The following is a 144,179-nucleotide window of genomic DNA, read 5'->3' as shown; positions in this document are numbered from 1 at the left end:
TACGGGTTTTCAATCTTGTTAAAAAACGTTCCACCTAATAACTCCTCATAAAGGATATTTTGGTTGTATATGCTTCTTTTTAGCTTTTGGAAAATGTTCCTGTTCTGCTGAAAAACACCCAAGAATTTGATGTCTGAGCAATATCTTGTTCAATATTGATGTATTTAAAGGGGCATTAGCTACCAGATATAGAATCATGTGCAAAACAGTGTAGCCGAGACCATTGATTGGCGCTCTAAAATATCCCATTGACTGGGTCAGATTAGGTGAACGTTCGTCTGTAACGCCCACAACTCACGACGTATTTATTATAAACATTTAAACTGTGGGGTTGCCAAAGGGTCTCAGTATATATACGAACTACAGTGCACAGTATATTATATACATATTTTATTTGCGATCATAAAATGTACGAAGTCGTCCATTACTATGTAAATTGGGCCGATTAAAATAAAAGCTGAATATGTTTCTGTTGCCAAGGGTTTTTCACAAGTATAGTAGTTAGCAGAAAAGATCATCAAACTATACATTGTATACTGAACTGCGGCCAAGCTTAGCGAATGGTCGTGCAACATAATCAGTCAAACAAACTTTATTAGATTAACTCGTTAAGGAACGAACGTTTTCATTGGTCAATTCAAACCTTCGACCTCACACCTGCGAAAATAGAACACGCGTACTATAAAGCTGAATGGACTGATCAGTATTCACGTAGCCGGTCAAGGTCGTTAAAAACTTCCATCGTCGTATTCACGTACATGATTGTGTTCTTGATTATCCCATGGCAATTCTAGCTTTTATACATGTGCATGTAAAATTTTAAACTTTAATCTTAACAGTCACGTCGAAATATTTAATTCAACTGTCTCCTCTCAATTGGTTCTGGATTAAGGGAGCTACCATTTTATTTTGATTGGGGGTAGGGGACTTGGATGAAACATTTTGTCTTGCATTTTTTTTAGTTGTTATCTCTGTCCTGTCTGTCTATTTTTCAGTCTGTTAGGTCCTGACTATATTTATTAGTTTATCCTGATTTTTTTACATAAATCGTCATCCTGCCTATTTTTTGTCAAGTTGCTCACCCTGCCTTATCTTTTATCCAATGGACTTGATGAATTAACGTTGTACTTGAAATGAAACCGTACTTAACTACAAAAATAACCAAATTACATACTAAAGATATTGTTCGATTTTTATAGTAAATGGGTTTGTGTTATAAACTGTCATGTTCATTATTCATATTCTTTCATAAGTTTAGGATAGTGTGATTTTTTTTCTGATTTAGTTTACTTGATTTTGAAAAAAAAATCCCGAAATTTTAAGTAAATTCAGAACATGTAACCAGCCATGCTTTGTTTAGAGAAAAAATGGAGATGGCAAACCATGGCACAGTGGAAGGAAATGTACTTTATAAACTCCAGCGATATACTTTCTTAATTTATAATTAACTGTTTTGCTATCCTCGGTTGAAAATTATATATTGTAAATATTTAAATAGTTGCATAGAAAACAATCAGTTTTAAACAGTGTGGTTATTCACTAAATGTATTGATAAAAGGTGACTCCATTTTTGTACAGACTTTTACAGTAGTCATCCTTAATTTCTTAATATTTCGTTTATAAGTTTATCATACATGTATGATTTTGTATTTCATTTTAATACGCACGCATGCCACACGTTACTTTGGCGGATAGTTCAACAATGTTATGCAAAGCTCTATTCTTACGGTATGAAATTAAAGGATAAATTTTCAACCAATTAAAGTCGAAAACAGTACATTTATATAGTTCCTTATAAACTACGACATTTCTCACAAGTATTTATTTATTTTTTAGTTCCACACATGCAAAAATAAAATCTTCGCCGATGAAACATTTCAAACCTTTTTACACCAACATGCCTTCACTGAATTCATTTGAATTTCGTGGTGACCATGATAGTACATTGCATAGTACATCTATATTCACGTGCACACATGATACGATCTTTCGGGGACAATTTGCTCGTTTATGACACGTCATTTCTGAATGACCAAACGCTTAGCTACTTTATTTTCGTTTTATAGCATGAAAACAATAAAAGAGGAATGTGCAACCCATCATAAATTTAAAATGGATCAGTATTATGAGATCCTTATTATAAGTAACTACGACATTGTCAGGATAAAAACCTAGCGTCAATATGAAAGAAATTAAAGTGGTTCATACATTCATCCGTATAAAGCCGCACATGTATTTTATTTTATCCTTATATTTTTCATAGTGCGGTACAAGTGCTGCATGCATAAAGAATATTACTTAACACAAATTATTAGTATAATATTTCGACCCCACTATTTGAAATTCACAAAATACTTATTTAATTATTTCGACCAAAAATCATTGTTTTTTTACGTTCGTAGTAACGTAGTACATTCCATTGTCGGTCACTCGTGTCAATTCACGTGCACACTACAATTGTTGTTGTATTTAAATCTTTCGGCCAATGAAATGAGACGTTACAAGTTGTTTGTTTGTGATACGCCAGAATGTTATCAATGAATTATCAATCGCTAAACTTGACTGTACCTATTCAAAAACGTAAATGCAAATTTCATAAGGCTTGATCCAAATAGCCTTTTTACTGTCTAATAACTTGCAAGTACGAAAAAGACAGGAAAGAAGTATTATATTTTGTCTATATGTTTTGTGTTTGCACACTTTTTAAAGTTGATCATGCATTCGTTCTAAAATAAAATTTTGACCAGATAAAAGTTGAAAGATGACATAATTGGACAACCGCAATTGTTAAATCGCTTTGACGTCCGAAAAAAAGATAATAATCAACACATCCATTGTAACTTTTAAAGCCAGTTAAATCCTTTTTGCTGAAAGAACGTCCGATATCATAAAAATTCATTATCAAAACATAACAAAAACACAAGTAAAGAACGTTTAAGTATTCAATATAAATCAAAACACAAAGGTTATTCCTGATTAGTTTTTCGAATTATTTTATTTAGGCGTTGAGACCCTTTGGTGACCCCACAGTTTAAATGTCTTTAATAAATACGTCGTGAGTTGTGGGCGTTACAGACGAACGTTCACCTAATCTGACCCAGTCAATGGGATATTTTAGAGCGCCAATCAATGGTCTCGCCTACACTGTTTTGCACATGATTCTAAAAAAAATAAAATATGATTTTTTGGTTCAATCATTAATGAAAGTTAAATAGCGAAATAATAATTCGCTTTTAACAGCCAGTTTTGTTCAGTTTTCTTAAATTAAGCAAAGAAAAGAAACTTCGCCAATGAATAATTCACTTGCTAGTGAATAATTCGACCTGATTGAATCCGTATTCATGTGAACTTAAATTGATCCCTATAGCTAGAGATGGGTTACACATGAACTAGGCGTGTTCAGTTATTAAATGGAAAAGAATGTAAACATTGGAAGTGAAACAAGGGTAAACCATTTGGTTGACTGATCCATCTAGAAAAACTAATTCTTATACAGGTTAAAACGATTATCAACATATTAGACCCCGTTTACACTAGCAAAAATGATCGATCTTTACTGAGATCGATCTTTGGTCTTATGTAAATGGGAAAGATCGATCAATCGGGCTTAAAAAGTCCACCTCCAGAGGTGGTTTAAAAAAGATCGATCTTTTTTTAATCGATCTTTTTTCAAGTGTAAACGGTTAGATCGATCGCGATCAATCCTTCTAAAAGTGAAAGTGTAATATTTAAATATGACATAAGTCTGCGCATTTTCGGCGGCAAATATTCACGTGTATAAAACAATGGATGGCAAAAGAGGAGATGCATGGAGTCAGGAAGAGACTGTGCTTTTAATAGAATTATGGGGAGATCAACATATCCAGGATCAATTGGAAAATACGCCCAGGAGAAATCTGGACATATTTTAAACAAATGTGTACGGATATCAAAGACAGGATACCTGATTTTGATAGAAATGCACATGACTGTCGTGCAATAATCAAAAGACTGAAAACTGAGCAATTCCAACGACTCAACTATTTCATCCATGCTTTAGTAGTGCGTAATTTTCCGCGCGAAATGTACACGTTATTACATTCTATTTTTACGATTGTTTGTTTACGAAATACAAGGTAATTAGGTCAGAACGGTTCTTTTATATTAAAGTGTAAACGCACCGGATTTAATAAGATCTTGCATGTGCAAACGCAAACTTGTCTTTTTAAGATCGATTCAAACAAAGATCGATTCAATTTTGAACAAGTGTAAACGGGGTCTAATTTTAACCTATAATATGAAATCAAACAGACCTAGAAAATTCCAATTGTACGAGTTCGCAATCTATTTATATCTATGTTTGTGTTAATATCGGGTTATATGACCGTCGGCAGTCTTTGGAGGTCACCTCGATGGTTAATTAGATGGTGTCTAGACTAAAATACACACGAAATGCTGATACATACTATCGAGTCTATGCATCGTTAATTGTTTATTTTAGACTTTTTATAATTTGGATATGCGTTTTAGTATGTTATAAGTCGAATATAAGAATTTGAGTCAAATCGATGAACATGAATTTGACAGCTAATGCTCCTTTAAACACTATATTTTTAGCTGGTAATCTATCTATTTAGACAATGCATTACAATGTACAACTTTTCAGTTCATTAAGTAAATGTTTTAAAGAATATTATTCACGCTATCTGGTCAAATACAAATTTAGATTAAAATGTAGTTCTTAATTTTAAATTGTGAATGTAAGTATAAGAAAAAATGAAAATTTATCAAAAGAAATAAAATTCTTCCAGTTAACACTTTTTCTTTTTTATTTCACCAGTACAATTGTAAATTTAAAATACTTGTCCTGTCTTACAATGTCGATCTTACGATTCCGAGCATCCACACCATTGCACGTCATTCGAGATATTAAGATATCTGCGTTGGAAACCCCGTTTTTGATATCAAAGACTTTTCGGATAAACCTAGATGCGGTAAGTCTTAATTCAACGTTTTCGATGTACCAATAATTTCATATTTTTAGTTAGTCCAATTTTAACGACAACTTCAACTATCGAAAAAAAATTTGGAACAAGATTACGGGGCAACCATACCTTTAAATTGCAAAATACAGTTGTTTTCCCATAGACGATTTAGACTTCATGACGTAGATTTCCAAAAAGAAACCGTTTTAGAAATAATGAAAAAATCTATGGCGAATATAATATATAGATTCTTGTTGCTTTTATATATTTTTCTTGCCAGTCAATTTTTCACTTAAATAAGAGACAGCAGCAGTTTATCGATGTTTAAATCTTGTAAATCCATTTAGAATATAATAATCAAGATATAAAAAAACAACCAAATGAAGCGAGGCATGCATCACCCACAATACTATTCCAAAGTCAGTCATTCAATGGCTGCGCGCCCATCTTAAGGATGTTTGCGCCTTTTGTTTTTGAATTTTTGTCAGATATTCGGAATCCTCTGGTTTTATTCATGTAGTGCCATTAAAAATTTTGTCTGCTAATCCCTACTTTTCTTTGCTTCATTTTATTAAAAGTCATACTTGAAAATCTAATAAAATCCTTGTTATTTTTTGATAGTTTTTGAAAGAAAAAAGGTGACAATGTTAAATGTATGAAATATCTGGAGAGAACTTACAACAACTCGTAAGTTGTAAAGAAAAATAGATATACTGTATTGAACAATTTAATAAAATTTATTTCTACGATGATCAGTTATTGTGTATTTCGATTTCAATTTATCTATCAGAGAGTTTTGATTTTCATACTTTTTTTAAAATATGTTGCTGGCTTTCGAAATCTTTTAATACTAGAAATAAGAGACAGTTGTTCTTTGGCTTTTTCGTATGTGATAAAATTCCGTTACTTCTCTATATATCTCTAAATAGAATGGTTAATCTGTAATGATAACTTAATCAAAGTAGTTATACATAGGTTGAATCCCCATTTTTAATGAATACGTACGTCTCCTTTTATTCATAAACTTAACCATTTAGGAAATCGATCATTTTGAAATGATAAGTGCATTTAATTAAATTTGGCATATATTTAATTTTGATATTCATGTCTATATATATATATATATAGAAACGTTTGTCATTAATTCACTACTATTTTATGATGTAAATGTGCAATTTCTGGGCGAATGTGTATGCGATTTGATAAAAAAAAAACTCGAATTGTGTAGACGTGCTTATCTAGAACTTCCACCTGAATTATTCTCAGGCAAACAGCAAATGGTTTACTAAGTAATAGAGATGTACCTCATTTTTGTTTTAATAAATATTGAGTGCATTGTACATTTAAACCTTTTTTGATATATTATTATGCTTAGCTTTAACAATATTCCATACTGTTCTGAGTTCTGACAACTTTTTAAAAAAGGCGATTAATTGACGTGCATCATCGCTTTATGATAAACATTTTAAATCTTTGAGCTAGAGGTAGAAACAATATGAAGCTATCAAGGCATGACCGCAATTCCGCCATCTTGTTATGAGGTCAGACAGTACCGAACAGCCACTTACGTCCATTCCCGGCTGATAAGGCTGCCAAAAATATCATTATTGTTTGACGTAAATTTTGTATTAAGGTTCTACAAAAGGAAATCACGAATTCACCAACACTCCAACTGACTCAATTTTCGGAAATGACATATGTAACAAACATAAACTTTTAGCTACCTCTTTACAAGCAGAACCGAATAATATGAAAGTTCCGACTATGTACTGGCTTCCGAAGCTGCACAAAACACCTTATAAATATAGATTTATTTTGTCTAGAAGCCATTGTTCCACCACTTAACTGTCTATTTTACTTTCTTGTACACTTGGTACAATCAAAAACCTGGTAATAAATTGTTCAAATAAGGCCTTTGAAAATAGTGGAATAGAATTAATTTTGGAGTATCAAAAATTCGTTGGAAGTACTTGATAAATTGCATGCTCATATTGGTGATTTCGAATCTGTTCAAAGTTTTGATTTTTCTACCCTATATACCACTTTGCCTCATGGTCTCATTAAGAAAAAAATTCACACACCTAATTAAATGGGCATTTAAAAAGTCGGATTGCGAATATATATGTTCAAACACTTTTAGGCCATTTTTTAGTTACAACAAACAAAAGAACCATGTCAATTGGACCTGCTTTGATACGATAACTTCACTTGAATTTTAACTAGATAACATTTTTGTTCGCTATGGAGTTTCCGTATATCGTCAAGTTATCGGAATTCCAATGGGGATTAACTGTGCACCACTTATTGCGGACCTATTTCTGTATTGTTACAAGTTACAATATATGACTAAAATCAGCAAAGACCCATCGAAACAACATCTGATACACAAATTTAATAATACTTTTAGATATTTTGATGATAATTTTATTTGCTCTCAATAATGACGTCTTCAGTATGTACACTAAAGAGATGTATCCTGCTGAACTGACTTTAAATAAAGCTAATACTAACAATGAACACTGTCCTTTCCTGGATCTTGATATCTCTATCTTTGACGGAAAGCTTAATACTTAAAATTTACGATAACAAGATGATTTTTCATTTCCTATTGTTAATTATCCATTTTTAGACGATAACGTTTTATTGGCACCATCTTATGGTGTTTTTATATCTCAACTTGTTCGGTTCGCTTGTGTATGTAACAACTATTTGTAAAGTAAACGTTTTGGCTATAATATTGATTCACTTATAGGGTCTTTGCATCGGAATTAAACACATTTATTCTAAAACCAGTTGTTGGCATAACACGGGTTATGTTCTTCTCATATATTTTATGACGGTATAATACTAAAACCCTAACAGGAGGGATTGTGCCTGATATTCATATGATGAAGACATAATCTTTCAATCAGTTAAATTGAGGTCTGGAGCTGGCATTTCAGTAACTGCTAGTAGTCTGTTGTTATTTATGTATTATTGTCATTTTGTTTTTTTTTTTTTTTCCTATTCTGACATCGGACTCGGACTTCTCTTATACTGAGTTTTACTGTGCGTACTGTTGTGCGTTTGTTTTTTCTACATTGGCTAGAGGTATAGGGGAGGATTAAGATCTCAAAAAACATGTTTAACCCCGCCGCATGTTGCGCCTGTCCCAAGTCAGGAGCCTCTGGCCTTTGTTAGTCTTGTATCATTTTTAATTTTAGTTTCCTGTGTATAATTTGGAGTTAAGTATGACGTCCATTATCACTGAACTAGTATACATATTTGTTTAGGAGCCAGCTGAAGGACGCCTCCGGGAGTTTCTCGCTGCATTGAAGACCCATTGGTGGCCTTCGGCTGTTGTCTGCTCTATGGTCGGGTTGTTGTCTCTTTGACACATTCCCCATTTCCATTCTCAATTTTATGCATACATGTAAAGATGAACTATTGGACCGTTATTGCAAAATTAATAAAGAAAGAATTAGACTGGCCTTATATAAGAAACTTTCCAATTACAGAATTGTTATTGAAGATATTTATTTCTTTTTGTGTAGTGTAACGACCTGAGCTTCTTTAAGTCTGTCAGGAAATTCACTTGATTCCATTGTATTATTTATAAGTGTTTTTTTGTTAAGTACTTGTGCACCAGCTCGCAATTGCTTAGATGATATCTGATCTATATTTATCTTTTTCACCAGTTTGTCTACAGTGTCAATATGTGTAGGTTTAATATCAAAAAGTTTATCATGTAGTGCGTTAGCTTTAATTTTCAAAATACTAGGGTGTTATTTTTTTTCTTCAAAAATAGTGCCTTTGTCTATATCATTGGCAAAATTTACAAAAAAAGTGTTATAGTTGTCACAAACATCTTTAGTCTTGTTTATAAATTTATTATTTTCTTCCACTAGTACAATTTTCTGTTGGCTACAAGTAGACTTTTTAGAGAGAAATGGTTTAACTGTACTATAAAAGTGTTTTGATTTTTGTCCTCCAGCACATCTTTCTTGAAAATAAATATTCACAGACTTTCTTTTTTAATTTTGTTACCAAATTTTTTTGTTTTCTATACGCTTCCCGAGTTTTGTTTGATTTGTATTTTTCAAAATTTGTTTTGAAAAATAGCTTTTCTCAGTTTTATGTTTATATATGGTACTGCGTTTTTTCGAGGATATCTGTACTATATGGGTGCATGCCAATTTATCACCACAGACTTTAGTTTCAAAATCATTATATAAGTTTATATCATCTATACATTCATTTGAACCATGTAAAATATCAATATTATCAAGATCATTAATATGTTTTCAATATCAAAAGTTTTAAAACTTCTATATTGTATTTTGCTGTTTACATACTTTGGCGTATAACTTTTTATAAAAGTAGATATCATATATTATGACAATCACTAACACCAGTGTTAATATTCAGTGTTTTGAAACAAAGAGTTGTTCTATTTGTAAGAATAACATCTACAAGTGCATCTTAGCTAGCCAAGGGTAACGATCCAGTCCCCTCCTCTTCCCTTCGTTTTATATTTTGTTTTCTTCTTCATGGATTGACAGGCATTTACATATATTCATTTAAAGTGGCACATAATAAAGCAAGCAATATAAATAAGCATAATCAAGCAAATGAAAGGAAAACAAACAAAAAATAGTAATACGATACGATATAACAAACTAAAACATATGGACGAAGTATAACATTTTCATTAATATAATCATTGTCATTACAGTACAAGCACATTTATACATTAATAATTAATCATTAAAATCTAGTCAGTGACTTTAACCCAGGGGTACCAGTACATGTTGTATTCTTTCATATTTTATTGAGGAAATATGCTTTTCTAAAGTTAAATTTTCTTTGAAATAAGTTTAAGTCCCTCTATATGAGGTTTTTTCTCCTTGCATCTTAGATCTGTAGATGAAATATTTTGTTATTAAAATGACTTTATTTTTTTTATAAAATTTAGTCTATAATTTTCATACAGGCCAAAAATGAGAATATCCACATTAAGTGGAATTTCAATATGTAATGTTTCCAAAATCCAGGCATTTAGATGGTGCCAGATGTCTGCTACAATATGACAGCCCCATAATAAGTGTTCTATAGTTCCTGGTTCTTCCTTACAAAATGTACATAAATTACATTGTACAAGGTTCATTTTTAAAAGTAAAGTATTAGTACCTAAAATACGGTGAATAATTCGGTATTGAAACCAACAGAGCTTGGTATTTTTAGTAACACAGACATCATCATCAAAAGGATATTTATTGATCTTTATTGGGTCATAAAATTTATTATTCGCCGTTTATTGCGGACTAGAAGTTGATTTATCAAGTGTAATCTCATAAACAATGTTTTCAAGGGTTTTATTATCAAATCAAATATTTTTAAATCAAATATTTTTTATCAATGTCTAGTCTTTGTTCCTGACATTTCAAACACTTAAACGTGAGCAGCCTGCAAACATGAATTATACGCCGGAGATCAACCTGAGAATTGTTACCATTCCGTTTACATATTACAAATCGTATTTTTGACGAACATTTTAAAAAAAAAAGTGTTTGCCAATGTCAAGGAAAAACATATACTTATAGGTTTCATAACAAGTGGGAATTGGATATCGCTTGATATCAACTCGAGTTATTTATGCATGATTCAGATAGAAGAATCAGTTATAGGAAGAAAATGAGTATCTTTGAAAGGCATATGGTCATATAAAAATATTTGTTTTATTTAAAGAAGGGTTAAACGAATATAGATAGTAAATTGCACATTTACAGCTCTACATTAATAGTAAGCATACAAATAATGGTAGTATCAACGTTATAGATTTAATACAAATTATGCAAATAGATGTAGGAAATACGAAAAACAATTACCATTACAATGATAGTCTCGATTATACCAGGGGTTGTTTTACCGGACTTGTCTGATATTTATAGGCGGCGTAACTAAAAATTAAATGTAGAACCTAATTTACAAATAACACTTCCATTATCCCCAAAATAATAAAAACAGTAAACACGATATTGTGCAGTGTATTTTTGTGAATATTTAACTAACTGACATTTTTGTAGCTCACGCTTTGATGCCTTATGTGCATTTCCAATAAAAGACACGATGAAAAGAAAGTGCTAAAACTGCCTCAATCAAATATATAAAATATACCATTCAAATAAAAAAATATTGCATTTAAATGATAAAATATACCATTCAAATAAAAAAATATTGCATTTAAATGAAGAAATATACCAATTAAATAAGAAATATTGCATTTAAATGAAAAATATCAAATTTTTGCAACCAATACCATGCCATATCAAACATCACTATTTATAACCGAGATTACTAGTTGTTTCAGTTTATCATGACACATTTTTTAAGATCTATTAGTGAAAATAAAATTGCATTATTTAAGTATTACACACAAATGTAGGACAAGGCATGTCCAGTTTTCGTATATTTTTTTTCATTGATTAACAATACCAGACATACTATATGGGGATCTGAATGGGGTCATCATTTCTGTATTCTTTAAATTTGTATGGGCATTTTCTTTATCTTTGAAAATAACGCTAATTCTGTAAAATTCTATGAACTTTATTTTACTAGATTTATCTGGAATTACATGATTTCTTTATTCTGTACATGGTTCATTTCTGTTTCAGTATAATATTGCCGAATTCCTTTATTTTCCACATTTATTCTTCGTATTTTTGCATCCCAGTATTCTCTTTTCTTTATTTGTTTTTTCTCATCATATTCCACTCATGAATGAGTTTTTTTTAGCCATTATTCTCTATTCTGTAAGCCCAATCCAGACCCTCTTATAATTATGGCAGTGGCTATTCGTGCGGCTAGCCGGAAGAATAGAAAAAAAATGTCTATTCGTCCGGTCATCCCGAAGAATAGCTTTTCTCTGCTATTATACTATTATTCCGGCCATACATGACCAAGAATAATGAATATGCGTTTGGTAAGTGGTTATTGTAGCATCCAATGGAGAATGTAGTGGCAAATAATTTCCTTCAATGCAAACATTGGAACTATAACTCATTTGTTGCACATTCTCCGCGCGCACGTTACTGATTATAAACTCAAGATAAAACATTATTGAAAATAGTAATAGTGAAAAAAAAAAAATAAAAACAGAATTATCATGGGAATAAACTCCTCAAGTACCAACTTTGATTGGTTTTTTCTACTGACTGTTCTATGGAACACGCCGATTACTCGTTAATATAAAAAACTTGTCAAATGAGACCAAAAGAAGAATATCAACATCAATTGATATGCAACAAATACACTTCTGAATTAAAGTCACTTTGCTATTAATTGTACAAAAAAGTTTCCATTCACTAAAACAAATAAAAATGCAAATAAATTTGCAAGATTTTTTATTCAAAATGTTCCTTGTTTTTCAACTCAGAGAAATAAGAGAAAGGGGAAGGCACATGTTAAATTTTCCCAAAAGAAAGGCTGTGTTTATGATAGTAAAAAAATGTGTATTGAAAAAAAAAATAAAACATAATGTAATAAAAAGGGGGATTAAACCCCAACCCTGGTATACTATTCCCAGTCCAGGTATATCGTAGCATGTTCATATATCTCCGTTGTAGTAGAACTTAGAAATGATGCATCCAAGTATATTTGTTGTTGTCGTTTTCCTGTGAATTGTTTTTATTCGTATTGCCTCCATCTCTGAGGCCTCCATTGATACCGTGAGGTAAAGGTACTGATGTTTTCAGAAAATGAGTTTGATTTCACGCATTATTCCTGTCAGTTTCCGTGCACACGCTATTGTTCTGAAGTCTGCCCTATAGAAGTTTGTTTCTAAAGCAATCACATTCTCTCTAACTTTCTTTAAGACATCATAAGATATATATTCCGATCATCAATTCTCCAAACGTCCATTGCATACGCGCGTTTGCAATCCGACACCTCATCCGGGTCAATTTCCGCATCACATGACACTGCTGTTAATATTGAATATTTGCGCATGCTCAAACGAATGGCCGGAAAAATAGAGATTTTGAACTATTCTTCCGGCTAGCCGGACAAATAGACACTCCGTATAATTATGTCTCCGACAATACTTATAAGTTTTAATCTTTCTTGTATTTTTCTCTAAAAGACTTTCACTTAACTACTTTTCTAGCTTAAATTTCTACCAAAACGATTTTAAACTGTATTTAATTGCGACTTTTTGTTTTATCAATTTTGTACATGTAAATCAATTTTTTTAAACTGAATTGATAAATTCAGAAATAATAAGTCCATCTTTTCTAAGGTAGAACGAGAATGCAATGATAAAAAACAGTAGTACTCTTTAAATGCAGGTCATGTCCTTTTCAATCGTCACACTTATCTTTTTTTACAGAATCATATTGTGGAAAAGTTCTCTATCCGTGAGGGTCTAGATGGTGGGGGCTTCATTTCTGGATTCTTTAAAATTCTTAAGCCACAGATGCGGATCCAGGATTTTAAAAAGGGGCCCTGGCAAACCAACGTTTGGAGTTATACTTGAAAAAAAAGTCTATGCATTTATTATATATGTTGCTCCTTTAGCACACACACCCCTAATTCGGCGGTTGAGTCTTTTTTCTCTATTCTTCATTTTTCTTGCCAATTATTCTATATTCATAATATTTAAGGAATGACTGTAATATTTTTTCTGTCTATGAAGAAATACTGACATAAAAAATGTGGTGCACACTGAATAACCCGCGTAGCGGGTTATTTCAATGTGTGCACCACATTTTTTTATGTTATTTCGAATAGACAGAAAAAATATTATAGTCATTTCTTATAATTTAATTCTAAATTCCATTTTAAACCGGAGTAAACCATGAAAAAAAGTTGATGACGTCACGGTCACATGACAAAATTATGTCTATGAGCTGATAAACAAAACAACGTCAGCCAATCAGAAGACGCGTTACATTACAAAATTAAATTATAATAGCACAACATTATTCTCTATTCTTTATATTAAAACACACCATTAGTCTCTATTCTTTATATTAAAACACACCATTAGTCTCTATTCTTTATATTATAGCACACCATTATTCTTTAATTCTTTATAATTTTTGTCATTTTTTACACCATTCTTTATTTTTTTGGTTCAGTTTTCTTATGTTATGCCAATTATTATCTTTTCTTTAAACCCCATCCAGCCTCGTCTGTATCTAAGTGCAGGTTTAATTTTTTTTCGGTATTTTTTTACTTGATGACATTTGGTCTATAGGGAACTTCAAGGTTGTGTGCATATATACAATGTAACTATGATCTTATGTTGTGCTGTTACACCACTGTTCCAGGTTAAGGGGAGGGTTGAGCGCTCACAAACATGTTAAACCCCGCCACATTCTTTATGTGCCTATTCCAAGTCAGGAGCCTGTAGTTCAGTTGTTGTCGTTGGTTCATGTCTGTCATATTTGTTTTTTCGTAAATTGTTTTGTTATAAATTAGGCCGTTGGTTTTCTCAATTGAATAGTTTCATAATTTTTATGTCGTGGCCTTTTATAGCCGACTATACGGTATGGGTTTTTCTCATTGTTGAAGGCCGTATGGTTGCCTATAATTACTTACATCCACTTCATTTGAATTGGTGAATAGTTGTCCCATTGGCAATCATACCACATCTCCTTATTTTTATAGTAAAGCTACATCTGATTTTGTGCCAGTCAGTATGGTCTGTTGTAGTCAAATATTGTTATGATTTATGTTGTCCTTTTATATATCCTTTCAGAATTATGATACAACTACCTTACAAAAAAAGCGCACATCAGTTAAATCTTTGTAAAGAAAATAACTCATCCAAGTGCTAAGAATGCAATGTAAAAAAAAATCCAAAAGCTATAAACGGCATATCAGCCAGATCACACAATTAGCTTACTCAATTTTTATTTACTTCAGTTAAGGTAACAACATGCTTTCACACCAGTTTATTTGGCATGTTGGACTTTTGACTAAAATAAAATCCAAGATAATTTTGATGAAAAAGGGTATAAAGCTAGAAATACAAATGTGGGTTAGAATGATATATTTTTGATTGCATGGTTATTACTGGTTAAATATCTTATTATAGTTTCTGGCTTTCATATAGCTTGATATCAATGTACATTTATGTATATGTGATCTAGCCTGAGGTTACTTGCCTTTTAATGAAGGCCACATGTATACATGATTCGCTAAACATTTTTGTTTCGAAGAGATTTCATCTGTATCCAGTTATTCTTATGTTGAGTATAAATAAAAGATTTTTGGTAACAATAAATGTCAATATTACAACAACCATGGTTAAAGAATCTGCACACAAGTATGGATGTTTCTCAGCTTGTACACCAATAATCTGTATCGCCTAATCCTTTTGGGTAGAAAAACATATGGTCAGATGGTAGATCTGGAGTGACAAGACGTCGTCTGGCAAAACGGACCATTAAAATTTAAAAAACGACCTTGCATTGGCGTTGAGCAAGTGTTAACCGTGTCTATAGAGGAAATGAATAACTTAACCAGCCATTCATGAAACTTAATACTCTTTGAATGCATGCTCTAATTGTGCACATGGAGATGATGGAATGGGATTAATTCCACACTGGTAACTTGTCGAACCAATAACTCAAAAGTGTATTCTACTTCTTCAATTATTTTAATATGCAGCATTTGTTATCATACAAGAAAACTTCACAGGAACAATATTTTCTGTGAATCTCTAAATGAGGGCTCAACCCTCCCCTAACCTGGGACAGTGTCGGAATTTTGTGGGATTTTTTTTCATTATAATCAAATTCAAGTCACTAATACTTAACAGCTAATTCTTCTCTCACATTGTCTTACTAGATATATATCTAAGAAAACAGCAAGCACCTTTTCAGTAACAATTTTCGCAATTTTCGCAGATTGACAGGCATTTGAAAGTACTTGTTTTATGATAAACACAAACACAGAATAAATTATTATGCATAATTACAATCTGATTAAAATTCAGATGTATTTTTACTCGTGTGCTCGAATATAAAAAAAGTTAATAATTTAAAAGTTACCAACCCTTTATTTCCCCTACAAGAGAACTTTCCCAGGAGTCGTGGATTGAATACCGTCCGCATATTTCAGAAAGTTAACGTTCATGTAAATTGATTGCGTCATGTGTTAAAACAGTTATTGGCTAATAAAAACGGTATATTTCATTTAATCTGCACGGTCGCCAACTTGCTTGGTCAATGAGAAACCAAAGTCAGTTATTACCCCTGATAAGAATTCCAGGTGGCAGCACACTATAATACGGTCCTAGAGATTCTCTATGCATCTTTTTGATATGCAAAATTTATTCTCACTAGAAGATGACCGCGAAATCGAGGTACAATTGGGCAAGTGTTGAAACAAAGAGTGTAGACACAGTAATAAGGTGGACACAGTAGGGATTTGGACACGGTTAATGAATTTAATTCTCTTTCTTTAAAGAGATGAAAATAAGGAACATAATGCAAAAGACCCCATTCATCTCGAATGGAAAATAAAATATTAAATACCCTAAAAAAGTGTGGCAAAGTGTGATTTTAAGTAGTTTTTTACCCATTTAACTCAATAACCGTATGAGCTACGTTAAATCCGTTGACATTACCGAAAGGGATCAAAATGAGTAACACAATGGAAAAAATCCCATCTAAATCGGATGAAAAATAAAATCTAAAACACTTCATCAGGAATCAACCCCTCTTGTATCTCACAAATCGTTGACGCTACTCCAAATCGCAAGTTGCAGAATCTTATCATCAATAAAAAAAAAACTCCATGAAAATAAACAATCTGTATATGCAATTATGTGAACAGCACTTGCATTTCGCGGGCAGTACGTCGACTGAGCAAGCGCGAAAGCGTATAAGACACGGATCGATAACGATCTCCGAATTTGGATATTTTCTAAAAAAAATTGGCGTTTTCTGTGGAAAAAAAGATTATTTCAAAGACAAATTTAGGAAGTACAAAACACTACATTTATACCTCATATCACAAATATTTCCGACTTTGAATGGTTTCAGAGGAGTTGCGGCTCAACGAAATCGGTTTCTTCCTTTAGTAGTATAGTTTCTTATTCTACTAATAAACAAATTATTAGAAAATCAAATGAAGATTTAAACAATGCCATCAACTTGCTGTTGTGTTCCAAATTGTTCCAATAGAGGAGGTCATGTTTTTCCAAAAAATTAAAAGATAAAGAAGGAATGGATCAGGGAAATCAAAAGAAACATGGATGGAAATAAATATCAACTTTGGAAACCATCAAAAACAAGTGTTGTATGTACATGTAAACTTCACTTTCTTCCATCAGATTACAAGTCAGTGACCACATGTGGTAAGTAACATTTATTTGTCTAAATTATCTTGTTTATAACATATCTTAATTAAAATTTTAACATGCATCAGTTCTTATCAGAAATATGTAAACAAATCATTAATATTTAAAAGAAATTTTTATTAAAACATGAAAAAAGAATATATTCATACACATGTATATTTAATAATCTTGAAAAATTAGTTTTAACTCTCCTTGGGATGGAAATAAAAATGATATATGTGATTAATGTTCTATCTAAATACCCCCCCCCCCCCCCCCCCCATTTTCGAAATCGATTTGAATAGAAAATCAATCATATCCATTCATGTCTATCTGAAATTATAATATTTGAAACTGTTGTTTTCAGGTACTGTTGCACTTGTAAAAAGATTGAAAAGTGATGCTTTTCCATGTGTCTTCCCATGGATCAGCACTTCTACTTCTAATAACAGAACAGTACGACAGGCCAAACTTAGTGAAGCAAAAGATATTGTTGACTCTGATAGTAGTTCTGAAAGCAGCGAGGACATGCAGGCAAATTTTTCATGTGATGATGCTAATGTCGGAAATGAAATTTATTCCACAGCCGAACCATGTGTAGATGTAGAAATGACTGTACCCAATGAAAGTATGAATGTTCCATCTATTGACACTTCAATTACACAAAAACTTTGATATGGTCATCCCTTTGTGTGGAATAGTTTCTGTTTGACTCGCCTGGGATTATGTTTTATACAGGACTGCAGACATATGAAGATTTTACATTTGTCCTCGCAAATTCTGCTTATGATAATAAATATATAAATTATTTATATTTTAGAAGTAAACAGTGTCAGTTGAAAACCTGTTTTTCTTAACACTGATTAAACTTCGGCAACACAAAACTAATTTAAAACTCAGTCGTCTTTTTAATATTTCTGAAACAGCAGTTGTCAACATTTGGGTAACCTGGGTAAATTTCATGTCAAGACAGTGGCGAGAAAAAAAGATATTCCCTAACAGAGACATTGTTCGATTTTTCAGCCCGCGTGATTTTAAAACAAAATTTCCATCAACTAGAATAATAATTGATGGGACTGAATGCCCAGTGATCCACATTTTCAACTTATAAAAACAGGAATACTATCAAATTGTTGGTTGGTGCAACTCCTGGTTGTTTGGTTAATTATGCTTCTTCAGCATATGGTGGTTCAACAATTGATAGGCAAATATGTGAAGGAAGTAATTTGTCCTCAATATGTGATAAAGGTGACTCGATAATGGTAGCAAAGGATTTAATGTACAATATTTATTTGCACCATATGATGTATCAATTAATATTCCATTTTTTTTTCGAAAAAAGAACAGAATGACTGGCAAAACAGTTTTGAATGACCGTGCTATTTCAATCAAAAGGGTTCAAATTGAATGAATAATAGGGCTAGCAAAAACTTATAAAATCCTAAATCACCGTTGAATATTACTGAAACCAAACTAGCAAGTAAGATCACATTTGTATGTTTTATGTTATTTCAAAACCTGCACCATCTAAGAAACATCACGAGTATGTAAACGTCAAGAACATTTATATTCTAACCAACTTTTTGAATTTGCATTTCAAGTCTTATTCAGTATGCAGTTTGAATCTCAGGATTTATTAACCATAACACAAAGTACTAAATAGTAAAATATCATTCTTGTGTCATTCCTAACATACATATATATCAATTATTCAGATGTGGATTTGTTATATTCCTTGTAAAAAAGTCTTTGTAGAACAGCACTTTTGAAAAAAAATTCATAGAATTCTTTTAATTTCTTCACCATGATGTCAATAAAGAAATCATCACGTTCTTTACAAATGCTTTTAAAATCACAAAATGTATATATAACCAAAAATGAATTTTTTTGGCTTTAGTACAGAAAAGTTGTCCCTGTATTTGATAAAAATAATTGTACGAATCACATCGGTTAACTTAAGGGCGAAGAGATGAGTATGCGAGTTTGCATCATGTATCTATCTATCTTTTATTCATATATAATATCATATGGTCGCTAACAATCGATTCTCTACAAATAAAGAATAATTTCACATAAGTAAAAATACATAAATTATAATAAGATACATGTTAAGTGTTCACATTAAACTAAACAAACAATAAAAACCATTTCATTCATGTATCATAAGTTCTCTCATAAGTTAAATTACGTTTAAATAATAATTAAAAGTTACGCATATTTCTAATAAATAGTATACAATGTTTTCTCTCTTTAAATAAGTTTTGATGTAATAAAAAGATAGTATACATAAAAGGTTTCTTACCAACTATAATCTGTCTAATAAAAAACAATGTGCATCCGTATGTAATCAAATAAAGTCTAGACGACGAAGCGTAACGTCATAAAACGGAAACGGGAAAATGTGTTATTCAAAAGAGCGCAACGTTACATTAGCGCTTTCATAAATAAATAGTAAAAACTGTGTTTCGTATTCTTACAAGAATAAATGAATACGTTAGTTAAACAATTAATAAATAATTAACTTATATTTAAAATTTGAATATTTCAAATCTTACAATAATCATGGTTGTTATCTAGTATTAAATGTCCATCTTGCTCCATTAAAAATGGCACTGTTTTGGTTGTAATCATCTGATTTCTTACTACAAATGGACATTTAATTTCAAGAATAGTTTGGTCATCTATGACTGCATCTGGTGATGGCCCAACATATGAATGACTTGAACTGACAAAAATACCACACTGTCTGGTTCCACGGCCACGTTCAGATTCATAATTTGCAAGTGCAACTGATTCATATTCTCGCCCATGCAATATAGCAGAAGTTCCTTCATAACTGTCAATGAATCAGCTAGATTATTGAAATTAGTTCTGTTTGTTGCTTTACATATATGGCCGAAATTTGAAGCTTGTAGTCTTTTGCATCTCTCCTGTTTCCAAATCTTATTTTTGGATTGACCTGTTGTTGATGATTCAATATATTTAATTCTATCTTCTGATATGTGCGAAATATTTGCATCTTTTAACCATCTATCTTCTTGATGTCCTTCAAGATAGTCATGATCTGATGCTACAGTACATACATTCGCAGGAGGATACAGTTGGGAAATTGGAAATTTTGAAACACTTCTGTGATTAAAACAAACATTTCGAAAGTAATCGTTGTAATGAGCACAATGTCTGTATTTTGTGGATAAAACTGAACTTCACTTCCATTTTTATTTGTCAGGGGCAGACTGTTTGCTTTTATCGGGGAGTCTTTGTACGGTTTACTGTGGTGAAATGTCTGTAGCATCTGTGTGCATGTTTCTTCGGATACAATTTCACCATTGCTGGAAAAATTAAGAAGTGCTAAAAGTAGGCAGTATACATGCTTGCATTGTGCACTAGGTCCCATTCCCACTGCACATTCACATTGACACTCATCTATACTCACATTTACATCAATGGCAACATCTATTTTGTACGACACTCTCCTTTTCATTTGAGCTCGGCATTCAGATTTATCAAAGAATGTGTTATTATATTTAGCAAGACGAGTATATTTTAAAAACTTTTCTTTTTACAATTTTTTTGCATCCGAATCTAGAACCTTTCCCATTGGTTTTAAATACACTTCTATAGTTTACATTTTAAAGTCAACAAATTCAGTGCCACTGTTGAAATCTTTGTAATAGAAACAAAAAGTGTCATTGAGTATTCCTCCCGACTTCATCCGGATTTCCAAAATCTTTGTTTCTATCGTAGGCCTCAAGCCTAAACAAAAACATTTAAAATTTTGGTTCAGAAATTTTCAACTTTATTTTTATTGGGAAAAATATATTACTGAAATATATCTCATATAATGATTTGAATGATTAAGGTTTTAGATGAGAGTCTAGTATTCAAAAGGTTTGATGTAAATTTAAATAAGAATTAAATGAAACAATTATAAATATCTAATTAAATAAAAAGAGTAGATACTTCTATTTACAAAATAATAATTCAAAAAATTACAATATATATTCTTTATTCCAAAAGCAATACAGCTTATATGTATCAAGTACAATAAATATTACATTAAATATATTAAGCAACAAATATTACAATAAGGTAATTCATTAATATACAATTCATACAATTAAAAACAAATGTAGGAGCATGATATTAATTAGCATAATTTAACAATCTTAATGTATGATATACACATTCAACGATTACGAATTTTTTCGGCAATACATAAATACTTCCCAAAATTATTAAGTTCTTTTATATTACGAACAGATAACAATTGTATAAGTTTAAATACTGATGGATTTCTCCAATAATAAAGTTCAATATACTTCATACGAATATCTTTGTATCCAATACATTCCAAAATAAAATGATATTCATCTTCAACAGAATTACAGTTGCACACATTACATATTCTTTCGTTTCTGTTTATATTTAAAAACCTTCCAGTTTCAATGTTCAAGTTATGTGCATGTATACGGTACTTGCTTATTAATGGTTTATATCTAAAATTAACAGGTCTACTAAGATAAAACTGCAAACCATGACTGTCAATTAAATCTGATAATATTTCTATTTATCAAAATATTTCAAAGGATTAAAGATGATAATCACCTTTCTATCAATTCATGTTCATGTCCAGATATCCTTGCTTTACTCTTTCTCAATTCTTCTTTTAATTGGGGGATACTCCATCATCCATAATTAGACATTGTGATGAAAATAAAAAAAACTGGTTATAGAATAACTTGATTATTATGTGTACACTAGCAAATAGTGGGTAATTGTTTATGAAATAAATAATATATGTGTGCAGATTCGATATAATTTACTGTAAACAAACGCTTTTGATGATCAACAGGAAGCTGATAACATGTTTGTTTATTGGTATATCACAGATCACTTTTTCAATATATTTCCAGTATTCTGTACTGTTTGTTTCAACTTTTTATATTTTTGTGGATCTGTCTTCCTTTCTCTATAAGCTTTGTTTGTTTTGTTTATGAGCTTAGTACGCAGTTTGTCTGTTATCCAAGGTAGTCTGGGTTTTACAGTGTGATCAATTTGTGTGGTACATTTTTCTTTATAGATTTTAATAGGTCTATCTTAAAATTTTTATCTGCATAATGTTTTCGACTAGTATTGTTTAATGTTTACCTTTCGTCAGTGCTCGAAATTTGGAACTGTGAAAAGAGGGTAATATATTCTGTTAGTTAAGCAATTGTAAGCCTTCGTCTCCTGGGCGACTCAGGATAATAGGTTTAGAGACAAGCCTCATTAATACAGTTTTAGCGTAAAGGTGAAAAAAGTTTTGAAAGTCTTTTTTGTTTACTTCCGGTTTTGTTCGATCATGTGATTGGAGGGCGGCAACTGTATTTTTTTCATTTGATCAATATAAAAAATTTGATTTCTTTTTATGTGGTGTTTTTTTGCAGTTATTTTTTGTTGTGTATCAAATAAAAACAGAGTGGTAAAATATAATTTTCAATCGCAAAAACTGCCTTATTTTCGTAATAAATAACTTTCTTCTAGAGCCATAAAGAGAGATGTCAATCAAGTCACGCATGCGCACTAGAATACATACTATAGATACATTTTTTTTCTAATTTTTCATCAATTATAGTTTTGGATTGCCTCCTTAGATTGGGTACATTGAATCTCTCCTCCCCTTTTTTGCACATATCAAGAAGCATAATCTCTGATAGATGCAACAATCTTATCTTGGGTGAAAATTGCCCCTTTTCATTAGTTATGTATGTAGTTAAAGATTAACTGCTACATGAATATGCACTTCACGGTTTAACTACAGATCAATCCAAAGCTTTATTTATAGCATACAACTGCTCGAGTGGTCCCAGTCAAAACATAATTTGCCATTCAACTTAATTAAAAACTCGTTAGCATAGCACGGACATGCATGTAAAATTATACCTACTCAATAGTATAGGTTGCATTGAAATGTATGTTACAGTTTGTATTGTTATAACATCTTATCTTACCAAATTGGAAGAGTTGTTATTTTCCTCGCGGCCATGGAAGTCATGCTGTCTGGTGTTTTCCATGTATAGCATCACAGCAATAAATATCTTTAAACGACGTTATAATTATTTCGACTAATCATATCCAATGGTGTCTTCTGGCTATTCCTACATTTTGAATTTTCCTATTCCTACGGTTTTACATGGAAAGAACAATATATGTTGTTATTGCAAAATATGTTGTTTTAGTCATTATGTCTAATGAAATAACAGGTAAATGTACCTGTTGAAAGTGGTGTCATCCTGGTTTGCCCACTTTTAATTACATGCATATGTAAACATAGGGTGTTTTGTTGTTTTAACAATTATAGTTTATTTCTGAATTATAGTCATATTTTTAACCTTTTAAATTACCTGTAAAATTTTTTTAAAAAATACTATAATCTGCTATTCAATCAAGGAAAAAATACAAAAATATTATATATTTTATATGGTTTTTAGCAGGAAAATGTATTGTATACATTTGACAAAAAAAAGTAAACAATAGACCAATGTGTGTATAGAAAATGTATATTATTTTTACACTTTATCAGCAAATAGTTTTCATTGTTGGTACATTCTGAAAAAAAAAAGTATAAAAGTAATATAATGAAAGTGAAGATTAGAATAAATGTCGTTTCAATTTCTCTTTATTACTCAACTTATTTTTTTTTTTTATTTTTAATAAATATACTGTTCTGAAATTTAATATTAAAAATATCCAATTAATTCTAGCAAATAGAATATAAATGCAACTGTTCAGTAGCCAAGATTTACATTTGACACACCAACATCAGTTACAACTTCACCAGAAACAGAATTTACTGACTACTAAACAGCAACCAACAATGCAGCACGGACAGTGTTCTCAGGGGTAACCATGAAAGGCTGATTCTTCCATTACACCCTGTGTATTTGGCGAAAGGCACAGAAATGTGGACCACAGTCGTACAGAGACATATATATGTCTCTGAGTCGTATTATAAAGAAAATGAAGACATCACTCGACTTATACGACAAGCCACAGTATTACGTCTGGTTCCAGGTTTAATACCACCAAATCATAGTACGTCACATGCAGAAAAAGGGTCGAAATAAAATATTCCCTTAAATTTGACAGTTGTAGGAAATGTATCCTACATTTCATTGCAGTAAAAAAATCTGTGTCATAGACATATAACTTAGGTGTTTCAAAATACCATTATTTTTTTATTTAGTGTTTCTATAGAATCTTTTGGAAACTTGAGAAAGCTTGTACACAGGAAGTAAAAGGATGAAATTTGATTGGTCAACCTCCAGTGATGGTTATTTATTATATGCAATGAAATATTATTTGAATTTTTTTCATAGTACTGGACAGGATAAAACTTTAACTCATGCCAAGTATTTCTTTATTTGAAACACAGATAAATTATGCACAATTTTTTAAAAAGGGGGAAATCAATAGTGGTATTACATCTTCCAACCCGCCTTGTTGAGGCTGTTTAGCTTACAACTTTAGAAGACATTGGTGAAGCTGACAACATTCCCGCTACAACATCATTTACTGATGACGTGACAGAGTTCTGGGTTGAAGGATGTCGCTTTCTATGGAACCTCTATGGAACCACTACTACACAAAAGGACCACGCACCACCAATCACCTTGAAGGATGGCACATCAAAATTAAGAAGAGACTCCCACATGTCAACCCCAACATTTACGAGATCATTGAGTAACTGAAGAAGACCCAGGTACTGACAAAATTGTAACATTATCCAGTATGCAGCAGGATGAGCCCGCCCACAAAAAAGACGCAGATACAGAGTAATAGACACCAGACTCCGACTACTGAAAGACAGATACCAACAAGGACTCATCGTGATAGACTACTCTGACGCAGAGTGAATATATTGTTTTGTGACTTTTGAAATATATATATATAAAACATTGCCTTTCCCATCATTATACATATAGTGCCCCATATTACTTATCTTACCATATAGCTTTATTTATTTCCTTATGCAATGCATTTATATAAACTTGATTCATATATTATTATATAAATTATGATTGCAATAAAAGCCAACTAGTATCGATGTATTTATATGAAAATCATTCAAAAACTATGGAATTATTAAGACACTTTTATAACTGAATGTCAATGTTTAATCATTAGTAACTGATGTACACAAATGAATCGATTGAATTGATAATAAATTATTGAGAGAAAAAATATTTGATTTGTTTATTATTTTTCTATACATATGAAAATGTAAAATAAAAAATACCCGAATATATAGAAAACACTAATAAACTATATACCCAAGTTGGAACAGACTATACAAGATCATACAATTGTATGCTCATTAAACCTTTTGTCTTTTTTTTTTGTTTTCTTTACTAATAGATAATTGGTATAATTAAAAGTGGGCAAACCAGGAGTAAACCATTGAAAGTAAAGGAAAAATAATAATTTATATAAAAATCATGGTGAATTATACGTACTACAATTTAATTTTGAAGGATAAATCCATTTAAATTTATGTAATTTTAATGGTTAATTAATAAAAAAATGTGTTTTGTGGGGTAACGGGGTGGGTGACGCCTTTAACAAGATGTTACATCTTTGATGTTCAAAACTTCCAAAAATCCAAATTTGTCATTTAAAAGGAGGTATTTCAATCATACTACAGTAATTAGACAGCTTGCTTCAGCATCAAATAAAAAGTATGATTATTTATCTCAAAGGAGATTTCATAATAACAGATCATTAGCTATTAATTAAAAAAATATATTTCGTACAAGTTCCAAATAAGTCCAGACGTGGAGACATGTGTTACTGGAAGTGTTCTACCCATAACTGCCCAGCATCGGTCGACACACTCAACAACATACCAACCAAAGTGATTGCTACCCACAATCATCTTTCCGACTGAACCATCTGAAAGTAGAAGAAGTACTCCAACTCACGAAAACCCTTTGCAAAGATAAGCTTACACCAATTCCTACTACTAATATTTATGAAGAAGAATTGATGAATCATCGTAACCATGAATGGAAAGATGATGCACAACAACTTGAAGATCACATACCAATCTTCTTTTCCTGCAAAGACCAGCTATACAACGAGAGACACAAGACATAACCTGCTCTATCAATACCAGTAGCAGATATTACAATCAATGGAAAATGGGTTGAAATAATCACCAGACAACCCATCCTTCTAGCATTGAAAACAAGACTACAAAATGATGACCTCACGCAAATTCAGTATGCTGCTTCTCACCTCTTGCACATTGACTAAGAATTCGTGAATTCACTACATGTTTAATAATTTAGTGCTACTGAACTATATATTCTGTGTCATAATGAAAATCTTGTGCTTCAATGTGTTCAATTTGATATATACTGTTCTAATACTATGTATTATTTACAAAATATGCTATACAATTATTAAAAAAAATATTGTAATACAAATAAATAACTTTCCATTCTCTTTCTTTTCCAAAATTTTTACCTGTATTTACCTTGAATAATTAGTCAAGTGTTGTTACATATAGATACTACCACTGCATTGAGTGTGATATATTTATCCACTCGAGACAGTGAGATTTTGAAATTTAAAACGCGAGGCTCGCCGAGAGTTTAAATATTTAAAATTCAACTGCCGAGAGTGGATAAATATCGTATTACACGAGATTTGGTGGTGAAATCTGTTTCTCTGGTGATTTTTAAGCCGATTTGCAGACAATTTTAATCATTCTTTTTGAACGAGCTGCAAAAAAAGATGTGTTCTTTCTATGTGACGTCATCAGGCAGGGTCGCCTTTTTTCCATAGCCAGAAATTAGTAGTACTTTTGCTAATTAATATTCATAATATGTCAATGAGAATTGTACCACGTGATAAAAGTTTGAACTGGACTGGCTTGATATCATTAAAATCTTTAAAACACGGATATTATAAGTTGCCCGTCACAGAGTCCTTGTTTATAATCACTCAGATATTTCCGTAAAGTTGTCAGGCGGTCAAAATCAAAACAATGAACGCGAATTTAGTGAATTTTTCGTGTTTTCGTGAGTTTATTCTTCTTGAAATAGGGGCATTTTAACTTTACGTGGGAACCTAGAGTTCAACGACTACACATACAAGGTTTGAACTTGCTTATTCTTTGGACATTCAAGTTTCAAGTTTCATCCCCGCTACCTGTTTTTGTAATGACCTTGTAAGCCAATTTTCAACACGAAGTTTGCAAATTTGACGTTTCAGCCATTTTAGCCTGTATTTTATACTGCAATGTTAAAAGCCTCTCGCTTCGATTTTTAAAATAGCTTAGGAACCTTGATTTTTGCAACGACAGTCATTATGTTTCGTTTAAATAGTGTATATTGTTGTGTATATTTATTTTCTGTCCCCGCAACCTGTCTATCACTTAAATTAAAGTTAAAACAGACATTTTTTTTCAAAATTCCCTATCATTTCAATATAATTTCCGTGACCCGTATCTGATTTCTTTAGTATAATATTCAAATAAGCAAAGTGGCGTTGATTTCTGGATATGCATGACGTCACAATAGGAATTCCAGAGGAAAGCAAGAAAATTTGACGTCATAATCGAATTTTGACCAATGAAGAATTGAGATCAAACGAACCACACTTTGATTAAATAAAAATAATCAACAGGTCAGGAAAAGGATAAATCGAGTAAGAATTATAGAAAATATAATCCAACGTTATGCTACTTAATGTCTTTGTTTCAGACAAAATAATTCTGGATACTCCTACATGAATTTCTTAATATTTTACCCATAAAATTCAAAATGTAGGAATAGCCAGAATAAACCATATCCAATTACCAACTTCATGGTTATTTACTTGGATATTATCTATTTTAACTAGCTAAAACGCCGATGATATTCCGACTGTCATAAATTACCATCTCATTTCATATGTCATCCAGACGATATACTTTGAAAAATTATGAGTCTATTACAATGAACAAGTAATAGCTTTTCTAAAAAGCTTGCCGTATTTTAGCTGCTTATACATGTATTGAGATCGGTGGTTTGTGGGTATAGGTTTTTTTTATTGGAATCTTGCACTCCAAGCATTAGAATATAAAGTGTCTTTTTTCTCCTGGTTTTTTATTTTAGTTGTAGTGTTAGTGAATCAGGGTTATCATTGAAGGAGGCTTGATAGTCACATATGATAATATATATATATATGGTTTGTAATAGCAGAGACATATAATACAAGAGATTCGCAACTCGGCGAAATCCCGTAATAACACGCGGCCACTAGTTAAACCTCGCGAGATCTCCTTAGGTAATAAAGTCATTAATAAAAGTATTAAAAGTACTCAAAGTAAGGACGAATGTTTAAGCATAACATAAACTGTTTCAGTGTTAAATTTATCATAATTAATTAAATATAATTTTAGTACATATATAATTATTTATTTTAATGTAATTTTGATTTTAGATTTGTATTATTGAAAAAGAGACATAATTTGATATTGTATAAAAAAAAAACCTGATATTAAATAATTAACACTTAATAAATTGTGTCAGAGTTCATTTTATTTGATAGTTACATAATGGGTTTCTATTGAATATACACCTGTCTCGGAGACATAATTTCACAGTGTGACATGTATATTAGGTTTGAATTATTCGATGACCAGGTAAATCACGAACATGTTATAAATAATGAGTTTTAATTGACACCTTGTAAACAAGAAGTTGTCACACCACAGGTGTCCACACTCTTTCCAAAAATACAAGTCACAAAATGTATAATTAATTAATATGGAAAAAAAACTTAATTTATTTGTTAATTAATTGTTAATCATGATAGGCTTTGTTTTTTATTCTTGATATTTATAAATTATTAAAATTTTATTTATTTTTATATTCCTCATTTATTGGGCTTTCATTGAGTTTTTTTTCTGTAGGATTGTCGGTAAATGTTTGATTTCTAAGTGTTGTTTGACAGTTTTATCATATAGGCTTGCATTGAGTTGTTTTTTTAAATGATTGTCGGTAAATTTATGGTTTCTTCATGTTCGAAGTGTGTATTGAGAATTAATATTTAAGAAAATTACAATTAATTTCTCTTTTGAATAAAGTTTCATTCATGTGCACGCAATATGGAAAATTCCGATTTTATTTCGTGGGATGACAATCTTAATAGTTACGACTTAGATATACTTCTATTTGAATAAACTGATAACGAACTCTTAGTTGATAGTGAAAAGGACGAAAACATAAGCGAGAGACCCACCAACAAAAACAATTGACAATACTGCATACATAGATGGATATGTGTGTCCTCGAAGCAACAAAAAAATCTATAAAAAAACACAGGTCATACATCAAAGCAACACGGAAGACACTATTTAAAAAGAGATAAAAATGAAAACATTAAATTTGTACAGCTTTCTTTTTTCAGACACCGTTCATCAATAACAGTGTAAATGACATGGACTATTCAAATATTTTTGGTGTGTTTGCTATTACATATGGAGAAATGTAGAATTTCTTGTAACGAACGAAGAAAACACATTAACAAATTAAGAAATTGCTTTTACACATTATGACGTTACATTTCACAAATCAAGAAATGTAGAAATTCATGTAACGAATGGAAAAAATACACGTTACTAATTACGAAATTACATTTTACAAATTAAAAAATTGTATGTTACTACGTACGGAAGCCGATAAGGGTCATTCAAAAAAATTAATCATTCATACCCATATAGATAATAGTAGACAATACGAATCACATATAGCTCGTGAAAAGTGGTTTTCTTGAACATTAAAACGATGCGCAGCAAGCCAACCTTCTTCTGTAGCCCCTGCTTCTTAAAGTTTTATATAGAAATAGCATTGTATCCACTTGTGTCCACTATTTATTAATTTTTTTTATATACAGATATAACGATGTGTTCAGATTAGTACTGATGTGTTTAAGCCACACATACGTGTCCCTATATCCCCGGACACAAAATACATGCTAACTATATTTTGCAACGAAAATAGGAAATATCTATTGTGGAAAGACAATCTGAGTTATTTAACTATTAAAAGTGGCCGTAAAATCTGACATTCCCATTTTTGACTCTTACATATATATTTGTTATTAAGTTTTTTTTTGCACTCCTTAATCAAACAAATACAAATGAATGTATGAAGATCTACGTTACTAAGGCCAATGCACGTCTTAAAATTTGGTATCGACGTTAACCGTTCGCTTCATGTTGTATCAAATACAACACAAAGCTAAACTTTACTACGCCGGGTTACTTTTCAATGCAATTTCATTTTGAGAAAGTCCACACTTAAATCTTGTATTGGTATCGGTATTTAACATCAGCGCAGTATTTAAATCTCTTTCCTGACACGTCTGTTTAGTTAGACAACTACTGTGATTAAATAACCGTTAACTGGCATTGCCGATTGAAGGATATATTGCTTTTGATGATCTTATCGATGTTGGATTAGAATCAAAACGTGAGGTATTGTATATGTGATTTTTTTAACTGAAAGAACTTTTTTTTTCTGTCATCATGTGTTTCAAGTATTGTGTTATAATATAAAGGTGTAAAATACACGTAAGTTAACGGTCCTTTTACAAATGGAGTGGCGATAAGTGTTGTGTCCCATTTAACAAATGATATATCAATCAGTGTATATAATGTGCGAATCCTGAAATACCATTTTTATTGTATCCGTTTTCGTTAAGATTTATTTTAGATTCTTTCACGTCTGTGTTTACTTCAAAGTTTAATTCATAATATGATTTGACAATATTACATATATGTTGTTTTCAGATTTTGTTCTTTGTTGTGGTATGTAAAATTGTTTGTAGTTTGAGAAACTTATCAAAGTTATGATAAGATTCATACCAACACAATCTCATTCGCAAATCTTGCATCCAATGACTATGTCTTTAATGGATGTTTTCTTACAAAGTATGCACTCGTTTCACAATTAGTTCGACACGTCTTACTAGTAGTCTACCAAAGTATCTGACTTGACTACTGGACTGTTAATTAAAGTCATATGAAATGAATTTGTTGAAATTATAATGTTAAGGAAATTATCAAACCAATGCATGATATTCTACATTTATTTCGAATCCATTACATATAATCCACAAAAAATACTTCATTAAGTGAAAACTTTGCCTGCTCGTTAACTTTCGTGTTTTATTACTGAAGTTTACCGAACATGGCCCTCGAAATACTAAGGCTTTTCTACCTCAGGAATAGATTACCTTAGCTGTATTTGTCAAAACTATTAGGAATTTTGGGTCCTCAATGTTCTTCAGCTTCGTATTTTATTTTGCCTTTTTAACTTTTTTTATTCGAGCGTCACTGATGAGTCTTTTGTAGACGAAACGAGCGTCTGGCGTACAAGATTTTAATCCTGGTATCTATGATGAGTTTATTTATAAACATTCAACACAGAATCATGGACCACTTGAAAAATAAGTGAGATGATAGACATTCAATAGAGCGATATTTATTTTCCTTTAAATTTTCTATTTGTTAGTTAAAGGGGCATTAGCTACGAGATATACAAAAATAAAAAATATGATTTTTTTATTGTTCAACCATTTATGAAAGTGAAAAAGTTAAATAATAATTCGCTTTTAACAGCCAGTTTGGTTCAATTTTGTCAAAATAAGCTAAGAAATATCGCTGATGAAATATTCACTTGCAAGTGAATAATTCGACCTCATCGAATCCGTATTCATGTGACCTTCAATTTAACCCCTTCGCTAGAGATGGGTTACGTATGAACTAGATGTGTTCAGCCATTAAAAGGAAAAGAATGTCAACATTGGAAGTGAAACAAGAGTAAACCATTTGTTTGACTGATTCGATCCACAAAAACTCATTCTTATACAGGTAAAAACGATGATAAACATATTTTTTTAACCTTTAATATGAAATCAAACAGACCTTTAAAAATCCAAATGCACGAGTACAAATGCTGATACATATTATCGTGTTCGTGCATCGTAAATTGTTTATTTTAGACTTTTTATCATTTGAATATACGTTTTAGTATGTTATAAGTCGAATACGAGAATTTGAGTCAAAGCGGTGAACATGAATTTGACAGCTAATGCCCCTTTAAAAGTTTGTCATAACTATTGTTAAATGCTTAAGTGTATTCAAATTTGTCTTTCATAATCAATAATCATAAAATAATGTGGTTGTCGAAGTACCAACAAGAGGTTTTCTGGTTAAGGTTATTGCATTCGGAAAAACTATCTGAGAATTAAAGTACGGGAAAATAATAATTCAATAGCAGTACATTTCTGAAGATTTTGATAAAATAAAGGATTTTTCTTTTATAAGAAAGTTCATGAACTCGTGTTTAATAGTAAAACTTAACCATTCAGGATTATAAAACATGTTCAACTTTTTTTTCTTAAATTTGATGTATCATATGATTTTAAATTTTTAACTATTGTTAGTGGATTTGTTTCTAACAATTTTATTTGGTACAATGTAGCACTTCACATAGCACAATTTCAGTTAGTAACGCTTCACGTACCACAGAATTAGTTTGTTTGTTATACTTACCTAATTATTGTTTGATTTCCCTTTAGAGAACACGAAAGCAAACGCACATCTCATTAAATGTTACTGTAAAAAGCTGATTGTTAATGTTGAAAAAAAAAAACCTAATTTTTTCAGGTGGTAGAATTCCACAAAATTTCAATTATTTTTAATCAATGATAGTAAAATGGAAATTGTCAAAGACTACAAGTATCTTGGTATATTTTTCGCAAGAAGTGGTGCGTTTTTGGCAACAAGAAAATATTTATATGAACAAGGTATAAAAGCAATGTACTCTGCCATAAAAAAATGCAGACAGAACAATCCATCTATCAGTAAGATATTTTTTATAAAGCTGTAGTGCCAGTTCTTCTATATGCTGCAGAAATTTGGGGTCTTGAAAATTTTGATTTATTGGAACGTATCCACCTCCAAATTTGTAAGATGATTCTACATTTAAAACAAAGCACACCCAATTTTATTGTTTATGCCGAGCTTAGCAGATATCCAATATCATTAAAGGCAATAGTTCGTATGATAAATGTCGGGCAGATTATTAAATGCTTATCCTTTCGGTCTTAAAGACAAAATATTAGGACAGGGGATCATAACTAAAACATTAATGTTGTCGAAAAACGACTTAGAAATAAAAGGTCTCATGGCAAACGCAAAAACCGTAATCAACGTATTAAGTAAACATACACTTCCTGATCTGTTATCTATAATAAAAAAAATGGCAGACATTAAGTATTATGCAAACTGGGTCAGATACCAATAAGTAAATTATATGCTATTTTTTCTGGAGTGTGATACAATTTCTTTTTTTAGCCCAATGTATGAATACACCCGTATTATTACAGCCTTTTGTCATCATAGGCTATTTCCTATTATCGATAAACCTGAAAATCATAAACGGCATTTTCTTAAATTAAAATATATAAATAGAGGTATTGATTTTATTAACTTATCTAGTATATTCAATGACTCTACCATCCAAAGCCAAATACCTCCATATTTTGATAATATAGAACCACCTATTATTTCGTATTCTTATAAAAAAAAACCAGCAGAAGTTTGATTTTTAATTATACGTCAGTTACATCAGACGTCAATATAGAAAATAATGTTCCTTCTACTTGAGATTGTGAAACATCTATTTTTAGATATGTTCCCTGTGGCCATGTCCTTACAGGAGACCTCAACATCGTCGAAGACCGTGAGGTCATAACTTTTCTTAAGAAAGGACCGAAATATCGTCCTCCATCTAAAATAGATTGGAAACAGTGTCGTCAGGTCATTAAAGACGCTCTGTCTGTCTACTGTAAAAATTGGTGTAAACGTGAAAAATCTGATAAAAAATCTCTAGACAGTTATTTGAATAAAATTATGAATACTGTTAATATTCGTATATCTCATTTTGAAAACAATTCTGAAATTAGAAATAGGGTCCATGATATTCCCATTTCCAGAATAAAAAATAAACTCCAAGTACTCGCAAAGCGGTTTGTGTTTGTACCGGCAGATAAAGCCGCAAATAATGTAGTGGTGGTGTGACGCATATACTACACGGAAGTTCTCCAAAACGAAATTACAAATTCATCTACATTCAGGTCCGTACGCTCCACAGAGAGTCAAATTGTAAACAAGCATATCACTGCCACTACCCAGCTTAAAGCCTCTTCCGAACATTTGAAAGTCCCTACTATGTACTGGTTACCTTAATTGCACAAAAAAACATTTAAATTCCGTTTCATCTCCGCATGTAGTAAGTGTTCTACTACTAATCTATCAGTGCTTCTACCATAAACTCCATACTAAAATTTACGACAAAAGAGACGACTTTTCATTCCCTATTGTTAATTTTCCTTTTTTAGACGGCGATGTTCCGTTGGCTCCATCATACGGTGTTTATATATCCCAACTCGTTCGTTATGCCCGTGTGTGTAGTGATGTCATAGATTTTAACGAACGTGATCAATGAATCACTGGTAAATTATTAAGTCAGGGATTTCGTTACCATAAATTACGTAAAACTTTTACTAAATTCTTTCATAGATACAAATATTTGATTAGTAAATTTGGCTGTACCTGCAGAAAACTGATTAAAATTGGTATTTCACATCCTGAATTTTACGGTAATATTGTACTTAAAGCGCGGAAATCACTTTGTGATCCGTGTAAACTCATCGAACCTTTAAACAAACTTATTAGTAAAGGTTATGTTACCAATGTTGTAATTAGATCTTTGAATATAGTTAACATTGGCACTGATATCGATTTTGTCATCAGCAAATTAAAACATAACTAAATTTGTATTCTTTTCACACGGGATGTTTAAAGACACACCCACGTTCATTTTGATCTATAAAGAGGTTAAACTCCTAACTATCTTGCTGTCTATCGATACATTTATTTTTGGCATTGCACAAGTCATGTCTTCTTTGACTATCCATGACGTTAAAATACTAAATCCCTGGGATGTGTTTTAGTTGATTTTAGTCTCTGATGCATGATTTTTTTATTATTTATTGTTTTGGCTTTTAAGTAGCTGTCAGTAACTGCAAGTACTCTCAAATCGTACTTTCTTGTTTATTTGACCTGTTGATACTAATTGTAATGCTTTTTTGTTATTCAATGTTATTCAGGGTTATATCTGGTCTGTATACCAGCTTTGATAAGTGTTTGGTATTACTATTAATTTTCACTTCGTACTATGAACATCAAAATTATTTATTTTGTAAAAATATTTCCTTTCTCTATTGGAACTGTACACGTAACAACAAAATTATTTTCATTTACCTGTGTTTAAAGTTATTGCAAATGGCTGATATTTTTGTTCGAGAGTATTGTTTTTCTTAATTTGAACATTTCATACCGATATAACATGTTACTTTTATTATTCTTCCCTTAGTTTATTTATTTTGTATTTACATTGAATCATAGGTCAAATTTATTTGTTCAATGTATGTTCACTGGTGTTAATATGTCCTTTGATTGAGTTAAGCTATTTCAGTTGATATTTTATAGTGTGTCTTTCTCTGTTGTGATGTAACACTATTGTTTCAGAAAAAGGGTGAACGTTTGGTACCATTAAAACGTTTAAACCCGCTGCATTTGTTTGCACCTGTCCTAAGTCAGGAATCTGATGTTCAGTAGTTGTCGTTTGTTGATGTGGTTCATAAGTGTTTCTCATTTCTCGTTTTTTATATAGATTAGACCGTTGGTTTTCCCGTTTGAATGGTTTTACACTAGTCATTTTTGGGGCCCTTTATAGCTTGCTGTTCGGTGTGAGCTAAGGCTTCGTGTTGAAGACCGTACTTTGACCTATAATGGTTTACTTTTACAAGTTGTGACTTGGATGGAGAGTTGTCTCATTGGCACTCATACCACATCTTCTTATATCTATGTTTGTCAGATATAGATGCTTCACCAAAAGGGTTACATTATAGAATTTTTAAGACAGACATTAAATTTGAGAAATATTTTAATATTTTGTCAACTAACCATTTGTATACATTGTGCAAATTTAGATGTGGTAGTCACCGATTGCCAGTTGAGACAGGAAGATGGCATGTTTTTTCAAGAGACGATAGTGTATGCCACCTTTGTGACTCAACTGACATTGGTGACGACTAGAACTACATTATGACTTGTGAAACACTGAAAGCAGATATAACAATATTCTTATCTAATTATTTTTGGAAAATCCAAAAACATACAAATTTAATGTTTTATTCAATTCTACAAATACTGAACAATTAGAAAAACTGTGTAAATTTATTAAAATTAATAATGTGAAAGTATGTCTTCCTAGTTATACTATTTAACGTACATGTAGTATTTCACACGTGCATGAAATTAGTCTATTGTATGTATATATATTGTCGAAATCCGGATATGGTGTACAAATTTTTGCACCTCATGTTTGCGATATACCATCTTTTCCGCAAGCTTATTGTTTTCTGTTTGGTATTAAATTAATATAATTAAGATCCATTGTGTTACATCTGTGATCCGTTTATTTGGCAATCGCCATGGCAGTCAGCAGGGTTTAAGAACATCCGTTGTTCGACCTGATAGTCAAATGCGTTTTGTTAAAATATACTTTTTCACTTTTTTGGTCTTTTGGAAAATGTTGTTTGTGCTGTATTTAGACCCCTCTACAAAGAAATTTGTTTTGCATGCACACGTATAAAAATTGCGGTTTTTATCCAACGCAATCATAGGTTTGAACGTTGTTTTCAATTTAGACTTGTATATGCATATTCTTTATATAATATATACAAGTCTAAATTGAAAACAACATTCAAACCTATGGTTGCGTTGGATAAAAACCGCAATTTTTGTACGTGTGCATGCAAAACAAATTTCTTGGTAGAGGGGTCTTAATACAGCACAAACAACATTTTCCAAAATATATATATACAACTCATCTAAACATCAGCCCAACAATGTTTGATCTGTTAATTTGCTTTCGCAAATATTTTGTTCTTCCCTCGCCGGGATTCGAACTCATGCTACTGAGATATCGTGACACCAAATCGCCTGCACTGTATCCGACGCGCTAGACCACTCGACCACCTAGGCTTCACAATAATAAAGCTTTCGGTGGCCGGGTGTTACCTTTCCTCGTTAGTTATAATCTAGCGTCGTAATGTAGTACATGATATATAAGGCATGAAGATGGAATTGTTACAGATCAGCTGAAATATCTATTGTAAAGGATCTTACAAATTAATGCAAGATACCGTCGCAGAAATAATTATATCTATAAGTACGTCTGAACCAGTGACAACTCTACAACAGATTTTTCCATCGGATCAACAGCAGTCGGATCAACATGGCTGTGTACATTCTGCATATACAACTCGTCTAAACATCAGCCCAACAATGTTAGATTGTAAATTTGCTTTCGCAAATGTTTTGTGCTTCCGATTTATCATAGTAATACAATAGGCTATTAATAAATATCTTGGGACCAGTTAATTAGTTTATGATTTAAAACAATATTTGGCTGACTTTTAATTAGTTCCGGTTTACTTTTTAATCAAATGCGGGACAAGCACGAGAAAATAAGAGTACCGACACGAAACACGGAAAATAATTAAGGGAAGACACGAAGCAAGCACATCGAACCAATTTGAAACACGAGAAAACGAGAAATAAAACGTCGAAACACGGAAACACGTGAAATAAAAAGGCCGAAAACGTTGCACGAAAATAACCTTTTACCACCCTCTAAATAGGCCATACTAGATGTCGACACCTCATAGTACTAGTAGAACTTAAGTAGATGGTCAATTTCGTTTGCAAGGTTAAAAAATTCTTCAACTTGCTCTAATTTGCCAAGATTTGTGAAGACCAAAAAACCGTCATCCCTATTGACAGTGTAATTTGATGTTTTCTCTCCATTGGAACGTATCTTAGATTTAATTAATAGGGCAGACAGATGCAGATCTGTGCATGTTGGTGACAATATACCACCCATGGGCGCTCCTATAATGTGTTTGTATAACAGTCCATTAAACTCAAATTCATTGTTTCTAAGAATTAATTTAACAAATGCAGTTAAATCTATTTTGTTGAGAATCTTTAAAGTATATGCTCCTGTGTGTCAATAAATTCTTATGCATTAATAACAGTTTCTTCTAAATTATCAATGATCATATTTGTGTACATTGACGTACATCATAGGCAATAAGAATGCATACTTTTTTACCTCGTGTGACTCTATTTTATTAATGAATTTTTTTGTATCTTGAATGTAAAAATTATGCCTCTTCAATAATTGGATGTTGGATGTGTACGGATTGATAATTTAGTCTTAGATGCATGATTTATTAATTAGTTGTTAGTGGCTTTGAACTAGCTGTCAGTAGCTGCGAGTACTCTCAGATCTGTACTTAGTGTCTATTTGTTGTTGGGATATAAAAGTACCCGGCCACGTCCACTCTATGTAGTATTTCTGTTTGTATCCATCTGATGAGTTAAGCCTTTTTCAACTGATTTTTATAGTTCGTTCTTATGTTGTACTGTTACACCACTGGCCCAGGCCCGGTTAGACCGTTAGGGGGAGGGTTGAGATCCCGCCAACATGTTTAACCCCACCACATTCTATATGTATGTGCCTGTCCCAAGTCAGGAGCCTGTAATTCAGTGTTTGATGTGTTACATATTTGTTTTCCTTTATTTTTTTTACATAAATTAGGCCGTTAGTTTTCTCGTTTGAATTGTTTTACATTTGTCATTTCGGGGCCTTTTATAGCTGACCATGCGGTATGGGCTTTGCTCATTGTTGAAGGCCGTACGGTGACCTATAGTTGTTAATTTCTGTGTCATTAATCTTGTTCTCTTGTGGAGAGTTGTCTCATTGGCAATCATACCACATCTTCTTTTTTATATTTATAATTAGATCAAGTAAGTATCTCTCGCGGGAGAGTTACACTTATTGATGATTGGTCGGTAACGAACATTAATGTGTCCTGCTAGCAGACCAGTTCGCAATGCCGCATTACTTATTTCTAGATTAATTTTATGAATTTTTGGAAGAAGGTACATGTGTCCTCCATATTTTGAATTACTATTATTCTTTAAGAAATTATACATCTGGGAATCTTTTTTTTTCTCTCCTTGCTTTATATTTAACACTTCTCTCAACATGCCAAAATTGTAATGATTTACAATAAAAAGAAAATATTATCCTCCACACACATGGCCAAGATAACACTGATATATAATTTCTTATTCAGTTGAATTAATAATTATAATAAAAAAGTTCTAAGGTGCACGTATTGTCATTTTTTTTCAAAAGCAACTTGTTTATTGTATTGGATCGAATGGACAATCTCTTCTGTACAGTCAATTCTATCCGGTCTAGAACGCTTTATAGCAGTTGACAGATTGCCGTCAGATTTGAATGTTTCAATAATTTTTTGTACAGTACTATGTCAGTTTTAACGATCTTGTACAATTTGTGAAAAGGTAATTGTCTTTGTTTTGTACCATCTAATTAGGGACGACATCAAAAGTTCAATGTAGGATAAAAAAAACTTAATTCACATAGTTTTTTCACTGACCCCCAACCCCACCCCCCTCTTAACTTAATTTGGGAAAAATTGATTGATTGCTGATCACTTTATCAAACGTAATTTCATAACATAGCTTCTCTGCGATGTCTAAAAATTCCAGATGAATGGATTAGTATACTAAACAAGACAATGTTGTGGTATATGAAGCGTTACCAAATGTAAAATTGTAAAAAAAAAAATCAAGTAACAAAGTCAGTTTTTATTCCAGTGGTTGTGTTTGTCGAGATTTTGGAAGACTACTTGGAATACTTGTCGCACTAACTATGACACGAGTGTAATTATTGTTTCTGTTTTTTTAGTCCAGAAGTAAATTATTCACAATCAATGAAAAAATTTAAAAAATTTTTTGTCAATTACATAAAGCACACCCTGAAGCTCTTGTATGGAACGCCACAGCTGTCTTATGTGGAACTCTTATATAAGGTTATGTTGTTTTATTATTACTTGATGATATGTTGTCTTTACATAATAATGTTTTGATATAACTCAATATGGCATAGTCATTACTTAATGATATTTCGATATTTCACGATATGGTTTCGTATTGACTTGATATAGTTTTATCATTACTTGATATGGTTTTGTCATTAATCAATGTCATTAGTCGATGTGGTTTAACCATTATTTGATGTGGTTGTTTCATTAGGCAATGTGGTTTTAACATTACTTGATGTGTATGTGACTTAACGTAGTGTAGTTGTTTCATTACATGATGTGGTTTTGTTGTTTCGTAATGATGATTTGCCAATTCTTTATATGGTTTTAACATTACGTAATGATGTTTTAAAATTTTACGATTTGACACTACATGATGTGTTTGTTTCAGTATTTGATGTGGTCCTTTCATTCTTTGATGTGGTTATCACATTACGTGGTGGAGGTAAAACCACGTGACCATTTCGGAAAAACTAGTTCTATTTTTAAACCGATTTCACTATTTCGTTTGTTTAATGTCCTTTGAATAAGTTTCGCCATCCATTGAGTTCAAGTTCAAATTTAAGTTCGACTTGTTGTTCATAGTTATTCGGTATGAAAAAGGGGAACGGCAGACAAAAATAAGAAAAAAGTACTAAACAATTTACAGTCTTTCGGCCACACGGGGGATATCCCTAAACAATTTGGTCCTGCCGTTTTTTTTTCTTTCTTAGTTCTCAAATGGAAGCAATATATATAATAATTCGTGAAAGATTCCATGGAATTCTCGTCTCGCCTGATATTGCTGCTGTCAGTGTAAAAGCGTAATGTTGACTGTACATTTATTTGTACATTTATCGGTATATACAAAATTAAAAAAAGAAATGTTTTTCTTGAAATGCTTTATCTTGATCTTGAAGAATAACTCCTATACAAGTTTTATACTAATCAAAAGAGTTTTTTAAATTTATCATACCAAAACAGTCTAATTCGGTAATATTTAATGCAAAAAAAAACCTATATAGAAATAAGAAAATGTGGTATGATTGCCAATGAGTCAACTCTCAACCAAATATTTACCACATGACGTAGAAGCTTTAAACAACTATATTTGACTGTATAGTCTTCAACAATGAGCAAAACCCATACCACATAGTATGCTATAAAAGGTCCCGAAATGAAAAATATAAAAACAATTTAAATGAGAAACCTGACAATCTAAATGATGAAGACGCCGACGCCAATAACCACAACGAAATATAGGTTTGTTGTGTCTCACTGCCGCTACATTAATGTCCCAGGTTCAACACAAAAATCAAAAGACTTGTACTTTATTGTCGGCAATGAGACACTTTAAATCAACTCACACTAAAGTTACAGGAAACTGGGGGGATCGGAATAAGCGACAAACATCAATTCTATAAAATATGATTTTTTTTATTTTTTTTAGCGTGTATAATTATTTGAACATATACGAATATCAATCTGTTATTATTATAAATTGCATACTCTGATATATATCGCACTAATTGAAACAACAAACTTTTTGAAATATCTGTTTCACAAGTGACGACGGATATGTTCCAGTTTTCGCACCACAACCCCGTCCTCTTTTCCTCGAACGGGAACTACCAAATAAAACCAAATCACTGGGTTTATACTTTCACGAATAAAACGACGGCTACCACACGTTGAGCAGAATCTGCTTAACCTTCTGGAGCACGCAAGATCATCACCAATGGATTTATAAATTTGAATTGTTTCACATTTTCACGTGGTGGCCTTTGTAGCCTTTTTATTTACTATACGGTGCGTTGAAGGCTGTACGGTTGCCTATGATTGCTTACATCCATTACTGTGACTATTAAACTTTAGTGGATAGTAATCTCATTGGCAATCATTACACATTCAAATTTATTTCAATTTCTATGTTGTGTTTTGTATACTGTAACATTGTTTATGTTTTGTACAAATACCCCTCGGCCCTCTTTTCGGAAGCCCGAGCAAAAGCCCTTGATCTTCGATAGAAAAATTTAAATACCATGACGAACTCATATTAGATAACTCCAACTTTAACTCGAAATCTTAATCTAAACGAAACTCATATTCGACTCTAACTCAAACTCTACCCCAAAAGGCTCCTCAAATTCAAAGTTGAAGTCAAATTCATTATTGTAACTCGAACGCTACTTTTGACTCAATCTTGAAATTGAACCCGAAACTCAATGCTACTAGAACTTTTATTCTAATAATGGCTTGAATTATAACTTAAATCGAAGACTTAACTCAAAGTTTAATTTAAATTCTAAGTTTAATTCGAAACTTTAATTTGAACTCTAACTCGATGGATGGCCACACTCATCCAAGGCACATAAAACATGGAAATCTATGATAAAAAAATAGAACTAGGTCACGTAGTTTTACCTCCACCACGTAATGTGATAACCACATCAAAGAATGAAAGGACCACATCAAATACTGAAACAAACACATCATGTAGTGTAAAATCGTCAAAGGAGTAGGAGCATTAAGGCCCGGTTTTGGCCCAAGAAAATAAAGTTTTTAAGAACTATTCCAAATTTGCACATAATGTTTGGAAATGCATAAAAACAAAAAATATAATTGAATTATACAAAATGTTTGATGTTATGACGTCACAATTACGTCATAAAATGCACCAATTAAAATAAAACATAGAAAACTGCTGGGTTTATGCAGTTTTCCGTCATTATTTCCTTCGAGGAAACATCGTGCGCAGACAAGAAACAACAAAATAATTTAAGAGAAGATTTATCATAACTATTGAAATATTCTAACCAAATATAAAGTTGTTTCTAGGGTGCGCACATACTTTTCCAATCGTATATATACATAAGGGTTGACGTTAAACAAGGAAAATCAAGACATTTTACAAAATATACACATTTGGTCATAATTTGCTGCCATGGTAACTCAATAAATATAAAATTTGTTTTCATTTTCTGAAAACCTTTTATGTTAGTGTAGTTTGAACAAAGTTAAGAAAATGTATGGTAACTTTTCATTTTGTCCTAATATTTGGGCCAAATTAGGGCCTTATTGCCCCTACTCCTGAAACATCATTACGTTATGTTAAAGCCATATAAAGAATTGGCAAATCATCATTACGAAATAACAAAACTACATCATGTAATGAAACAAATACATTACGTTAAGTCACATACAAATCAAGTAATGTTAAAACCACATTGCCGAATGAAACAACCACATTAAATAATGGTGAAACCACATTGAGTAATGACAAAACCATATTAAGTAATGACAAAACTATATCAATTCAATACGAAACCATATCGTGTAATGTCAAAATATGATTAAGTAATGACTATTCCATATTGAGTTATATCAAAATATCATTACGTAAAGTCAAAACCATATTATGTAAAGACAAAATATTATCAAGTAATCAGCCAGGAAGCCACGGATCGAATCGATCAATCAGATCATTGCATGTCAAAATTCGCGCGCTAAGTGGAGATAAACGGGAATTTTCTTATAGGTGGCGCTGTATCAAAAACAAAACAAATCTATTGCTAGCGGCAACAGTCGGGAATACTCTGAGAACACGTTACTACCTTTTAATCATTATTATGCTTGGATGCCAACATAGAATCAACACATACAGAGCAAAAACGGAAAAATCATTCCGATTATGCAGATCAAAAACGTTGTCATTTTGTTTACGTCTAAATCACGTGATCAAAACGTCTAGAGGATATCTCCTGCGTCAGTGGCTTCCCGGCTGTAATAATTTAATTTTTGGATGTAACGCGTCTTCTGATTGGCTGACGTTGTTTTGTTTATCAGCTCATAGACATAATTTAGTCATGTGACCGTGACGTCATCAACGTTTTTTCATGGTTTACTCCGGTTAAAAATGGCTACGCGGGTTATTCAGTGTGCAACACATTTTTGATGTTATTTCCTCATAGACAGAAAAAATATTACAGTCATTCCTTAAATAATAAAACAACATAACGTTATATCAGAGTTCCACATAAGACAGCTGTGGCGTTCCATACTCTTGGTATTTTCCATACGCGGTTATACAAAGCTCGTTGTCGAAATCAACATTAATTTGAATCAGTAGTCCACAACTCCGACAAAAAAGTACATTACTCTTTGATGTTGATACAGATGCATATATACAGATAACAACAGTGTTCTAAAACTAGGACAATGTCATTTTATAAACCATCACCGTACGTCAATATTTGTCCAATAGGCCAGTTGATTGGATGCATTTGTACTAGTGGCCGTTTGACATGCCTTCATAAAATGATTAATTATGATTCAGCTGCGTGTCGCGTACTCAAAGTCTCACTAAATATGCTTATTGTAATAAATTGTAATATTGGTCTTTCTTCGAAAAACAAAATTTCAAATGATTTTGTAATAATATTATAAAGAGTCAGTGTACTGTGTGTGTAAATGCAGCCTTGAAATATTGGGCAATGTGTTTTTACGTCAGACAAACTTCTTCGTGCATGTACTTCATATTCGATTTAGTATTTTTAAAAAGGAGCGGAATGTCCACCGATAAATAAAGGGGGAATGTACAAATTTATAAAATTACATGTTAATCCAATACATAATGCGATCTCGGATGCAGTTATCTTTCTCTAAATATGATCAATATGTTAAAGGTATATGTAAATGAGGCAGTAGACCAACAATACAAATAAACCGAAAGACTAGTTAATGAATTACACAAGTTTCCTTAGTTTGAAACATGATCAATTCAAAAAATTGAATTTTTTACTCTCCATTGTTGAGAATAAAACATCGATTAGAAAAATAACCGCTCGTACAAAATAGCTTGCGCTGAAGTAAAAAAACACAATCAAAGTGCATTTTTATCTTGAAAATCTTTATTTTCTTTTCTTTCGACTTGAAAGCTAAACAATTATGTTATGCCCGGAGTTATGATATTGTTCAAATCTCAAAATTTTATTAGATCATTTTTTTTGTTGCTCTATGAACGACAGAAAGGAGTGCGAGCAAGTAAAAGCTTGGTATTTTTTTCTGAAGACAATTTTGTTTTGAACGAATTACTTTTTTAGCAGTCAAACAAACTAATCAAAACACAGACCTCGTGTCCATTCTCCTTGGAATCGAAAGAAATTATGTATATATAGTCCATACTGCTCCCATAGAACATGAATTATTCGATATAAAAAAAAAGGCGAACAAACTTTAATTTACATGTATCTTTTTCCTCAAACAGAATAATTATCGACTGGAAAAGAAGGAACATAGTGTATAATATTTTAATCCACGACCCAAAATCCCTACATACAATTGGCAATACCAAAAGAAAGGAACAGTGCTTTTATTGCTGTTCTTCATCTGAAGGACACTTTTAGGCCTGATTAATTTGTATTTCCGACTTTTTTTCAATTTCTTACGCAAAATGATGACCCTTTTAAAGTCAGCAGATAGAAATATATTAAAATGAAGATTTGATTCTTGAAGACTATGTAGTTTTTATACGCCCGTCAAAATTTTGAAGGGACGTATAATTGGTATACAAATGTCGTCTGTCCGTCTGTCCGTCTATCCGTCTGTCCGTCTGTCTGTCCGGCGTAAACATGTCGCACCGTAACTTGAGAACGACTTATCCAAATTTCAATAAACTTAACATAGTTGTTTCTTATGATGGTCAAACAATCTGTATACTTTTTGGTGAAAATAAGATTAAAACTTTTGAGTTACGGGACTTAGTAACTAAAAAAGGTGTGTGTGTTGTTGTTTTTTCACATGTCACGCCGTATCTCAAAAACAATTTATGATTATTGCTTAAAACTTTACACACTTCTTAGTTATATTTATCTTAAGATCTGTATACTTTTTGGTGATGATTCAAAATGTTATTTTAGAGATATTGAGTATTTTGTTAAAAAAAGGGGGAGGGGTTTTTCACATGTCGCGCCGTATCTCAAAAACAGTTTATGATTATTGCTTAAAACTTTACACACTTCTTAGTTATATTAATCCTAAGATCTGTATACTTTTTGGTGATGATTCAAATTTTATTTTTGAGTTATTGAGTATTTTGAAAAAAAAGGGGGAGGGGTTTTTCACATGTCGCGCCGTATCTCAAAAACGATTTAAGATTATTGCTTAAAATTTTACACACTTCTTAGTTATATTATTCTAAAGATCTGTATACTTTTTGGTTTTGATTCAAAATTTTATTTTTGAGATATCGATTATTTAAAAAAAAAAGGGGGGGTTTCACATGTCGCGCCGTATCTCAAAAACGATTTATGATTATTGCTTAAAATTTTACACAATTATCAGTTATATTAATCTAAAGATCTGTATACTTTTTGGTTTTGATTCAAAATTTTATTTGAGAGATATTGAGTTTTTTGTAAAAAAGGGGGTTTTCGCATGTCAGGCCGTATGTCAGAAACTATTTATGATTATTGCATAAAAATTCACACACAAGACGACGGGTGTATCATGCGCTCATGGCGCAGCTGTTTATTGACATAATGAAATTAAAATTTTATTTTGTTTTTCGAATTACAAGTATAAACTCAAATATACGCTGTATAAAATTATTCTTAGTCTTATTTAAACATGAAAAACGAGAGTGTTTTTGTAAATGCTCTTTTGTTCCGACGTTGGAAAGTTCCGGGCGGAAAGAACTAATTAGCCGGAGGAACTTATTAACTAGTTACTTTGTTCTTCCTCTGGTTTAAAAGTTCCACCAGAACAAAGTGACTAGTTGAAAAGTTCCAACGGAACATATCAACTAGTTAGAAAGTTCCTTTTTGCCAAATTAGTCAAAACCGGAACTAAAAAACTAGCCCAAAAGTTCCAACGGAACTTATCAACCAGGCAGAAAGTTCCATTGATGCAAAGTAAAAGCGCAACATATTATATTTGAACCTTTCAAAGGGAAACCAAGATACTGATTACAAAAGTCAAAAGGAACTTATCAACTAGCCACAAAGTTCCTCTTTGGCAAATAAGTCAAAACCGGAAATAACAAACTAGCCCAAAAGTTCCAACGGAACTTATCAACCAGTCACAAAGTTCCATTTGGAGAATTGATGCAAAGTACCACATGAGGAGGGGGGTATTCTTCCCTCACTTGAGGGTACTATGAATACTAAATTTGCATGATAATGCAACTTATTCCGTTTTATGTGAGCTACGAAATACAACTTAAATTTTGCATATTTGTCCTCAAAGAAACCCCTTTCAGTGCGTTGGGTATTCTTGTAAATTAATGATTTGCTCTTATATATACTGATACTCATTCTTCCCCCTCTTTCTACAAAAAGGACGAAATATGGTATATTCGGAACGATGAAACTAGTTGTTCTGTTCCGCCAGAACTATTCAACTAGCTACATTGTTCCAGGACTTTTCAACTAGCTACTTTTTTCCGGAAGTTTTCGACTGCACTCGGAATAAAACAGCTAGTTGGAAAGTTCCATCGGAACGAAATAACTAGTTGAAAAGTTCCGCCGGAACAAAGTAACTGACGGAACATAGTGGCTGTTACATTTTCACATAGCAAAAACGAAAAAAACAACAGTTGGATTCAATTTCAGTGTACAGATACAGATGTTATTCATTTAGAGTGACCAATGGGTTTCTTATGTTTTCTAGATATCTGTAATGAATTAATCCAAGGTTGCTCATTTTCATTCAAGTTAATAAAATATGACTATGAATGATGATGGAAGTTTTTAACGACCTTGACTGGCTATACAGCCCTCGCACGGTCGGCTTGACTATGAAACTGGAATGTAGACAAAATAGACCGCTTGACTTATGAATTAAAATAAGGTAGTTAATGAAACAAAGTCTTTCAAATTTTCTTGTTTTTATTTATAGTAAGAAACAAGATTTTAATATTGAAATATGAAATAGATTGCAAATTCAAATTATACAATGAAATACACTATGAAGAATGTAAATATATATATATATATATATATATATATATATATTTCATTACAATATCACAATAACAAGAGAGGTAACTACTGATAAGAAAACTAGCCCTGTCGTTAAAATATACACATCGGTTATCAGATCAATAGTAAAAGAATCAAAGATAAAGTCGACGGATGAAAAAGACTTAAAAAAAACTTAACAATTAGGTCGCATGATCTATTACATTAAGTGTTGAAAGGTCCGTAATTTAAAATTATTAGAATTGTTGACTAAGGTCCTTCAGCGAATATTACACGAACATTTACGACGATAATATGTTATACGTTATTTAGATTGATGCAATAATAAAAAAACTCCGCAACTTCACGTTATGAATTGGGGATTAATATACCATCTAATGAGTTACCAGGAAGCAAAAGGGGATAAGAAACTATAGTTACTCTGGCAAATTATTATAACTCACGCAATAATTGATAGATGGAGAGGACGTATGATTGCCAATATCAATCCACCAGAGGCCAAATAACGTCGACATGAGCAACTATAGGTAGAACCGAACAGCCTTCAACAATGAGCAATACCCGCACCGTATAGGCTGCGAATGGCAAATTGTGAAAACTTTATTAGTTTATTGCGTCCTAAGCACTTTTCGAGATTTACTTTCATCAGAAGGGGAAAACAACAGTACTTAGATTTCATTTGTTGGTATTCTAGCTTATTTTCTTTTTGTTGTTATTTAAAGATTATTATTTTTAGTTATCCCAGATCAGAATTTTCATTTTCAAAACCATTCTGCAACCCCTATCCTCCATCCCCAACCCAATCTCTCACCCCCGTGCAAAGTATAAAATGGTCGTCCCTTTATGATAAACGATAAACGGGAAGGGGGAGGAGGGGAGCATATACGACAGATGTCAACCGACGTCAATTTTCCCTAATTTTGGGATCAGAAATCAATACGGTGAGACCAGAAATTAATCCAGTTTTGTTAAAATCTAAGCACTGTGTATTTTGTCGGCTTTTTCGTAAGTTTATTAACCAGCACTAAAAGAACAGAATTAAGAATAGAAACGGGAAATGTGTCAAAGAGACAACAAACCGACCAAAGAGCGGAAAACAGCCCAAGGCCACAATGGGTCTTCAACGCAGCGAGAAAATACCACAACTGGAGGCGGTTTTCAGCTGGCCCCTAAACATTTACGTGTACTAGTTCAGCGAAATCGACACCACACTAAACTTTGAAACATATAAACGAACTAAATTTAAAAAACACACAAGACAACCAAAGACTAGTGGTTCCTGATTTGGGACAGATGCAAAAATTAACAAAGGACTACTAGCAGTTACTGACATGCCAGCTCCAGATCTCAATTAAACTGAACGAAAGAAGTTTCTCAAAATTTGTAAATAACAATGTTTTCACTAAAATCTCATTTTTTTTACCCCAACTTGTCCAAATTTTTAAAGAAAAATCAAAAGGGACCTTCCTTGAATAGGTTTCAACACGGTATTCAATTGATCGAGACAAATCTTGACTTATGGCACAACATAGAAATGCAGGCGGACGGACAAACAAACAGAGACAGAGTGAACACTATAGGGCACCGCCGACTTGTCATCGGGGGCACTACAAACTAGGTGAAACTGTTCAACATGTATGTCTCACTTTCATCTATAGACGTCACATAGGTATAGGTGAGGCAAAACAAACTCTTTATAGTGCAAGGCAAGACACTGACTGTTTTAAAATGGCAAAGGACGGAGACGTTGAATCGATTCATGAAAGAAAACCAATGCGTACACAAGATGAAAACTAAAGGTTAGGAATGGCGCTTTCATTCCTGTTCTTTGTCTCATTCATAGTCCAATTAAACCTTCAAGATGGAATTACCTAACTTTAAGTTGAAGACGGCCGTAAGAATCTGTTTGAGAGGATTTCTTTGCCTTATTTCTAATTATATAACGCTACAACTGAAGAACACCAGTGCGGGTTTGTATCAACAAATTACAAATTGGTATGTCAAAAATTGCCCGACAATCTCATTGTATAATACAAAAACAATACGAACATTTAGACAATCACAGGACACCTCAATGTGTTTCTTAGATAACTTAAATACATATGCTTATATGTAACAATTTACAATAAAGCGGCAGTGCAAATTCCCCAGGTACAAAGCAACATGTGCGCTGGAGAAGCCCATTTAGGACCTCCTAAAAATCTATTTTGAATTCGAGTTTATGAATTTGAAAATTTTGAGATCACGGATTGAGTCATCACCAAAATTAATATACATTGTAATTCGTCATCAAGAATAAGATTCGTTATGACGGATTAAGTTCGTGATACAGAATCTGTGAAATTAGCTATTACTTTTTTTGTAGATTCGTTATCACAGACTTTTATAATTTGTGATAACGGAATTCGTTTTCACAATTTTAAGAATTCGTTACCATGGATTTCAAAATATACGATAACGGATTTAATTCGTGATGAAGAATTACATAATTGTGATAACTAATTCCACAGATTCGATATCATCAATTCAATCCATGATAGCGAATTAATTCGTGATAACGAAAAATACAATCTGTGATGACGGAAATTATTCTGTGATCACGAATGATAAAAATCTGTGATAACTAATTCCTCAGATTCGTTATCACGAATTAAATCCATGATAACAAATTACAAAATTAGTGTATACGTATTTAGTTCAGTGATCACGATTTTTTGAATTCGTAATCTCGAATTCAAATTATATATTCTTTAATAGGCTTCGATACAAGAGGGGTCTAACTATACCAGCTTGTGCGCAATAGATAGGTCTTGACATGGTAAGCAAGTATATTTATTGTTTTATGGTCATAATTTATTTTTTGGGGAAATTTAGGCTAATCAAATAAGACACACTTTTTACAATAAAAAGCAATAAGGCAATTTATTTATGGCGATTTGTCAACTTATAAAACATTAAAATGATGTTCTTTTAAGTAGCTTTCTGTCGTAAAACTCAAGCTAGCAAACAATAAGCACGCGAAAAATAAGTGGTATCAAGCTAGGAAACAATAAACCAGCTAACAATAAGGTGTATCAAGCTAGCAAACAATAAACCAGCTAACAATAAGGCGTATCAAGCTAGCAAACACTAAACCAGCTAACAATAAGGTGTATCAAGCTAGCGAACAATAAACCAGCTAACAATAAGGTGTATCAAGCTAGCAAACAATAAACCAGCTAACAATAAGGTGTATCAAGCTAGCAAACAATAAACCAGATAACAATAAGGTGTATCAAGCTAGCAAACAAGAAATCAGCTAACAATAAGGTGTATCAAGCTAGCAAACAATAAACCAGCTAACAATAAGGTGTATCAAGCTAGCAAACAATAAATCAGCTAACAATAAGGTGTATCAAGCTAGCAAACAATAAACCAGCTAACAATAAGGCGTATAAAGCTAGCAAACAATAAACCAGCTTACAATAAGGTGTATCAAGCTAGCAAACAATAAACCAGCTAACAATAAGGTGTATCAAGCTAGCAAACACTATACGGTTAACCAGCTAACAATAAGGCGTATCAAGCTAGTAAACAATAAGCTAACGTATCCAAACTGATCATGTCTAGAAAATGGGGACTTGCAATAACATGAAAAGTCATTTGAAATCTGATGACAATCATTTCGACTAGGAAGACGAAATGCAATACATTTTCACCAAGACAAAATTGATTACTTATTCGTTATTCAACACAACATTAAAAAAATTGAGAGCCGGTCATCTCTTATAGGATTTAAAACATTCCCTTTAGCTACTCCTCTCCCTTTTTTTGTGTTCTTTGATTAAAAACAGTTTTGTCTTTATAATGAAATAGAGTAATTTCTTTAAGATTGGCATACCTTTTGAAATGGCCCTACTGTGAAAAAAAATTCAGGGAAATTGGCACTAACTCTTTTATTTTAAATCAATCTTTAATATGAATTCGCATGTGTAAACACATGAACTCATGCAATACACACATGGTCTTCAATAAAGAGTGTCTGTGCTATACATGCCAGGATTTAAATTGAGTATTAGAATGTAAAGTTTATTTCTCAATGATGTTAAGATTTTAAAGCATAGAATTGTGAAGAAGGATCTACTTGCCCTTCCGGGGCACATGAGCTCACACCCAGGTTTTGGTAGGGTTGCTTAGTCATGTTAGTCTTCAGTTTTATTTTCGTGCAGTCGATTGTTTGTTAACTCTAATTTTAATTACATAGGATTAGACAAGAGTATTTGTGCATGTGTGTGTGTAGGGGGAGGGGAGGGGGACCAACTTCTGAAAGTGAAAAGCTAAAAAAAACTTATCTATAGTCAAAAAGTCGAAACTATGTTTCCGATAGACTTTGAATCTTCAATATCGCAAAAATTCAGTAGATGTCTATGCATGTTAATCTTTTGTGTTAGGTTGCTGACCAGTTGACTTTTACTGATTATCTCTTTATTTATATCTTAAAAATTAGTATAATATAGGGTTTGGCTCCTTCCTCCTAACCTAATTAAAATGTAATCACTCCCCCTTTTGAATACTTCCTCCATCCACTACTGATTAAGCTAAATGAACCAGAATGGGCTTCTAGGATTTTCCACCTCCCCTTGAATAATTCATTATGACAAATAAAACAATTGCTATTATAAACATTGTATAAAATACATGAATTCAATATGTTATGCATTGGTGGGATCATGGGATGATTGAGAGAATAGATGAGTTCTTGCTTTTAAAAGTAGGACTATATAGAACAAAAAATACAACGTTGAAAATAAGAAAGGTTTATGCTGTGAAGTTTTAGGGAAAAGTGACAACCAGCACATTCTGCGTACACAAGCAAAGCAAGGGTCACATGAGTATAGAATTAGAATTAATTTCATAACAGTGTGGACATGGACACCTGGTATTTTTTTTAATGTTATCGTGTCGATCACTGGCTGTCGACAACATAGATTTCACGCAAATACAGTATGTTAGGGGCCTCTCAATTGGGATGTACATGATCACTATCTTTACACATGTCCATTCATAAAATAAAAGTTTTTGCATGAAATTGTATAGGAATCTGTTTTTAATATATTTATATAATCAAAACAGAAAGTTGCTTTTGAAAGAATAAGTATATTCAGAGGTGATATCACCAAGTAATCGAGAGAGAAAAAACGTTGTGTTTTTTCTTGCACAAACGTTCTGTGGTTCATTTAAAGAAATACGAAAATATTTAATCGTACGAGTTGATGTAGAGTAACCTACGATCAATTTTCATACTAAAATTATTTTTGTTGGTAATAAGAACCCCGAAAATTCATGAAAAGTATTTCAGTCCTGTGGGCTACATAATTTGTTGCACGGAACAAATTTGAATTTCCCCATCGAAGACTCCAACGATCAGATTTTCGTGAACATTTAAATATCTTTCTAACAAAAAATAACTCGTGGAAATATCAAGAAGCATATGAATCCGGTCTTATGTGCAAAGTTAACCATGTTGTCGGTATAAAGTGAGAAAGGTTCCGAATAATTTTGGCGGGAACAGGCTCGCGAGGGTAAAAAGGGAATATCCAAAATGGCAAATACCACGGCCGAGAGGGGCCGAGAGGGGAATTTGAGGCAAATTCACCGGCAGTGGTGAAAAAAACAGGCAAATTCGTTTGAAATGAGGGAAAAATGTTAGAATGTGCGAGAAATACACTGGCTAACAACCAATCAAAATCCGGCATTCTTATATAAGGTGTAATTATGAACAGATATATCATGTTAAGGAGGGGTATTTGCGAAAAATACCAGTCGAGAGAATGTTAAATTTCGCGAGCCGTAAGGCGAGGGAAATTCATTCTCAAGACTGGTATTTTTCGCAAATACCCCTCAAGAACATGCTATATCTGTTTAATTACACCGAATGTTAACGTTCAAAAACGCATTGATGATCGTGGCGTTACAAGCGTCCAGTCGGATAGAGTATCTTTTGGCAAATACCATGGCAGAGAGGGTAAAAAAGGCATATCCTTTTTGCATATACCCCGGCGGCGTTAAAAAATGAACGATATTCATTTGATAACAGTAAATTGGTGAAAAATACACTGGCTATCAACCAATCAAAACCCAGGATTCTTACATAAGGTGTAATTATAATATGAATGACAGAAAGGTATTGTGAACATATTTAATTCATGGATATATACTGAAACACAAACTAAAAAAAGTTAGTACAATTCTAAATTCAATTGCTGTGATCCGTCTATTCGTTTTTCAAGTCAACAAAACAACTGCATTTAACAGGTCGGGCACATTTCCTTATACGGACATGTATTATCTAGAATACCTATGTTACCGTCAATGCATGTATAAGTGTTTGTTTACAAATAAACCATTTTTTTTTTGTTTTATTTTGGTGATTGACCAATCAACTAAATTATTTGCAATGCATCATGTTTCGGAGTTTAGAGTGACGTCCATTTTCGCTGAACTAGTATTCATTATATTGTTTATGGGCCAGCTGAAGCCCGCCTCCGGGTTCGGGATTTTCTCACTGTGTTGAAGACCCATTGGTGGCCTTGTGCTGTTTTCTGCAAGTTGGTCGGGTTGTTGTCTCTTTGGCGCATTTCCCGTTTTCATTCTCAATTTTATAATGGACTACTATGCGTTTACAGTTGTCTATAACTCACATACTACTTCGTTTTTCACTGATTGCCAGAAAAGAATTTTTCTTACTTTTTATTCATTTGTATATTACATTTACAGGGCACGATATATATTTAGTTCTATGCTCATATTTGCGAATAGTTATTTCGTTTCTTAGAAATAATGTTTTAAATCCACTCATATTATGGATAAATAAACAAACAAAAATAAGACATTTTCACGAGACAGCAATCAAACGACAAGAAACTCCTAAAAGACATAATTTGAACTTACATTCTGGTTTCCAAAACAACGGAAGTAATTTCGTAAAATTTAGAAAACGAGTGACAAATATCCATAAAATGAACTCAAAAATGTTGTTTTTGCACACAATAGATTTTATGATCTATCATTACAAGAATCATATGAGCAAATAAAAGAGCCATAGCAAAAAGACTTCAAATGAATGCACTGGTAAGTGCATAACAATAGAAAAACCCTGTTTAACTATTGTGACAAGGCAAAAAAAGGCAGAACCCTGAAGGTGTTGAACACATTTTTAAAATCTGAGTGTGTAGATTGAAGATTATGTTATGTACATTTCATTTATTACACAAGACGAGCAAAAAAAAAAAGAAACGTGGGATTTCGAGTTGAAATGAAAAAAAAAAACACTTGTCAACCAAATTTCACGTGTTCTTCGTTGAAAGTAAACTCGTAGTAGTCCACAATTCATTTGTTTCATTGTGTCGATTAGTCAATTTATCATGAACATGTTTACATTTATTTTTCAAATTACTATGCAAATTTATTCTGACGTCAAAACACTGTTGGTATCGACGTGTTTAAAGCAAAATCTTTTCATTATTCCTATTTCTACATTTCCTTTCTTGTACATATTCTCGTCGAATGCGTAGGGGTGCCGTCAGGTCCATTGACCTATACACGACATCTCCTTTAATATCGTCCTGAACATGCATGAAATATTTGCTACTGGACGTTAAGCAACCAACAATCAATCAATCTCCTTTAATTATATTATACAGTAATCAAAACTCAAGGTCTTTCCCTAAACTGTATAGATATTGCTACAACAAACCGCGATTTGTGTTCAATCAAAAAAATTATAATTTAGATTTTTTGCACGTAAACACCGGATTCATGTGCTTCTTGAATGATTTTTCTACCAATTTTTGTTAGCATGATATTTGAATAATCAAGAAACTCTGATCAAGTCTTCAATGTGTTCCGTGCAAAACATCATCTAGACTAGAGGACTAAAATGGTTTTGTTGAAGGTCCGGATTCTTATTAAAAAAAAAAAGAAAAAGAAAACTGATCTTATGTTACTCTTATGTTCAACTCATAAGATTATATTTTTATCGCATTTTTTTAATGAGCCATTGAACTTAAGTTTTGTGTTTTTATGATTACTTGATGATATAACCTCTGATAATATAATCTTTCAAAATAATTTGTTTATGTGATTATATAAATCATATTTAAAACAAATTCATATAAACTTTTATGCAAAAACTTTTATTTCATGGGTGAAAGATAGTAATTTTGAGAGGCCTCTGACATACTGTAATTGCGGGATATCTTTGTTGTCGACAGCCAGTGAAACACACGGTTAACATTTAAATACCATGTGTCCATGACCATGTCCACGCTGTTATGAAATTCATTCTATAGCCACTAAATCTTTCCTGTCTCGTATTGGGGAAAGTTGTCTGTTTTATACACAATCAAGTCCGATCAAAATGCGAACATTCATTGAATGCATTATCCAGTCTTCAGACAGTGCAAAACACATTTAATTTTTTTTCAGTTGTTCCATTCGACCGGGCCCTTCTGTGCCCACAGAACCTATGAAATTGATAAAATGTTAAATACTAGTATGTGATTGTCTTCAATGTGACTGCAATGTTTGACACTCTACTTTAGAAATCAACTGCAAGTTCTTTCTAGTAGTCTACAGGGAGATTGAAATCTGTATGTATGATTTATTCGCCAGCCACCAGATATTAGGTTCATCCGAGTAAACAGTACGTCAGTACTTTCATTAGTATTTATTCCAATAATGCATGAGGTCAATGATAACCAAAACCAAAAGTATGTTGGAAAAGATATGTATTGTCTTTCGGACTCTTAGTAACCCATTTTTGTTTCCGATGGCCTTCGATGCAACATTTGACAAAAACATGTAAAATTTAAGTCTAATTTATGAAAATTTATGTGTAAAATTGTAAAAAAAAAAAACAATTTTTAATTATTTGGTAAAATTAAGATATATGAAAAACAAATTTTAGATCCAGTGAGTGAAACAAGTACTGGGGAAATAGGTTCTACCCTTTGCAATTTTGTATTTAAATGAATTTTCAACAGCAACCTATAGCGCTAAATAGTATTTTGATTTTATGGGAATATGTAAAACTATGACACAATATATTACATTGTAAGTCATCTTCAATTTTCAATTTCCAGAGCAATTTTAGATTGTGACCCTATGAGTGAAATAAAGGAAATTGGCCTTGCCTCTTTCAAAGACCCATCCCCATGCTCCTCCCCAAAAAAAGGAGAAAAGGGGTCATACACATGTACCTCAATCTCCATTGCTTTTGGCAAGGCCTGTGGTTGACCCAACATCATGCCAAAAAGGCCATACGATACAGTTACAGGGGAGGTAATGACGTTGCTAACGTAATATGTTATTTTTCGCGACGTCAAACTGTGACTTATTGGCAAAAGATGCATTTTTCGAGGGATTTAAATTGTTTGCTTGAAAACGAGTACATGGACCCCACTTTTTTAAAATGACAAATGACTTGATATTGTATGAAGATTATTTGTTCCAATTTTTATGAAAAAATCACCGATGAATTTTTTTAGATTAGATAAATATGCAGCAAAAAATGCCGTTTTTTACTAAAATCATGAAATTTTAATAAAAATGAATTATTTTCAAAGAATTGTTACACAAATTAAGAGCATAGTTTTGTAAAGAAGATATTCTCAGTCGTTTTACAAAAATCCGCATGTGTTTATCTTTTGAAACAAAAAGGTTAAGTAAGTCTGTCTAAAGGATAAAAATGTACAAGAAACCGAAATTTTAAGTAAATGTCAAAAATTTCGACCCCATTTATCTCTACATTTAGCACATGAAGGTATATATTTATATTTTATTACACATTTGAATTAACTAAGTGAAAAATAGCAAATTTTTGTAAAAAAAAATCACCGTGGGATCAAAACTTGTATCGTATTCCCTTAAGTCAATTGCAACTGAATTTTACAGTACTTATGTTGTGCTATTACACCACTGTTCCATGTTAGGGGAAGGTTTGAGTGCTCACAAGCATGTTTAACCCCGCCACATTCTTTATATGCCTTTCCCCCAAGTCAGGGGCCTGGTGTTCAGTGGTTGTCGTTGGTTCATATCTGTCATATCTATTTTTCGTAAATTGTTTTGTTATAAATAAGGCCGTTAGTTTCTTCGTTTGAAATGTTTCACCTTTTTCATGTCGGAGCCTTTCAAAGCCGACTATACGGAATGGGTTTTTCTCATTGTCGGAGGCCGTACGATGGCCTATAATTGCTTACTACCACTTCATTATAACTCTGATGGATTGTTGTCTCATCGGAAATTATACCATATCTCCTCAATTTTATACTACGATGCTTTACTGCTTGAAAGAAAATGGTTCATCAAGTTTACGGTTATGAATGATAAGCATAGTCATCTTTATCGCTATCAAGCTAAATCGAAACCAACAAAAGTTAGTCACCAGTTTTTGAGGTGACATAGTAAGAAACGGTCCAAACTCAATTAGTCTCACAACCTTATGTTTTGTAATTTGCGACTTCATAACAAAAAAGTTGTAGCAATCATATCCCATTATTTTATATTTTGACATTATTTAAGTAATTACAACATTGTGCCAGAGCATCAATATACACATCTTCTTTTGGACTGCTTCCTTGTGAGTCATAAAATGGTCTGCTAAACCTCGACTTGAAGTTGAACCTTTTCTTTTGATTTAAATAACGTATTACAAATTATCGTCCTGATTGTTCGTGTAATATTGGCTGATGGACCTTAGTCAACAATTCTAATGATTTTAAATTACCGACTACTACTAGGGGGTGTTTAACGACATTTTAACACTTAGTATATGTTATAGATCATGCGACCTAATTGTTATGATTGTTAAAGTCTTTTTCATTCGTCGACTTTATCTTTGATTCTATTACTATTGATCTGAAAGCCGATGTGTATACTTTAACGGGGTGACTAGTTTCTTATCAGTAGTAACCTCCATTGTTATTGTGATAAAGTAATGAAAGATGTCTAGGTTAGTCTATGGAAAGGTATATACTATGAAATTTAGAGCGAGGGGCTTGCCCCGAGCTCTTAATTTCATAGTATATACCTTTTCATAGACTATCCAATTTAGCACATATTTACAACTCGAGTAATCTTTTAATTGGTCTATTGATAGTTTATTTTTGGCTGACTACTTGTATCACAGGTGTTTGTAAAACGGAGCTCATTAACGAAGTTTTGTAAATCTACTCACTAGTATCATTGTAAAATATGTGATTTCAAAAGGCCCTTCACTCCAGAATGAAAAGATGGTAGCTGCTGGTGTAAGTATGAATACTGATATAAAGCGGTGTTTTACTATACATGTTCTTCTTACATGGTAAGATGACAAAATAAATTGACCAAAAGCAGGCAATAATTAAATTGCAGTGGAAGCTTTACATGTTTTGAAATTTTTTTTTTAATTTCACAGTAAAAGTAAAAGATTTATCAGAATATGTTCATATATATATATATAGGTGGCACATTATCTTCAGACATAATCACAGTCAGTTTTCAATTCATGACATCGTCCTGAACATGCATGAAATATTTGCCACTGGACATTAAGCAACCAATAATCAATAAATCAATCAATTCATGACGAAATAGATCACCTTCCTTAAGAAAGTTAAAAAAATTATCACCAAGTTGCTTTAATTATCCTTCACAAGGTTTCATAGTACACACTTTTCTGTGTACAAAGCAATTGCATGGATGATACATTATCATAATTTTAAGATATCGTTGTACTCTAATCAAGGTATAAAGAACCATATGTATTACCCCCTTATTTAAATGATAAAATTTGCAATTGTCAAAAACATTTTTTAGATCCAAAGATTTTAATAGCAGGATATTTAAAAATCAACGTGAAAACTAATTACAAACTATTTAATTTAATTTGGAATACAGCATTTTATTTCAAAATAGCCAGTGGCAATTTTTGTTTTAAATATCTTGATTACGATACAATGAAATCTTACCCTTGTGGTCATTCATGCGTAGTTACTTAGTACACAGGAAAAGTATGTACTATGAAAATTAGAAGGCAAATATAAGCAATTTGATTGGACGAGAAGTTGTAAGTATGTGCTAAATATAGGTATTCCCGTAATAGTTATACACCGGAGGCTGGAGGGGTTTCTTATCCAGACACGCCGTATCCCGAGGTGTATAACTAACTTACACCCCATTATAAACCCTACATTTGTTAACATTGATTATTAAATGAAAAAAAGAAAACGATAGCATATTTATTGACAATATCAAACCATGATTTATGAAAATATTTTTTTTTATTACATGAAACCCCACTAGTAACCTTTCTTTGGTTATCTTCGTTCAAACTTTGACAAGTGAGTATATTTTACAAATGTCAAGTTGTTATGCATATTCCCGTTAAATCCTGTGCTAATATGGATCAGCAGGTCAAGGTTGACTGTTTCGTGTATTCTTATTACAAACAAAAAATACATCATGCTCCTGGTATACAGTTAATTGTCAATATGGACGGGTATAAGACGGACGACATTTTGTGGCAAGCGTTGGATTTGGTAGAAGAGACTAAAGATAAAGGCAATATTATAACCCAAAGTACTTACCTGTATCAGTTTAATAAAGGTAATCATAACTGTATTTTATATCTTACGATTTTATCAAAAACAAAAGCCCCCCCCCCCCCTCTTCTCGAGAATAAACAAACATTCATATTCGAACATACTAAGGGATAGGTGTGTCTGCATTAAAAACCCGACTACCAGACACGCTCAACATACAGTATTTAATATAGAGGAACTCCCTTTTTTGGGGCAATCAGGGGCTGATCCCGGGGGTTCCCAACTCAAGAGAAAAAGGGGGTCCAACCATTCAAATGCATTGATCTTTTAAATAAAAGTCGGGTCCAACCCGCGGAACCCCCAACCCCGGATCGGCCACTGGTCAACCGGGGGGGGGGGGGGGGGTCCGGGAGTTAGAATCCCCATTTGGCATTTTTTTTTATTAAAGATCAATGCTTTAGAATAGAGACATATGACTGTGATAAAAAAAATTACCTTCAAGCAAAAGAGTATTTAAAGGATTAATTTTGTATTCCATATAGATGCTTATTGGAATTTCCTAAAATGTGTTTTTTTAATATCATGAAACAATTTGTAGTGAACACTATTAGTAATTTCTTATGTTCATGCTATTTAAAAATAATCAATTTCTATTGTTACGAATCGTCCAATCAAATTGCTTATATTTGCCTTCTAATTTTCATAGTACATACCTTTCCTGTGTACTAAGTAACTACGCATGAATGACTACAAGGGTAAGATTTCATTGTATCGTAATCAAGATATTTAAAACAAAAATTGCCACTGGCTATTTTGAAATAAAATGCTGTGTTCCAAATTAAATTAAATAGTTTGTAATTAGTTTTCACATTGATTTTTAAATATCCTGCTATTAAAATCTTTGGATCTAAAAAATGTTTTTGACAATTGCAAATTTTATCATTTAAATAAAGGGTAATACATATGGTTCTTTATACCTTGATTAGAGTACAACGATATCTTAAAATTATGATAATGTATCTTTCATGCAACTACTTTGTACACAGAAAAGTGTGTACTATGAAACCTTGTGAAGGAAAATTAAAGCATCTTTGTGATAATTTTTTAAACTTTCTTAAGGAAAGTGATCTATTTCGTCATGAATTGATTGATTTATTGAATATTGGTTGCTTAATGTCCAGTGGCAAATATTTCATGCATGTTCAGGACGATGTCATGAATTGAAAAACTGTGATTATGTCTGAAGATAATGTGCCACCTATATATATATATAAACATATTCTGATAAATCTTTTAGTTTTTACGTTGAACTAATAAAAAAAAAACACAAAACCTATAATCTCTGATCTATTTGTAGTTGCCTTTTAATGCCTATCTGCTAGACTATATCTTTGGGGACAAACTATCTATATGTTTCAAATTTATTATAGCTTTAGTTTTACTGTGAAATTAAAAAATGTTTTCAAAACATGTAAAGCTTCCACTGCAATTTATTTATTGCCTGCTTTTGGTCAATTTATTTTATCATCTTACCTTGTAAGAAGAACATGTATAGTAAAACACCGCTTTATATCAGTATACATACTTACACCAGCAGCTACCATCTTTTCTTTCTGGAGTGAAGGGCCTTTTGAAATCACATATTTTACAATGATACTAGTGAGTAGATTTACAAAATTCGTTAATGAGCTCCGTTTTACAAACACATGTGATACAAGTAATCAGCCAAAATAAACTATCAATAGACCAATTAAAAGATTACTCGAGTTGTAAATATGTGCTAAATTGGATAGTATATGGAAAGGTATATACTATGAAATTAAGAGCTCGGGGCAAGCCCCTCGCTCTAAATTTCATAGTATATACCTTTCCATAGACTAACCTAGACATAGAGACTGTGAAGTATAACAGTGTAAGTAACAGTGTGAACAACCGTAGTTCTTTTGTTGTTAATAGTACTGAATCATTTACCTTTATAAACTTGTCGATAAAAATGATTTAACGCTCACTCAGTCTGTCTTGGGGATTTAAATAAACACTTGTTACATATTTCGATACATAAAATGAAACTCTTTTCACAAAACTTTAAAGGAATTTGTTTACACCTTCTGCAGGAACGAAAAAAAATGTCCATTAAAATCCAAAAAAGATTTTATCTTTCTGATATGCAAAATACATTTAACTTTTATATATCTAGTGGATGCCAGGCCTTAAAACTTTTCAAACCAAACAGGTAAGTCTGTACACAGAGTAGTTTTTGAGGTGAAAATACGGCCATATTTGTCCATTTGTTATGATGAACCTTAAGAGTAACCTACCATTTATTCCATGCATAGGATTTGTTTGTGAAAAGAGTTTCGGACGATGAAAAAAAATCAATTTTTTAACTGGATATTTTTCACATGGATTATCGTTTGAATCATTCAGTCATACAGGGAACTCATATGCTTAGTTTGCCTTGGATATTCCAGTACTACACGACTGAATTGCCTCTATTGATGTATACATAGATATAAGATTGATTGATTGTTGGTTGCTTAACGTCCAGTGGCAAATATTTCATGCATATTCAGGACGAGAACAAGTTAACAATAAATACAATAGGTAGGTTCTCTAATAGGGGCTTCCGGGATTAGAGTCGGAGAAATTTTGACGGCCACGGGAAATGAGGGTAAATTGGATAGGGACAGAAATTTAGCCTTGCAACAGGCCACCTACGGACCCCTCAAAGAGTTGTTGCAAGGGTTCTTAACGTGCAAAGAGCGTGGCACTCTCTTTACACGAGGCATCGGATTTAACGTCCCCATTCTGACCGGACATGACTGCGAACTTGTACATCCCGCACAGCCAAACGGACGCCCCACTTTAGCGAGGGTTTTACCGCCGGTCGGAGGAAGACCAATGGTGACCATATTTCTATTCCCCAGTCACCCTTGGGGGCCATAGATATAAGAAGATGTGGTATGAGTGCCAATGAGACAACTCTCCATCCAAGTCACAGTTTGTAAAAGTAAACCATTATAGGTCAAAGTACTGCCTTCAACACGGAGCCTTGGCTCACACCGAACAGCAAGCTATAAAGTGCCTCAAAAATGACTAGTGTAAAACCATTCAAACAGGAAAACCAACGTTCTAATCTGTATATATAAAAAAAAACGATAAACGAGAAACACTTATGAACCACATCAACAAACGACAACCACTGAACATCAGGTTCCTGACTTAGGACAGGTGCAAACAAATGCAGCGGGTATAAACGTTTAAATAGGCGCCAACCTTCACCCTATCTGAAACAATAGTGTAACATCACAACATAGAAAACATGTATATATATATATGTATATGTATATTTTATTAATTAAAAGACTTTTCTGTTTGTATAATGCTTTTATGTAAAGGGGAAACTGTTACGCGTGTGTGATCCTTTTTGTCTCTTTGACCAAAGATAGTTAGTCATAAACTAAATTGCAGTACTCGTCGATATATCATTCTTTTATCTCACGAAACTGGGTCTTTTACTTACAAAACTTATTTTCTTGTAACGTATTTTATTGTTGGAGAATGAATGTTACCCGTTTTTTACTTTTTGTCGTTTGTTTGTGTCTCATTGAATGACATACAACCAGATTCCCTTTTCTTCATATTTTAAAACATACGAGATGACATCAATACCAATTCATAAAACAAAATAACTGAGGTTAACTAACAGCAGAAGAAAGAAAAGGAAAAGCGCTTTCATGGTTGTACTCAATCTCGAAGTCACAATGTGGTCTTTGAAAAACATATTGTAAATCAAACAAAAAAAATAATAATAATTTTTGAATGTTTATATTGGAAAAAGTAACGTTGTGTAAATTATAACAACTATTTCAATTTGAATCCATATTAAGCTGTTGCTTTTTTCCGCTTCGAGCATATTTTGACCACATTTAAAAAATTAATTTTCTGCATGATACATATATTATATGCACATTTTCGTTGCAATCTTAAAAAGGACGAAGCTGATATATAAACTGCCGTCAATTATTGTGTGTGTGTAAGCTAGGCCGTTTTTACAAAACATGAATTGATTCTAAAAAAAAATTGGAAATGAAAAAAAAATACTTTGTTCCAGAAAAAAGAGGGAAAAAACTAATTAATGTACATTCAAAGCTAGGAACGGAAAAAAAACACGACACTAAGATTAAAAAAGTAATGTTCATGTTTGTGCATGAGAAACAAAAACAATCCCCCCTCACAAAAAAAAAACAACACACACACACACACACTCAGAAAAGGAAGAATAGTCGGTGTATAATCATTCTGCTTCCAAGGGCTTTTCACAAGTATAGAAATTAGCAGGAAAGTTCCAGTTTCCAAAAAACACCAAACTATACATTTAACCTACTAGTATTTTGTGAAGTAAAATGCAAATTTCATAAGGCTTTTTTTTTATAATGAATTTTCTTTATTGTAACAAATAGACTAGCACAACATGTATGAACAAAGGTATACAGAATGGCATATTCACACAAAGGAAGTATTAAATAATTAAACAACAATTGAATATATGATGGTGCAACAATAGGTTGAAAATAAATAATTTTCTTATAACATTGGAATCTTATTTGTTCTTGCAATATCTATTAGTGGTGTTTCAATCAAAATTCAACATTTATTATTTGTTCTATAATAGGGGCCCAGGGACTCCAGTATTTGTTATATTCATCTACAGAGAGGTTTTTAAATGAAATGTATTTTTCTAAGTTCAAGTGTTCCTTTAAATAGTTTTTTAAAGCATTTAAATTTTGCAAAGCTTCTTGTAATTTTATTCGGTAAATATAGTATCTTGAAAGCAGAATAATCTTATTTTTAACAAAATTCAATTTAACATTTTCGTAGATACCAAATAGAATAATCATTATATTCAAAGGCAGTTCAATATTTGTCATTTCAAAAATCCAGATGTTTAGTGCATGCCAGAGACTGGCGACCATCGGACAGCTCCAAAATAAATGTTCTATGGTCTCTTGTCCTTCTTTGCAAGATGTACATATGTTGCTACTATTTATTTTCATCTTGTAAAGTAGTGAATTAGTTCCTAAAATTCTATGTATAATTCTATATTGGAACCAGCAAAGCTTAGTGCTTCTGGTATATTTTGTACACGAAGTGTGTATTTTTTTCCAGTTAATACCAGTCATATTAAGATGGTTCTCCCATTTTTCCTTTGCAGCAAAAGTAATATATTTCTCATTAAATACTTTGTACATGTCCTTTGAACCTTTTTTTGATTCAAAGAAGATACTTATGTTAAAAGGTAGTATTGCTTGAATTTTTTTCTCCTTTACTTCAATATTGATCGTGTTTAACCACTCATTAAGCGAGTGTGCTATTCCATAATAATGTAAAATATTTGGCCTAAAGTGATATAATTGTTGGAAATTTTGAAATGACATAACTTTGCCCTGATAATCTAACAAGTCATGCACTGTCCAAATTCCAGCGTTTTCCAAGTTTTTATAGTAGACTCTTGAACCACCAATTTTAATGTTTTCTACCGCCCATAAAGAATAAGATAGAATTTCATCAATACATCTTGGTTTTCTAATTTGATTAATGGTTTTCCAAGCATCAAAAACCTCTTGCCAAAATTTATTTGATGACCTTTTAATAGGCCCAATATAACTTAGTTCACTAAAATTTATTTGCTCCACAATAGAGACTAATCTCACCCACTTTGAATTCGAATTATACAGCCGTCTTACCCATGTAAGTTTCAGTCCCTGTATAAATACTTTTAAATTTAGCATTTTTAAACCACCCATATAATAATCTTGACATAAAAGATCTCGCTTGACCTTATCAGGTTTATTATCCCAGATAAAAGCATACATTTTATTTGTTAAATTACGTAACATATTCTCATCTGGACTAGGGATAGATAGAAACAGATGATTTAATTTAGATATGACCAAAGTTTTTAAAATGGTAATCTTTCCAAAGAGGGTGAGATACTGTTTTGACCATTTTTTTCAAAGTGTTGTCTATATTAGATTCTATCTAAAACTGGCCTATAATTTAAATTAATCATTCTATCTAGGTCGACTGAAAAAGTAATTCCAAGGAGCTTAAATGTACTGGAGCCCCATTTCAATCCCCACTTTACACAAATTTGATCCTGGCTATGTTTTTTGCTACCTATCCAAATGACACTTGTTTTTTCTATATTAATCATAAGTCCCGAGATTTCAGCATACAATTGGAGAACTCGAAGAGATGCATCGAGCAATTCTGGCGAGCCATCTAATATCAATGATGTATCATCTGCATATTGAGAAAGTTCATAAGGCTTGGTCCAAATAGCTTTTTACTGTACGAAAAAGACCGTACGAAAGTATATTTTGTCTGTGTCTTGTAATTGCACAACTATTAAAAGTTGATCATGCATTCGTTCTAAAATAAAATTTTACAAAAGATAAAAGTTGAAAGGTACTAAGTGAAAAAATTAGACAACCGCAATTGGTTAATCGCTTTGACGTCCGAAAAAGATAATAGCCAACACACACATTGTAACTTTTAAAGCTAGTTAAGTAGTGCTCTACCTAAGAATCATTCACAGGGTGATACAGATTTTTTTATAAACTGCTGATTAATTTCGATATAATAAATACATATTATCATAGTTACACATTTGTTCTAAAAATTAAAGTTGATCAACAGAGTTGCAACTATTGCAACTCCTGTTTCCATGGCAACCAATTGTTGCAGTTTTGCATTTTTTTAAAAGGAGGGAAAATAACGTTTTTCTAATTCTATTTTCTTCCATGAACAGGGTCCTATGAATAAACTGTTTGTTTGCATTTGTTCATTGGACCTTTGTCAATAACATATCAAAAAAAATTGTTTGAAGCCTCTTTTAGATTTTCTGGAAAAAACAGTTTTTTTTCTCATTTTTAGCTCACCTGGCCCGAAGGGCTAAGTGAGCTTTTCTCACCACTTGGCGTCCGTCGTCCGTCGTCCGTCGTCGTTAGCTTTTTACAAAAGTCTTCTCCTCAGAAACCACTGGGCCAAATTTACCCAAACTTGGCCACAATCATCATTAGGGTATCTAGTTTTAAAAATGTGTCCGATGACCCCGCCAACCAACCAAGATGGCCGCCATGGCTAAAAATATAACATAGGGGTAAAATGTAGATTTTGGCTTATATCTCTGAAACCAAATCATTTAGAGTAAATCTGACACATGGTAAAACTGATTATCAGGTCAAGATCTATCTGCCCTGAAATTTTCTGACAAATCTGACAACCTGTTGTTGGGTTGCTGCCCCTGAATTGGTAATTTTAAGGAAATTTTGCAGTTTTTGGTTATTATCTTGAATATTATTATAGATAGAGATAAACTGTAACAGCAATAATGTTCAGCAAAGTAAGATCTACAAATAAGTTGTCATGATCAAAATTGTCAGTCGACCCCTTTAGGAGTTATTGCCCTTAATAGTCAATTTTTAACAATTTTTTGTAAATTTTTGTAATCTTTTACAAAAATCTTCTTCTCTGAAACTACTGAGACATATTTAATTATACTTGGCCATAATCATTATTACGGTATCTAGTTTAAAAAATTTGTCTGATGACCCCGCCTTCCAACCATCATGGCCGACTTGGTTAAAAATAGAACATAGGGGTAAAATGCAGTTTTTGGTTTTTATCTCTGAAACTAAAGCATTTAGAGCAAATCTGACAGGTGGCAAAAATGTTCATCAGATTTAGATTTATCTGCCCTGAAATTTTCAGACGAATCCAACAACCCGTTGTTGGGTTGCTGCCCCTGAGTTTTTTTAATTTTACAAAAATTTTGCAGTTTTTTGTTATTATCTTAGATATCATTATAATATCTAATATCTAATACTACTAATTATGATTTTAACCTTATTTTACATGATTTCCAAAGCATCAGTAAATACAGGTGAGCGACACAGGCTCTTGAGAGCCTCTAGTTTTTTTGGTTTTTTTTGCTGATAATTTTTTTTTACAGTCAGCTATATTATTTTTATGTTTTTTTTTACCACAATTCATTTGATTATGTCTTTTTAACTTTGATCATACCTAAACATTATAACCAAGTAAAGAAAACAGGTACTTAGTTAACTTTTTTCTCAAATAAAACTACCAGTTTCCTTGGAAACAGAACACACCTATTTTGAGAAATACATATTTTTAATAAATGTATGCTTTATGATAAAATATTTAATCATGCATTTTATTTCTGTATTTTTTTTTCCATCAAATATCATCAAATTATTCAAAATAAAGAAATTAAGTTGAAAAGTAAATTTGGTTGCCATGGAGACAAATGCCTAATATTTTTAAATGTTCATTTCAAATAACCTAAACAATATTTGTTCGAACTATCAATTTCTGAACAAAATCATTGATAGAGCATAAATATTAAATACTGACTCTGTACTTTCAAATAACCCTTTGAATATATTTGTCACCCCCCTCTCTCCCCCCCCCCCCCCCCCCCCTTCTTCCCCACTTTTCTGGATGTCAACTTGACAGTATCAGCTCTATAATTAATAAATAAAAGCTTTCAGATAGGTTCATAGTGCAGGGATAATACCATTTGAATTATTGAAATATGTAGTTATTCTTTAAAATTATAGGGGAATTGTGACCTTTGGAAAGGGGAAGGGTATGAACCCTATCAATTTAGTAGTTATTGTGTCAATATAAAGCTCACTATTGTTTCTAAAAAAACTGACGCAATGGTGAAACGCTAAATGTTCAATGTTTATGTCATGCACTGAAAATGTTTTACTACACGTATCTCATAAACTAAACATTTTTTTAAAGATCCATGACAATGAGGTCAAGATCAGATAAATCTTGTCAGACAGACATGTACACCTAACAATTATTCAGAACATGAAAAATAGTTATTTTTTGCTTTTGGTAATAGCTTATGGTAATTGAAATACAGACCAAAACACAAAACTTAACATTGACCAATGAATCCTGAAAATGAGGTCGAGATCAGATCAAACCTACAAGACTGACATGTACCCCTTACAATCATACCATACAACACAAATAGTTGACCTACTGCTTAAAGTATCTGAGAAAGGACCTAATCACGTAACTTAAACCTTGATCACTGATCCATGCAATGAGGTCGAGGTCGTGTGAACCCTCTCTGACAGACAGCTGCAGCCAGATAGTAATCCCTAAGTCTCGCATACTGCGACTTTTTTCACTGGCAAGAAAAAAATCAGTTAAAAGCATGATTGTCTTTATAATTCTATGAAAATTTATTTTATTCCAAATAATCAATAAAGTCATTATCTTTGAAGATGCAGACACACACATGCCAGTTCAGTCCCTTCTAACCAAACCACTTTAATTGCTTTTCCCTGAAGGATTAGGGTAAAAACTTCATGGCCCAGTCGATAATGATCAAAACTTCTCCAGGCTTAAATTCATCCAAAAGGGTAGTAGAACCTCCACGGTTTTGGTTAAAACATCTTATAAAGCTATTTAACCAAGAGTTCCAAATGGTGAAGTTCATATCATCCCTTCGTAAATTTTACGGACGCCATCACGAGTTGGTTGACCGCTACGGAATAACCGTTTCACAGATGATATCGGATATGTTCCTTATGTCGTAACTACAATACACTTCCCTTTTCACGAATGTGACCTTCCGAATTAGACTATTTACCGAATTTGTAATAACATAAGCAACACAACGGGTGCCACATGTGGAGCAGGATCTGCTTACCCTTCCGGAGCACCTGAGACCACCCCCAGTTTTTGGTGGGGTTCGTGTTGCTTAGTCTTTAGTTTTCTATGTTGTGTCATCTGTACTATTATTTGTCTGTTTGTCTTTTTATTTTTGGCCATGGCGTTGTCAGTTTGTTTTCGATCTATGAGTTTGACTGTCCCTCTGGTATCTTTCGTCCCTCTTTTATAACATGTGCCGCCAAGACATTATATGTGACTCTGACAGCTCTATGTCTCTTTTAAGTAGCTCATTATGTAGTTTTTCGGGAAAATCTGCAAAACAGAAATGAAAATATTGAAATACAAATGTATTAGTGCCTATTCAATGGTACATGTATGATCATGATTTGAAAAATTTTATAAGTATGAAAACCATAGAAATCAAATGCCATAAAAGATAAAAACAAGGCCAACTCCAGCTAATTTATACAAAGTTTAGTTCTATTTCAACTACATTTATAATGTTGTGACCAGGGAAAAGGCAGCTTCATTTTATTGTTTAGGACTTTAATATAAAATTCTCAATTTTGATATTTTAGACTTTCATTCTCAGTGTTTTATAATTCATCTTATTTTATATTTTCGTTTCTATTTACATTTCATATCCAGGACTTAAATCAACATGCTTTGATATGTATTTAATTCTCAGTTTGGACATTGAGTGACATGTTTTACTGTGTTAGCTAATTAGTGACAGTTTACTTTTTTTCATAACTATATATGTTTTAAATATCATAATCAGATTAGTAAATTAACTTTATTCTTTAGTTCTAAAAATAGTTTAATATTTGTCAGTGTACAATGTTACTCAAATTAATTGTTATTTGTTATGTTTATTCTTGTCATTTCAATTGTGTATAAATACTTGTTTATAATTTTGATAAGGAAGATTTGGACTCAGGACTTTACACTGAACACAGTCCATCTGTAATAAAAGTATCCATGCTGAATTATTGATTTATTCATCGCTAGTTCCAGAGTCTCAAGAGTTAGTTTTCACCAGAGTTTCAGTCTCAGTGTTGTCATTGCTATTCAGAGCAATCGTTCGTTGTGTGATCAGGTGCATCACACAGTTTCAGTAACAAGAGGCCATTCAGTCAGGCTCTTGTAACACAACCCTACAAGTCACCCAGTTTCCCCGGTGACAATGTCATGAAAATTGTATTTTCAAAATTCATTTTAGCCAGACTGCAAACTGATTTTAAGAGATGATTAAGGAATGATCAGATGTTTTTTTTTTCTATTATGTAGAAATAAACTACACGCTGTCGTACTAGTAGTACACACTGACTTACGTGGAAGCGGGTTATGTACAAGTGTGTACAACAAATTTCAATTCAAATAAACCGAGAGAAAAAAAATTACCACAATTTCTATACTTTATTTAAAACATGGTTTTAATACTTAAAATCGCCTGTTTACTCAACAAGCATGTGATGTCAAAAAAACTGTCAAATTTTGTTAATTGAAGAAAAAAAAATTGAAGTACAAATCTTGCTACATTATATTTTTGCATCAAAATGAGTGTTGCTCTGGGATAGGAAAAAAGTGAAAAGTGAAAGTAGATAGATATAAATAGATTTGATAAATATAGAAAAATAAAGTTCGCTACATTGTAAATAGTCAACTTATTTTTCTATATTTATCTGATCCAAGTTTAGTAAAATTGCGGACTCTTTGAAGTGTTGTTGTCATACGTATCAGTATTTTAAGTTTTGCAATACAATAGTTTGCATTTATTGACAACCCTGGGTACCAAGGTATCCACTTCAATGAGACTCTATCGAAAGTTACAAGCGCATTGATTTACCATATATGATATAGAGTTACAATTGAAATTGGTCAAGTTAAAAGTTTCATATCAATAAAATTGAACTTTTAAAGCCCATTTGTAATCTAATGTCATGAATGTACTTTTATGTGTATTGAAATCAAAAGGATCAGTGCAGTAGAAAAAAAGGCATTAAAAAAAGTGTACACAGGAGAACAAAAGTGGCACAGTCCACTAACATTTCCCTATTGGTTTTGACAACTAAAATTCTCTAATATTAGAATATCTTTAACTTTGGTAACTTTAAATGGCACTGATAGCAGATACCTTTAAAAAAGTTAATATTTGTACTATTTTTAAATAAAGCAACACAAAAAAATGTATGAATATAGAATGACCTTCATACATTCTCTCCGAAAATATTTTTGTTTGTATAAATGTATAAGATTTAGGAATAGGAAGAACAATTAAATACAAATGATTTATTTTTGGCCATGGTGACCGTGAGTCCAACAGTAAGAAGATAAAATTTTATTGCTATATTATTTGTCATTTCAGTCCTCATGACAAAATAGAGCAAGTTTAGAAAAATGACATAAAATAATTATATTTGTACTCAGTTGATCATGTTGATACAACATTTTACAATCTTTTTGGATTTACCCGTTTTGAAAATGATGAGACTAAGACTCATAGCCTTGCCTTAGTGAGAACCCTGTATTTGGGCATAATTTTTTAAACAAAAAAAAAATGTATTGAAGTGTACCCCAATCTTAATTTAATTTTTATGTTTAAAGAACGTGCGATATCATAAAAATTGTTTATCAAAACATAACAAAAACGCAAGTAAAGAACGTTTAAGTATTCAATATCAATCAAAACAAAAGAGGTTATTCCTGTACTTGTTTTTCGAATTATTTGATTTAGGCGTTGAGAACCTTTGGTGACCCCACAGTTTAAATGTCTATAATAATAAATACGACGAGATAAGTGGGCGTTACAGACGGAACGTTTACCTAATTTAACCCATTCAATGGGAGACTTTAGCGCGCCAAAAAATGGTCTCGTCCACACTGTTATGAAAACGATACTATATATTTACCATCGTCATAGTATATTTCTTTGTATAATTTAAATTTGCAATCTATTTAATATTTCGATATTAAAATTTTTATTTCTTATTATAAATAAAAACAAGAAAATTTGAAAGACTTTGTTTCATTAATCACCCTATTTTTATTCATAAGTCAAGAGGTCTATTTTGTCTACATTAAATCTTCTGAGATATATTTGATGAGCGTGAAAGAAAACGAACTACAATGTCGTATTTCGGTTTCGATGACTGAAACAAAAAATTAAAACATTGTTCACAATAAAATGAAAATGACCTAGAACTATATACAAAACAGGAATTCAAATGTCGATTTTAGTTTTTGTTTTGTTATCAAAAACGAAAAACCAAAACACTTTTGTTTTTCGCTTTTTTTTTTTTTTTTTTTGAGAAATCAAAAATGAAAAATTCTGTTTTTCTTTTATTGATTTAAGATATCAAAAACGAAAAACGAAAACACTTTCGTTAATTGTTTTTGCAAAACGGAAAACGATTGGGCGCAACTATACACGGACTCATTTTTAAATGACAAATATTTATAACTATATATAGAAAATTGAATCCATATGTCGTTTTTCGTTTTGGTTTTGTGATATCAAAAACTTTCATTTTTTGTTTTAAGATATCAAAAACGAAAAACGAAAAACACTTATGTTTTTTGTTTTTGATTTTTCAAAACAAAAAACGAAAGGACGTAAATATACATGGACCATATTCAGTATTGTTCAGACAATTCGCTTGCAGTCAATTAAGATTTGTCCAGTCTAGTTTCAGACTATTCAGTGGTTATTATTCAACTGTACAAAACAACATCATACTGAATCGTATACCGCTGAACAGTACTGGATTTACTGCAATCATAATGTCTGAATAGAATTGAAATTACAAAAAGTAAAATATCAGGTCATCATTTAAATTATGGTTTAACTGTTCTAATGCATGTAGGTCCAGAGGGGCGCTTCGGACGCATGATTGTGTTGTTTTAAGATGGGTTTTTTTTCAGCTATCAGGACCATGTGTTGATCATTATTGTTTGTCATATTTATTGTTTGTACGTCTTTCATTAACGAAGGAGTTGGGGAATTATTGATGATGGGTGTAGTGTATTGTACTGTTTAATATTTTTGGTCATTCTTATTCTTATATATATATGCATTATTTATACGATACTGAAATTTGATAGTCGGCGTGTGAGCCTATGAAACTAATTATGATCAAATAATTATTGGACTAGTCGTTTCATTTTGCCAAGAAGTGGACATGATGAATTAATGTAGTAGTCATTGGTCCATGCATCACGTCGTCTACTTGACGTTAACTCTCCAATTATCTTTTAGGAATCTTTAAAAAAAACTGTGAACACAATTTTTGGTTCCATAAAAACAAATTGAAGATTTTCAAATTTGTCTTTTTAGAGTTATGGGACTTTAAACGTTCAACTCTTTATGAGTTTTTGATATTTTTGTCAAAGTTTACAAATTAATACACTCATTTCCATTTTGATAATTTTCCGAATAGTCTCATTGACAAACTTATCAGATTTTTAAACCTCCCAAAAAAGTAATTTTATCGTGTGTCTTGAAGTAGGTCGAGTTTGACAACATCAACAATGAAAACAATGTCCCCATAATTTACAATATTTATCATAAAATTGGTTTTGTACGTATAATAATTTTACATTAATAATAGCAATAACTTTCCATTATTGACTCTTCTTTTTGCTGTTAGAAAGGTTTTATACTTTGGTAGTGGAAAAGAGAGAACGGAATTATTATGCGCAAATGTTTAAAATGTTAAGTACTTATATACTGGTAATATACTAATAAAAATATGTGGTATGATTGCCAATGAGACAATATCTCCGCCAAATGACGTAGAAGTCAGCAACTATAGGTCACCGTACGGCCTTTTACAATGAACAAAACCCACACCGCATAGCAGGCTATAAACGCCCTGAAATGCCAAATGTAAAACAATTCAAACAAGACAAATGTAAAACAATTCAAACAAGAAAACTAACGACCCGATTTATGTACAAAACAATAAACGATAAACAGCAAAAAAAAAACGAAAACCACTGAATTATAGGCTCCTGTAACATTAACGGCTTTTCAAATATTCATTATATATTTTAAAAAACAGGGCATGTTATTATGTTCTTTGTTGCATTTTTTAAAAACATATACAGACTAACAAAAATTTCACTGTGACAAACCAAGTTTGGAAAGACGAAATTATCACTGCTTTGCCCATTCATAATAGACAACCCGTCTCCATTTAAAGATATATTGATGACGTCGCGTCGTCTTTAATAATCTTTTTTTCAGTGAGTATTTTAAAAATCTCAAAATCTAAATAAACTGGAAATTTAGAATACTGGAGTGACAAAAAGGTCCGCTTCTTGTCTAGATCTGTTATTGAAATGAAAGCCGATGTTCACAGATCTATGACAAACACGATAATATCAGTTTTTAGATTGTCAGCTTCTCGTTATTTTAAAGGGGCATTAGCTGTCAAAATCATGTTCACCGATTTGACTCAAATTGTCATATTCGACTTATAACATACTAAAACGTATATCCAAATTATAATAGGTCTAAAATAAACAATTTACGATGCATGAACACGATGATATGTTTCAGTATTTCGTGTGTATTTTAGAGTAGACGCCATCTAATTAACCATCGAGGTAACCTCCGAAGACTGCCGACGGTCACATAACTCGATATAAACATAAACACAGATATAAATAGATAGCGAACTCGTGCAATTGGATTTTTCTAGGTCTGTTTGATTTCATATTATAGGTTAAACAAATATGTTAGTCATTGTTTTTACCAGTATAAGAATGAGTTTTTGTGGATCGAATCAGTCAACCAAATGATTTACCATTGTTTCACTTCCAATGTTGACATTCTTTTCCTTTTGATAGCTGAACACGCCTAGTTCATGCGTAACCCATCTCTAGCTAAGGGGTTTAAATTGAAGGTCAAGTGAATAATTCATCAGCGATGTTTCTTCTCTTATTTTGACAAAATTGAATCAAGCTCACTGCTAAAAGCGAGTTATTATTTCCCTATTTTATTTTCATTAATGATTGAACAAAAAAAAATCATATTTTTATTTTTCTATTATCTCGTAGCTAATGCCCCTTTAAAGATATTACCACCTGCCTAGCCAATAGCGTTTACGTCATCAGTTGATCAGAAAGATATACTCATTTTTGCAATTCCACTAAAGTCGTTCTTCCTTGTTATCTTGCTGGATTAGTTTCTAACTATTTAATTTACTTTAAATCTGTTTAAAAAAAATCGTCAATATAAAAAGCTCTAGTTTACTTGTATATAAACTGAGAGTGCAGGTACACACATGGTTTCTTGAATAATAAAACATAAGTTTGAATTAGAAAAAAAAAGATCGTTATCTACCGGCATGTTTGAATCTGTTATTTCATTGTTTAGACGCAGCCTATATTTCTGCGTATTTAATATCTTAATTTAATGTTCTTAATAAAATGTTAAAATCATTAGAAACACTAAAGTCTTTCTACCTTTGGCAAAGTGTTATATACCTTTTTTTTGGTCTTATGGTTATCGGGACTGCCTCATCCAATTTAGCTCTTTATTGTATTATGTCCGGAAAGGTAGATAATGTTTTAGCGATTAGTTACTAGTAATCGAGTTGTTTGTCGTCTGCTAGAACAGTTCCATGGTTTGTAATAAAACTGAATGATTGATTGCAGTTTATTGTATCTTGTTCCTTACAATACTAGTATTCCCCCAGGCCAAGTTCACAATGAAAAATGCCTTATCCAGCGTTGATGCATTTTCAAAACATTTTGGTGTTATCGTTCAAAATCAGTATTGATTTCCGTAGACATAACGTATCTGTCGTACGAGTTTTTAAAAATAACTTAATATTTAAATTTATATAGACATGTATGTATGCAATATCATCGAAAATGCGTTTCATTTACAAAACTCTGACTGCGCTCTAATTTACTTCCTGTTTTGATATTTATTCGGATCCTTGGCTTTTCTCGTAATAATTCATACATTCAAATGTGGAGGCAGACATTTCATTGTTTGACGCAATGATAAGCAAAATAGAAAGTAGAACAGAAATTAGTTAGATCCTTATAAACGGAGAGCAGTGACATATATTTAATGTACTTTGTTGATTTCAGCCTATTTATTACTTGAGGACCCTCAGAGAATATTGTTGTGGCTAATGAAATAAAGACTATTTATCTATTTAGAGGTACATTTAACCATTTAACGAGAACGAAAAGTACGTCGACTGTCAGCTAAAAGGGGTGACTAAAGACTAAAATCAGTTTGTTGTGAAATCCGAATACTGGAATTGCAACCTTATTATGACGATGTCAGGCAACAGCCATTAGAACATGCACAAGTAGGTAAAAATACACATTTTATTAATAGAAAAAGTTTCCATGAGACAACTGCATTGTATATAACCTGATTCTAATCAGAAAAAATGTTTGATAAAAAAAAAAGATAAACTTTATATTCTATTTTGCGTTTATTCTGACAAAACGAATTCATAACAGAATGAAACAATAAACTATTGAGTTTAAACAAACACAAATGAGAGGATGCAAGTTATTAAAATTGAGATATAATAAAACTTTTTATGCCCCCGCCGTAGGGGTGGGGGCATTAAGTTTTACCCTTGTCCGTCTGTACGTACGTCCGTACGTCCCAAAATTGGTTCCCGTTCTCTAACTTGAGTTTGCCTCAACCAAATGTTATGAAACTTATACACAATGCTTATTACCACAAAACACAAATCAAGTTTGAATTGTGGTGGCGTCACTTTAACCGTTCTAGAGTTATGTCCCTTTATAAATGGAAAAATTGCAAAAATTTTTAGTTTCCGTTCTCTAACTTAAGTTTGCCTCTACCAAATGTTATGAAACTTATACACAATGCTTATTACCACAAAACACAAATCAAGTTTGAATTGTGGTGGCGTCACTTTAACCGTTCTAGAGTTATGTCCCTGTATAAATGGAAAAATTGCAAAAATTTTTAGTTTCCGTTCTCTAACTTAAGTTTGCCTCTACCAAATGTTATGAAACTTATACACAATGCTTATTACCACAAAACACAGATCAAGTGTGAATTTTGGTGGCGTCGTTTTAACCGTTCTAGAGTTATGCCCTTTATAAATGGAAAAATTGCAAAATTTTTAGTTTCCGTTCTCTAACTTAAGTTTGCCTCAACCAAATGTTATGAAACTTATACACAATGCTTATTACCACAAAACTCAGATCAAGTTCAAATTTGGGTAGCGTCACTTTTACCATTCTTCAGTTATGTCCCTTTATAACTATATGATATGCAAGCGGGGGCATCATCTGTGTCCACATGTGGACACTATCCACATGTATTTCGTAAATACAACTGATTGAAGGTTTGTTGCTCGACGTGACTAAAACAAATAAAATAAGAAGTTGATAATATTCTTATTTGAAAATACTGTAAAGACAAAACAGAAATAAACTCACCATATATACCAAGATTGACAAAAGACTCATCAGTGACGCTCGAATAAAAAAAAAGTTAAATATGTAGTTTAAATGTAGAAGAAATCATTAGAAACCTTGTTTAAATGCTCTAATATAAAGACATCTGGTTTGTGTACTTTTTGTAACAAACTATTTAAAAGAGAATCTTAATTCAACTGTAAAAACTGATCAAAGGAAACATATATCTCTTTTGAAAATACTTTATCACAATTATTTATTTACAACTTGAATCCGATTTCAGACTAATTGATACAGTCATGTTAAATTGATACATCCAAGTTACTTAAACACATACAACCAAACAATAATAAAATAAATTATTCCAAATGACTGTTAATCTTTAGCTTTGCTGAAATACTACTCCCTTTTCAATACAATATGCTTCTAAAGATTTAAAGTCAACATGTCACTAAAATGTTATGATCAAGTTACAGCAAATGGGCTGTGTCACAAATTTTCGTAAAATTTGGCATACAACGTAAGATCGTTAGATCTATATGATCTATGTGATCACTCCGGATTTTGAGATGGTGCAGAATTCTAAGTTGAAGACATATCATGTAACTAATTTTGTGTTTTTATGACTTGCAGAAACTTTATACATCATTTTAATCAACTGCCAACGTTTGACATGTTATTCGCCCTTAAATTTGAAAAGTTTGGTCGAACAGCTACTTTATTTTAGATATACACTTGCATAAAGTACCTTTTGTAAATTAAAATTTATAATAAATTACTATTTATGAATTAATGTGTAAAAGTAATATATCAAGTTTAAGCAGTTGATAAGAATTACGCAAGTATTTTATCAGTATCTTTAATTTGCTTGTGTAAGTAATTGAATGAAACTTGGTGTATTGAAGTCAAAGTTGATTCCCACACTTTTTTAAATGCTATTATTCCAATTCTTCCCTAAGGTAAGAGTACTAATACGCTACAATATAATAGACAACTGTCATTATTTACACAAACGTTTACTCAAAAGTGGGGTATCAATTGGAATCACCTCCACCTAAATGCCAATGTGAATTGACCACAATAAATATCTCTTATATTACATAATTGAATAGACACTTTATTATACAGCTTAATATATCTTAATACACAATAGTATTAATATATTATACCTATAATCACTGTTGATCTACACTACATAAATTATTCTGTAAATTATGTCTCAAAGATGAATGATTACTGATTAAATAAATGCATTTTTTGCTAAATAAAAAGACAAAAAACAAAATATGTATAAACATGCAAGCAGGGTCTACTTTACTTGAAAAATCAATGTTATAATTATCTGATTTAAGTCAATTATTTAGGTTAATCTAAGTTACAATTAACATATATTCACTTGAAGCAATAAACAAAATTGCATAACTCTAAACTGGGCATTTTCTATATCTAATTGATTTGTTTATTCCCCATCAGATTGCTATTTAACAGTGTAAGGTGTTCAACATGTATATTTTAATACAGATTGTTTTTTTGCAATGAAGAAAATAAAATGAAAAATAGTCATTTAATTTTTTTTGCTGGAAAATGCATTTTCAATGGCTGTTCTTCGAAATTGTGAAGTCCAACTTCCAATCAAAAATATACTACACCTTCTTTTGAAGATTTCTATTTCTAAAATTTCAAATTTCAAAAGAATTTGTATCTAAGAATAATTGCTTGCATTGTTTTAGTACAATCACAGAAATGAAATAAACCATTCATTTCAGTGTCATATAATTTCTTTTTTATATATATGTGTGTAAAACATATACCTTTTGTGAGCTTAAAACTAATTATAAATGTAAATATTCATTGTTTGAAAATTCTGTTAATGTTTAACAGGAGAGTACAGTGGAGGAAATGAACATTGTTGATGAGGGTGATGTAAAAATGGAACCATGTGAAGATGATAATTTTTTGATAGACCATCATGATGAACTTCCTGAGGAGGCACACACTTTTCCTCCTAAGAAACCAAAGGGCTTAAGGAACCTGCTGGTAAATATGTCTATAGGATATTTTACATATTATAATTCGTTTTATGAATACAAAAAGATGAAGAGAACAGAGGATATTAAACTTTGTTTAAATATGACGTTTATATAACGCAAATAAACACAACATACAGGGGCCTCGGTAGCCGAGTGGTCTAAAAAGAAAAAAAAAGTAGTCGAACTACTGTATCGCTAGCCAGTTAACACTGAGGTTGTGAGTTCGAATCCTGCACGGGGCAGGTGCACTCGCATCCAATCTTAATTGACTAGGATTGTCAGTTTTCCTACCGAAGGTCGGTGGTTCTCTGGGCACTCCGGCTTCCTCCACCGATAAAAACTGACCGCCACAAAATAGTATATAGTGTTGAAAATGGCGTTAAACACCAATCAATCAATCAATCACAATCTACATCTTTCATTTTGTAAACTTTTACAACTAGAAAATAACTTATGGGTTGGCGCCTTCAAATATCCCTGCCACATTCAATATGTGCCAATCCCAAATCTAGAACCTGTAATTTAGTGGTTATCGTTTTTTTGCTGTTTCTCATATTTTTTTATGTTTATTGTTTTGTATAGTTTATTCGTGTGTTGTGCCGAGTCTGTTCGTAATGTTACTGCGTAATGTACTGCCTGGCTATTGATATTGTTCAAACAGTCTATGTGTGCTATAAGGAAAACTGTAGTAGTGTTTCATCAATAGGCGACAATACTAATATTTTCTATGTGTCATGCCTATACATTCAATCACAGCACTCCAAAGTTGACTGCCTTCGCCTTAGTAAAGTTCACATAGACCAACCTAATGCCATGAAAAGAAGATTCTACTTTCCCCCTATAATACTCAGTTTTTGAAAGAATACCAATAGTTACTAAACTGGTTTGGTCAAACAGTTAATTACAGTGTATGTGAACATAATGTATGTTTCAACCACAGTCAGTTCATTTGAAAGTTAACCTGAGCACAAGTCATTACATTTTATTTAGTAAACACCAAATTTAGTATTTTGATTTGTTGAAGTCCGAGTCCGAGAATAATAATCGTATTCCAAATTTTTATAACCATAAGGACAGACCTCGAATGAACTGTACACTTCATAGTTTATTGTCATCTTTTCCATTCAATTTAGTGCGGTAAAGAAACGAGACATTATTAAACTTTAAGCAACGATAAATCTTGATTTACACATTTTATAACTGCACCCATCTAAAGACATCATTTAGTTTATCAGACCCTAACTTTAACACTTATAATTTCAAGAGTTAAAGTTTATATAATTTATAAGTATGAAGCATTTAGGCTGTCATTTTAAGATGAAGAGTAGAATATTTTAATATGTCGCTAACATAAGATATATTTCCATACACATACAAACGTATACCTTTAAATTGGAATGTATCTCCAATTAGTTAAAACTCGGCAACTAAAATGGAAAGATATGGAGGAATGTCTAAGGACAAAAGGAAAGCCTTGAGGAATAATGGATCTAGTACATGTATCACTTTTAGTTCTTTTGACCAGAATAATCATCTGACCTTTCCTTATCTTTAACACCACCCTTCCTCCAATGCCTAATATTAAAACAAAACCTAAATTCAGAAACCACATGACAAAACTTATCCTGAATACTAGTGATATATTGTCTGGTGTAATTTTGGTTTACCTTATCCAAAGAGCCATTTAGAGCATTTCTCATCACTTTGTTGACGTTTTATTTTAACTTCATCATAATTCAACTTCAGTCTGTAATTTGGCTTTTTTCATTAGTAATTCTTCTCAGATTTTCTTAAGTTATCAATCCTTTTGTAGATATTGAGATGATGCTTGGTATAGTCCATTTACTTCTTAAAATCTGCAAATATTTTTTTTTTAAATCAAGTATTTCTAATCCCTATTTTTGTCTAGATGTTAATATATGATGTATACGAACCCTGACTATTAATTTCCTACATTTATTTCATACATTTATTTCAATAATTATAAATGAAGATAGTACATACTATATAGATATAAGAAGATGTGGTATGAGTGCCAATGAGACAACTCTCCATCCAAGTCAAAATTTATAAAAGTAAACCATTATATGTCTCTATGTTATTTTTTAAGTATAAAATACTTGATGGAGTAAGTATAAATAGTGTAACAGCCTTCCGATCAAAGCAATTTGCTCATTGTTGAAGGCCGTACGGTGACTTATAGTTGTTAATTTCTGTGTCATTTAGTCTCTTGTGGAGAGTTGTCTCATTGGCAATCATACCACATCTTCTTATGTTTATTACACAGTGTGCTGTGAATGTCTCTGTTATTTTACCATGTGACTTTAAACATTTAAATGATAAAATGACCTTAACTTAACAAACAAACGTATACTCCATTCAAGTTTTATGTGATGTGATTATTTAAATTTCTTTTCATATCATTTATATTCTCCATTGTCTAATTTTTATTAAAAACTGTTAAAGATATATGTAAATAAACATTGTACTAATGTAGGTACATTTTTTTAAATGAAACTTTGTAAAAATGAACGTAACATCTTGTTTTATATTACATATAATACCATCATATGTTATTACACACGAGCAAAGAACGTTTTTCAACCCCAGGTATATATTGCCTTATCCGTATTTGTCTTGGCATCGAGCGCCACTGACGAGGGTTTTGTAGAAGAAATATTCGTCTGGCGTAACACATTATGAGCCTAGTGTATTTGTTTTTTTTTTACAACCACTGGGTCGGTGCCAATGTTGGTAGATGTTTCGTCCCGAGATTATCACCAGCCCTGTAGCCAGCACTTATGTGTTGACAGATATGTTCATTTTTGTAAATTTACTGTTTATAAAATGTTGAAATGTTTGAAACACTAAGGTTTTCTAACCTCAGGCATAGTTAGCCTTAGCTATATATGACACAACTTTCCGGATTTTCCTTTTTGTAATATTCTTTAATTGCATATTTGATTTGATTTTTCAGATGAATTTATTCGAGCGCCACTAATAAGTCTTATGTACAAGAAACGTGCGTCTGTTGTACTAAATTAGAAGCCATGTATCTTTGATGAATTTCTTTTTATTAAAGATACCAAGCAAATGATTATGTACTGTAGATTCACATTTCGTCTATACCAGTGGTGCTCATATCAAAACAGTTGAACGGCCGAATCAATTACATATTTTAAAGAGAATTGAAAACCCCAAAATTGAGCCAAATCTCACTAAAGTCATCTAGAATCATGTGCAAAACAGTGTAGCCGAGACCATTGATTGGCGCGCTAAAATATCCCATTGACTGGGACAGATTAGGTGAACGTTCGTCTGTAACGCCCACAACTCACGACGTATTTATTATAGACATTTAAACTGTAGGGTCACCAAAGGGTCTCAACGCCTAAATAAAATAATTCGAAAAACTAATCAGGAATAACCTTTGTGTTTTGATTTATATTGAATACTTAAACGTTTTTTACTTGTGTTTTTGTTATGTTTTGATAATGAATTTTTATGATATCGGACGTTCTTTCAGCAAAAAAGGATTTAACTGGCTTTAAAAGTTACAATGGATGTGTTGATTATTATCTTTTTTTCGAACGTCAAAGCGATTTAACTATAGCGGTTGTCTAATTATGTCGTCTTTTAACTTTTATCTGGTCAAAATTTTATTTTAGAACGAATGCATGATCAACTTTAAAAAGTGTGCAAACACAAAACATATAGACAAAATATACTTCTTTCCTGTCTTTTTCGTACTTGCAAGTTATTAGACAGTAAAAAGGCTATTTGGATCAAGCCTTGTGAAATTTGCATTTACGTTTTTGAATAGGTACACTGAAATGCAGGCAAGTTTAGCGATTGATAATTCATTGATAACATTCTGGCGTATCACAAACAAACAACTTGTAACGTCTCATTTCATTGGCGGAAAGATTTAAATACAACAACAATTGTAGTGTGCACATGAATTGACACAGGTGACCGACAATGGAATGTACTACGTTACTACGAACGTAAAAAACAATGATTTTTGGTCGAAATAATTAAATAAGTATTTTGTAAATTTCAAATAGTGGGGTCGAAATATTATACTAATAATTTGTGTTAAGTAATATTCTTTATGCATGCAGCACTTGTACCGCACTATGAAAAATATAAGGATAAAATAAAATACATGTGCCGCTTTTATACGGATGAATGTATGAACCACTTTAATTTCTTTCATATTGACGCTAGGTTATTATCCTGACAATGTCGTAGTTACTTATAATAAGGATCTCATAATACTGATCCATTTCAAATTTATGATGGGTTGCACATTCCTCTTTTATTGTTTTCATGCTATAAAACGAAAATAAAGTAGCTAAGCGTTTGGTCATTCAGAAATGACGTGTCATAAACGAGCAAATTGTCCCCGAAAGATCGTATCATGTGTGCACGTGAATATAGATGTACTATGCAATGTACTATCATGGTCACCACGAAATTCAAATGAATTCAGTGAAGGCATGTTGGTGTAAAAAGGTTTGAAATGTTTCATCGGCGAAGATTTTATTTTTGCATGTGTGGAACTACAAAATAAATAAATACTTGTGAGACATGTCGTAGTTTATAAGGAACTATATAAATGTACTGTTTTCGATTTTAATTGGTTGAAAATTTATCCTTTAATTTCATACCGTAAGAATAGAGCTTTGCATAACATTGTTGAACTATCCGCCAAAGTAACGTGTGGCATGCGTGCGTATTAAGATGAAATACACAATCATACATGTATGATAAACTTATAAACGAAATATTAAGAAATTAAGGATGACTACTGTAAAAGTATGTACAAAAATGGAGTCACCTTTAATCAATACATTTAGTGAATAACCACACTGTTTAAAACTGATTGTTTTCTATGCAACTATTTAAATATTTACAATATATGATTTTCAACCGAGGATAGCAAAACAGTTAATTATAAATTAAGAAAGTATATCGCTGGAGTTTATAAAGTACATTTCCTTCCACTGTGCCATGGTTTGTCATCTCCATTTTTTCTCTAAACAAAGCATGGCTGGTTACATGTTCTGAATTTACTTAGAATTTCGGGATTTTTTTTTCAAAATCAAGTAAACTAAATCAGAAAAAAAATCACACTATCCTAAAACTTATGAAAGAATATGAATAATGAACATGACAGTTTATAACATAAACCCATTTACTATAAAAATCGAGCAATATCTTTAGTATATATGTAATTTGGTTATTTTTGTAGTTAAGTACGGTTTCATTTCAAGTACAACGTTAATTCATCAAGTCCATTGAATAAAAGATAAGGCAGGGTGAGCAACTTGACAAAAAAAAGGCAGGATGACGATTTATGTAAAACAATCAGGATAAACTAATAATTATAGTCAGGACCTAACAGACTGAAAATAGAAAGACAGGACAGAGATAACAACTAAAAAAATGCAGGACAAAATGTTTCATCCAAGTCCCCCACCCCCAATCAAAATAAAATGGTAGCTCCCTTAATCCAGAACCAATTGAGAGGAGACAGTTGAATTAAATATTTCGACGTGACTGTTAAGATTAAAGTTTAAAATTTTACATGCACATGTATAAAAGCTAGAATTGCCATGGGATAATCAAGAACACAATCATGTACGCGAATACGACGATGGAAGTTTTTAACGACCTTGACCGGCTACGTGAATACTGATCAGTCCATTCATCTTTATAGTACGCGTGTTATATTTTCGCAGGTGTGAGGTCGAAGGTTTGAATTGACCAATGAAAACGATCGTTCCTTAACGAGTTAATCTAATAAAGTTTGTTTGACTGATTATGTTGCACGACCTTTCGCTAAGCTTGGCCGCAGTTCAGTATAAAATGTATAGTTTGATGATCTTTTCTGCTAACTACTATACTTGTGAAAAACCCTTGGCAACAGAAACATATTCAGCTTTTTTTTAGTAATGGACGACTTCGTACATTTTATGATCGAAAATAAAAAATGTATATAATATACTGTGCACTGTAGTTCGTATATATACTGAGACCCTTTGGCAACCCCACAGTTTAAATGTTTATAATAAATACGTCGTGAGTTGTGGGCTTTACAGACGAACGTTCACCTAATCTGACCCAGTCAATGGGATATTTTAGCGCGCCAATCAATGGTCTCGGCTACACTGTTTTGCACATGATTCTATGTATCTGGTATCTTTCGCACTTCTTCTATGCATGAGGGAGAAAGAACTTAGTTTTTCGAATCATTTTAAAGTTTAATGAACATTGAATTAAGAAAAAAATGCTCGTATCAATATTTCATGTCAGGATCCAGATATTGACTACTGAGCTAATGATAGCCTCAGGGACGAGCCCTCCACCATCACCAGTGGTATCGACCCAGTGATTGGAAAAAAAAATCATCCCTAATATACTAAGCTTCTAAATAATCAGTTGCACTCGTATCAACAAATTTTGAAGGTAAAATCAATCGCAAAGGTTGAAGAGCATTGAAAACAAAATTCTCAAAATTACTGACCGACAAAGCAGCCAATACTGTGGTAGTGGTATGACGTATAGTACTCACGTAAGTTCGTAAAAATGAAATTTTAAATTCTTCTACATTTAAGCTGTGAACTTCATAGAGAGTCAAATACGAGTCAATCATGCCACTTCCATGTCTCAGCTTGAGACCTTTTCTGAAGATTTGTAGGTCCATACTATGTATTGGCTACACAAAACCCCTATAAATTTTCGTTTCATCTCGGCTTCTTCGGCATTTTCTATTTTTGTTCGTTTAAGTAATTACACGGCTCAGATTTAAGAACTTATTGTTAAACACTCTTTGGGTACGTAAGATAAATTGTGTGCTTTTGATGCTCATTTTAATTCAGTTGACAGTTATCCTTTTTCGTCTCTTTACACTACACGTTCACATAATCTGGTCAAACAGCAGTTTTGATATTTGATATGATGGTCCATTTAAAAAATCTTATCCTTCTTCTGTAATAAAAATGGTAAATGACCTAGATATACTTAATGAAATTGCTGTAAATTCTCTCCTTGAAAAAATATATATAAAATAAGGAGATGTGGTATGATTGCCAATGAGACAACTATCCACCAAAGTTCAAATGAAGTGGATGTAAGCAATTATAGGCAACTGTACGGCCTTCAACAATAAGAAAACCCCATACCGTATAGTCGGCTATAAACCTAACCAAGGACAGTGGTGTAACAGCACAACATAAGAACAAACTACAAAAATCAGTTCAAAAAGGCATTACTCACCAGATCGATACAAAGCAGAAAAACATCAAACAAAAACACAGCTCGGACATGGCAGGGTATTTATCCATTCCTCATCCCTAACAACAAAAAAGACACTAAATACAGAGCTGATAGTACTCGCAGTTACTGTCAGCTAGTGCAAAGCCAATAACAACTAATAAAAAAATCATGTATATCTAAAGACTAAAATATCAATCAATACACATCCAACTTCCAATGGATTTAGTGTAAAGACGTCATTAACAGTCAGAGAAAATCATGACATTGTGCAATGCAACGACAGATTGCAGTACATGTGTATAACAATACTATTAAGTTTGGTTTTAATTTACTGATAACAAAATCAATATTTATACCAATAAAACAATATTCAAAAATCTAATTACAGTGTTGAATTGGTAACCTTTTATAATAAATTTATTTAAAGGATTGATAAGTTTACCTTGATCGTATATAAATTTCCGGGCTCGGTAAACAACATCACCGTCAAATTTAGGATGTGCTATTCCGTTTGAAATAAGGTTTTAACAGGTACAGCCAAACTTGCAAACCAAATCTTTGTATCTATGGAAGAATTTAATAAAGGTTTTTAAGTAATTTGTGGTACCGAAATTCCTGACTTAATAATTTACCAGTAATTCATAGATTACGCTTATTGAAATCCAAAACGTCACTACAGACACGGGCATAGCTAACGAGTTGGGATATATAAAAACCGCAAGGCGGTGCCAGAGGAATATCTTCTGCCAAAAAAAGAAAATTAACAATAGGGAAAGAAAAATCATCCCTTTTGTCGTAAATTTTTGTGTAGAGTGTCTGGTGTAAAACAGAACTGTCTAAATATAGGAAAGGACACGTATTGCTGTTAATATTTGATTTTTTGAGGTAAGTTCCTTTGGGTAAGTTTTGTCAGTATATTTAGAGAACTTTTGATTATTTAACGAAAAAATATCATGAAGATAACGGTAAGTGTTGTTAAATTTATCAATTAAATGGAATTTAGACGGGTCTTTACTGAGTTTGGTCATAAACTGTGATCCATAACAGTACAGGAACAAGTCTGTTATTAAAGGGGCATATTTGGTGCGCATAGGAATACCTACAATCTGTCGATAAACTTTATTGCCGAAACGTACATTAATGTTGTCATGGAGAAAATGTCTGGTTTTAATCATCTCATTACACCTCCAGTAAGTATATCTAGCATATTTACCTTTTTCGTTTGAGAAAAAGGCTTTATATGAGTTGCAGCAAATGAATTTGCAATCAGATTTATCGAACGACCATTTAATTAATTAGGAAAATTTGTGTTTGATAAGATGGTGTGGAAGAAAAAAGTAAAATCACAAAAATACTGAACTCCGAGGAGAATTCAAAACGGAAAGTCCCTAATCAAATGGAATATCAAATGATAAAACACATAAAACGAATGGACAACAACTGTCATATTCCTGACTTGGTACAGGCAATTTCAAATGTAGAAAATGGTGGATTGAACCTGGTTTTATAGCGCTAAACCTCTCACTTGTGTGAAGTGTAAAGATTGGAAAGTCAAAACTGTCACCCGAATCAAAAGGACTATCATAAGCAGGTAATTTATCTAAAACATCGAAAGAATTTTTTTCACAATAAAAATGGTCAATTCCACTATTTACATATGTTTTATAACAAAAAATAATGATCAGTTCTTTGACAGGAGTTAAGGAACTCGTTAAATGCACAGTAAAGATAAGGAGTAAAACACTTACTAGAGGCCGATATCAAACGATATTGTACGTTTTTTTTTTTAGTAATTTAGGTAACCAATAAATAGTGGGGACCTTCAACTGTTCAAAAGAGGCCTTAAACTGTGCTGTGGTAGTGAAATGATTATGACTATCTGTAGACCGTACGGCCTTGAATGTATTTAAATTCATAATTTCATGTATGTTACGGTTAATCGACAGGTTTTAGGTATTCATATGGGCACCAATTGCGCCCTTTTAATTGCAGACGTGTTCTTGTATTATAATAAATCAAAGTATATATTCCAACTCAAAACAGAATCGTTTAAATTATTTTTAAATAGAACAATTAAATAGCAATCACCATTAACTTGATGATATTTCTGGTTTAATTAATCAAGAATTCAATAATTATAGTTTTTATATTTACCCAAAGGAAATTACTTTAGATAAATCTAATATAAAATTTAAAACTGCTCATGTGCAAGAAAACTGGTTAGTACATAAAGATTTACACTGCAATATAACACATACATCTAACATTAGTTGTTCTCAACTATTACTATACAAACAAAATATAACGATAAAGAGAAATATATATATAAAGTCTAACAAAAATGAAACACTTGTTTAAAGGAACTTCGGATTTTGTCTCTTCGAAAGACACTGATCACATTTTTTATTTGATTTTGCACGTAAACTGTAAGTAGCTTTTTTACATCACAGGTGTAAAATCATATCTAATTGAATTAAGTCACTTTGTTTTTTTATTCTAGTAATAATTATTATTCATTTATTTTAAAAGCTACATATAATCACCATATATAATCTGCAGTAGGTCATTATAATTTTCCTTATTTATCTCCCTCCAAAAAAAGATTTTTTTTATTAAACTACTAGTAATCATAAAAACTTTAAAAAAAACGTAACATGAAACTTTAAATATAGGTCAGAATGACGTACTTGCATTGAAGGAGATTTTTAACCTTTGGGACATCCCAAAAATACGTTTTATGATTACAGTGAAACCTGTGTACAAAGGTCACCCTTGGGAAAAAGTGAAATTGGTCTTATCACTGAGGTGACCTTTGAATTAAAGTTCCAAATGCGTAAGTTTTACAACAGTGGCACAGGAAGAGAGTGGCCTGCCAAGATATTGTCTTGGTAAAGACGACCTTTATACCAGGTTTGACTGTATAGGGCATTTACAATCTTTGAACTGCATTTGGTTATATTTTCCAAGATTGTTTACACACCAAATCATAATTATGACTCTATGTCAATAAATTTCAGAACAAGCTGTTGATGACGATAAGCATATTGACAATGCACCCTACTCCTCAACTTCTCAAAGGATGATTAAATATTCAATTTATTAGGTTAAATGATTGAAAAATGGCTTCTCTACCCTTACAAAATAAACACACAATAAGTGTACTTTTTTTTAGATTTGGATAAAACTCTATTCCAAAATTTACGACAAAAGAGATTATTGTTCGTTGCCTTAATATCGCATCAACTCGTTCGCTATACTCATGTCCGTTGTATTCAAATGAACGTAATCTTTATATAAATGGTAAGTTGTTAAGTCAGGAATTTCGTTACTACAAATTATTTATAAACTTTATTATGCTCTTCTATAAATACTCATATTTGATTTTGAAGTTTGGTTGTACCTTTAGAAATCGTATTACAAACATCGAAAGCACATCCGTATTTGTACGATGATGTTTATAGAGGTTATATAGTTATTAAGGATCCGTGTAAACTTATTGATTCTTTAAATAAACTCAATCTGAAATTTGATAAATTGATTACTGTAGTCAAGATCTTTGAACATTGTCTTCATCGGTACAAACTAATTTTGTTTTTAATAAATACAAACATAACTAAACATGTATTACTACATTTATACAATTATGCACACTTTTGGTTCTAAGTCCTGTTTACATTAATAGTATAGTTTGATCCTCAACACTCATTCTTTGGAATGTGTATTGATTCAAAGGTCAGTCTCAGTCTGGAAAAGAAAATGATTTATTTATTTGTTTGAATTGACTTTAAACTTGCTTTTAGTAACTGATAGTACTCTTTGAACAGTACCTTGTGTTTTTTAGCTCACCTGGCCCACAGGGCCAAGTGAGATTTTCTCATCACTTGGCGTCCGTCGTCCGTTGTCCGTTAACTTTTACAAAAATCTTCTCCTCTGAAACTACTTGGCCAAATTTAACCAAACTTGGCCACAATCATCATTGGGGTATATAGTTTAAAAAATGTGTCCGGTGACCCGGCCAACCAACCAAGATGGCCGCCATGGCTAAAAATAGAACATAGGGGTAAAATGTAGATTTTGGCTTATATCTCTAAAACCAAAGCATTTAGAGCAAATCTGACAGGGTAAAATTGTTTATCAAGTCAAGATCTATCTGCCCTAAAATTTTCAGATGAATCGGACAACCCGTTGTTGGGTTGCTGCCCCTGAATTGGTAATTTTAAGGAAATTTTGCAGTTTTTGGTTTTTATCTTGAATATTATAATAGATAGAGATACACTGTAAACAGCAATAATGTTCAGTAAAGTAAGATCTACAAATAAGTTAACTTGACCAAAATGGTCAGATGACCCCTTAAGGAGTTATTGCCCTTTATAGTCAATTTTTAACCATTTTTCGTAAATTTTTGTAATCTTTTACAAAAATCTTCTCCTCTGAAACTACTAAGACAAATTTAACCAAACTTGTCCACAATCATCATAAGGGTATCTAGTTTAAAAAATGTGTCCGATGACCACGCCCGCGAACCAAGATGGCCGACATGGCTAAAAAATAGTACATAGGGTAAAATGCAGTTTTTGGCTCATATCTCTGAAACCAAAGCATTTAGAGCAAATCTGACGAGGATGAAATTGTTCATTAGGTCAAGATCTATCTGCCCTGAAATTTTCAGACCAATCAGGAAACACGTTGTTGGGTTTCTGCCCCTGAATTGGTAATTTTAAGAAAATTTTGCAGCTTTTGGTTATTATTTTGAATATTATTATAGATAGAGATAAACTGTAAAAAGCAATAATGTACAGCAAAGTAAGATCTACAAATAAGTCAACATGACCAAAATTGTCAATTGACCCCTTAAGGAGTTATTGCCCTTTATAGTCAATTTTTGTAAATTTTTACAAAATATTTTCCACTGTAACTACTGGGCCAAGTTCATTATAGATAGAGATAATTGTAAGCAGCAAGAATGTTCAGTAAAGTAAGGTCTACAAACACATCACCATCACCAAAACACAATTTTTTCATGAATCCATCTGTATCCTTTGTTTAATATGCACATAGACCAAGGTGAGCGACACAGGCTCTTTAGAGCCTCTAGTTATTCTTTTTGTTAATTTATTTTTAGCCCATCTGGCCCAAAAGGCCAATGTGAGCTTTTGTTATCACTTGGCGGCTATCGTCTGTCGTCGTCGACCGTCATCCATGATCTTTACAAGAATCTTTTCCTCTAAAACTAGTTTGTTAATATGAACCAAACTTGGCCACAATCATTCAGAGTATTCTAAAATTAAAAAAATGTGTCCAACTATCTTGCCGGCCAATCAACATGGCCACCAATCCACCAATGCCTAACATAGAACTTAGGGATACAATGCAAGCATTGTCTATTATTTTGAAACCTGTTATAAGGCAAAAATTTACAGAAGGTTAAAATCTTTATATTGTTTATTTTGACCAATACTTTAAGTCGACTGAAATTTTCTGTAGACTGCTTAAGGAGATTAGCCTTTGAAAGACAATTTTGCGTTTTGGGCAAAAACTTTTGTAGATAATGAGGAACTCTAAGCAAATGAATGATAAACAACCCAAAATAAAAATAAAAGTTTTAGTCTGGAATTAGATTATTGTCTATCTTGTTGGAGAGTTGTCGTTGTTGGGGATTAACAATGATAGATGTGAGCGACACAAGCTCCTAATGGCCTCTTTTTTGTGCTTGATGACCATTGGTTCTTTTATATAAGAAAAGGGACGACAAATCAATTCGATCATGTTGCGTATATTTCTACATTTTAGATTGTTATCGTGTTACTTGGGATAGCTGGCTTTGGAATAGCTCTTTATGTTCATTTTTCATCTAACTCGGGGTCTACGTCAACAAGCAATAGTACAAGTAACGAAACAGGTACGTTTGTTTTAGTGTTCTGGTTCTTTTTTCATTGTCAAAGTTATTGACATTCATGTGATAAATTTCCAGATAAAATATTTGAAATATTGTATTAAATCGGTCGTTTGTGAAAATAAAATTGTCTGCTTTAATTTGTTAAATGAAAATAACTCTATGTAAAATAGGGGCGAAAGATACCAGAGGGACATTCAAACTCATAAATCGAAAATAAACTGACAACGCCATGGCTAAAAAAGAAAAAGACAAACAGACAAACAATAGTACACAAAACACAACATACAAAACTAAAGACTAAGCAACACGAACCCCACCAAAAACTGGGGGTGATCTCAGGTGCTCCGGAAGGGTAAATTTCGTGCGTTCTTAGCGCTTTTCAGGATTTTCCTTCATCTTGAACGCTCAAACCAAAACATTTGAAAGCCAAAGATGTATGAATACGACGAACTGTAACGAGCCTTTTGACCAAAAGGAGGCAAAGAGTAGATTTATTCATGAGTATCACTCCAATTGTTCATTTTAAGACATCCAAAGCGACTATACAATCTTCAAGCTAAAGAAAACTACCATAGTTACCATTGTTATTCACAAATCAATTTATTATTTCTCAAAAAGAACAAAAATATGGACCTATAACAACAATGATTTTCGCACTCACAACACAAATCGTAATACAAATACGGGTGCTACATGTGGAGCAGTATCTAGTTACCCTTCCAGAGCACATGAGCTTACTTGGGGGGGGGGTCATGTTGCTCGGTCTTTATAAGAATAAGAAGATGTGGTATAATTGCCGATTAGACAACTCCACTAGACCAAATGACATAGCAGTGAATAACTATAGGTCACCATGCGGATTTCAACAATGAGCAAAACCCATACATCATAGTCAGCTATAACAGGTTCCGAATGACAAATGTAAAACAATCCAAACAAGAAAACTAACAGCCTGATTCATATACAAACGCCCAACCCTCTCCTAACCTGTGACAGAGATGTAACTGCTCAATAAATGAACAAACTCATCAGATCGATAGCAGCAGATCGATACAAAGCAGGAAAACAAAAACACAGACCGGACGAAGCAGGGTATTTATATATCCCTACAACAACAAAGACACTAAATACAGATCTGAGAGTACTCGCAGTTACTGACAGCTAGTTCAAAGCCAACAACAACTAATAAAAAATCATGTATCTAAGACTAAAGTATCAATCAGCACACATCCAATGGATTTAGTGTAAAGACATCATTAACAGTCAGAGAAAAACATATATATTGTTTACATGTTAACGTTTGTGTTTAGGTTTGGTTAAAGGGAACCACTTGTCATTGGTATTTTATATGCATTTTCATAAGTATTGGCATATCTCATTTCCATGGAAGTTTGAATGTTTTGCATAGGTACATGTTTAAACAGAACCGCCTCGGGGGTCATGTGGTAACGTGTTCGCCTAGGGGTGGGTATGAGCTAGTGACGTGGGGTCGTGGGTTCGAACCCTGGACGAGTCAAACTAAAAACTTTAAAATTGGTTTGTGTTGCTTCTCCGCTTAGCACGCGGCATTTAGGAGTAAACGCAAAGAATTGTCTGCTTAGAGTCACAACAATTTGTCAGGGTAGGGTGACATGATTTTCTGCGGACTGTTACATATAGCAATAGAGCTAGCACGTTCAAAATCCGGTTCAGCGGGTCGCTCTAGTACAAAGCATGGTTAAAATTCATATAACATTAGCACATTCTCGTTCTGCATATGTATTTAATTTGCCGCTTGAAGTTAAACAGGTCGAGACCACTAGAATTCTGACGTCGGACTACATAGTATTTTCCCAAATACCAAATGCAAACATGTCTTTGAGTAATTGACAAAAGAATACAATGGATCAGAATGCATTGTGGATTACTACAAATTAACTATCACCTAGGAACACGTGATTTAGTTGAAATTTGTATTTTTGTATTCCTCGCGGAATCTCCTGTTCAATAGTTTTGTTCATTTAATGTAATACATGTAATTATCTTCAATTTGCAAGCTTAGATTTTTTAAATTGTATTCACCAGCTTCAGCATTGTTTACGTCGTAGTGGTAATGAACAGGATTTGTCTATTGTAGTGCCCTTTACCTGCAGGTGCATTCATTTCATGTGAAATGAATAACGAAATGTCCATTGTCCAGTAAAAGTACTCTGAGCTCTTTAAAACAAGTTAATACATTTTAAAGGAATGATGAGTTATATGATACTGTATGCTCTAGGAATTTTCGAATCATGTATGCTTATGTCTTTCAATAAGTAATGTTTTTTTTATACAGAAGAGAGAATACAATTGCATGTACAACAAAAGTATTCTCCTTTTGAGTTTTTGTGTCTTTTGGTTTCTGTATCGTGAACGAATGTATGAAATCTTTGTTTGTTTATCCACAATATTAGTGGATGTTAATATGTTTGAAACAAATCTCAAACACTCTTTTCTTATGACAAAAACAATTATTCATTTATCTGAGCATTTCCCGTTTTTTATATACAGTCGAACCTCGTTGTGTCGAACTCGGTTGTGTCGAAAACTCGGATGATTCGAAGTAATTTCTCGGTCCCAGTAAAATTCCCGTTTGATCAATGCATAACAACCTCTGATGAGTCGAACTCGGTTGATTCGAATACTCGGTTAAGTTGAGTAAATTTTATAGTCCCGTCGATGTAAAATTCATGTAAATTGACCCCGATGACTCGAAGTTCGATAGTAAGAATTTTCAAAAGATGCAGACTTATGATAAAAATTCAAATCGGATGTATTTCTTATGTAACCTAATCATTTTCAAAAGAGATTAAAGCTGAGTAAACATACTTGTTTGTATAACAGTTAAAATGACATGTTTATGGTGACCGGTAATTAACACCTTTGGTTGATCGTTCAAGCGGAATGTTAGTGTGTTGAACATTTTTCACATCAGATAAAAACAAAACGAATTTAAATGACCCAAGCCGAGATTAAATGAATCGTTAGATTTAAAACTCATTAATTACAATAAATAAAAGGATTAGAACAATTATGATAAATTCATGATAATTTAATGTAAAGCAGACGACCTCTGGCTTATCAGAAACCGTTCATAACTTAATTCGTTCCGCGAGTGATTTCATAATTTATAGTGACTGACCTTTGTAAATATTTGTGTAGACTATTGATTTTATTTGTGCATGATTTGTATCTGTACTTGTGTGTTTAATTATTATGAAGGAACAAAAATGGAGATTGAATACACAATCATAAAGTGTCATATCGAAAAAAGGCACACTGTTCATTGTATCTAGTTTACACAAATCATACCGTATTTCATGCATTCCAAATTTATGACGACACACTCGACCTCGGATGAGTCGAACCTCGGATGTGTCGAATACTTTGGTCCGGTCCCTTCGACTTCGACACAACGAGGTTCGACTGTAGATTAAACCGTTGGTTTTCCCGTTTGAATGGTTTTACACTAGTAATTTTTGGGGCCCTTTATAGCTTGCTGTTCGGTGTGAGCCAAGGCTCCGTGTTGAAGACCGTACTTTGACCTATAATAATTTACTTTTATAAATTTTGACTTGGATGGAGAGTTGTCTCATTGGCACTCATACCACATCTTCTTATATCTATATAACACTATTACTTCATATCATGATCTGTAGTTGTGATCACATAAATTATAGACAAAAATAACAGAAGATGGTTTTTCGGCAATTTGTGAAAAATTTGCGTTTTATGTCAGTACGAAACACGTTTTCTCGGTAAATTGTAAACACGTAGAAGTCCATCGTGAAATGCAAGACATTTGCTGGATTAGTCAAGGACCAAGGTAAACAAAATTGACTATTATTTAAACAAACAATTATATTGGCGGTAACATAAGTATTCTAAATTATGCACTATCAAAATTACATAAAGGCGAGACATATCTATGAGTCAACAGTTTGGATTTTTTTCACTTTTTGTTATGTCGGGGCCTTTATAGTTGACCTTACGGTATGAATTTTGCTAATAATTGAAGATCTTACGGTAACCTATAGTTGCTTTAATCTACGTCATTTTGACTTTGGTGGAAAGTTGTCTTATTGGCAATCATACAACATCACTTCATTTTACACTAAACTTTTTTCAGAATGACACAGTCACTATAGTATAGTATATAGTCCATAAAACTATGACAATGTAATTTACACTGTTCAAGCATCACCGCACGTCAAACTTTATCAACAGAAAAGCTGATTGGAATTCGTGACAATTTATCACGCCCTCATTTATGGACGTCCTGTCAACGACCTTCAGTAAGCTTTCATTAAAATTATTTCACACGCAAGTAACTGTATTTTGTAAACAAAACAAAAATATCCGTGGAAAGACCTTTTGATTTTGTTCTGATTATTATTAGGTCTTTCCACTTTTCCGTGGAAAGACCTATTGATTTTGTTCTGATTAGGTCTTTCCACTTTTCCGTGGAAAGACCTATTGGTTTTCTTCTGATTATTATTATTTTTTTTTCTTCCGTCTAATTTTTCTTCTTGCGTAGTTTTGTTGTTTCATAAGATGTCGCTTAGATATTTGGAATATGATATTGTATAGTTTATACGCTTTTAAAACTGACAACCGCGTAACCAAATACCTTACGTTGTAAGAGTTATCTCCCCAAACACTGTTTTTCTTGTGGCCACTACTCCTTCGCAACCGTAAAAGATTACGACAAATTTATTTTACCAAATTGCTCGCTATATCTTCAGGATGCTGAGTTGGTTTTCACCGAAGTATTCCAGAGACTCCATATGAGAGTTAATTCCCCTTATGCATTTGATATAAGTGATATGCATTTCTAACTGGTAAACCATAAGTGATAGAGACCTAGGGTCTTTTTATTTGAGGTCCTTGGTCCAAAAAAAAAGAAAGTTAGGTCAAGGTCAAAGGTCAAGGTCATATTCTAAATTTTGATTTTAGCTTATTTTCACTTCTTTTCAAAAACCGTATAAGATATCGACAACATATTATTACTTAATTGTTAGTTGCGACATGTCGTAACACATACATTTTGGTTTAAAGGGTGCGCTGACATTAAATTAGAGTTTTCTCCCCTCTTGTATTTAAAAATATGCGTATGATGATATAGCTCATTAACCATATATAATTAAGACCCAGGGTCTTTTGAATTGAGGTCCTTAGTTATTGACTTTGAAATTGAACCCAAGGTCATAGGTACATTTGACGTTCTAGATTTTGACCTTTGCTTTTACCTCATATGTATACATGATAAAGCCATGGGACTTTTTGCATTAGGTTGCACGCCATTTGACCTTGGAAAATCCAACCGTAAGTGACCTTGTGTAAACCGGAAGTAGCTATTTTTGTACTTATTTAATATAAAAGTATATAGAACCATATATTTTTTGGAATCAGTGTCAAGTAAACATTCAAATTATACCGGAAGTAACATTTTTCAAACCAGAAGTGACAAATTGTCTCCCATATTTAAAAAAAAAATGTATAGAAACCATATATTTTTGGAATCAGCGTACAATAAGCTATCATTTGACGCTGGAAATGACAATTTAAACCAAATTTTAATATTTTCATATCAAAATAGATCTTTATGGGTGGAAAGACCTTCAATTGTTCTCTGAACAATTGGTTTTTAATTATTATTTTTTTTTTTTCTTCCGCCTAATTTTTTTCTTTCGCTGTGTTCTTGTTTTATAAGATGTCGCTTATATATTTGGAATATGATATCGTACAGTTTATACGATTTTACTGCTTAACCGAACACTTTACGTTGTAAGAGTTATCTCCCCAAACACTGTTTTTCTTGTGGCCACTACTCCTTCGCAACCGTAAAAGTTTACGACAAATTTATTTTACCAAATTACTCGTTACATCTTCAGAATTAGGATGACCATTTGGATCGAAGCTATCCGGAGACTTCATATGAGAGTTATTCCCCCTTATGCATTTGATATAAGTGATATGCATTTCTAACTGGTAAACCATAAGTGATAGACACCTAGGGTCTCTTGATTGAGGTCCTTGGTCCAAAAAAATGAAAATTTGGTCAAGGTCAAAGGTCAAGGTCATATTCTAAATTTTGATTTTGGCTTATTTTCACTTCTTTCCAAAAATCGTATAAGATATCGACAAATTATTTTTACTTTATTGTTCGTTGCGACATGTCGTAACACGTAAATTTTGATTGCAAGGGTACGTTGACCGTTAAGGAGAGTTTTCTCCCTTTTTATATTTAAAATTACATGTATGGTGGTATAACTCATTTACCAAGTATAATAAAGACCTAGGGTAATTTGATTAAAGGTCCTTGGTTTATGACCTTGAAATTGAGCTCAAGGTCAAAGTTGAAATTGACATTCTAGATTTTGACCTTTGCTTTAACTTCATATTTAGACACGATAAAGCCATGGGACTCTTTTCATTAGGTTGCAATTTACATGAGCTTGAAAATCAAACCGGAAATGACTTTGTGTAAACCGGAAGTAGCTTTGTTTTGTACTTATTTGATGTTAAAGTATATAGAACCATATATTTTTTGAATCAGTGTCAAGTAAACTATCAAATAATACCGGAAGTGACATTTTTCAGACCGGAAGTAACAAATTATCTCCCTTATTTCAATAAAATTGTTTACAAACCATATATTTTTGGAATCTGCGTACATTAAGGTATCATTTGACACTGTATATGACACTTTAAACCGTATTTTAATATTTTCATATCAAAATGAATCGTAAGAAGTGGAAAGACCTTCAATTGTTCTCTGAAAAATTGGTTTTTAATTACTATTTTTTTTCTTCCGCCTAATTTTTCTTCTTGCATAGTTTTGTTGTTTCATAAGATGTCGCTTAGATATTTGGAATATGATATCGTATACTTAATACGCTTTTAAAACTGACGACCGCGTAACCAAATACCTTACGTTGTAAGAGTTATCTCCCCAAACACTGTTTTTCTTGTGGCCACTACTCCTTCGCAACCGTAAAAGATTACGACAAATTTATTTCACCAAATTGCTCGTTACACATTCAGGATTAGCATTTTTATTTTGACCGAAGCTATCCGGAGACTCCATATGAGAGTTATTCACCCTTATGTATTTGATATAAGTGATATGCGTTTCTAACTGGTAAACCATAAGTGATATTGGCCTAGGGTCTTTGGATTTGAGGTCCTTGGTCCAAAAAAAATAAAATTTGGTCAAGGTCAAAGATCAAGGTCATATTCTAAATTTTGATTTTAGCTTATTTTCACTTCTTTTCAAAAACCGTATAAGATATCGACAACATATTATTACTAAATTGCTAGTTGCGACATGTCGTAACACATACATTTTGGTTTAAAGGGTGCGCTAACATTAAATTAGAGTTTTCTCCCCTGTTGTATTTAAAATATGCGTATGGTGATATAACTCATTAATCATATATAATTAAGACCTAGTGTCTTTTGATTTGAGGTCCTTGGTTAATGACCTTGAAATTGAGCTCAAGGTCAAAGGTAAATTTCACGTTCAAGATTTTGACCTTTGCTTTTACCTCATATGTATACATGATAAAGCCATGGGACTTTTTGCATTAGGTTGCAAGCCATTTCACCTTGGAAAATCCAACCGGAAGTGACCTTGTGTAAACCGGAAGTAGCTATTTTTTATACTTATTTAGTATAAGAGCATATAGAACCATATATTTTTGGAATCAGTGTCAAGTAAACATTCAAATTATATCGGAAGTAACATTTTTCAAACCGGAAGTGACAAATTATCTCCCTTATTTAAAAAAAAAATGAATAGAAACCATATATTTTTGGAATCAGCGTACAATAAGCTATCATTTGACGCTGGAAATGACATTTTAAACCAAAGTTTAATTTTTCATATCAAAATAGATCTTAATATCCTTTAACTCTACGTTCCGCTATATAGATGATGTTCTCTCACTAAATAATACAAAATTTGGTGACTATGTTGAACGAATCTATCCCATCGAACTAGAGATAAAGGATACTACAGATACAGTTAAGTCTGCCTCATATCTTGACTTACATCTAGAAATTGACAATGAGGGTCGGTTGAAAACAAAACTTTACGACAAAAGAGATTATTTCAGCTTCCAAATTGTGAACTTTCCATTTCTATGTAGCAAAATTCCAGCAGCGCCTGCATACGGAGTATATATCTCCCAATTGATACGATATTCCCGGGCTTGTGTTTCCTATCATTATTTCCTTGATAGAGGATTGCTGCTCACAAGGAAGCTATTAAGCCAAGAGTTCCAAATTGTGAAGTTGAAATCATCCCTTCGTAAATTTTACGGACGCCATCACGAGTTGGTTGACCGTTATGGAATAACCGTTTCACAGATGATATCGGATATGTTCCTTATGTCGTAACTACAATACCCTTCCCTTTTCACGAATGTGACTTACCGAATTAGACTATTTACCGGATTTGTAATAACATAAGCAACACGACGGGTGCGACATGTGGAGCAGGATCTGCTTACCCTTCCGGAGCACCTGAGATCACCCCCAGTTTTTGGTGGGGTTCGTGTTGCTTAGGCTTTAGTTTTCTATGTTGTGTCATCTGTACTATTAGAATCGTTTTCATAACAGCGTAGACAACCGTAAAACTTTTGTTGGTAATAATACTGAATAATTTACCTTTAACTTGTTTGTCATTGGCTATCGATAACAATGATTTTACGCTCACTCAGTCTGTCAGGGGCCTTCCATTAGGGATTTAAATAATGATCACTTGTTACACATTTCGATACACAAAATGAAACTTTCTTTTCACAACACTTTAAAATATTTTTTTTAAATATTTTTTTTATACCATCACATACAACAGTTTCATTTTAAAGAATAATAATGTTCAGAGCTGATATCATTAAATAATCCAAAAATACGTTTATTCATTGTAAAAAACTGTAAGTTGATGGGGTTAATTCACAAAATATCTTTTTGATAACGATAATAAGTACTTCTACGTTGTAATCATTTTAAAAGAGTGGCCTACTATTTATTCAATGCATACATGTAGGTTTTGTTTGTGAAGGGTTCCGGATAATCATTTTTTGTTTTGTTTAATACCGTGATTTTTTTTTACATAAATCGTTTCATTCATTCAGATAATTATCAGTTTGTCTTGGCTATTCAAGTCCTACACAACGTCTCACGAATTTGGTCTTTTTCTTACAAAACTTATATTCTTGTGATGTATTCTTTTGTTGAAGAATGAATGTTGTCCCTTTTTTATTTTTTGTCGGTTTTTTTTTTGTGTCTCATTGACGTATAAGACTACCCCTTTCTTCATTTTTAAAATAATACGAGTGACATCAATACCAATTCATGACACAAAATAACTAAGTTAAACTTACAACAGAAGAAATATAATGAACATCGCTTTTATTGTCTACTTAATATCGAAGTCAGAATGTGGTCTTTGTAAAGATGTTGTAAATCAATCAAAAACAAAAAAACAAAAATAATTTGAATGTTTATATTGGAAAAAGTAACGTTGTGTAAATCATTACAATTATTTTATTTCAAATGAATATCAAGCTGTTGCATTTTTCCGCTGCGAGCAAATTTTGACTGTTGAACGCATTTTTAAAATTAATTTTCTTGTTGTAATCCTGTTGGAAGCTGCGCTGTGTAGTTTATTTTTCTTTTATTGTTTATTGCCAAATATAATCAAGACAGACAAACAAATTTTGAAAGGTTACATGTTAAAATAGAGAATGGAAATGGGGAATGTTTCAAAGAGACAACAACCCGACCAAAGAGTAAACAAAACAGCCGAAGGCCACCAATGGGTCTGCAACACAGCGAGAAAAATCCCGCACCCGAAGGCGCACTTGAGCTGGCCCTTTAACAAAAATGTGTACTAGTTCAGTGAAAATGGACGTCACACTGAACTCCTAAACAAATAAATGAACTAAAATTAAAAAAACATAAAAAATGAAGGCTAACAAAGGCCAGAGGCTCCCGACTTGGGACAGGAGCAAAAAATGCGGCGGGGTTAAACATGTTTAGTGAGATATCAACCCTCCCCTATACCTCTAGCCTATGTAGATTAAACAAACACACAGCAATACACCGCTACATATTGTGCCAAAGTCGGGCTGGGGAGGGTGCATGTTATACTGATTTAACCCACTGGATTGTGTGCCTGCACCAAGTCTAGCTAGGGAGGGATTGCATGTTAAACTAGATTAGACCCACTAAATTTTGAGCCAAACGTCCGGCTATCCGGATTTTGTGTTGTTTATTGTTGATTAAATGTCTATTTTACTATTTATGGACAGGACTCGATGGTCTTTGTTGTTGTTGTCTCTTAATTTTCCTACCTTTTATCTTTTTATGTATTATTGTCGTATAACAGATCTAAAGTCGTTTAATTACGAAACTATCTGCAATATATTTAAAAGTCCTAAACATGCATGACAAATTTGACACTAGACGTTACGCAAACAAAAATCAACACACCAATGTATCTAAAGTCACAATTGATACAACTTTATATAAAAATAAGGAGATGTGGTATGATTGCTAATAAGACAACTATCCACCAAAGTTCAAATGAAGTGGATGTGAGCAATTATAGGCAACCGTACGGCCTTCAACAATGAGAAAAACCCATACCGTATAGTCGGCTACAACAGTCCCCGACATGAAAAATATGAAACAATTCAATTGAGAAAACTACAACAAAACAATAAACGAAAAACAAATTTTCTGCTCTTTGGTCGGGTTGTTGTCTCTTTGATATACATTCCCCGTTTCAATTCTCAATTTTATTATAGATATAACTGCATATAAAAATAAGAATATGTGGTGTGATAGACAATCAGACAACTCCCTTCCAGTGGTCAACAGACGTTAGCAATATAGGTCACCGTACGACCTTCAACAATAAGCAAAACACACACTGTATAGCATGAACACTTCAAATGGCCTTGTCATGACAAACACGAAAGTTGAGTGGATGCAGAACAGAGCGAGTGAAAAAACACGGATACCGCATGGAAACTGGCAAATGGTCCGCAATGTTACTTTGGTCAACTCACTAACTTGAAATTAAAGACCTGGCGAATTCAAGTCCTTATCTATGGCTGAGATGTATGTTTAAAAAAAAAGGAAAATCAAGTTTATTTGGACATTTTTATAATGCAAGTCTTGGTTTTAGATTATTCTCGAGTAAGCAAAAGGAGTCAATAACAAATAATCACTCCCAGAAAGACGGGAAAATCCATTAACAAAAGTAAAAATGAATATACGAATTACAGTGCACAGTATATTATATACATATTTTATTTGCGATCATAAAATGTACGAAGTCGTCCATTACTATGTAAATTGGGTCGATTAAAAAAAAGCTGAATATGTTTCTGTTGCCAAGGGTTTTTCACAAGTATAGTAGTTAGCAGAAAAGTTCACCAAACTATACATTTTACCTATTCAAAAACGTAAATGCAAATTTCACAAGGCTTGATTCGAATAGCTTTTTAACTGTCTAATAACTTGCAAGTACGAAAAAGACAGGACAGAAGTATATTTTGTCTATATGTTTTGTGTTTGCACACTTTTTAAAGTTGATCATGCATTCGTTTTGAAATAAAATTTTGACCAGATAAAAGTTAAAAGATGACATAATTGGACATTCAACCGCAATTGTTAAATCGCGTTGTTGTCCGAAAAAAAGATAATAATCAACACATGCATTGTAACTTTTAAAGCCAGTTAAATCCTTTTTTTTGCTGAAAGAACGTGCGATATCATAAAAATTGATTATCAAAACATAACAAAAACACAAGTAAAGAACGTTTAAGTATTCAATATAAATCAAAACACAAAGGTTATTCCTGATTAGTTTTTCGAATTATTTTATTTAGGCATTGAGACCCTTTGGTGACCCCACAGTTTAAATGTCTATAATAAATACGTCGTGAATAGTGGGCGTTGCAGACGAACGTTCACCTAATCCGACCAAGTCAATGGGATATTTTAGCGCGCCAATCAATGGTCTCGTCTACACTGTTATGCACATGATTCTATTTGTCTGTTTGTCTTTTTATTTTTGGCGATGGCGTTGTCAGTTTGTTTTCGATCTATGAGTTTGACTGCCCCTCTGGTATCTTTCGTCCCTCTTTTATGGGTGGAAAGACCTTCAATTGTTCTCTGAACAATTGGTTTTTAATTCAATTTATTTTGCATTGCACATGTAATGAATCCATGGATAAATAACCTTAAAAAATGGTTCACTAACGGTTGATCAAAGGTAGTATAAATTTAAGTATGAGTATCAATATAAAAATTAAGTCCAGTATGCGTTTACAAACGTGCTCTATTTGGGTATCTTGAGATGTTTCAGTGATGTACATGTTTTGTGTGTAAAGAATTTTAGAGGCCAATTTGGCTTTTTGTTAGTTGGATCAGATGTGTTGGGTTTTTTTTTTTAAATTTACATCATTATGCTCTGATATTTCCCATTATCTTCTGAAATTTTGTTTTGAAGATGAATGATTTAACCTATTTATACAAAACATTTAAAATTTTACTCTTGGTTTAAACTACAATTGAAAGTACAACATCTAACAAAAGATAAACATTGCTAGAAGAAAATGAGCCACTCGTTCTCAGGTTGAGATTGAATATGTTTTTATTGTCCGTTATTTGATTTTATGAGGTAAACAATAGAAACTCTTTAATATCTTCTCATGACAAGAACGAAAAGTGGCGAAACGGAACTTCCAACAACGAGCAATGGTTTCTAATCATATAATACTCTTGTGATGGATTTTTTAATGCAATGTAAAACTTTCAATTTAGACATTTCTTAACCGAATTACTTCTTTGTTTAAACTGTAATACATTGTAGAACAAAATTTTAGAATTAATCTAATTTCAAGATTTGAACAATTTCATAACTCCGGGTATAACATTTTTTTTTAACCTTCAAGTCACAAAAAAAAGAAAACAAGATTTCCAAGAAACTGAAAAAAAAACACTCTGACTGTGTTTTTTCCAGCAGATGCTATTTTTCTTATCGTTCTTTTATTTTCAACAATAGAGAATTTTTAAAGATTGTAACAGTCTTTTTGTCGAGCCTTCGACTTTTGTCGAAAAAGCGAGACATAGCGATCCTACATTCCGTCGGCGTCGTCACACAAATATTCACTCTGTGGTTAAAGTTTTTGAAATTTTAATAACTTTCTTAAACTATCTTGGATTTCTACCAAACTTGGACAGAAGCTTGTTTATGATCATAAGATAGTATCCAGAAGTAAATTTTGTAAAAAACAAATTCCTGTTTTTCCGTATTTTACTTATAAATGGACTTAGTTTTTTCTGCCAGGAAACATTACGTTCACTTTATGGTTAAAGTTTTTAAAATTTTGATAACTTTCTCAAACTATCCTGGATTTCTACCAAACTTGGACAGAAGCTTGTTTATGATCATAAGATAGTATCCAGAAGTAAATTTAAAAAAAAGAAAAATCCTGTTTTTCCGTATTTTACTTATAAATGGACTTAGTTTTTCTGCAAGGAAACATTACATTCACTTTGTGGTTAAAGTTTTTAAAATTTTAATAACTTTCTTAAACTATCCTGGATTTGTACCAAACATGGACAGAAGTTTGTTTATGATCAAAAGCTAGTATCTAGAAGGACATTTTTATTAAAATTTTGTACTTGTTTATCCATATTTTACTTATAAAAGGACTTAGTTTTTCTTCCAGTTAACATTACATACAGTCTGCAGTTAAATTTTTGAAAACATTTATTAGATTCATAAACTATCCTGGATTTTTACCTAACTTGGACAGAAGCTTCTTACAATAAAAAAATTGTATCGAGAGGAATATTTGTATTAAATGTTTTCCTCATCTCATTTTTGTTGAGCCTGCGATTAACAGCAAAAGTAGGCGAGACACTGGGTTCCGCGGTACCCTTACGATTTTTTTTTCATTTATCATGATTTTTATGGAAACTTTGATTACATTTTAAATAAAAATTGTATAATTTATTAACTAGTCTTTTTTTTTTTTTTTTGTATTAATGGTCTACTGCCTCATTTGCATATATTCTAGATATCTTGATCATATATAAAGAAAGATAATTGCATCCGAGATCGCATTATGTAATGGACTAATTTATCATTTTTTACTGTCCCCCCTTATTTATAGATGGGCATTCCACTCCTTTTTGAAAATACTAAATCGAATATAAAAAATTGAAATAGCAAAAATACTGAACTCTAAGAAAAATTCAAATCAGAAAGTCCCTTATCAAATGGCAAAATCAAAAGCTCAAACACATAAAACGAAATGGAAAACAACTGTCATAATCCTGACTTGGTACAGGCATTTCCTTATGTAACATAATGTGGATTAAACCTGGTTTTATAGCTAGCAAAACCCCTCTCACTTGTATGACAGTCGCATAAAGTACATGCACGAAGAAGTTTGTCTGACGTGAAAATAAGTAGTCCAATATCTCACAGCTTCATTTACACACACAGTGCACTGGTTCTTAATAATATTTTTACGAAATCATTTTGGTTTTTTGTTTTTCGAAGAAAAACCTATATTACGAAATATTACAAAAAGCATATATAGAGAACGTCGACATGCGCTGCATGATAATTCATCATTTTATGAAGGCATGTCAAACAGTCACTAGTATGCACCAGAAGGCCTAGTAATGGACTTCTGCTATTATCCAATCAGCTGTTCTATCGCACAGAGATTGACGTACGGTGATGCTTGAAACAATATAATTTATAAAATGACATTGTCATAGTTTAAGGACACTGTTATATCAACATCAAAGAGTAGTGTAGTTTATTGTCGGAGTTGTAGACTACTGATTCAAAATAAAGTTGATTTCGACAACGAGCTTTGTAACCGCGGAGAAAACGTTGAGTTTATATCAAAAACAATAATTTGACCTCATTTGGGTCTGTATGTATGTAACATATAATTAGACCCTTAGTTAGAGATTGATTGCGCATGTTATCAGCATGATAAAATGTTAAAAAGAAAAGAATGATTAAGTTAAAACGAGGAAGCCACTTGAAAGAACCATTTTGTTGACCGATTCGGCCCTCAGAAACTCTTCTACATGTGAAGATGATTCAGGCTGACATCATGTTGAAATTAAACAAAAGAAATGGAACTCTATATTACAGAAGGTAAAAATGGTCAAGTTGGTATATTTGAACTGTTTACATCTGTTTCTATGGGCTTTAAAAGTTTTTTGTAGGTAGATAATTTAGATTTTTTAAATAGGTCAATAGAAAACCTTTCTAGTAAGTCATAACACCAGGATAGGTGTGTTTGAATAACAAATTTTTACCAAAGTACTTGACGACAGACTTTTCTTGTGAATTCTTTTTTGCATAACTCACCAATAAATTTCATTTTTTGTGTAGGGTATCAGTCTTCATTGTTTATTTTGTACCATAGGGAACCTTTGTAATTATGGTAAATATCTAATAAATATCGAAAAGGAAATTGAGTCAATTTGGTGGCATTGAATTTGGCAGCGAATGTCCCTTTTAAATGCGTCAGTCTATCCACATCAGCAATTTGCAAAGGTTGAAAAAAATGATAACTGATCTTCAACCATTTGTTATCATTACTTGTAATGTGTTTGTATTTTTAAAAAAAAATCCGTAGTTTTGTAAAGTATCAAAGGTCCTACAGGCGTGTAAAAATTATTTGAAATAAAAATTGTCTCACACCAAGAATGAGACTGTAGTATTTCATCAAAGAACAAAGGTTACATTGTACGGTAAACCAATAATTTTCCATTTCCAGAAATTATGGCAAATGTTGGACAGGACATAGACACCAAACATATAATACCAGATGGTAAGTTGAACTGATTTACAAGTCAAATTGATTCTATAGTTAGTCCTTACAATAAATTACATCGGTTTTTGTCTTTTCACAGTTAAGTTTCATTCGATCTGAGTCCTTGTCTATGATAAAAAGCCATTAAAGGTTTTAAAAACAGTTTTTCGAAAAAATCATTAATGGCTAAATTGCAGGGTCATGCATCGTCCATATCTTTATTATGCATACAAAATGTAGTGAATAACATTATGATATAATTAAAGAACGACTTTTTAAATGTTTCGTTATAGAAGTAAACTATGTAATTTTTACATGCAATGATTATTATTTACGGGAATAATATATGGGGGAAAAGGGATTAACAGGGACAGTCAGATCATATGATTGAAACACAATTTAAACGACTAAAAAATTACCATGAAAGGAACTAATTAAAGAATTATTGAAGGATTAGCGAAGGACTGGGGATTGCATAAGCCGGTATTTTGTCTCTCATTTTTGAGATTTTATATTTCAAGTACATTTACAGTCCAATGTAACTATCAAATTGATAAATGCAATGCAGAAGTGAGTTTCATAGACAGAATTGAGAATGGAAACGGGGAATGTCTCATAGATATAACAACCGGACCAAAGAGCAGAAACAGCCCAAAGGTCACCAAAGGGTCTTGAATTTAGTAAGAAAATCCCGAACTTGGAGGCGGGCTCCAGCTGGTCCTAAACAATACTAATGTATATTACTTCAGCGAAATGGACGCCACACTTAACTCCGAAACATATAATTGAACCAAAATTAAATAAACACACAAGACTCACAAAGGCTAAGGGTTCCTGACTTGGAAAAGGTGCCTAAATGTTGCAGGTTTAAACATGCTTTGTGAAATATCAACCCTCCCCTATACGTTTAGCCAATGTTGAATAAACAAACGCATATCAATACGCACATTAAAACTTAGTTTAAAAGAAGTCCGAATCCGATGTCAGAATGGGTAACAGAAGAAACTAAACAAAATGACAATGATCAACATACATTAACAAAGGACTGCTAGCAGTTACTGACAAGCCAGCTCCAGACCTCAATTAAACTGAACGAAAGAAGTTTCTCAAAATTTGTAAATAATAATGTTTTCACTAAAAAAACTCATTTTTTGTCCAAATTTTTCAAGAAAAATCAAAAGGGACCTTCCTTGAATAGGTTTCAACACGGTATTTAATTGATCGAGACAAATAATCAGAATAATATTGAGAATGGAAATGGGGAATGTGTCAAAGAGACAACAACCCGACCAAAGAGCAGAAAACAGCCCAAGGCCAACAATGGGTCTTCAACACAGCGAGAATATCCCGCACCCGGAGGCGAGCTTCAGTTGGCCCCAAAACAAAAATGTGAACTAGTTCAGTGAAAATGGATGTCACACTAGACTCCGAAACATATAAATGAACTGAAATTAAAAAAAAAAAATACAAGACTAACAAAGGCCAGCGGCTCCTGACTTGGGACAGGCGCAAAAATTGCGGCGGGGTTAAACATGTTTTGTGAGATCTCAACCCTCCCTCTTTACCTCTAGCTAATGTAGAATAAACAAACTCACAGTAATACGCACAGTAAAACTCAGTATAAAAGAAGACTGAGACCGATGTCAGAATAGGTAACAGAAAAAACTAAGCAAAATGACAATGATACATAAATTAACAAAAGACTACTAGCAGTTACTGTCATGCCAGCTCCAGACCTCAATTAAACTGATCTAAAGATTATGTCTTCATCATCTTGAAAATCAAACACAATCCCTCCCGTTAGGTGTTTAGTATCATGCCATTATAAATTATACGAGACAGATATTCATAGATGTATACACAAGTTTGATAAATGTTGTTTTACGTTCTGTATTTGATGATAATCACTCCATATTTGAAGAAAATGCAGAATATTTAGAGCTTTTTTTTTTTTTTGGTTTTTTTTTTGCCAACCATCACTTGCCACTAACACGAAACATAAACTATTTATTATATATAAAAACGTATTGTATTGTAAAAGAAAACTATTTGGGGATATCTTGGAATTTCAACTTTGATGGAGAAAAAATTGTGCCTTTCAAGATGATTGATTGTCCGCGCCATTTTTTAAAACACACTTCTAAATTGCATATCTATGCCGTCAATGAGACGATCCAAAAGAACTCAAATTTATAAATTGATATGAAAAGAAATTGTTCATGTGTATGCCATCATTGTGAATTTACAACTGACACATATGTTTATTAGTCTTCGATAATAAATACATATTATGTAATTTTTTACAAAAAAAATTTGGCAAGAAATGCATCATTTTCAAAACTCGAAATAAATTATTTTCTTGTAGATCGTGTTACATCTTGTCTATTACACGGTATGTATTATAAACTTCAATATGACCTTTAAAATACATCACATATTATATGGTTTGCTTACGGCTTGAATAATCGTTTAGTCTAGATATAATTTAACATACATAACCACATTAATTAGAAGCGTCGAAGTTAACAAAATTAGAACCAATTGGGTAGAAAATTTCCAATAACAAAAAAATATAAACGATAACTTACCGTTTTTGTATTACAAAGGGATTTTAGGAACTTAGAAAAAAATACATTCACAATCAAAACAAAAGAAGTTTTCAGATGTACTTGATCGAAGCACACTTCACAACTTTTGAATTCTCCTGTATAAAGTAAAATAACAAAAATACCGAACTCCAAGTAAAAAAGTAAAAGCAGGAGTGACACCATTACGAAGCGGTGAGCATATTTTACTTTGCTCATGAAACCCACCTTGCGCACAGATTAATTGGTATTTCATCTTAACGTAATAGTGTTTTGGTACATACAATGCTTACAATTTGTGTATCAGCTGACATAAGATTTCACCATTCTTATCCAAGAATGTTTTATATGCATATGTGTATTTTCAAAGTTATTTTCACTTTTGTCTGACAAAACCTGGTCTTGTGAATATCTAACATATAAAAGTTCTACAGGTCTATATAACACTTCGTGATCTCGAATAAATGATATTAAAAAGTGGGTTATCAAAATCTCCTCCTTTTCTTCCAAATCATTTAATGTGTTATCAACACAAATCAAATTGTAGATATTACATTTACATGTTCTCGTTCTGAATATGCACAATAATTTGCCGCTGGACGTTAAGCAACCATCCATCATCATCATCATCAAATTGTAGTAAGTCATGAAAGGAAAGACACACATAGTTTTTCAATATCTTTAAAGTTAATAAAGTCTTAGAATCACAGTTCTATTCTTCCAGTTCATTTAAAACATAGGATAGTTTACAAATATTCAATGGTCAAAGCTTTATTTATCATTGACTGTACAAAAAGAGCCTTTGAATTATCAATCATTATCAAAGAAAATCAGCGGAGTTACATTTATTGCTACTCGAGTCTGCCATAAACCTTTTGTTTTACATTAGTGCTTTGGTTGAAACTTTGAGTAAGTGATATTCTGTTAGTAGAAAATGCTTTTAAGAGGAATAATTTTTTATTATTTCTTTTTGATTTTTAAATTGTCCTAACCTTCAAAATAACAACTGTCAAACAAGGAAGAGGTTTCGCAGCATTGTGTTTATTTTGTTTGTGTAACATCGTTTATGTTAAGAATGAGTGTCACTTATGAGTCTTTTATAGACGAAATGTGAGTCTGGCTTACAAAATTTTAATCTTGGTATGTTCATGTTTTAAATGAAAAGAGTCTGAATATTAATTTCTATAATGTAATCAATAAAAACAAAACTGTTATCGTGTATTATCATATGACTATAAATTTCTGTTTTCTCATTGGCTAAAAGCATAGGAAATCCTCTTTGATAAAACATTATATTCACCGCGGCAAAAATCTCGAGAGTTTAATATAAGATTTGGAACAGCGTCCGTGTACCTAAATATAGATATTCCAAGGCAACGTCAAAGAAGTAGGTTAAATAAGTCATGTACATGTTTTTCTCTTCTTCTTGTTTTCGGTGGTTTACTTTATTAAATATTTCAACTTATTAGCAATTGCAAAAGCAGATGATATATATAGTATAAAACAGGGAGTAGTTTTAAAAGTATCTTGAGCAAATACTAGAAATTTGCAGAAGGATAAAAAGTCATATAATAAAACAATTATTGACTTTTCATTTCAGTTGATACAATGATTTATCAAACCCCAGAGATATGACATTCACCCTCGGCCGTTGGCCTCGAATTGTATAATATAAAACAAAAGAAATTTTGATGTACATTTTGCATTATAAATGAAAACGTAATACCACATAAAGACTGAACAACACAAAAATCACCCAAAACTGGTTCTCCGAAAGCGTAAGCAGATGCTGATCCATGTAGAACCCTTCATTTTGCTCGTGATAAGTACAAATTTGGGGAAAAGTATCATCCAGTGATGTCAAAATCGAGAAAAAGAGGACGAGTTTGTAGTTTCGACAATTGAAAAATATCCTTGGTCATTTGAGATATGGATATTCACTAACGGTCTACCAACTCGTGATGGCGTCCGTAAAATGTTCGAAGGGATGACTTCAACTCAATCACTAGGAAACTTTGGTTCAATGGCTTCCTTGTAAGCAGCAATCCTGTTTCAAAGAATAGGAATAGATAGGAAACGGAAGGTCTGGAATATCGTACCAACTGGGAGATATATACTCTATATGCATGCGATGCTGGAATATTGTTTACATGTATAACAAATGAAAATATAAAATAAAAAGATGTGGTATGATTGCCAATGAGACAACTTTCCACAAGAGACCAAATGACACAGAAATTAACAACTGTAGGTCACCGGAAGACCTTTAACAATGAGTAAAACCCATACCGCATAGTCAGCTATAAAAGGTCCCAAAATGACAAATGTAAAACAATTCAAACGAGAAAACTAACGGCCTGAAAAGTTCATAATCGGGAAGTTTTTATTCATCCCATTATGTCGTAAAGTTTTATTCTCAACTTACCGTTATTGTCAATACATGATGTATACTTAGCTGTATATAAGGTATCTTCTATTTCAAGTTCGATGGGATAGATGCACTCAACATAGTTCACAAACTTGAATTTGGCCCTTAATGCTCATCAACTTCGTACTTTATTCGGCCTTTTTAACTTTTTTGAATCGAGTGTCACTGATGAGTCTTATATAGACGAAACGTGCGTCTGGCTTTCAAAATTTTAATCTTGATATCTATGATGAGTTTATATGAAATATTTAGTGAGATGATATCATCTATATAGCAAAACGTGAAGTTAAAGGATAATGATAGCTTCTTTTCATTCTGCCTGAGGATCTGCTGTATGAAGTCTGCTTCATATGAATAAAAAGTCGGCTAAAAGAAGGACACAGTTGGTTTGCATAGGAAAGCCGATTGTTTGTCGAAATAATAAGTCCCCAAAACGTAACCAGTATGTTGTCAGTCAAAACATTAAGCATCTTGATGATGTCAGTTTCAGAGATTATTTAAATCAGATTTGTTTTTTACAAAGAAAATAACAAAACACATGATATAATGAAACACGTCATTGGTAATCTTAGTTCAACAGTAACAAAGTACATGTGGAATAAACCAGTTATTGTAATATCTCCAAGTTTTTTTAAAAAAAAATATTTTGATTTAAATGACCTCACCAATAATTCAAACCTCAATAGATTATTACAGATACTTCATAGGATTTGATTTTTTAGTACCATTTAATTTAACATTAGTCCTGATCTATCTCAACCATCATAATTTTTTACCTGATAATGAAAAATCTATTTTACCAATAAATTCCGTTTTATAGAGTCCATATAGTAACACACACACACACACACATATGTCTACATTTTGCTTTGTACACACAAATGACCCTGTGAATCAAAAAGTACACAAAATTCTTCATGTGAAAAAAACACAAAATGATAGAAAATATCATGCGATTTACAATTTTCTGAAAATATGATAAAAATATTATTTTAATGTCATAGTCATATTAAATGTCCAAGGTCTAGTTAGTTAATTCATGAACGTAAATATCTGTACAGATCCCATGATGTATTTGTAATAAGCCTAAGATTAGTTTTTAAAATCTCATCATAGATACATGGATAATACTTTGGTACGCCAGACGCGGGTTTCGTTTCTATAAGATTTTCAGTGGTGCTCAAATCAAAACAGTAAGGAGAGCAAATCAATTCTGAAAATATGTGTCAAATACGGCCACGGTTATCGGTGACTTGGGTTAGAAATCACAGCAGTGCTGTCTACTGGGCTGGTAAAAGACTCTGGTACGAAACATCCGCCGGCAGTGGCATCGACCCAGTGGTTGTTAAATTCGTCACAAATACTAGTCGTTTTATATGGTAGGCCAAATGCGCATTTCGGCTACATTAGATTTATCAGTGGCGCATAAAAACAAAATATATGGGAGGCTGTCCATATCTTCGGATATAATAAAATGAATAATTTAATAGTAAATTGTTCATATTGAGGATATCGAAATTTGGCTCAACACTATCTAGTGGCAGATATAAGCATATTAAAGAATTCTTGGCACTTAAAAAAAAATGTTATCTCTTAAAAGGTTTATGAGAGTCAATCAGATGTATTCATATTACACTATTGTGTATATTTGGTTCCATCATTTAAATTGGATATTTTACTCTGACCGGACTACTAGTAACTCATGAATCACACTGTTTTCATATTATAAATTATGATATTTCATTAGTTTAGGTTTAAATTGTACGGACCGATTCATGCAACTTTCAAAGGGCTCTTTTCAGATTAAATTAATGTTGATAGGCCTAATCCACTTTTATTGTTGCAACTTTAAAATGTTTACATACATGTATGTATAGACAATTCCATAATTGTAAATTGTAGATAAAATTAATGAGGATATCGACCCATTTATTGACAAATGCACACCCGGTAAGTACAGTTTGCAGAAATGAATATAATGTTTGTAATATGTGTAATTTAATGTAGATAGCATATTATTCATTAGAAATAGAAAATAAACACAAAAAAATAATTTTGAAAACCCGACGCTACAAACTGTCTAATACACCGATAGATGAACAATAGTAGTAAGTGTAATTTAAACGTCATACACGGTAACATTGTTCTGATTACACGTGAAACAGCACAACATGTAATATCAAAACATCGAAACTTGCTTTTTCGACGCACCTTTATTCACCCTATTTTCAGTGATTCGTATGATCTATTTGCATGCTAAAATATATTTTACCAGTCCAGTTGACATAAATAGTTTTGTTTGTAATGTCTTAAAACGAACAGCTCTCTCGTTATACAAAAGACATTTTACGATCTAATATATAAATATAGGTCTGGGGAAAATATACATAAAATGGGAATGTAAATAACATTAAGTCAAAACGATAAATCGACATTTAAATATCTCCAGCTATGAAATCACCATTTGTTATCCGATTTAAAAAATTATATCCAGTAACAAGTGTTCACTTATTCTATTCCCTTCCACTCACACTTTATTACAGTTTATATCAATGGGTAAATGAGACAATTTTACAAGCAACCGTTTTTAAAGAATATTGAAAAATACTACTTAAAGACTTTGGTGCTCTCGGAGCGCTTTTCTGGATTTTCCTTCACTTGGAACATTCAAATAAAAACAAAATATGAATAATATTATCCTGATATCAATTAGAAGTATATATTCCAGTATTTTTGTTTAGGTAGCCAATATGTGATGGATCGATGTAACAATAAATGTAAGTTTCTCATGTAGTCTTCTTAGTTTCTCTGTAGTGATCTTAAATGTATATTCTGTGCTGTTTAATTATCTTTATCTTTGTTCTTTCTTTTTAATATTTTTTTAACTTCAATAGTTACTACTGTACCTCAGCTGCTTATTCTAAAAAAAGTATTTGTGCCAGTATATGATTCAAATGATACATTTAAAAAAATATTCAAATGTTGAACATGATTAGTTAACACAACGGTAATGTTTTAAGCGCAATAATAATAATAATAATGATAATAATAATTATAACAATAATAATAATAATAATAAATTTATGAAAAATTTGCTAGTCATGGTTTTGTTGCTTTTATTTTATTATAATATCTGAACACATCAGAATTACAGCTTATTTGGCTATATTTTCTTCAGTGCGAGCCGTTGACAGATCCATTGCAGAAGTTTTCAACTGAGATCCGCCTTACCGTAAAAAAAGACTGCTTATGATTATGTCTTATTTTACCTACTGACTATAGGTTGCTGCAGATATCGATATATTTGGTAAAGCAACGTCAAAATAGTATACAAGCAATTGTATATAGGTAACCGTAAACAAACTTCAAAAATCTGTTGGAAATGGTTTTAATTATCTGATCGGCACGAAGCACGCAAACATTACTAGCATAAAGATAAAAGTCACAGTTTTCCGATCTAAGAGTACTCGCAGTGACACGTTAACTGAAAGATAGGTGAAAGCCAATAACAACTAATAATTAAATCATGTTCTCCAAGACTTAAGTATCAACAAGTTACTGTTCACATTTAACGGATTTAGTGTAGAGACTCCATAAACAGTCGACTTGGATCAATAAAAAGATGTTTACTCGTTTAAACTCGATTTTTATACCCCCGCTTTGAAAAAAAAGGGGGGGGGGGTATACTGTTTTACCTCTGTCTGTCCTTCCGTCAGTCCATCCGTCAGTCCATCCGTCCGTCCCATGAATATTTTCGTCGCATTTTTCTCAGGAACTGCTTGACAAGGATTTCTGAAATTTGGTTTCAGGGTTTATATAAGTAAGTTACACCGTGTGATGCGTTTTCAGATTCATCACTCAACAACTTCCTGTTTACCGAACACTTGTATTATTTTACACATGATAGCCAAGTTGAAAATTTTCGTCACATTTTTCTCAAGAACTACTTGACAAGGATTTCTGAAACTTGCTTTCAGGGTTTATATAAGTAAGTTACACCGTGTGATGCGTTTTCAGATTCATCACTCAACAACTTCCTGTTTACCGAACACGTGTACTATTTTACACATGATAGCCAAGTTGAAAATTTTCGTCACATTTTTCTCAGGAACTACTTGACAAGGATTTCTGAAATTTGGTTTCAGGGTTTATATAAGTATGTTACACCGTGTGATGCGTTTTCAGATTCATCACTCAACAACTTCCTGTTTACCGAACACTTGTATTATTTTACACATGATAGCCAAGTTGAAAATTTTCGTCACATTTTTCTCAAGAACTACTTGACAAGGATTTCTGAAATTTGCTTTCAGGGTTTATATAAGTATGTTACACCGTGTGATGCGTTTTCAGATTCATCACTCAACAACTTCCTGTTTACCGAACACTTGTATTATTTTACACATGAAAGCCAAGTTAAAAAATGTCGTCACATTTTTCTCAGGAACTACTTGACAAGGATTTCTGAAATTTGGTTTCAGGGTTTATATAAGTAAGTTACACCGTGTGATGCGTTTTCAGATTCATCACTCAACAACTTCCTGTTTACCGATATATTTCGGCGGGGGTATCATCAGTGAGCAGTAGCTCACAGTTTTACTTGTTTTGTCTCTGTTCAATTTATTTTTTATTTATCAAATCGTTTTAATAGCATTTTTTAACGCTGATTTCTTAAAATGTGCAATGACAAATGCATTGGTAAATTATTTTTAAAAAGGTACAGCGATCGCAGTAATGGTAAATGAGTGTTACTTTGAAATGGCAATTTTAATCTTTAATGGCGCTTTGAACATTAAAAAGTGATGGATTTTTTAAATTGTTTTCAAAACAGACTAAAAATGTTTATTTACAGCAAGCGAAGTCTGATCAGTACTGAATTTACCGCAATTTTGTCTGCCATGGCTAAATGATTTATTTATTTATAACTGACTGATTCATACCGATTGTTTTGTCTGCCATGACTAACGGATTTCTTTATAACTTACTGATTCATACCGATTGTTTTGTCTGCCATGACTAACTGATTCATACATTTATAACTGACTGATTCATACCGATTGTTTTGTCTGTCTGTGTTTGAATCAATGTCGTTATTCACACAAAGCCTGTCATGATCCAGCTAATTTTCTTGATTACAAATATTGTATTAATGTTTTTACAAATAATTATTGACATATTTCAGCTTCGCATAGTTGTAATGATTGTTGTGACGACTGTAAAATCAAATTGCCGAAGGAATGCTTTTGTGATATATATCTTCATTGTCCAGAGAATAGAGATAGACCGGCGAAGAGGAAATGTAAGAACACGTTGAAATGTAAATTTACAATGCATTTAAACTTAATAAAAAACAGATCATGATCTACAGCTGGCAACACTGCATGAATATATGTTTACTTTTTTGAATTCTTGAATGAGATAACATGTCAATATAACATCATTAAAACAATATAGGAGTTATCGCTCAAAACATTTTAACGCTAACATGTCATGATAGACCGTAATACGATTTTTGTGGTACATATGACCATATATAAGTTCCATTTGTCTCAGCCAGAACACGCCCTCCATTCCTCGTTCATGATAATTATCGATTACAACTTTTCAACAAATGTGTACATGTCATGAGCAACAGGAAAGGTGCAAACAGTGATGCAGCACCCTCCAAAGCACATGTGTGTACCAACAAATTTTTCGGGGTTGATATTGCTCAGCTTTTAGTTTTTCTGTGCAGTGTTTTTTTTTCTTATCTTACAGAAATATTGGTGCATGCATAACCTTTTGAATGTTTTGACTATGTCATGCACTAAGAGATTGTTGAACAACCGGAATCAATTCTGAAAGAAAAGTTGACGAGAAATATTTTTATCAAAATCTTTGATGCTTTCACAACAGAACTTTGATTTAAAATCCATCATAATAAATGTTAAGTTCATCTCATTTATAAGGAAAATATAAGCTACTGCCAACACTCAGCGTCTGACATCCAAGTGTTGAACCGTCTACTTTGAAAAAAATATGTCAAAGTGTCTTCAGAAATCAAACTTTTAAGGAATAATGTAAGTAGGGTTCTTTTGAATAATATTTATGTATCTAGTTCTAACTGAGTGAACAACATGGTATTTATTTTTTATAAATTTTGTGGCATATAAAGCAGCAATGGTGCCATATTTTGTTCAGTTGAAATTGCCAAGAGTTCGCCATTAAATCTTTTTCCTATGAGATATACTCGAAAAATTAAAAAAAAATGATAAAATTGTCAGAAATAATGTTTGGAGGGCCTCTTGTAAAAAATATTTCAGTTTGTTTTGATATACATGTAGTGCGGTCATGTCCGCCGATGACAATTCTTTGTTCTGACTTCATTCATAAGATGAATAAACGTGAGATACTCTCAATCATCGTTTCGTGGTTTATTATGCAATTTCTCTTTCGTTATAGTTAGCTAACACAGGACATTTCATCTATATAACCAGCAGTAATTAATCTAACACTGGTTGGTTTTAAATGACAAGTATAAGTCTATCCGATCAGTAAAGGGTCAGTAGGAATTCTAGATATTGTTCTGTTTACTTCATAATGCACGTTTTATTTTATTGACATCAGATGCAAGTGCAAAGAAATTTTCAAAAGTTTTTCCCGGTTCATTGCCATTGAACTTTGAAATGCATGCTAGTATTCTATTTCTAGTTGATGCATTTTTTCATATTGCTCCACAAAACAATTAAACTGCTTTCTAAAGATTAAAAATTGTACTTTTTTATTTCTCACAGATAATGCGTGTTTAGGTGAATATTGTCCATGTCTTAATAATGGCACTTGTAAAGATCTTCCATTTCAAACAGCAACCGCAAAAGATATAGAATGCTTTTGTCAAGAAGGTATTTATACACTAAATAACTATAATGCATTAGAAACAGTAGCAGCCAGCGTCAGTCATTTATATTTACTTCCAACGTATTTCATATTTTATTGTACTAGATGAAAATTAAACATAATAATGAGTATTAAAGTCCTCTGCTTGGCTAGAAATGGTACATTGCTTTGATTGCTACCTGCGTCGCCAAAGGCGATAGCAGGTTTAGTAACTGCATGAATCCGCCCGTCCGTTTATCTGTCCGGACGACCTTGGTTAAAAAAAACTTTGTCAAAATTGTCCTGGCTTGAAAGCAAATGATTTTTTACTTATTCAGCAGCTAGATGTTGATATTTACATCTGCCGTGCAGCCACTTCAAATTTACCGTTAAATTGAAATTTTACAGCAATCATTGAACAAGGAAAATTGACGTCAAATGTTGTCTCATTTTTTATCAACAATGCCATTGACATAACAGGTAGCAAGTTAATAAGAGGTCATTTGCAAACAGTGTAGCTTTGAAATTAGTAAACCAAGTTAAAACACTTATAGAAAATCACAATTCAATTGCGGGTGTAAAAACTCATGACCTTACGATGAACAGCATGTTGTGGAGATCTCCTAATAATTCTGCAGACAATTACTTTCTTAATGTCTCCTAAAATATTTATTCATAGTAATGAATGCAGACCAACATCGTTATTTAAGGTAGACAGTCAGTATCGTGTGATCTAAGGATCACAGTTACCCTGCAACAATGACAAACTCTTAAACGATAATGTCAAAATCAAACGTAATCTAATTTAGTTAAAATTATTTAAGGTAGACAGTCAGTATCATGTGATCTAAGGATCACAGTTACCCTGCAACAATGACAAATTGTTAAACGATAATGTCAAAATCAAACGTAATCTAATTTAGTTAAAATTATCTAAGGTAGACAGTCAGTATCATGTGATCTAAGGATCACAGTTACCCTGCAACAATGACAAATTGTTAAACGATAATGTCAAAATCAAACGTAATCTAATTTAGATAAAATTATTTAAGGTAGACAGTCAGTATCGTGTGATATAGGGATCACAGTTACCCTGCAACAATGACAAATTCTTAAACGATAATGTCAAAATCAAACGTAATCTAATTTAGATAAAATTATTTAAGGTAGACAGTCAGTATCGTGTGATATAGGGATCACAGTTACCCTGCAACAATGACAAATTCTTAAACGATAATGTCAAAATCAAACGTAAGGCTAATTTAGTTAAAATTAATAAAAATGAATGTTGTTAAGTACTACTTGGGCTATTATCAGAATCCACCTAAAACAACTCTTAAAATATTCATAGACAAGTGTCAAACCCGTTGAAATCGAAATTGACCTGTACGGTAGGGTTTATGACATTGTGTTACAATTTAAAAGTTTGTCAAATTATATCCCCCCACCCCCAAACCCACCCTTCCTGTTCAAGGTGAGAGTATAAATGTAGGTATATAGTTATTGGTTTTTTTAATGACGGAAGGGTTCTAGTGAAATCTTGAAGTCGATTGAAAGACCTAATAAACTAAAGCCCAAATATAGATCAAGCCGTAAATTTAAAATTGAACTCATTACAAAGGGCTCTTATACATTTTTTTTTGTAAATTCAAACCCCAGTGTTGTTTATATTTGGTAGAAAGTAATCCTGTGAAAACGGTTATCAAAATATAGCCTAAAAAATCACTATCGGTAACCAATCACAAACATGTTTAATCCCGCCACATTCTTTATGTGACTGTCCCAAGTCAGGAGCCTGTAGTTCAGTGGTTGTCGTTGGTTCATGTCTGTCATATATGTTTTTCGTTAATTATTTTGTTATAAATCAGGCCGTTAGTTTTCTCAATTGAATTGTTTCATATTTTTCATGTCGGGACCTTTTATAGCCGATTATACGGTATGGGTTTTTCTCATTGTTGAAGACCGTACCTCATCTTCTTAGTATAGAACTCCTTATCATGCAAAATATAAAAGAACTTTCATATATTATTTTTTTTATTTTAAATGGAATATCAGCAATTCCAGTTCATAAAATGTAAAGTAGATAGTGTGCATGAATTAAGAAAAATCGCAATTAGCTGATATTTAGCTATTTTTGTCATCAATTCAAAATTGAAAAGTTCATGGGTTAAATAAGACCCATTGAAATATAAAAAAAAAGTTTTTAGTAAAAACGAATAAGGGCGAAGCGTCAGAAGTAGCTACCGTTGTGTTAAACGTGATTTGTATTATCATTAGTCTTATTAGAAAATCCGTAGGAAGCTGAGCTTTTTTTAGTATTTGAATCTCTATGGAGCACACGACCCACGAATGAAGTATTTCATTCTTAAAGACTTCCGTGTAGTATTAACGTCATATCACCACCACCGCAGTGCTGGCTGCTTTATCGGCCGGTACCAACTCAAAACGCTTTGCAGGTACCTGAAGTTTGTTTTTAATCCTAGAAATATGCGTATTACTTACTCTTTTATTAATTTTTTAATAATTTTCGAAACGTGATATACAAATATCAACAATTCTCAGACATTTATTTAAATAGGAATCTAGTGACTTTTTGTCAGATTTCTCCCGTTGACACCAATTTTTACAACAGAAAGAAATAGCATCTTTATACAATATGTTGGTCCTATTTCAGACAGTTCATAACATATCGGTCTTGAACGATGTTGAGGTCCCCAGTAATTACATAGCCATATAGATCATATCTTAACTTCGATGTTTCACAGTTTTATGTTGATGGAGAATCATTTTATTTACTGACGTCTGATGTAAATGGCTTATAACTAAAAAAAAATTTCTACTTGGTCTTTTATACGAATAAAAAAATATAGGTGGCTCTATGTTATCAAAATTTGGAGGTATAAAGTTTTAAACCGTAGAGTCATTAAAAAACTAAAGTTTAAAACCGTAGAGTCATTAAAAAACTAAAGTTTAAAACCGTAGAGTCATTCAAAATACTAGACAAAGTAATAAAATCAAAACCCATTTTAATGTATTTTATTTTTAGAAAATACTCTTTATGATCTTTAGGTTTGTTAATTTTAGAGAACAGTTTATAGTGACAAAAAACTGTAATGATACGTGTACACTCATATTTTGGTCTGCAAAACGATATTGTATCGCACTCGTTGTAAACATTATTTAATTCACTATTACCTGTCTGAAGGTTTAAAAGCCATTGTCCCAGTAAAAATCTAAATTATTCATTATCTCAATGTCGGATATTTTATTGACTGTACAATTGCTTGCGAGTTTACTGTACAATCGCTTGGCCAAATTCAAAACTTTGGTAAGCAAAAATTAAAAGCGTGTAAAAAATTATCTTTGTTGGCTTGATTTGTTTTACTCGAAATAAAATGATTAGAAATATTCTAAATAAAAACTTGCTTATCACTGATATTTTCGATTGCAGGTTAAGTTTAATGACAAAAATGTCATTAAAATCATTTTGAATCTCCTTATTTTTTGTGATAATAGCTTTTAGTTTAAACATATTTTATTTGAGAGACATCAAATCAAAATACGATTGCAGTTATAACCAAAGGGATTCGGAAACAATATTGTTCTTATATTAACCCGTCTCCCTGTTAACAGAAAGAAGGAAAAGACTGCTATTCAAATGGTAAAAAAATCTGTATATGTGTTTCAAGGCTATATCCCACAAATCCGAGATAAAGAAGAAGTCAATATAGGCCAAAGAGTGATTTAATATTTTAATGTAACAGAAGAGTTTCTAGTGTTTACGTTATCGGACGTGTGAATAATTATGAAACTCAAGTAGGAAATGCTTACTGCTATCTATTCTGCCACATGCATGATTTTTTTTTACTTTCCATGAGATTTCTGTTATATAAATGTTCATTAAAACTACTGCAATCTAATGCAACATATGTCTAGCATGAGTTTTTTTCTTTACATATGTTACAATTTAATAAAAGTAATCTGGGCTTGTCAAATTTTAAATTTAAAACCCAATTACACATTCGAAAGTGTTACTGATGCTTAAAGGTTAAAGATGTCCTGTAATTAATAAACTGCGTGTCGTTTGTTCGTCTGATGTTATAGTTATGAATATTGAAAAGTTGCTCGAAGGTGATACCGGTTAAGTTTTCAAGACTTTTATTTTGAAAAATTTGATTTAAGGATTTTGAGTTTTCTTTGTCTTTCAGATAACAACTCACACTCCGATCCTTAAAACAATTTATTTTGTATGGAAGTGTTGTACAACCATTATACTTTAGCGTGTTATAAACAGATGTATCATGTTTGTTGACATATACGTGTCTTTTCTCGATTAGCTATCACGAATGCCTATACCAAGTTAGAATATCCCGGTCTTCTGATGAAACATTCTTTGTTGTATTATATATGTTCCGGACCATATGAGTATTTGGACCGTACGCGTATGGTCATGACCTTATGGGTATACTCATATGGTCCGACCATACGCGTCGTAGCGTATGAGTATATACTCGTTTGGTTATTAACGGGACAAAAATTCTTAAAATAGTTTTCTTATTGTCAATCACACCACATCTTCTCATTTTTATATACAAGGTTCATTCGAAAAAAATATCAAAAATAAAATTCTCTTGATAGAAATGTAAGCATACAATATAGATCGGTCAATATAACCAATAATGGAAAGTCGTCGTGAAAAAATAAAAGCTTAGAGTATAAAGATTGTTATAACGCGCAAAAGCAATATTTGTTTGCAATCGAACCAATTTTTTTAATTCATTTGATGTTTGTAAATATTTTCTATAATACCTAAATTGGGTAACACCATATCTTTAAAACAAGGAGAATCATGTAATAATTATTTTTGCAAAGATTATGAATTTCAAACTTTAAATTATATGCAGTCAAATAAGGTTCTTTGGTGTTATTAAATGAAAGAAAAATTGTGGTGGGCAATGAAACTTATCTGTATTGTTTTTGACAGTCAAAATATTTCAAGCTGCTACAAATTTAGGTACATGACGTACGCATATCATTCCGATTTCGATTGACTATCAAATTGTCAAGAGCTACTGTTTTAAATGATTGCTTCTCTCTTATGGAAATTGTGTTTTCCTGTTTTTGCGGGTCAAATTGAATTTGGTGTTTTCAATCTATTTATGTTGATGATTGTTTAAATGCTTAAGTAACAAGATTATTTTTTTTTTAAAAACAAGGACGTTTCGTCCAGTACTTTTTTTGGATTGCGTTGTTTGTTAAAAGTATTCTGTAGAGAACCTCAAAATAATGAATACCTGGAAAACCCACCACTTGGTGAAAGGGTTGTATATAATGTAATTATATTGATTCTCGACAAACAATTGGTAAATTTTTGTCTTTCATTTTTGCTTATGTGCTTTGTCTATATGACTTTTGTGTTTCTTTATTGACATATTTGTTTGTTTTTCTGAAACTGACATTATCAAGATGCTTGATTTCTTGATTGACAACATATTTGTTACGTTTGGAGGACGTGTTTTTCAACAGACTGTCGGAATTCCAATGGGAACCAATTGTGCCCCTCTTCTTGCCGACTTGTTTTTTTATTATTATGAGGCTGACTTCATACAGGAGCTTCTTAGGAAGAGAAATAAGAAGTTAGCAATATCCTTTGACTCTACGTTCCGCTATATAGATGATGTTCTCTCACTAAATAATACAAAATTTGGTGAATATGTTGAACGAATCTATCCCATGGAACTAGAGATAAAGGATACTACAGATACAGTTAAGTCTGCCTCATATCTTGACTTACATCTAGAAATTGACAATGAGGGTCGGTTGAAAACAAAACTTTACGACAAAAGAGATGATTTCAGCTTCCCAATTGTGAACTTTCCATTTCTATGTAGCAACATTCCAGCAGCGCCTGCATACGGAGTATATATCTCCCAATTGATACGATATTCACGGGCTTGTGTTTCCTATCATGATTTCCTTGATAGAGGATTGCTGCTCACAATGAAGCTATTTAACCAAGAGTTCCAAATGGTGAAGTTGAAGTCATCCCTTCGTAAATTTTACGGACGCCATCACGAGTTGGTTGACCGTTATGGAATAACCGTTTAACAGATGATATCGGATATGTCGTAACTACAATACCCTTCCCTTTTCACGAATGTGACTTACCGAATTAGACTATTTACCGGATTTGTAATAACATAAGTAACACGACGGGTGCCACATGTGGAGCAGGATCTGCTTACCCTTCCGGAGCACCTGAGATCACCCCCAGTTTTTGGTGGGGTTCGTGTTGCTTAGTCTTTAGTTTTCTATGTTGTGTCATCTGTACTATTATTTGTCTGTTTGTTTTTTTATTTTTGGCCATGACGTTGTCAGTTTGTTTTCGATCTATGAGTTTGACTGTCCCTCTGGTATCTTTCGTCCCTCTTTTTATAAGAAAATGTTGACTGCTGTACCCCTATTTTTGACATTTTTACCTGTTATGTCTGTTTGCTTTGTTCACACATCACTGTCAATATAATGGAAATTTACGCGACTGTCATACAAGTGAGAGGCTTAGCTAGCTATAAAACCAGGTTTAATACACCATTTTCTACATAAGAAAATGCCTGTACCAAGTCAGGAATATGACAGTTGTTGTCCATTCATTTGATGTGTTTGAGCTTTTGATTTTGTTATTTGACTACTGACTTTCCGTTTTGAATTTTCCTCCGAGTTCGGTATTTTTGTTATTTTACTTTTTGCACTTTTTATCAGCATATTTTTTTCCTATGGTCCTGTCAACGCATTTTAAAGACAATCCTTAGAATCCTTGTCACCTATTAATATAATTTTTTTGGTTCCGAATGCTGTTGCCAATTTCTTTTCAAAATGTAAAAATCATTAATATGAAAGCTATGGATGTATACATACCTCAGTACTTGAAAAGCTATATTACAAAAATGGATCAAAAAAAAAATAGCCCAATCATTTAAGATCATTTTTGTTATTCTTTGTTTTTTCAGTACACTTTGTAATTTTATCTTCTACTTTTCTTACACTGTTAAACCGATTCACAAAATTTTCAGAACTTAATGTCGTTTTGCATTCTCTTTCTAAATTAAACAACTGTTAATTCATATTTCCATGGTAAAATAGACTTGCATGTGTATTACCATATTAAACAAGGATAGTCATCTTGTAACTACAATTCCATTTCAACATCTGATCGGAATTCATAAATCGTTCATAGCATTTTCCGAACATAATTCAATTGAATAGTTCCTATTTTCATTGTAAAAGTAAGGCGGCATTAGTTAACCGATGTTCACATTTCTTCGAGCGATTGGAACAGAGAGGTAGAGGATGCAAAACTAATTAGTCGAAGACACGCTGACAACGCCATGGCAAAAAAATGAAATATTACCAAAAGACAAACAATCGTCTTCACAATACAGGAAAGAACACTATAGGCTGAGCAACAATTACCCCACCAAAACTTGGTGATCTCAGTCGAGTTGTGACCCTGATATAACTTTTCGGCCAACGTAATCGTGATGGCGATCATTAAACTAATGTCCTGTCGATTTCAGTCGTTCTTCATCTTAATTTTGTTGGAATTGACTGAGTGTCATACGATGCAGCGGAAGGTATGTTACTCCTGCGAAATAGGAGGTTGTCAAAAGGAACTATGAAAAATCATGTTTTCCGTAGATTCAAGTTTGAAGACGTCCATCTGTGTCAATATCGAGGAAAAGATCAAGATATGAATTAGACCTTCTACTATCGCTATTTCCTTTAATTGCAAGTGCACTTGGGCACATTAGATGTGAGCTCAAAATAAAATGTGGGTTATTGAGTAACAAAACATCATCGATGTATTTGAGACTGATATTTAAAAGGACTTTGCGAGATACTTTTTTATACGACCGCAAAATTTGTGTTGTCGTATAATGTAATGACGTTGTCAGCGTCATTGTCGTCGTCCGACGACATTTGGTTTCCAGACAATAACTTGAGTAATAGTGTATTTATCTCTATTGAATTGTACCACACGGTTTAATACCACGAAAGAAAGTTTGGGATTGATTTGAGTGGTTATTGTTCTTACTGTTTAGGAAGTAAGGGTCAAAAAGGTGCCAAAACAAGCATTTTCTTGTTTCTGGACAATAACTTTTGTATAAGTGTTTGAATCTTTACGAAAGTGTAGCAAAAGGTTCCAAAACGCAAACGGAAGGTCGGGATTGATTTTGGGGCTTTGGCTCAAACCGTTTAAGAATAACGGGTCAAAAATACTAGGCCTTTCATGTGTTAGGACAATAACTTGTGTTTAAGTCTTTGGACTTATGTCAAAAACTTAACAAAAATTGAATGCAAGGGGTTGTTTGATATGCTGAATCTAAACATAAATTTCGGTTTTGATTTTGGGCCCAGTTTTCAAGTTGTTCTAAAGTCCAAAATTAAATATTGTTTGATTTCAACATAAAGTGAATTTATATGGTTCTTTCATATGCTGAATCTAACTGTGTGTTTAGATTTTTTATTGCTTGCGACGAACGTCGAAGGAAACAAGACATAGGGATTTTTATCCAACGGGGGCGTAAACTATTTGTAAAAAGCTTTCTACTTCAGACGGTAGAAGACCTGGATGCTACATACCTTGTCTGCAGAATCCTTATATTACGAAGTTTTCATGGTTCAGCGACTGCTTGAAAAAAACTTATAGTAATTTTTTTTTCATGTGAAATCCTCACTTATTATGAGTAATAGGATAACTATAATTGATATATGGGTTCCTTGCATGTCCACATGTCCGCCAGACAAAGTTCAACGGACCTCGACATCATTTCATGAATCAGTGATCAAAATTAAAGTTATGTGATTATGTTCGTTTCTCAAATACTATAAGCGGTCATCTATATGTGGTGTATGGAATGATTGTAAGGGGTACATGTCAGTTTGGCAGGTTTCATCTGACCTTGACATCATTTTCATGGTTCATTGGTAAATGTTATGTTTTTTGGTTTTTGTTATTTTGTCTGTTTGTCAAGTACTATCAGCAAAAGGTCAACCACATTTGGTGTATAGAATGATTGTTAGGTGTACACGTCCGTTTGGCAGATATCATCTGACCTTGACCTCATTTTCGTGGTTCATTGGTCAATGCTAAGATTTTGTGTTTTGGTCTGTTTTTCAAATACTAATAGCAATAGGTCTGCTATATTTGGTTTATGGAATAACTGTAAGGTGCACATATCTGTCTGGCAGGTTTAATATAACCTTGACCTCATTTTCATCGACCTTTAAAAATGTTTAATTTATGTGATACTTTTTAGAAAAACCTTTATCATTAAGACTTTCAATATAAAATCAATGGTCAGTAAAGCAGGCGAAACATTTCAGGATTGGTCCACATTGAGGTTCAAAGGGTTCAAAATAAAACTTTTTTTCATCACAAATTGAATTTTTGTGGTTCTTTGATATGCTGAACTAACCATGAATTTAGATTTTGAATATTGGACCATCATAGGTAAATGTCAAATTTCAAGTTCTTAGACAACATTCATTCTGTGTTAGAAAACTGTGCTATGTCATATGTTTATTCACAATCCAAATTCAGAGCTGTATTACACAATTGATAGAAATTGTTAGTAGATTCGTAATTAATAAAATTGAGAATGGAAATGGGGAATGTGTCAAAGAGACAACAACCCGACCATAGAACAGACAACAGCAGAAGGTCACCAACAGGTCTTCAATGCAGCGAGAAATTCTCGCACCCGGAGGCGTCCCTCAGCTGGCCCCCAAACAAACATATATACCAGTTCAGTGACAATGAACGCCATACTAAACTCCAAATTGTACACAAGAAACTAAAATTAAAAATAATACAAGACTGACAAAGGCTAGAGGCTCCTGACTTGGGACAGGCGCAAAAATGCGGCGGGGTTAAACATGTTTATGAGATCTCAACCCTCCCCCTATACCTCTAGCCAATGTAGAAAAGTAAACGCATAACAATACGCACATTAAAATTCAGTTCAAGAGAAGTCCGAGTCTGATGTCAGAAGATGTAACCAAAGAAAATAAACAAAATGACAATAATACATAAATAACAACAGACTACTAGCAGTTAACTGACATGCCAGCTCCAGACTTCAATTAAACTGATTGAAAGATTATGTCTTCATCAAGAATAGATATTCGTTCCACAGAAAGTCATATAGTAAATAATCATGTCACTACCACAGCTCAGCTTAAGGCCTCCGTTGAACATTCGAAGGTCCCCACTATGTATTGGTTACCTGAACTACACAAAAAAAAACCGTAAAATGTCGTTTCATCTCGGCCTGCTAAAGTTCTACTATTAATTTTAAGGTGCTTTTAAAGAGTTCCTTAACTACTGTCAAAGAGCTTATCGTTAATTTTTGTATTAAATCATTAAAAAAAACAGTGGAATTAACCATTTTTGGAGTGTTAAAAATTCTTTGGATGTTTTAGATAAATTACGTGCTTTTTATGGTCCTTTTGATTCGGTTGACAATTTTGACCTTTCCGCCCTGTATACTACACGTCCACACAATCTTATTAAACAAAAGTTTTTCTATCTAATAAAACGGTCGTATGATAAATCTGGTTGCAAATTTATTTGCTGCAACTCATATTAAGCCTTTTTCTCTAATGCGAAAGGTCAATATGATAGATATACTTAGAGGAGGTGTGATGAGATGATTAAAGTACTAAATTTTCTCCTTGTCAACATTTATTCCTTTGGCTATCAAGTTTATCGACAGGTTGTAGGTATGGGCACCAATTGTGCCTCCTTAATAGCAGACTTGTTCCTTTAGTGTTATAAATCACAGTTTATGGCCAAACTCAGTAAAGAACCATCTAAATTCCATTTAAATGGTAAATTCAACAGCACATACCGGTATCGTCATGATATTTTTTCGTTAAATAATCAAGAATTCTATAAATATACTGCTGAAGTTTACCCAAAGTAACTTACTTTAAATAAACCAAATATTAACAGCAATAACTGTCCTTTCCTATATTTTGATATGTCAGTATTACACCAGAAACTCTACACAAAAATTTTACCTATCGTTAATTTTCCCTTTTTTGACGGTGATGTTCCTTTGGCACCATCTTACGGTGTTTATATATCCCAACTCGTTTGCTTTGCTCGTGTCTGTAGTGAAGTTTTTGATTTTAATAAGCGTAATCTATTTATAATTACTAGTAAATTATTAAGTCAGGGATTTCGTTAACACAAATTACTTACAACCTTTACTAAATTCTTCCATAGATACAAAGATTTGGTCTGAAAGTTTGGCTGTACCTGTGGAAAACTTATTTCAAACGGTATAACACATCCTAAATTTTACGGTGATGTTGTAAACCGAGCCCAGAAATTTAGATACGATCCGGGTAAACTTATTAATCCTTTAAATAAACTTATTCTAAAATGTTACCTATTCAACACTGTAAATATTGTTTTATTGGTATAAATATTGATATTGTTATCAGTAAATTAAAACCATACTAAATATTACAGATATGTACTTTCACGCTACTACAATCTGTCGCCTATAGTTTGGCATTGCACAAGGTCATGTTTTTCTCTGACTGTTAATGACGTCTTCACACTAAAAATCCATTGGATGTGGGATGTGTACTGATTGATATTTTAGATACATGATTTTTTTTTATTAGTTGTTATTGGCTTTGAACTGCGGGTACTCTCATGTCTGAACTTAGTGTCTTTTTGTTGTGAGGATGTATAAGCACCCATCCACGTCCTCTTTGTGTTTTTATTAAATGTATTTCAATTTTTATCTTCTGTATGTATGTAAAAGTTAAGATAATTAATCAGCTAGTTCATTTATATGATATTTAGTTTAAAGCAAATGTATGCAAAGGATTTATTTGTTTTCAGACAGTTTACATTTAGAATTAACCGACATATTAATATTCTGGCAATGGTTACAAAATACATAAAATAACACCATTACAAACTTAATCCCAATTTTATATTCTATTTTTAGAAATTTACCTGTGACGTTGATACATTCGTGTGACACACAGTTCAAAATTCCATTGTAGTGTACTGTTTGTAGAAGATGTCCGTTGTTATTCTGTGGTTTACATGTTGTAGTGTACTATATTATATTATTTATTTATGTATTTCTCTGTCCTGAGTGTTCTTTCGTTTATTTGTGCTGGATTCCTGTCATGTTATGTTGTTATTTTAGCGGTATTTTTAACATTGCCATATAAGCATGAAGTTTGGCTAGCCATAAAACCAGGTTCAACTCACCATTTTTTCATAAAATGTCCTGTACCAAGTCAGGAATATGACAGTTCTTATCAAAAAGTCCGTTTTTATGTAAATTGGCGTTTGTATTTGTATTAGTTCAGTGTCTCTGTTATTCCGTTGTTTCCCTCGGTTTTTGTTTGCGATCCGGGTTTGTTTTCGCATAATTGATTTATGACTATTGAATAGCGGTATACTACTGTTGCCATTATGTGTCCATCTGATGAATTAAGCCCTTTTCAACAGATTTTTATAGTTTGTTCTTATGTTGCACTGTCCCAGGTTAGGGGAGGGTTGAACGCCCACAAACATGTTTGACCCCGTCACATTCTTTTTGTGCATGCCCTAAGTCAGGAGCCTGTAGTTTAGTGGTTGTAGTTGGTTCATGTCTGTCATATTTGTTTTTTCGTAAATTGTTTTGTTATAAATAAGTTTTCTCAATTGAGTTGCTTCACATTTTTCATGTCGGGGCCTTTTATAGTCGACCATACGGTATGGGTTTTTCTCATTGTTGAAGGCCGTACAGTTGCCTTTAATTGCTTACATATACTTCATTTGGACTTTGGTGGATAGTTGTCTCATTGGCATTCATACCACATCTCCTTATTTCTATATAGCATCAAATTCTAATTTAGAAATTATGTATAAATATAGTTTGATATTTACTGGTCATCATTAGATATTTTGAAAATTATCACAGGTATGATATATAAATTTTCTAAAACATTGTTTTAATGATGAATGTTATTGTGGTAATTGTTTTCTCATTTTGTATTGTAAATTTGTGATGTGCTGTTACACCACTGTCCCAGGTTATGTGTGTGTAGGGTGGGGGTGAGCGCTCACAAACATGTTTAACCCCGCCACATTCTTCGTGTGCCTGACCTAAGTCACGAGCCTGTTGGTTCATGTCTGTCATATTTTTTTTTTCGTGAATTGTTTTGTTATGAATTAGGCCGTTAGTTTTCTTAATTGAATTGTTTCATATTGTTCATGTCGGGGGCCTTTTATAGCCGACTATACGGTATGTGTTTTTCTCGTTGTTGAAGACCGTACGATTGCTTATAATTGCTTAATATACTTCATTTGAACTTTGGTGGATAGTTGTCTCATTGGCAATCATACCATATCTACTTATTTCTATATTCGTAGTAGGTTTGTTAGTTATTTTGTATAAATTTTCAGAATTCTATAAATATACATATATATATATTTTTTTTTTATGAAGCGAACTCCTTTAAAAACTTTGCTAATATTGTTCATTAATAGATAAATAATTATTTTTTTTGTGAACTTGGATATGCTGAATCTAACCATGTATTCAGATTATGGATATTGGATCACAATAGGCAAAAGTACCTTTTAATTTTTTTTTAGTTCTTTGACCACATTCATTCTGTGTCAGAAACCTATGCTGTGTAAAATATTTATTCACAATCCAAATTCAGAGCTGTATCAAGCTTGCATGTAGTGTCCATTCTTGCCTAAACTGTTCAGGGTTCGACCTCTGCGGTCGTATCAAGCTGCGCACAGAGGAGCATTTCGTTCTTTTTGTCTTTGATAAAGTTCTGTGTAAATTTTCCTTAAAAATAAATGTTCTTCAGGTTGAATCCAATAGCGACACATATATTGCAACGCCTTTAAAAGGGAGGCATTTGTGATATAACAAATAGTCTAACTTGATGTCAATGTTACAGTCGGATAACTTACTTTAACTATGAGTTTTGTCATCATGTCGATAAAATGTTGGGTTGGAATGTGCAGAGCGGGGATTTGGGAAATTGGCTCGGTTATTATGGTTTTTACTCAATCCACATTTCATATGAATATATTCTTATGATACTTATATGAGTTATAGTCAGAAGATTTTACGACGAAACAAAAAGATAAATCATATGTTGCTTTTAAGAGAGAAAAATACATTCTAACATTTTTGCTTTTGTCTAATATGCAGGATTCAGCGGTCGTTATTGTCAATATATACCAATCTTGATTTGTGAAGAAAAATCGAGTACCAGTAAATTACCAAGTATTAAAAAGTGCAGTGGAAATCATGATGCGAAGTGCTATATTTTACAAAACAATACCATTTTCATCTGTGAAATACCACAACGTAAGTTACAATTACAATTATACCAGACAAATACATATATATTTATGTATGATAAATAAATGTTTTATTATTATATCTTTTTTTAACTTCGTTAAAATGCCTTACGTAATTTAATGTTCCTGATATATTAGCACTTTTGTGTCAGAATTTATCTCGCCGGGACATAGGGATTACAGTCCAGCAGCGGCGACGGCGTATGCTATTTGTACAAAGCTTTATATTTCAGATGGTATGATACCTGGATGCGTCATACATTGTATGCAGAAGCCTTACGTTAGGCGGTTTCCGGCAGTCCATTGTTATTGACCTCCATTTCATGGTTCATTGACTGCTTGAAAACAACTTATAGATCTGTTTTTTATGAGAAATACTCACTTATTATGTTTAATAGGATAACTATATTTGATGTATGGCTTCCTTGGGAGGTGTACGTGCCTTTCAGACTGGATTAACATGAACTCGACCTCATTCTTTGTACCACTGATCATGGTTGAAATGAAGTGGTCAAGTCCGTGTATCAAATACTATAAGCAAAATGTTAACTTTTTTGGTGTTTGTAAGGTATAACTGTTCGAGTGGCAGATTTCATCTGACGTTGACCTAATGTTCATGGTTCATTGGACAATGTTCAGGTTTTGGTTAATCTATTTCACAGATACTATAAGCAATAGAATCACTATATTTTGTGTATGGAATGATTGTAAGGTGTATATGTCTGTCTGGTATGTTACATATAACCTTTACGTCATTTTTATGATTCATTGGTCAATGTTAAAATTTCATGGATTTGTCATTTATCAGAGTTTATAACAACAAGGTTTTTTCAAGGTTTATTGGTCAATGTTAAGTATATGGGGTTTAGTATGTTTTCCAGGTACGAAATGCAATAGAACAACTATAATTATTTTGTGTATGAAATGATTATAATGTGTACATATCTGTCTGAAATAGTTCAGATCACCGTGACCTCATGATTATGGATCATCGATAATGTTAAGTTTACGTAATGCTCGTAGTACAGCTTTCATATTACAGATTTTCAACATAAATTCAATGATTATGGTTTATTATAAGACGGGTGAAATATTTCAGCGTGTGCACTCTTGTTCAATATGTTAATTCAATCGAAAATGCATACTATCTATATATAGAAAGAGAGAAGAACAAAAATGTAGCCCTGTGTAAGCTCTGGTTATCGGACGGAGAACGTCTGTCATAAAGGTGTCACACGTTTAGAAGTATGAAATATAATGAAAATTTGATGTAACGACATGGTAATAATATTATCATTCTTAACGACAACCAAAACATAGCTGATGCAGAAGGTTCACCATCTACTTGCCACTATATAACATATTATGTGTTAAAACCCTAGATAAAGCCGATGAGGACATGTATTACTCGAATAGAGACAGCTATAGATTTATAGCCTAGTTGGTCGAGTGGCTATGGCACTAGACGCAGTGCAGGCGGTGTTTTCATGGTGTTACAGAAACAGGGATTCTAATCCCGCTGACGGAAGAAAAACATTTGCTTACACTAATTTGCAGATACAGTTTGCCCCCACCCGTTCTAGTCCACCGAAAAAGTAATAACTATTCAAAAAGGGTGGAAATGCCCAGGAAATAATTATAGATTCTAAAATAAGATTACGCATTACATTTGTATACTGTGATTTTTGTTTCTGATAGTCATCATGTGACGTATAATATATTAAGCATGAATTACAATACCTTATTACAACACGAGCGTTTGAATATTTTTGTGAAGCATTAAGGGGTGTCCTGCTAGGTTTTTTTCTCTTAGTTAAACTTAACATAAAATTTAGTCTTCGGCATATTGTATCATAAATGAAAATAAGAATAAGAATTTATAATTATTTATTATTTTGATATTGCTTTTGACTTAAGTCCATAAAAGATTGTTTTTATGTTATAAAAGGTAAATTTTTGTTTCATAATTTAACATATCAAACTTTACCCAAGTATTCCCCATTCCAAACTAAAGAGTGATTACCTTGCTTCATTTAAGAGAATGACTAACGTAGATACAAATATATTGTCTTGAGAAGAGATAAATCATACTTTTAAAAAAAAACACTCTGATTCAAAGAAAAAATACCACGAAACTGACATTATCATGATGTTTGATTTCTTGGCGGTTTTTTTTTCAAACAAACAATCGGCAGTCCCATTGGAACCAGACATTCTCCTCTTCTTGCCGGCTTGTTCATTTATTCCTAAGAGGCAGTCCTTAATAAGGAACTTCTCGTGAAGAATAAAAAAAAAATTATCACTATACTCTAACTTCATGAGTGAGCGGATATGCTAGCTTCTTTTCATTACGAGATGTTTGACCACTATGGAAAATCTGTTACACAGACGACTACGGAAATGTTCCAATTGTTGTTATTTCAATTTCGTCAACCTTTCTTCATATGCGACCAACCGAGTTATACTTGTCACCAAATGTGTACTTACATATACATCACGTTCATAAAATTGCATGTTTTCTTGTCACCATAACATATGAGAGCATTTAGTTATAAATGTATAAACATTCATATTTACACCATTATCGATAAAGATTTCTTCTGTCTGATCTTTTCAATTCTTTTCAATTTGCAAAGAGCAATTGAATGAAAAAATAGACCAGGCGTGAACATTACTCATTTTATCATTTATATATCTTTTTTTTATTTTATAGATAAGTCTCAAACTCATAACATTACTAACTGTACCAACGTTTGAGAGTGTTGGTGAAGATGTAAATATTATCCATCTACTATACTCTAAACTGTAATTGATTCACCAAACAACACAATGATACACTGATGCCAGTAAATAGATACTAATGTTATTCTTATTAAGGAAAACAAAAGACAATCTGCATTATTGTCTTAACTGTTGTGCAGTCATACAATGTTTTACGTTGCACGTACTTTGTCTTCAATACAAACCAACTCAATATTGAATTGGGCGTGTAATAACTATATTACTTAGTGATCAATATGTGGTTAACTATTTTGTCTGCAAAATATTGTAAATTGTGAAAATATTTCATGCTGATTGTAAATGGTTTCCTGTGACCCTAATTTTGTAAGTACTTATATTTGATTTGACTTTCAAGACGAGTTTTTAAGTCCAAAATACAACAATAAAGGTACAAGAAAAATTAGAAGTGCATTTACACATCTAAGTTTAAATTTGTATTGCTGAATTAATATTAAGTTTTTGAAAACGTTGATCTATTGATAACCTAAGTTTGAAATAAACCTTGAAGTAAAGTATGCTGATTACTAGAAAGACAATATCAATCAAACAGAAGAGTATCGATTTAGCCTCAGGGATTTAAGCATACGATCACAGAGTAAATATCAACCCTAATTTTGTAAGTACTTATATTTGATTTGACTTTCAAGACGAGTTTTTAAGTCCAAAATACAACAATAAAGGTACAAGAAAAATTAGAAGTGCATTTACACATCTAAGTTTAAATTTGTATTGCTGAATTAATATTAAGTTTTTGAAAACGTTGATCTATTGATAACCTAAGTTTGAAATAAACCTTGAAGTAAAGTATGCTGATTACTAGAAAGACAATATCAATCAAACAGAAGGGTATCGATTTAGCCTCAGGGATTTAAGCATACGATCACAGAGTAAATATCATTTCTGATCTATATTGTATGTGTGGAAAAAGGTTAAATCACAAAAGTTGTGGATGCAACATTGAGAATGTACGCCATTTCTTCTTCGACTGCCATTTATATACATACCAGATAGAAATTGATCTACATACCAGATAAAAATTGATGTATAATCTTAGATATGGCTCACTGTTAACCTTATATTGAATGTTTTTATTTATCTGAACGCCGCTTGCTTCAGAACAAATTTTAACTGAACATTAAAATTGATAAAAAAAATATAAATTCATCATCAGCTTTCAAATTCGATTTATATATTTAATATTAACGATTAGATAAAGCTTAGGTCAATAGAATATCATAAATCATGTAATTTGCCAATATAAGGCGAAAACAGCTTGTTTGATTTATTTCTCAAAATGTTCAAGGGACATATGATTTGGAGAGCTTCATGCTCAGTTGATATTCGATATTTAAGTTCAGTTCCATTATTGATAGATCAATATTCATTTCAGCAAAACCTATTACCAAGTAAGATTAGAATAGATCTAACCAATCTATTGTTTCATATATCTGCAATTTATCAATGCATTATTACCAGAGTTATTGTTGTTACTTTATTTTGAAGAGAATCCTTATACAACGTAAAAGGTTTAAGATTATTTCATCAATAAGAAAAAAGTCCAAATCGCACAAAATACAAACCCTTTAACAGTTTTATTCCGATTGACTTCAGTTTACACTTTTATCAAATCACCTGGATATAAATCTCATATGAATATATTAACATAATTATCAAATTGTTGTATTTTTTGTATTTTTAAACTGTACTTGTCTACAAAATATTGTAAGCTATGATTTGTCAAACTATTTGCTTTTGGATTGTTTGTTTTAATTATACATGACTCTACATTTATAGATAAACATATTTGATTTATTTATCTGAGGTACTATTCGGACGCAATATGGTTTTACTGTGTTATTTCCATTTTGTTTACCCTCGTATTGATATTTTGTACTTTATCTAGAAAGTGTGTAATATTATGGTACGTACTATCAACGACACAATTTTTTTTATTTTCCAATTATTGATTTAAAACAAAAACATTTTTTTAAACTACAATTTCAAAAATCGATCTTAGTTTGGGAGAATATGATTAATTCATCAGTTGTTATTGGCTCTGTACTAGGAAGAGGGACGAAAGATACCAGAGGGACAGTCAAACTCATAGATCGAAAACAAACTGACAACGCCATGGCCAAAATAAAAAGACAAACAGACAAATAATAGTACAGATACTATAGTACTATAGTACAAGCTTTCAGTAACAGCGATCACTCTTATGTTGATGCTTGTTTGTCTATTGTAATTATGATAGTTGTTTTGGGCCAATTGCAACTTATTTTTACATTTTGTTCTTATGTTGTGCTGTAACACCACTGTTCCAGGTTTGGAGAGGGTTGGGCGCTTACAGACATGTTTAAACCCGCCGCATTCTGAATGTGTCCGTCCCAATTAGGGAGCATGTAGTTCAGTGGTTGTCGTTGATGTATGTCTATCATATTTGTTTTTTCGTAAATTGTTTTGTTATTAATTAGTCCGTTAGTTTTTCTCAGTTGAATTGTTTCACATTTTTCATTTCGGGGCCGTTTATAGCTGAATATTTAAACGGATTTTCTCATTGTTGAAGACCGTTTGGTTGCCTACTATTGCTTACATTCACTTCATTTGAACTTGGATAGTTAGTTGTCTCATTGGCATTCATACAACATCTCATTTTTTTTATATTTAGCTCTTAAATCTTGAAACATAAACATTGTCTCATAAAGAAAATTACTGCCTTTGCAAATATTTTAATATTTAATTCTCATTTTCACAATCAAAGGCTGATTTTTGTCGTTATTTTACGTCTTTAATATCATGGGGTTATAATACTTCTTTTCATATTACAAAATAAAATGTATATCCTTAGCAAATCAATAATTTCTACTTTTCTAAAATAAATTTATGTACCTATGTATCGTTACTTTTGTCAACTAGTATATATCAAATTCAGCTTCATGATATGGAAACGAAAACATTCTACGCGTATAGTAAACCGAACTTTAAAAAAATATACATTTTTTGTCGACTAGTATATATCAAATTCAGCTTCATGACACATTACAAAAACCGAACTTTAAAAAAAAATATTATACTTATACAACCTAACAATTTCTATTTGATATTAACATTAATGATATCTTACGACAGCAAACAAAACTGCAAAAGCCGTACAAATGAAACTAGTTGCTTCGACAGATGTAACATCTCACCTTTTCTGAAAATATAGGAGTTGCCTTTCTGGCAAGTTAAATGACGCTGATCATGTAGAAATTAAAATACAATCGTTATTTTGTATATTAGTAAATTTTATTGACTGAACTAATTATTTGTTAAGCAATCCAATCACAAATGTTCATGTTTCCAAAAAGCTATACTTTATTGAAATACCGATTTGCATGTACTGATAGTATCTTTCAGATTGTGTCGACTTTCGAAACCCTAATGTTATATCTTAAATTTTTCATAAAAGGATTACAAATATAAAAAAAAAAGAAATTTCCTTAACCACACTGGCCCTATAGATTCTATTAGCAAAAGGGGACGAAAGAGGTTTTTTGAATCGAGAACGTGGAACATTTAGAAAACTTTCAAACACATGTAGCTTCAAGTATTGAAAGCCTTTTCAGAAAAGAAAATGACCCAATATAAAATGTAGCTACAAGTCGCAGACAAAAGATATTTTTAACAATTAATACATCTATTTCTTTAAAATTTATATACTGCTTTTACAATAACGTATGTCATACACCTATCCGGGAACAACCTTTATGCCGATAACTTACTCTTACGAAAAACCCTTATCCTGGAAATTTCAATTTTATGAAGTAAATATGTCTATAAGTATCAATAAGCAGTTCTTTTATTTGAGTTGGTAAATTATATTGATGAATTGCCATTTTTTATGTATTTTTTTTTTAAATTAAGTTATCTTTTCGTTGAACTAATAAAGAAATAAGAAAAGTAGCTGTCTAGATATAAAATAATGTCTCCCGTGTAACTGTTACCCTTAGAAAAAAATCAAATAGGAACCAGCTCACATTCGCGGTATTTTTCGAAGTCCGTTTTCAATTTGAAAATAGGAAGGGGGGCATTGATGATAGAACTTTTGTTCAAAATATATACATCGAATAAATTAAATCGAAAGAAATAAGGAATTGACACTAGACATCACTTGTGGAAAAGAGAATATGTTGTGTATACATTTATAACCTTATACGAAGACGAATACGAAAGTTTTATTTTGATTCGGTTCACATGTAACAATACAAACATAAGCTCTTAAGAGCTTTTTACCGAATATAAGGTAACACAAACACAACATTAAAACACACAACATGCAGACAGGATATATAACAGCACAGTCATATCGAAATACATGCAAAGCACTTTTAAAATACATATCTAAAGCCAAAGCTGAAGCACAACTAAAAATTAAGCACAACTAAAATTAAGCACAAATAAAATATAGCACACATGCAAAAATTTAAGGCATAATAACATGTTAGAGCAACTTCTAAAATATGATAAAGCTTATCTACAAGCAGAACAACAACATTTTGAACCATTCCAAGACTGTATAAGGCTCTTAAATTGAGAAAAACTGTTTCAGTCCTGAAATGGTCAGGTAGGCTGTTCCACAGAGTAGCAGCTGCAAATTTAAAACTTTTCTTACCAAACTGTGTAGTTTTTACATGTGGTATATCCAGTATATTACTATATCTGAAAGAATATTTACAATCTTTTACATTTAATAAATCATGTAAACAGACAGGTGCTAATTTATTGACTATATTAAAAGTTTAAATTGCCATAGATCTTTGTCTTTTAATATGCAGTGAAGGCATCTTAGCCTTTTCAAGCAACTGTTGATATGAGCTTGAATGGTCTTCGTACACAAACCTTAGTGCTCTTTCTTGCACTTTTTCTAATTTTTTTGAATTTTTCTCGGTACAAAAATGCCATGCCAAAGGGCAGAAATTGA

At 32.2% G+C, this 144,179-nt stretch overlaps 1 protein-coding gene across 3 annotated transcripts; it reads left to right on the top strand.

Annotated features, from left to right (window-relative positions):
- Positions 1-30,688: 30,688 nt before the first annotated feature.
- On the top strand, positions 30,689-143,966 carry LOC127730575 (uncharacterized). Of its 3 annotated transcripts, none has more exons than XM_052239028.1 (11): positions 30,689-30,805; positions 80,942-81,097; positions 94,165-94,273; positions 110,128-110,181; positions 112,529-112,555; positions 117,079-117,126; positions 117,918-117,953; positions 120,359-120,475; positions 121,950-122,057; positions 136,284-136,442; positions 139,149-143,966. In XM_052239028.1, exons 2-11 carry the CDS (start codon positions 80,960-80,962, stop codon positions 139,190-139,192), a joined length of 840 nt encoding a protein of 279 aa, XP_052094988.1. In that variant the 5' UTR covers positions 30,689-30,805; positions 80,942-80,959; the 3' UTR covers positions 139,193-143,966. The 3 variants fall into 3 exon arrangements, with proteins under 3 accessions (XP_052094988.1, XP_052094987.1, XP_052094986.1); XM_052239027.1 differs by lacking the exon at positions 30,689-30,805 and adding an exon at positions 77,528-77,968; XM_052239026.1 differs by lacking the exon at positions 30,689-30,805 and adding an exon at positions 77,529-77,964.
- Positions 143,967-144,179: the final 213 nt, after the last annotated feature.

The sequence above is a fragment of the Mytilus californianus genome, unplaced genomic scaffold, assembly GCF_021869535.1.
Source record: "Mytilus californianus isolate M0D057914Y unplaced genomic scaffold, xbMytCali1.0.p SCAF_2, whole genome shotgun sequence".
In the NCBI taxonomy this organism is placed as follows: domain Eukaryota; kingdom Metazoa; phylum Mollusca; class Bivalvia; order Mytilida; family Mytilidae; genus Mytilus; species Mytilus californianus.
This window is presented reverse-complemented; position numbering and strand designations above follow the sequence as displayed.

Bases quoted from the DNA above. Each gene is read 5' to 3' on its own strand.
- LOC127730575 (XM_052239028.1), top strand. From the start codon at position 80,960: ATGAACATTGTTGATGAGGGTGATGTAAAAATGGAACCATGTGAAGAT. The intron at 110,182-112,528 runs GTAAGTTGAACT...ATTTTCTTGTAG, and splicing joins CAAACATATAATACCAGATG to ATCGTGTTACATCTTGTCTA. The intron at 117,954-120,358 runs GTAAGTTTCTCA...GACATATTTCAG, and splicing joins GGATCGATGTAACAATAAAT to CTTCGCATAGTTGTAATGAT.